Source organism: Hyperoodon ampullatus, assembly GCF_949752795.1.
Source record: "Hyperoodon ampullatus genome assembly, chromosome: 2".
Lineage (NCBI taxonomy): Eukaryota > Metazoa > Chordata > Mammalia > Artiodactyla > Ziphiidae > Hyperoodon > Hyperoodon ampullatus.
The window spans coordinates 20,419,774-20,561,967 of record NC_136915.1 but is presented as its reverse complement, the minus strand read 5'-3'; the positions used below and the strand labels follow the sequence as shown (position 1 = coordinate 20,561,967).

At 53.5% G+C, this 142,194-nt stretch overlaps 1 protein-coding gene across 1 annotated transcript; it reads left to right on the top strand.

The window, feature by feature from the left end:
- Positions 1 to 78,256: 78,256 nt before the first annotated feature.
- On the top strand, positions 78,257 to 141,143 carry RUNX3 (RUNX family transcription factor 3; the record flags this gene model as incomplete). Its single annotated transcript, XM_079697310.1, has 7 exons — positions 78,257 to 78,333; positions 78,570 to 78,658; positions 112,356 to 112,624; positions 114,508 to 114,664; positions 122,910 to 123,014; positions 135,412 to 135,570; positions 140,599 to 141,143. 7 exons carry the CDS (start codon positions 78,257 to 78,259, stop codon positions 141,141 to 141,143), a joined length of 1,401 nt encoding a protein of 466 aa, XP_079553436.1.
- Between the last annotated feature and the right edge of the window lie 1,051 nt (positions 141,144 to 142,194).

The window sequence follows — 142,194 nt, the reverse complement described above, 5'->3', positions numbered from 1 at the left end:
CCCACTGAATAAATGAATCATAGGAATGAGATGAGTAATAGATCTGCTGGTGGCCTGGGAATTGGGAGCAAACAGAATCCCGAGGGCACCTTGGGATGGACAGCCCAGCTCTGAATGGCAGCATGGAAGCTGGGGATGTGAGGGTGAAGAGGGCACCCAGATAGTGCTCCTCTAGGAGCGGGGAGCCCTGGTCTGAGCAGGGCAAGGGGAGGAAGGAAGGTCTTGCAGGGCTGGGTGGAGGGGTGACAGCACTCCCCCACCACACACACACACTCTGGCTGTGTGTGCAGACCAGTGCTGTCGCTGCTGCTCAGGACAGGTCTCCAGGGGTAGGATGAGATGCGTCCAGGGAGAAATCAGAGGGGGGCAGCAGGGGGCGGGGGGCACTTGGCTCTGCCTGGAGGGGCCAATGTCTTGTAGTAAATGGATTCTAATCCTGGCCACTCCACTTTCTAGCTGGATGATGTTGGGTAAGTTACTTAACCTTTCTGAGCCTCAGTTTCCATCATCTGTAAAATGGGATTAATAGCAGCACCTCTCTCATAGGCTTGTTTGGGATTAAAATGAGATGATGCATTTAAAGTTCTTAGTGCAGCAGTGATATTTACTAAGGGTTGGAGCCTCTCCCACCCCAACTCCCTAACCATGTTAGTATTAGGGGTTCAGTGTCTCAGATGATCACACAGAGGGCTAGGCTGAGGTGACAGGGTTTCATGCTGAGCGGGGACTGGATGGGGACTTTGAAAGTGTCCTCTAAAGAGCTGGTTTTCAGGAAATGCTGCCTTCCCAGGAAGCTGCACTGCTGTGGGTTTGGGTCTGGGCCCCGCCGGCCTCACCCTGGACGAGGTTTGGTGGTGTGTGCAGCAGTGGGACTGCAGGAAGTAGCTGGATGGGGGTCGGGATGAGGGCCAGCCTTGCTCAGGGACCAAGGCTGTGATGTCGAAGCTCCTGCTCCAGCTCTGGAGTCAGCAGGCTCTACAGTCCCTTCCCCAAAGAATGTGCTGGGGTCAAGCCTTTGCCAAGATGCGGCTGCTCTGAGGGATACCCAAACTGGTCAAGGGTTTCTATAAACACCCCCCTGATACCATGGGAGGTGAGTGGGCAGATCGGAGCAGAGCTGTGGCTGCTGCAGCAGAGGTGGGCTGAGAGTGGGAGCCAGCATTCCCCAGAAAGCATCCTGGACTGCCCCTCTGGTGTCAGTTGTGAAAAACAGGAAGTAGGAAAAAAAGTAGCCCCACATTGATTTCTAGGTAAAGAAAGGGGCTTGGGCACGGCAAAGTCTTTGCTGAGCTTGGCCTAAGAAGAAAATAATTTCTTCCTAAAACTGGGAACTGGCCTCCTCCAGGGAGCCTGTAGGCCAGGCTGATCACTTTCCCAAGCCTTCTGAAATGAGCTTCATGGTGAAACTGACCTCCCCAAAGAGAAAGCTCTTAGGAACATCTTAGCCTCACTCTCCTCATCTGCAAAATGGGCTGTCATGAGACATTACATGTAAAGCACGTATCACAGGGCCCAGCTCTCAGCACCAGACAGAACCCCGATCCTTTTCTCTTATAATAGCGCTTGAGGCAGAGGGGCCTGGGCTTGCCGCCACTCCCATTCCCTCCATTTTACAAAAGGAAAGGAGGCACAGAGAGAAGTGGTCTGGCAAAGATCACCCAGCAAGGCATTGGTACAGCTGAGACTGGTCATGGGACGCCTGCCCTCTCCCTGCCCCCATCTCTGACCCATCTCTACCCTCAACCCCGGGGACGAGGGCTGGTGTCAGCAGAGCAAAGCCTGCTCTGGACCCACAGCAGTGGCCCTGGGGTACCTGGGAAACCGGCTCACACTCTTCCCCCACTGTCATCTCCACCGGCTCCCAGCCCCGGCTGGACCTGTGGTCGAGACCCCAAAGCCACAATCAGCTGGGCATATTGATTGAGGACAGTGCCTGAGCCCCCTGGGTGGGCAGGGCTCTGAGATGGGGTGGGAGGGGCTGGGCCAGCCCTCTGGGAAAGCAGTCGGTCTCCACTGAGCCCTGCTGTCGGGTGGGCAGGGGCCTGGGGCTTTGGAAGGACAAGAGGAAGTAACGGGCCAGGTGCCCTGTGCTGGTGGTTAGCAGTGACAATGGCCAGCACCCATCAGGCCCACACGCTGCTCTCATCATTTTACCCGGGTTCACTTATTGAATCCTCACAATTCTTGGACTAGGTAATACCATTCTCCCTTCTTTACAGGTGAAGAAACTGAGGCATGGATTGAGGTCCCTGCACAAGGACACACAGAGAAGCAACAGCAGAGCCAGGATTTGAACCCAGGCTGCGAGTCTCCAGAGCCTGAGCTATTCGTGCCTACGGTAAAGTGGAAATGAGGGCCCACTAGAGGCCTGTGTGTGGTGAGCAGAGGCAGCTTCTTGACCAGAGAGAATCAGAAGCCACCAGAAGCCACCCGAGACCGATGTGGATTAGTGCCCACCGAAGGCCTGCCTCTCTGAAGGTGGCAGCCTGAGCTGAGCTCCCAGGGACCCCACGCCAGGCAGTCCATGTGATGGTCGAAGAGCTGGGCTTTGGGGCCAAATTGTGTGGGGCTGAACTGTGGTTCTGCCCCTCTGCTGAGTGAGCTGGGCTATGCGCCCTACCCTCCATTTGCTTAGAAACAAAATGAGAAGAACACGAATGCTTACGTGTATGGATCATGTGCTATGTGCCAGGCACTGCTGGAGTTGAGCACAGACTAAAATCCCTGCCCTCGAGGAAACCGAGACAAAGCAGGAGGGAAGAGCTTGCTAAGGGGACTCGACTACTTGATGAGACATCTGGGACACAAATCCAGGTGTTCTGATCACTTTTCTGTTCTAGAAAGGTGAGGGCAGGATATGACTTCCCCAGCAGTTTAGGGGCCAAAACTCCAGTAGACCTGTCCAGGGGGCTCTGCTGGCCCCTTTGACTTATGGCAGTCACGCCCCACCCTAGGCCTGTTAGATCTGACTCTTCCCTCCTTCATTTCCCCATCCCTCCCTCCCCTTCCCTACCTCTCCTCCCTCCTCTCTTCCCTCTTCCCTTCCCTTCTTCCTCCCTCCCTCTCCCCTCTTTCTTTCTTTCCTTCTCTTTCTTTTTCTTCCTCCCTCCCTCCCTCTTTCCTTCTTTCTTTCCTATTCTTTCTTTCTTTCTCCCTTTCTTCCTTCCTTCCTTTCTTTTTCTTTCTTTCTTTCTTTCTTTCTCTTTCTTTCTTTCTTTCTTTCTTTCTTTCTTTCTTTCTTTCTCTCCTTCTTTCTTTCTTTCTCTCTACAGTTGCGAACCATCATCACAAACAAGATATGGACTATTTCCATCACCCCACAAAGTTACCTCCCACCCTTTGTTACCAATCAAATCCCTCCTCCCCTTCCCCCACCACTGGCAATCATTGATCTCCTTTCTCTCACTATAACTTTGTCCTTTCTAGAATTTCATATATGTTGAATCATACACTATGTACTCTTTTGCGCCTGCTTTTTTACTTAGCAATGCTTCTTTAGGTCTATAATTCATTTTGAGGTAATTTTTACATATGGTGTGAAGTAAGGTTTGAAGTTTTTATGGTTGTCTTCTTGTTGTTGCGCATATGGAGGGCGGAACTGCAAACCATAGAAGGTTTTTCCCAGGCCCTGGCACCTAGTGGAGTTCGCCTCATTGGATTTCAAAATTGCTAGAGACTGGTGATCCTTTATTCCCTTCCATTTTCTCCCGTTTTGAATGGGAACATCTATAACCTGAATCTTATGCCTGTACCACCTTTGTATTTTGGAAGCAGAGGATTTCTTTTCTAGTTTTACAGATGGAGGGAATTTTGCCCCAGGAGGGATCCTGTCCAGGGTCTCACCCATACCTGAGACTCTGCAGATGTGATTAGGGATCTCGAGGTGGGGAGATTATTCCAGATTATCCTTACAAGAGGGACACAGGAGGAGTCAAATTAGAGGAAAAGGTGATGTGATGACAGAAGCAGAAATTGGAGTGATGCACTTTGAAGATGGAGAAAGGGGCCACAAGCCAAGGAATACAGGTGGTCATTAGAACCTGAAAAATGCAAGAGATCGGATTCTCCCTCAGAGCCTCCAAAACGGAATGCAGTCCTGTTGACACCTTGCCTTTAGCCCAGTGAAACTGATTTCAGACTTCTGACCTCCAGGACTGTAAGAGAAGAAATCTGTGTTGTTTAAGACACTACATTTGTGGCAATTTGTTACATCAGCAATAGGAAACTAATGCACCAACACAATTTTGAAGACTAAAGAAGGACTTTTTTTTAGATACCATGACATTATAAAGCTATAGTAATTAAAGAAGGAGGATTAAACAATGGAAGAGGGAGCCTATGAATACATCCACTTACAAATGGGACTCAGCATATGGCAGAAATCAGCCTTTATGGAGCAAGCTATTTAATAAGGAAATGGTGTTAGGTCAACTGGCTATTCAGATAGAAAAGGTAAAGTGAGATCCCTACCCCATGCCGAACAGAAACATAAATTTCAAATGATTTAAAGCCCTAAATATGAAAGAACAAAATTTGAAATTTTTAGAAGAAGATGTTTATTCATGACATTGGGTAAAGCTTTTCAAAACAACATACAAAAGCTCAAGTCATAAGATAAAAGATTAATAGTTAAGAACACATCTGTGTTGAGCATATACTATGCATCGAGCACTAGCCCCTTCATATTGCCACCAGAGCCACCCATCTAACCAGATCATGCTCCTGATTCAAGCCTCTGCTGGTCCTCTGGTGCCTTCTGAGCACAGTGGCACCCAGCTCATCACCTGTCGTGCAGGTCCCCACCCTGCATCAAAGGTTCCTACCACTCCCCTGAATGCATCACATTGCACACAGTCCTGTTGCTTTTTGGCATTCTCTAAACGTGACATCCTCCTCCGTGCCTCTGAGCCTTTGTGCATCCTCTCCCTTCTGCCTGGAGTGCATTCTCTTTTATCACCCCCTAGAAAACTCCTATGCATCCTTCAACATCCAGCTCAAGTCTTATGCCCCCAGTGAAGCGTTCTCAGCTTGCTGAGGGACCATTATCGGTATGACGACACTGTCACCAGCACTTACCTCCATCTATACTGAGTCCTTGCTTCTCCTTCCACTATTAGGGAGGTCCCTGCATAACATTGGAATTGAGTGTTCACTCTGGAGACAGACAGTCCTGGGGAGGAATCCCAGATCTGTCATTTATTTGCTTAAACTTTCCGAGCCTTGGTTTCTGTAGAATGGGGCAGTGAGACTGACCTCTCCATGTATGTAATGTACTCGTGCCTTAAGCTGGGCTGATCCAAAGTGGGCTCTAAAACTAGGACGTGAGGTGCAGGTGGTTCCCGTGAACCATGACCCAGGGAGATCTTGCAGGGGAGTCAGGAAGTGAGAGCAAGGGATTGTCACCAAGGAAAGCATCATCCAGAATGTTACTAGTGTGGGTGACGGGACCCAGCCTGTTGGGGAGTGTGGGGACAGTGCATGACAAGCCTTAGATTCACCCCACCGGGAGGCAGGAGCTGGCTTTGCCAATCATCGATTGAGAACAACTCCCAGAGGAGTGCTAACTGCCAGGCACTCGGGCTTGCCCCACACTTGTGACCCGGGGAAAGCTGTCAGGTGGGGACTTCCAGACTATCAGGTTGGCGTGCACAGAGAGTGGGGAAACGGATGAGGCACTGATGGTACCTGCCACAACTTCTACACTGTGTGCTCAGTAACTGTGTGTTGCCCACCTGTTTTCTCATGTGATTCCCACAACAGTCCTGGAAAGGGCATTCTGCCCATATTACAGATGAGGAAATGGAGGTCCAAGGAAGTTCTCTGCAGTTTTTTATTTGTTGAATAAGCCAATCAATGAACAAGCAAATAAACAGATCTCTCTGAAGTCACAGACTAAGTCAATCTATAAGAAGAGAACCCAAAGAGCTAACACCTATCCTTCTCAAACTCTTCCAAAATATAGCAGAGGGAGGAACACTCCCAAACTCATTCTATGAGGCCACCATCACCCTGATACCAAAACCAGACAAAGATGTTACAAAGAAAGAAAACTACAGGCCAATATCACTGATGAACATAGATGCAAAAATCCTCAACAAAATACTAGTAAAGGATCATACACATTAAAAGGATCATACACCATGATCAAGTGAGGTTTATTCCAGGAATACAAGGATTCTTCAATATACGCAAATCAATCAACATGATACACGACATTAACAAACTGAAGGAGAAAAACCATATGATCACCTCAATAGATGCAGAGAAAGCTTTCAACAAAATTCAACACCGATTTATGATAAAAAACCCTGCAGAACGTAGGCATAGAGGGAACTTTCCTCAACATAATAAAGGCCATATATGACAAACCCACAGCCAACATCGTCCTCAATGGTGAAAAACTGAAACCATTCCTACAAAGATCAGGAACAAGACAAGGTTGCCCACTCTCACCACTATTATTCAACATAGTTTTGGAAGTTTTAGCCACAGCAATCAGAGAAGAAAAAGAAATAAAAGGAATCCAAATCGGAAAAGAAGAAGTAAAGCTGTCACTGTTTGCAGATGACATGATACAATATATAGAGAATCCTAAAGATGCTACCAGAAAACTACTAGAGCTAATCAATGAATTTGGTAAAGTAGCAGGATACAAAATTAATGCACAGAAATCTCTGGCATTCTTATACACTAGTGATGAAAAATCTGAAAGTGAAATTAAGAAAACACTCCCATTTACCATTACAACAAAAAGAATAAAATATCTAGGAATAAACCTATCTAAGGAGACAAAAGACCTGTATGCAGAAAATTATAAGACATTGATGAAAGAAATTAAAGATGATACAAATAGATGGAGAGATATACCATGTTCTTGGATTGGAAGAATCAACATTGTGAAAATGACTATACTACAGATTCAATGCAATCCCTATCAAACTACCAATGGCATTTTCCACAGAACTAGAACAAAAAATTTCACAATTTGTATGGAAACACAAAAGACCCCGAATAGCCAAAGCAATCTTGAGAAAGGAAAACGGAGCTGGAGGCATCAGGCTCCCTGACTTCAGACTATACTACAAAGCTACAGTAATCAAGACAGTATGGTACTGGCACAAAAACAGAAACATAGATCAATGGAACACGATAGAAATCCCAGAGATAAACCCACGCACATATGGCCACCTTATCTTTGATAAAGGAGGCAAGAATACACAGTGGAGAAAAGACAGCCTCTTCAATAAGTGGTGCTGGGAAAACTGGACAGGTACATATAAAAGTATGAAATTAGAACACTCCCTAACACCATACACAAAAATAAACTCAAAATTGATTAAAGACCTAAATGTAAGGCCAGACACTATCAAACTCTTAGAGGAAAATATAGGCAGAACACTCTATGACATAAATCACAGCAAGATCCTTTTTGACCCACCTCCTAGAGAAATGGAAATAAGAACAAAAATAAACAAAAGGGACCTAATGAAACTTAAAAGCTTTTGCACAGCAAAGGAAACCATAAACACGACCAAAAGACAACCCTCAGAATGGGAGAAAATATTTGCAAATGAAGCAACTGACAAAGGATTAATCTCCACAATTTACGAGTAACACATGCAGCTCAATAACAAAAAAACAAACAACCCAATCCAAAAATGGGCAGAAGACCTAAATAGACATTTCTCCAAAGAAGATATACAGATTGCCAACAAACACATGAAAGAATGCTCAACATCATTAATCATTAGAGAAATGCAAATCAAAACTACAATGAGATATCATCTCACACCAGTCAGAATGGCCATCATCACAAAATCTAGAAACAATAAATGCTGGAGAGGGTGTGGAGAAAAGGGAACACTCTTGCACTGTTGGTGGGAATGTAAATTGATACAGCCACTACGGAGAACAGTATGGAGGTTCCTTAAAAAACTACAAATAGAACTACCATACGACCCTGCAATCCCACTACTGGGCATATACCCTGAGAGAACCATAATTCAAAAAGAGTCATGTACCAAAATGTTCATTGCTGCTCTATTTACAATAACCAGGACATGGTAGCAACTTAAGTGTCCGTCAACAGATGAATGGATAAAGAAGATGTGGCACATATATACAATAGAATATTACTCAGCCATAAAAAGAAATGAAATTGAGTTATTTGTAGTGAGGTGGATGGACCTAGAGTCTGTCATACAGAGTGAAGTAAGTCAGAAAGAGAAAAACAAATACCGTATGCTAACACATATATATGGAATCTAAGGGAAAAAAAGGTCATGAAGAACCTAGGGGTAAGACGGGAATAAAGACACAGACCTACTAGAGCATGGACTTGAGGATATGGGGAGGGGGAAGGGTAAGCTGTGACAAAGTGAGAGAGCGGCATGGACATATATACACTACCAAATGTAAAATAGATAGCTAGTGGGAAGCAGCCGCATAGCACACGGAGATCAGCTAGGTGGTTTGTGACCACCTAGTGGGGTGGGATAGGGAGGGTGGGAGGGAGGGAGATGCAAGAGGGAAGAGATATGGGAACATATGTATATGTATAACTGATTCACTTTGTTATAAAGCAGAAACTAACACACCATTGTAAAGCAATTATACTCCAATAAAGATGTTAAAGAAAAAAAAAAAAAAAAAAAGAAGAGAACCCAAGAGCCCCTGATTCCTAGATGTGGCTTTTGCTTTCCCCTTTTCTGCCCAGATGCCTCTCCACAGGGCCTGTGCAGTGACTCAAATCTCCCTCCCCCAAGCAGTGACTGAGCAGTGGTGACCCTATCTCAGGCTCGGATGAGGAAAGCCCAGGGATGTCAGGAGTGTCAGGTTCTGGTCCTTGCTGTACCCTCATCCTCAGAATGACTTTGGACAGATCCTGGCTCTCTGGGCTTCAGTCTTCATCTGTTGGATGGGGATGGGTGGGTGCGAGATTAGTCAAGTCCCTCAAGTTTTTGGAAAAGGGGGAGGCTTTGGGCTAGACTGCGCAGACTTGCTTGACAAGACTTAGCTTGTCAGCTAAGGCTGACATGGGGGATGGAGGGGACTGATTTGTCCCCTCTGTCCAGCACTGTACTTGACAGGGCTGGGGTTCAGTGGTTAGAGCACCTGATGATTTGTCCCCGCCTGGCTCTGAGGTCAGACTTTGGCCCAGTGCAGCTCAGTTGGCAGCCTTTGTTCCACAGACCTACACTCCCAGCTCTGGCCATGACTGAACCCTGACCTTGGCCCATCTGGTCTTTGATCTTGGTGATGAATGGAGTCCTGATTTGAACACAGACTGACGCTGTCCCTGTCACAGTCTGATCCCTGAGCCAAACCGTATACTGACTCTTGACCTGGCCACAGACTGACTTTTGATCTCAGCCACAACCTGACCCCAGCTATAGACTGACCCCTGATCCAACCACAAACCTCAGACCCAGGCTGACCTCTGATCCCAACCACAGACTGACCTTGGGTTTCTGGGCAGTGGCTGGTCAGGCTAAGATTAGTCACTGATATTCCTCAGCTACCCTCCCTGCCAAGTGGGTTTGAGGTACAACCCCATTCAAGTAGGAGAGCCTCTCCTTGGGATGGAGAAACACTGGAAAGGATGGCAGGGAGGCTGGGCCTGTCTGACCCTAGGTCCCACTATGGCTGATCATGGCTACCAACTCCAGCTCTGCATCCCTCAGGCTGGGATCCAGCTCCTACCCTTGGTTGATTAGCCCCTCCGGAGCCTGCATCCTGCCCTTGCTCTTTGGGGGCTGTGATCTCTGGGGGTGCTGGATGTGATGTATCCCTTTAGACACTAGAGACCCTCTAAAGAGCCTTGGTATGGCAGGCAGAAGACAGGGTTTGGATCCCAGCTCTGACACTGACTCACTATGTGATGTTGGGCATGATCTTCCTGGCCTCAGTTGCTCCATCTGTCCTGCCTCTTCCCTACCAGACTTGGAAAGTGTTCCCTAACCATGAAACGGGAACAGTGGTGGTTTATAACTCAAGGTTGATTGAGATGAATCAACGAGACAGTTGCCTCAGAGCCTTTGCACTCTGTTCCCTCTGCCTGGACACCCTTCCCTCAGACAGCCCCATGGCTCACTTCCTCCTCTCCTTCAGCTTTCTGCTCGAATGTCATCTTGGGGGATTCCACCTCCCTCCCAAAATGCTCTCTATCCTTCTTCCCTACTTAATTCTTCTCCAGAAGTTATCACCACCTGCCACACTATATATTTTAATTATATATATTATAATGATTTATAATATATCTTTCTCCCTTGTCTGGAATACAAGTTTCACAAGGGCAGGAATTTCTCTGTGCTTTGTTCACTGTTGTGATCCTGGTACCTAAAACATAGAAGCGTAGAAGATGTTTGATCAATATTTAAGTGAATGAATGAATGAATAACTGATTCATGGAAAGCACTTAAACCACAGCACCCAGCACTAAATACTTAATTGATGATATTTTCTGTCATGGTGATTTTCATCATTATCGATGGGTGATGTAGCCATAAGGAATTGGGTCTGGCCTTTGGGATGGTGGACCTCGCCTCCTCACAGGAGTCTTCCAAGACCACTCCAGTCCAAGCTGACCGCACTTGCTCAGAACTGCCATGGTTATCACGTGGGGGAAGTTGAATACTCCCTAGACTTGGAAACTGCGTTTGGGCTTCACTTCCCAGCTCCTCTATTCCTGGCTGTGTGGCTTCATACACAGTTATGTCCTGTCTCTGAGCCTCAGTTTCCTAACAGTCAATGGGAGACTATGAGTAGTTACCCTATGGGATGAGTGGGCCTCAAAGGGATGGAGCATCCACGGTGCTGGGTGCACAGGTGGCCATGGCTGTGATCCCTGGGACTCAGGCACACATGCTCTCTGCTCTGTTTCATGGGCCATCCTGCCTCATTTGTTGGACTGTAAGTCCCCGAAGGGACTAGACCCTGATCCTCTTGGTCTCTTGTCTTCCCAACAGCCTGAGGCCAGGCCGAGGGCCAGTAAGGTGGAGATGCATCCTATTGGCTGATGGATTGACAAAATCGTGACTGTGCTTCTGGGTACAAGACAGTTACAGCCACCAGGGGGCGGCCTGGCTATATGCACAAAGAGCTGCCCCTGGTTGGTAACTTTTAACATCTGCTATTCTCCTGACAGACAAGGGGAGGCCTGGTCCATACCCCAACCTGTCAGCTATTTCTACCATTCTAGTGGAGAAAGAGCCAGGAGACCTGGATTTCAAGCTCACATGCTGTGTGATCTTGGGCAAGAAGCTCTCCCTCTCTGGACCTCAGTTTCCTCAGCTGTCAAATTAAGAACACCAGCCGTGGCATCCTATCATGTTGTGGGACCCAGGGTTTGTCTCAACTTGTTTTTAATCAATAAGTGTGTTCCTGCCGGCCACAAAGTATTTCTTCCTTTTCCTCCTAATTCCTTCTTCCTGACACCTGGAAGAGGGTCTTGCCTTATTGTACATGTTGCCCTCTGTTTGCTGGGAAAAGAACTACAGCTTCAGGGACAGCCCTCAAGCGTGGTTCAGAGGAGGAAGAAGCAGAAGCTGGGGAAGGCTTGGGAGGCCAGTACTGTCAATTGATTCACTTAGCCAACATTTACTGAGCTCCTTCTGTATACCAGGCCTAGTGTCAGACCCTGAGAACACAGCAGTGAAAACAATATGGCCCATGCCTTCAAAGAGATCACAGTCATTTGCAGGGGTTGCACATCCAGGGTTCTCTTTGGCCTGCTCTGTACTTCTCTGATCTGATACTGTAGTGTAGTGGCTAAGAGCATGAACTCCGGTGTGTGAAGATGCTTGGGTTCAAATCTTGGCCTTGCCATTTACTAGGTGTCTGACCTTGGACTTCTTCAGTGCCTTTGTTTCCCCAGCTATAAGATAGGGATAATAATACTACCCACTTCATAGGGTTGCTGAAAGGGTTGAAGTAATTCATACATCTAAAGTACTTAGACGGGCTTCCCTGGTAGCACAGTGGTTAAGAATCCACCTGTCAATGCAGGGGACACGGGTTCGATCCCCGGTCCGGGAAGATCCCACATGCCGTGGAGTGGCTGGGCCTGTGAGCCATGGCCGCTAAGCCTGTGCGTCCAGAGCCTGTGCTCCGCAACAGGAGAGGCCACAACAATGAGAGGCCCGCATACCGCAAAAAACATAATAATAATAATACTGATGATGGTGCTGACGGTGGTGATGTTGATGATGGTGCTGATGGTGGTGCTGATGGTGATATTGGTGGTGGTGCTGCTGGTGGTGGTGCTGGCAGGAGCTCGGGGGCTTGGCACAGGGAACCTGACCTAACTTTCCTCTCTCCCAATCTCCTCAAGCCTCAGCCACCCTCAAAGTCCTGGGACGGGGGATGGGATACAGATTCCCTCTGAACTTCCTAGGAACTATTTTTGAGTCAGGAAAAGGAGGTCATAATCGAAGCACTAAGTACCCCACCTCATCCTGCTTATAAAGGCTGTGAGACACTTCATGTCTCTCTGCTTCAGTTTCTTCTTCTGTGAAATGGGAAAGGAGAGAAAGCACATTGGTCCTGACCTTTAAAAGTTTGCTTTGAAAATTTAATGAAATCTGGACACCCCCCCCCCTCAGGAAATGCAGACACACACACAACCACACACACATGCAACTAAAGCTCCACACACACGTACACACAACCACACACACACTCAACCACATACATGTCATCACACACACGCATACACACACAACCGCCCACATAACCACAAGTCTCTGTGTGATCTGGGGGTTTCCAGCTCTTCTTCAGGTCCATGGACCCCACTTCTGTCCCCTGGATAGGCTAATCTCTAACCCTCTGCCAGCCCCGTCATCCAGGACTCCCTGGTCTGAGGCCTTCTCTCTTGAAGCCCAAGCCAGGCCTGGGTGGCCTGTGCTAGGTGGCACCAGGGGGCTGCCCGTGTCTGATCCAGCCTGCCCATTCCTCTGGCCCCCACCACAGAATCTGCTTGGGCTCAGGGTCCTAGGAGGGCCCTACAGGAAAGGAGGAGTTGGTGGGTAGAAGCCACGAGCTAAGGGGTGGGTGTTGGTGGTAACAGCACCTCTGGCTACTGATGTGGGCAAAGTGAGTTCTTCACACCTGGCCCCTCCCGGAGCACGGCCTCCAGTGACTCAGTGGAATCAGGGAAAGAGATTAGCTACCTATACCCAAGTGAGGGGAGAAAAAGGAAAGAAGTACTCTCCCCAGGCAGCTTCCTGGGGCCCAGACCGCACTCCCTGTACATGGAGCCTCGAGCAGGGGGCAGCAAAGAGCAGGAAACATGAGATCTAGGTTCCAGTCTGATTCCACCTTAGTTAAAATTCTGTTCACAGTCACAGGGCATTACATTTTGCAAAGCATCCCCTCATGCATCATTATAGGTGAGCCCCACCAGAACCCTGGGAAGTAAGGCTAGCTCCCTCACTGCAGAAAAAGGCTCAGAAAGGCTGATTGACTTGAGCAAGGTCCCACCACAAGGAAGGGGCTGAGTGAAGCCTTGGACCTAGTCCTGGCTCCCAATCCAGTGCTCTTTCCAAAACCTCAGAAACCCCTGCTACTACCTGGCTGTGGGAACAGGATCAATCCCCTGCCCTCTCCAGCCTCAGCCTCCTCATCCGTGAAAAGATATTGGACCAGAGGAGCCCTGGGGGACTTTCCAACCCTGACCTTTTAGGACTGTCCGTGTTTATTCTCCGAGGCAGCAGGTGGGGGATTATCACCCCATTTCACAGATGGGGAACAGGTCCAGACAGGGAAGCAACTTGGCCAAGGCCTCAGCGCAAGGAAGTGGCAGAGCTGGGACGAGAAGCCATGTCTGCAGACCCCCAGCCACAGAGTCAGTGGCCCCAGGCCGAGCTGGGTTTCTAAGAATAAAGCCGGCCCCCAGAACAGACCAGAGAACAGGGACTTTTGGGCCCAGCTGTTTCCCAAGTGTGAGCTCAGGCAGGACCGGCTTGGGGTGGAGGGTGGGAAGGGGTGACCACTTCCTGTTCGGGCTGGTGCGGTCCCCGTGGGGTGGTCATCAGAGGCCGACCACTTCCCGGTCTGGGCCGCCTTCCCCTTTCTGAGCCTGGGACGGGCGGCCCAGTGAGGCACCCCTCGCGTGCTGCAGCCTGGACGGCGTCTGGCCTCTTTTCATTTCCCCTGCTCACCGCGTCCCTCTCTACAGCCACCAACGGTCGGAAGTTGCGCAGGGCTGCCCGCCCGGTCCCCTGTCCACAGCTGAGCACCTCCTGGCCCTGCTGTGTGCTGGGCCCTTGGGGGTGCTGCCCACGGAGGGTCTGCCGCGAGGCCTTCTCACTCCCACTGAGGCTCAGAGAGGTTGTCGGTGGCCGAGGGTCACACAGCTAGTAAGTGGCAGAACGAGAATTAGAACTCAGATGTGTCTGACTCCAAATCTGCCTCCTTTGCACATTTAACATCCACAGTGGCCCCCAGAAGAAGTCTGAGCCAGAGGAGGCTTGGACATGGGAGGCATTGGAATGATCCCGCCAGACACTGAGCTCTGAGGGCAGCGATGGCGGCTGCTTCTCCTCCCTGTTATATCCCAGGACCAGCCCCGCGCCTGCCCCAGAGCAGGTCCTCGGGACGCACCAAAAGACAAGCGCACCCTAACTGCTCCCAGCCAACTGCACAGATAGGCCTGAGCCCTGGGCTTGGGGACATGGACCTGAGGGAGACATGGCGCCTTACTCCTTATCCCCTGACTCTTATACAGGCACGGTGCTCGAGATTTTTAAATACACCTCAAATCCCACGTGGGATATCACAACACCCTTTAATCCTTCTAGCGGGGAAGCCAGAGGCTCACAGGGCCTCAGAGTGTTAAAGAGGCAGCAGAATGTAGGGATGAAGGACATGGAGCCAGAGAGGCCCAGGTTCAAACGCTAGCTCTGCCAAGCCTAGGGTGGCCTCAGGGAAATGACTTCATGCACCTGCTTCCTCACCTGTAAAATGGGAACAAAACAGTTTAGACTGCCTTAACTGGCCTCCATTCAACGAATTCTCTGGATTTATAAACATTCTCCTTTCCTTTGAAAGGCAGACTAATGGGTGTCACAGTGTTCCGAATGTTCCCAGGCTGGCCGGCTACTGCCCAGTGCCATCAAGGTCCTCCTGCTGGCTCGGTGAGGCCTGTCCCCGAACCCGTAGCTGCCAGTTGTAATTGCTAAACCAGTGCGACAAGAGTGAGAGTGGGACAGAGAGTTGGTGTGTCTCTGAAAGCTAAGAAAGGGCCTTGGAAAGATCCAATAAAGGAGAGCTGTCCTAAAAAGAAAAAAATGCTCAGTTAGGTGTGGGCAAGACAACCATAAAAGACTGGAGAAAACAATAGTTAAAAATCCACTGGAAACATGTTAAAACTTGGTGGGGGGTGCTTTTAAAAATCCAGAAGGATTCTGTTTACAGATTGCTTGACAAGCATCTCTAAGTCTCCCTCCACTTGAAAGAAACCCAAATGGGGACCATCAACTCTGCTGCACAGGTTTGTTTTATGCAAGAAAAATAAGGTAGGACTTTGGCCAGAGGCCCAGGTCTCAAAGAGCCTTGGCCCTTCAGCCAAAGATCATCTAATAAATATAACTTGTACACAAGTTATGTTCAATATAATGCCTATTTTATGTATCATAAGATGTCCCACTTTAAATATTTTTTTTCTAGTAACAGACCACTGGTTTTGCTCTCATCGATAAGAGATTTCTTCTATTAAAACTACTTACCTCATGGGGCGGATGTAAGAACTGAACGAGGTAACACATGCAATGAATTTGGTGCAATGCCTGGTACACAGCAAATGTTCTGCAAATACAGCTAATTTAATTATCTTCAAATGCAGTCCTCCACTTGGCAGATGAGAAAACTGAGGCTCAGGAGACAAGTGACTTGCACACAGTCACAAAGTAAGAGGGCTACAGATCAAGGCCTACAAATGGATCCTTGAATCCAAATGTGATTTCTGAATTCCGAGGGGCCTCTCCCTGGTCCGGAATTTTATAGGGGTAACGCTTCCCAGAAGAACAGTGGAATGCTGGCGGCAGGAAGGAAGATCACAGGCTGAGGGTGGGGCCTTCAGCATCCCTCAGGATCACACCATGCCCTGGCCTTCCACCACCCACCCCACTCTGGGGGATACATGAGTCCTCCCTCTAGTTAAATTTACGTAAAACGCTAAGTTTCTCATCTCAGTGGCCCCTCTGTGTTCGCTCACAGACCCCGTGTATTTTTATCTCAAAGAGTTTCATTATGTCTTTAATTACTTGTTTCCATGAATGTCTCCTCTAGCAGCCTGGGAGTCCCCAGGGAGCAGGCACCCGGTCTGATTCATCTCTCACTCCCGAGCCCAGCCCAGTACCTGGCACCGAGTGGGCACTTCGGAGATGTTTGTTGGACAAATGAGCACCTGAACAAATGTCAAATAACAGGGCGCCCTGGATTTCTTGCTGTCTCCACGCTAGACTTGGCGGGTGGGGCTGCAGCGGACAGAGATCTGGAAGACGTGGCGCCCTCCCGTTCCTTGTCTCCTCCTCTATCCCTCCAGCCTCCTCTTCCCAGGGAGCCCGAGAGACACAGGCAGGGCAGGGCAGGGCAGATGCTGGGAAACCCAGCCCGGGGGCGAAGCTCCTCTCTTCAGGGATGGCTGGGGTGTGGTGTGGGGCTTTGCCTCCGCTGAGTCACCTCCGTGGTGCAGGGGCTCTGACTCAGAAGGAGAGCGAGAAGGAGAACTTTGCCAGTCCTCCCGGCTTCCACGGGCCTTGGGCCGGGCCGGGCGGGAGGAGGGGAGGGGCCCGTCGCAGGGAAGATGTCAGGACGCACAGAATGGATCTCAGGTCTCCTGGAGCACCAGAGCCCCACACTAGCTGCACGGGGAACTGAGGCTTGGAAGAGGCAGCTGGGTGTGGTGGGGGAGGGGAGTCCATCCTGTCTTTACCTCCTCGCCTCCCTAAACCTCAGATTCTTCACCTTTAGCAAGAGGGTTAGACCCTACTCCCCTCCAGCCAACTCCCAGCTGGGTGCCAGAGCTTTCCCCAAAAAGCTGCTCAGGCCTGGAAGAAAAGACCCACGACCAAGAGCTGCCAGTGTTTGAGTGCCTACTATGTGCCAGGGACTGGCAGACCGTCTGTTTACAGATCTCATTTAGTCCTTATGCCAGCCCTCCGGAGCCTCATTTTGCAGATGAGGAAACTGAGGCTCACAGAGGCAATGACTTGCCCCAGCTAAAGCCCTGAGCCAAAGGGAAAGCTGCACCCAGGGTCTGCCTGCCCCAATGTCCTCCTCCTTGCCCACTAGCCCCCAAAACTATTATGTGTCCCCCACCTCCCCACACCCCAAGATGCTCATGCTTGGGAGGCCGGCCGCTGGTCCTTGTCCCCTCTTGGGTGTGACGCCAAATGGCCACCTCACTGGCGAGCCTGTCTGGCCAACTGCAGCCATCACAGACCACCCCTCCCCAAAATCCCCGAGCCCCAAGTCGGTTGGACAGCTCTGGGGTAGGCATCCGATTTCCCTTTTATCGTTTTTTTTCCAACGTCTTGCAGCAAAATTGGAGAATACAGATTTACGCAGAAAAGAAAAAGGAAATTCAGCCTTTATCCCCTCCAATACTAACATTCGGGTACATTTTATTCCAGTATCTATTTTATGCAGGTGTACCCACAGTTTTGTTTTTACATAAACAGGATCGTTGGTCAACAGACATTTCCTAAACCCTCACTGAGGGCAGGGGTTGTGTGGTCTTCCTGGTCCACGGGCTCCTCTTCTGGTCTTGCTACCAGGTCTTGCTACCAGGTCCTGCTGGGCCGGGCAATACTCCTGAGGCATTCCAGGTGCGGGACAAGGTGGGCTCTAGGAGCCTGGGACTCTGTGGCTTAGCAGCTCTGAGCTTGAGCTTTGGATGGGGCAGATCTGGGTCACTGGCTGTATGGCCATGGCTACGTCACTTGACATCTCTGAGGCTTGGCTTCCCCGTCTATAAAGTGATAATCACAGCACCTGTCACGGCACAGGTTTGAGAACTGAACAGGCAAACGCACGTTTGGCACAAAGTCAGTGCTTGACGAATGTTCTGTCACGTTCTCTGTTGGTGGCGGGGCCTCTGAGCCGGGGTATTTCTCTTCCTGATGTTCTCAGGTTACAAAGCTGGATCCAGGTCGTGGGAGACACTTAATGACAGTTCAGTGATTAAAATCTTGCCTGTTCAGCTTGAGGTCAGGGCCTGGAAAACCTTTCACCGCCCTGTGGTGTTTCCAAAGAACACAGAATCTGGCCCCAGTCGTCTTCCTTCCCCGCGGGTTGTGAATGTGGGTGTGATTCTCAACCGAAAAACCAAAGCTGACTTCACAGCTGAAGACCACCAGCCAGTCTCCCTGTTGGTGACAACCACGACCCCTCTGAGTTTCACCCCAGCTCCCCCCACCCCCCGGGCTCAGGTGGGGCATGCTCCCATGGGTGAAAGGCTGGGATTCAGGTGGGCTCACAGGTGCCAGCAGCACATGGCAGCCGGCAGGTGCTCAGTAAATGAGCAAACCAGCCAGATGAGGGGGTGGGTACTGGGAACAATTGGGGGAAAAGAAATCTTTATCTTTTCTGCCCAAATTTCAAACCCTAGTGCTCACCCCAGAGCCTAGGGGTGCCTGAAGGACCCGGCAGGCTGGTGAGGTGCAGACCTCAGAGCGCCCTCAGTGACCCCTCCCTGGGCGCCCAGGCTGCCTCAGTCCTCACAGGACACCCCCCCATTCCCTCCTTTTTTTAAAGATTTTTTTGATGTGGACCATTTTTAAAGTCTTTATTGAATCTGTTACAATATTGCTTCTGTTTTATGTTTGGTTTTTTTGGCGGGGAGGCATGTGGGATCCTAGCTCCCCGACCAGGGATCAAACCTGCACCCCCTGCATTGGAAGGCGAAGTCAGGGAAGTCCCCTCATTCCCTCTTAAGTATCCCAGCTACCCCCTTTCCTGGGAGAATTTACTAGTGCACCCCGGATATATATGCTTTGACCCCAAAGGATGGCTGGCTAGTGATGGACTTTTTAGCATCAAGGGAAGGTAGAGAATCTCTTGTAGGCAACCAGCTGCTCCACCTACAGATAAAGCCCACCTCCGGAGAGTGTCAAAGCAACAGGTCTGCTCAGCAGTCCCCAGCGCCCCAGCTACCCAGCGTCTGGAGGTGGCTGACATGGAAGGTGCAGTAGGATTGGGGCTGGTGGTTCCACATGCTGAGAGCCGCTGTGTGGTCCTGGGCATGTGGCTGAGTCAAATGCCTTCAGGAGGCCCTCCCAGCCCCCCACCCAGTGATGGGCACGGCCATGACGACCGGGGGACAGAGAGGGCAGAGGGAGTGTCCCAGATCAAGGCAGGTGGGCACCCCACAGAGAAGCAGTGGGAGGTCATTTGGACTTAGGAATGGCATTGGCATTAACCAGGGAACGTGGGGCAAGATGAAGAAAAGTAATAAGAATATGATGATGATAATTTTCACAGGTTAAGGACAACAAGTGAGGAAGTTTGCTCAGATTATCTTATCTAATCTTCACAATGACCCCTCTTGTGTGGCAGGCATTAAAGACCATGGAATCTGGAGTCAAACAGTTGGAGTTCAGATCCTGGCCCACCAAGCCTCGTTCCCTCATCGCCCACAAGATTTAAAAAGAGCCCCTACCTTCTGGGTGGTTGGGCAGTGTCTGTGAGCGATCACTTGGCACCGTGGCAGAGAGGAAAAGCTCAAATCATGTGATAATTAGTACGATGGATGCAGAGATGGAGGCTCAGAGAGACCAAGTCACTTGCTCAAGACCACCCAGCAAGTAAGTGACAGAGTCAGAATTTGATCTTAGATGTCTGTGACTCAAAGCCCCACTCCTCCCCAGTGCCCCCTGCCTCAGTCTCTCTTGTGCCCCTTCTGTTCCTTCAGGAGAGTAAAGTACTCAAAACCACAGGTGCCCTAAAATGACATTCATTTTAGAGGACCAGAGAGGAGTGGAATTTACTGGAAGTCACAGCGAGTCTGTGGTCTGGCCAGAACTGGACCCTCAGTTGGCAGACTCTCATGCCAGTGCCCCACACATGTCTCTGTACAGCCTGACGGTGGGGTCACCCCCTTTCCGGACCCATGCCCGACCCCGCCCTCACCTCCCTTGGGGCACAGGAAATGATGGCCATGATCCATTCTAAACCACAGGGGAAATTTTTGTCTGGGCTGGACTAGAATCCGGCCAGAGCCCCAGGTCAGACGTTTCCAGTCATATGCAAAGGGCGGGGGGTATGTAAGCAGGGTAGGAGGGCGCGCGTTACACTCCCACAACTGTCTGGCCTTGGGATTTCCCTCGCCTGGTGCGGGTGGCTCTGAATCAGGAGAGCTTACGAGCTGCGGACAGAGGCTCCTGACCTCACCTGCACAGACCATCCTGGGGTCATGCACAAGCCGGGCTTGGTCAGCTCAGCTCCAGCCTCAGAGCAGAGCCAGTGTTGCGTCGGGGACAGCAGACAGACTTCCCCTGCTGGCTCAGCCCAAACTTTCTGTGCGACCCAGGACGGGTGACTTGTCCCCACCGACCTCCAGCTCCTCGCTGTCTCAAAATCTTTCCTAAACTCCTCTTCAGGGATTCACAGGGAACTCTCTTTCAAGCATTTCTGCCTTTCTTACAAGACCCAGCCTGCTGCACCCAGCACCAAGAGAAGAGCTGGGGGTAACTGTGGCTTTTCAGCTAAGCAGGTGCCTCTGGCTTCTCATCTGTTCACTCTCTGGGCTGGCATGAGGCAGTGAGCTCTCGAAGGAGCAATCCTGGCTCTGCAAACTGCAAAGGGCTGGGAAAGAACTGCAGGTGGCTCATCCTTAGGTTGATCCAGAAGGCAGCTCTTGGCCCTGCCAAGGCCTAACAGAGCCCTGGCGCTCAGCTCTGGCCTGGTCTCTCCAGGGCTTTCCTAGGGGCTGCTTGGTAGCAGGCAGTGCCTGGGGCTGGCAGGGCTAAACCTTAAGGCAGGGGTGGAATTGAAGCAGGAATCAGGTCTGGCTGGAGACGGACCTGAGCAGCTCCAGACAGACTAGAGCTGACTTCTAGGGCCCTCGATAAATCCTTTTTTTGGTGGTGGTGGGGTGGGATACCAGGGCAGGGAACCACGAGTTAGGACACCTGGATTCTGGACCCTGCTCTGGCCTGACCTCCTCAGGTGGCGGGCACCTGGGATGAGTCCTTTGCCCTTGCTGGGCCTCAGCCTTCTTCTCTGTACAATGGGGAGATACCTATGATCCTGAAGACAGGGCAGGGAGTTGGGAATGCACAGAGCGAGGGCCTGAGTTTTCAGTGAATTTGTGTCTTTCTGCATGAGGTGGGCTGCTGTGGCCTCAGGGAAGTCGGCTCTTCCTGTGTCTGAGCATTTCAGCAATAAGGCAGGCTGGGGTCGGGGTGGCTCAACTGCACAGCCTTCCGTCTATTTCCATGGTGCCTGGGCCCCCAGCACACACACCCCCACCCCAGTCAAGGGAAGCTCCCCTCTGCCACCTTCCTGAGTTGCTGTGTGACCTTGCCTCAGTCACTCCACATCTCTGGCCTCCATTTGGATAATGGAGCTGCAAAGTCCTCAGCGAGTAGCAGCCTGTTCTGGCCACATGCCGCCCCTCCTGTGAGGCCAACCAGCTAGGAGAGCCCTGGCGGATGGTGGAGGCCAGGTGCCTAGTTTCACAGATGCAGGAAACTGAGGCCCCAAGGGGGAGAGGCCAGCCATACCCACTCCTCATGCCCCGTTTTGCTCCCCATCCGCCCTTCCTCCCTCCCCTTCCAAGAGCATCTGAGTAATGGGGTAGATCTCACCCAAGTGGAGAGGGCTGCGGCTGGGGCTTTGGGTCCCCGCACCCCAGCTTTCAAGTTCCCAGATGTCCCTGAGCCCCCATGTTCTCATCTGTGCTCTGGGCAGAGTGAAGGTGAGGGGCGGGGAGAGGGCTGACACCAATGTCCAAGATGGCCTCACTCTCTCTGGGGCCTGACCAGTGGCCCAGGCCTCTCTCCTGCCATCCTCCAGCTTCCTGCCTGCGGTGTCCCTCCTATCAGCTCTCCTGGTGTCTCCACAGGCTCGTGCTGCCCCTCACAAGGCCCCCAAGGCAGCCAGGAAAGCCAGGGAAGGAGGCGGCAGAGATGGCAGGCAGTGGGCACCCAAGCCCCAAGCATCTGCAGAGGTATTCAGAGCATTTGGTGTCAAAGGGAATATTTACGTCCGTGGTCAGCTGCACTGCTCTTGCTGGCGAGGCCCCTCCGGTCCTCTAAACCATTCCTACCTGGTGGGTGGCGGCGTGACCTCTTCCATGGTCATCTGTCCTTTCTTCCCCTGCTCCCTGCTGGCATGGCTACACCCCCTGATCACTGCGTTGCCCCTGTCGGTGTGCCAGCTATGGCGGTGGCTCCTTCCACGAGCAGAAAGAGGGCCCCTTTGCTGGCACAGCTACTCCTGTGGTCAGGTAAGCTGCCTCCACCCCCACTGGCATGGCCGCTGGATCTGGGTGTGAGGCCACGGCTTTCTGCATTCATGGCAGTACTCAAAGCACCTGCCAGACATCAGCAGACAGGAACTGCTGCTCCTTCAACGCGGGCAGGACAGCCTTGCCTTCAGGTCCATCCCCCAGGGGGCCTCAGCTCCCCCATGCCCTGGGGACCCAAGATTGTGTGCTCCCCTCTGCCCTGGAACCTCTCTCTGTCCCCAACGCCACCCTGTGATGAGCACCGTCCGCCCTGGCCCTGGCGACCTGTGGGCCCCCAACGACAGAGCTGAATGCCCCTCTCTCTTGGGACCTCAGCCACTGCCAGAATGGCAGGGAGTGGGGGGCACAGGACATGCTCCCTCTCTCTTACTTCCCCAAAGCTCCACTGCCGTAAGCAAATAGCCAGGGATTCCCACATCCATGGAGGGCTAGCCACCTGCTGTCCTGGGAAAGTTGTCCTCTGCACGGCCCCTCTGGGACCCTCCTGTCAACCCTAAACCCTCAGTGAGCAGCAGGTCCCAGGGCCTGCCTTTCCCAGAGGTCACCAAAGGGAAGAAAGGAAGTTCCTGGAAACCTTTCCGGGCAAATGCTGCTCTGTGCTTCTCTCAGCCTCTGGCTGCCTTGGTGGCACTTATTCAGTCCACAGCCTTGGAAACCTACTGTGTGCCAGGTACTGTGCTCGCCTGGGGATGCAGCCATGAGGGGCCAGACCCATCCCTATCCCGGGGACAGTCACAGTCTGGGCAGGGACCCAGGCAGAAAACTGCACAATTCATGATTTAAGCAGTTATGATTAGCATGCAGAGAGGGGCTGTGTGCTGTGAGGGCACATAACAGAGCCAATCCTGGAAGGTTCCAGGAGGAAGTGACCTTCCAGCTGAGGTCTCAAGCTTGAGAAGGATATGGTCAGGCAAATGGGGGAAAAGTCAGTGCTTAGGCAGAGGAAACAGCACGTGCAAAGGCTCTGAGCAGAAGGGGCATCCTCTTCATAGCTCCTGTAGTCCAGATCTTCATCAGCCACCGTCCACTGAGCTCCTGGGACAGGCTGGCGCAGCACTTAATGGCTCGGGCTCTGGTGCCACATCACATGGGTTTGAATCTCACTTTGCACTTACTGGCTGTGTGATAATGTGGAAGTAACTTGGCTCCCTGTGCCTCAGTTTCCTTATCTGTAAAATGGGAATAATACTAGTAAGCACTTCCTGGAGTTGTTAGGAAAGTTAAATGTGATCATTCATGTAAAATAAGCACCCAACAAACATTAGCAACTCTCATTAATTATAAACCCCATCCATGGAGCACCTACTGTGTGTCAGGGACTGTGCTACACATTCTGCAGTTAATTTTCCCACAGATCTGCAAGCTTGGACTCACTGACCCTTTTCAGAAATGAGAAGACTGAGGGCAGAGGACCGAGTCACTAAGGTGGAGATTGGTGGAGGTTCTGGAGGACTCAGGGGCGGCTTCTTGGAGGAGGTGGTGGCTGTGATGAGTTTTGAGGACGGCACCCTCCCAGCCAGGCAGCCCCCCACTACGGCAGCAGAACGTTTCAGCCCTTGGGCTTCCTGGGTCTGGTGACAGGACAAAGGGGCCCCTCCAGGCACTTCCAAGGCCTTCCAGGAGTCCCAGCAAGGGAAGGCCCCATCGGACCAGGTTCTCAGACCGTAGAGCCTCGAGCGAGCACCAAACAAAAAGGCTTTTCTCACTCTGGATGACTCACCAGACCGAGTGAGCAGACGCCCGGTCTCTGTGCTGGAGAAGACGAAACCACACATCTAAAGAAGTTTCCCACGGCCACCACTTGCTTTAAATAGCTGTAGAGAACTGGGGGAGGGCGGGTTGGGAGGCAGGGTTCTCCCCTCCCAGGCCCTGGCTGGGGTCTCCACACCCCCCCGCCCGCACAGGACCCTGAGCTGAAGCCCCCTTGGAGGCTGGTCATTGCTGGGAACGCAGACCTCACGGGCACCAGGGGAACTCAGCAGAGGTCCAGAGCCCGTGGTGGGCCGGGGGACAGCGGACAGACAGACAGACAGCTGGAGAGACATCCCACCAGGCAGCAGGCGTAGGGTACAGGCCCGGGAAGGGGGAAGTTGACCTCACCCTGCACCCCGGTGCAGCCTCCAGGCCCACAGCCAAGCTGCCTCGCAGGTCACCTGACTCCCCCCTCGCGCTCTGGCTGCCCCGCCTGCCCGCCCGGTTCGTGACTGAGCCCTGGGCGGCGTTTCCGGAGGCAGGCCGGAGCCGGGGCTGCTGACGCACTCGCCGCCCCCCGGCAGGGCCGGGTGAGAAGAGCGAGCCCCCCATCCCCCTTTCCCGTAAATGAGCTCACCCACCCGGGCCTCGCAGGGATTCTAAGAAGTGAAAGCTTCTGCACCTGCTCGCCCACCATCTCGGCTTCCCCGTGGTGGGGGGAGGGGCCGGGGGTCCTCACGTCTCTCCACCTGAGCCCTCAGGCGCAGGGGCTCCGGGGCTGGCAAAGTTTTCTCCCCTTAGGTGTGTAAGAACGCGGATATCAGTTTAGCTCAGGGTGCCCCCACGGCTTGGGCCCATTTTTCAGAGGGTCAATGGGGGAAATCCAAAGATGCCTGGACAGTTAGTCTGGTTCCCTCCCAGGCTGGGAGTAACAGCTCCCCTCAGGGGGTGTTTGAGCAGCCCTTGGGGGCCAGTGGTGGCTCACTAAGTGTCAGCCCTTAGAGACCATCAGAGCTAAGGCCCAGAGAGGGCAGTGACTTGCTCAAGGTCACACAGCAGACCCGTGGAGCTCCAGGTGCACCCCTCCATGGGCCCACAACCCTGGGCAGCCCACTGGGATCACCATCACACATTTATTGCGCGTCCTTCAGAGGGACCCAGGATGAAATAAGATGACATCCCGCTAGAGTCCGAAACATAACAACTAGCAGTCACCAGGGCCCTAGGCCAGGGGTTCTCAGTGCTGGCTTCTCGGACAGAGCCCTACGCTTTGCAGAAATACTGATTCTAGGACGCCAGCTCTGAGACTATGATTCAGCAGATTGGGAACAGGCCCAGGAATCTGCATTTTATAAGATTCCTCAAATTGATCAGATGACTGAGAGGCTCTGGGACAGACTGTGAGTGGCTTCAGGGCAGGTGCCACTCCTCCAGGAGGGTGATTTGCAAGGGCTTCTAAAGGGAGGCTCACCCTGCGGCCTTCCCCTCCCACACCAACCTCAGCCTGCACACAAAGCCCGGCGCAAAGGGGCCCCAGAAATGATGCATCACTGAGGGAGGAGCTGAATGAATGATGCCCCCCACACCTCCCTGCTGCAGGGGAACGTGGGGGCCAGTGCCTCAGCCTCAAATGTCTGCTCACTCTTGTCCTGGTGCTCAAGGAGCTTGGTTTTCTCAGGCCTGGTAGCACTTGGTGGCGTCTCTCTAGGTAATTTGGGAAGCAACGAGAAGCTCACAGGCTGGGCTGCCTGGTGGTTAGGGGCTGGCCAGACCCCTGGAGTGGGTTGAGGTCTGCCCCTCATCCCACCGCTGTGCCCGGCACTATGTCCAGCCAGGGTCAGGGAGGACTCCTTGACTGACTGGGGGGTCTGGGGCAGCTGGAGCCCTTGGGTGAGCAGGAGTTGCTCCCCTCTCTGATCCAATGGCCTCAAGGGCCTTGGTCCTGCACGGAGTGCCCAGCTCTGCCACCTCCTAAGGCCACCTGTCCTCTCAGAGACTGTGTCCTCTTTGTTCAATGGGCAGAATCATTTCTTCCAGCAGGTGCAGACAGCATGGGAAGAGTGGCTGGTCCAACCCCCCAGCTGAGCTAACAACAGCAGCCAGGCCCCTCTGCAGGCCCAGATGCCCCCCAGATGGGGTGTGTCCCCAGAGCCTCTCTGGTCTGTGTGTAGGTCACCGTGAGGAAGCAGAGGGCCCTGTCCCAACCTCCCCAAGGGAGACTGCTGCTCACAAGCTCCGGGACCTTAGGCAGGCCACGACCCATCCAGTCAGGCAGATACCCCAACTCTAGAAGGTCGTTGTGAGGATTAAATGAACAAAATCACCGGTGTGAAGAGCAATCATTACTTCAACAAGCACTACTGATTTTTTTTCTCACTAAGTGTGAGTTTCAGGAGTGGGGACTATGTCTCTGTGTCCAGGGCCGGACACAGTCCCTGCTACATGGTGGATGCCCTGCCTGTGTTTGTGAAGGGAATAAAGGCTTAGAGAGAGAGCCCCTCCTCTCACAGCACAGGTATGTGCATGCATGCACGCTCAGTATGCAGGTGTGAGCCAGCATGGAAGTGTGTGTCTGTGCATGGGCCTGTCTGGGTCTAAGTTTTGCATATGGGTCTAGTGTGTGTGTATTTGCATGTATGTCTTAGGCTGTGTGCCTGGACACATGGACCTATGTGTATGAGTGTGCTCACCCCACAGGTGTTCAGGCCTTATGTGGTTAATTCTTTGTGTTCAGGCCTATACGTTAATTCTTCGTGGGGCGTGGGGTGGGAGGGTGCCCCTTGCTCTCCTGACCTCGCCCTTCCCCAGAGACTCCAAGTTATAGGCCCACCTGCGAGAGCCAGACTATGCAAAACAGAGGCCAGGCTTGGGGAAGCCCCTGGAGAGCGGCCCCTGGGGACTGGCTGGCCCTCCTCCCCTACTTAGGTTCCCCCTCCCCCCACACACTCCCCATCCCCACCACCCTCACTACCCGCAGTAGAGCAGCCTGCCCCTTCCAGAGTCCTGTAACCCTCCGCTCCAGGGCCTTCACCCCGTCAGGAGCCGGGTGCCTAGATTTCCCTGCCTCCCTGGCCCTACCCGTCCTGCTCTCTGCCTCTGTTGATACTATGCCTGGCATCTCCTTCCTTCCTCTGCGAGACTCCCTTTCACTTCTGCACCTCCCTGAACTACTTTTGCGAGCTTCACCGTGCAGCAGGTACTTGGCGCTTTACCAAGAGAGAGGTCCGGCAAGCGCCCCATTTTACCAATGAGGAAATGGAAGCTCAGAGAAGTTAAGAAGCTTGTCCAGGGTCACACAGCAAGTGACTGAGAGTCAGACACGAACCAGAGTCCACATCCAGATGTCTTACCCACTAGGCCACACTGCCGTCACGTTTCAACTCACCTGAATGGCCAAGCCTTGCGGGGTTGACCTTGCGAACCTACCTCCACCTCCAAAAGGGGCCTCAGGGGCCTGGGCACCATCTCATATGCCCACAGCCTAGGAGATGGAGACCCCGGACTCAGGAAAGAGCTCTTGTCCTCTCAATGGTGGAACTGTGGCCCATCCCTAGCTCTCGGTCTGAGCCACGTTTGGACCTAGAAACTTCTGAGCCCATCCCAGTCAGGCCGACATGAAGCCCCCCAAGTCTTCCCATTGCCTGGTGGTCCCCACGGAGAGATCAGAATCCCCTTCAACAGGGTCGTTATTGTTTCCCCAGAACACGCTTCCATTTGGCAAGGGGGTGTGTATCAGGGGAGCCATGTGGCTTTGATTTAAATTTCACCCTGGAAAGACAATGGTTTGGATTAAGGGAAGAAACAGTTGGTGACAAGTCATGAAAAGAAAGAAGGGGAGAAGGGGGGCCCTTGTAGTAAAAATGAGCCCCAAACTTTCAAACCGGCGTTCCAGAGGTTTCTCAAGGCCTGCCATCCAGCCATAACCTCCCACCCCAGCACGCTCCTGTCCCCTTCAGTGGTTGGGCGGGCAAAGCTGTGGGAGTGGAAGGTAGGGGGGTCCCACTGGTCCCTCTCCCTCCTCTTACAGAGGAGGAAACTGAGGCTCAGGGAGGTTGATGATGGATTCTGGTGGCTTCCACGGAGGGCAGATGAAAGGTGGGGTAGGGGGAACATGAGCCTCTGCTGCTCCCACTCTGTTGGCAAGGAGCTTGCCCTCTCTAGGGCTCCATTACCCCACTGAGAAAGGGAAGAAAAGGGTGTTACGGTATCTTATCACCACTGGAGCTGAGTAAAGCCCAGGAAGCCCAGGCAAGGGTGATCTGCTTGGCTCTGACCTACTGGCCCTTTTCTCATGCCAGGCTCTGCACTGAAAGCTTTCCACACATCGCCTGCGTGAGTCTTCCCAACCAACACCTGAAATCCCCATTTCACAGACGAACAGACTGAGGCTTCAAGAGGCTAAGAAACTTGCGGAGGTTCCCCAGCTAAGATGTGGTGATTGGGTCTTGAGGCCAGGTCTGGGTGGCCCCAAGGGCTGTTTCTAACCACTGGGCTGTGAGACTGAGGCCAGGAAGGCAGAGTGGAGGGTGGGGGGAGTCAGCCTAGGGAAGTGAGAGCTGGGAAAAGTCTGGAAACATGCCCACAAGAGCATTTCGTGTCTCCTGAATCGCCAACCATCAGAGCTGGGAAAGCCCTCAAAGATTATCCATTCCTCCCTTGTAGGGAAGAGGGGAAACTGAGGCCAAGGAGGGTAGGATGTGTCCAGGGTCACACGGGGTGGGGGTGCCAGGCACAGTTACAACCATGTCTCCCGAGGACCAGCTGGGGGCTTTGTGGTGCATGTCTACATTGTCCTGGAGTCGCGTGGATGGGCTTCACCTTCGGGGATGACAACCCTGGCCCAGTAGGCCAGCCTCAGGAATTGAGCGGCCTGGGCTGGTCCAGAGCCCACATCTATGTCTCTGACATGGCTGCTTGGGGTCAGGACCCTGTGGCTGTGGCTATGGGTTCATCTGAGGCCAAGGTCAGGGCATGTTGTGTGGCCAGCACTGTGTGTCAGGAGTCAGACCTTGGTCTGTGTCTGGGGTCAAGGCTGAGGAGTCCAAGGCAATGAACCGACTGTGAAAGACCAAAGGACTTCAAGCCCCAAAGACCAGGGCTGCTAATGGTGGAGTTGCAGGGGCTGTGATGGGCTGGGACAGAGGTGGGAAGCTGGGCTCTGGAGTCTCTGGGGGCAGGAGATGGGGGCTCTCCACCCCATGCAGTTCCCCTTCACACCCACCACTGCCTGGCTCCAGGTGTGTGCAGATGGCGGGCACACCTGGCTACCCCACCCCCACCCTCCCCCAGACAATGCCACCCTTTCCTCTGGAGAGAAGCAGCTGGCAGTCAGGCCCCTTCTCTCTCCTGATTTGCCTCCTATTGGACCAGAAGAGCCACTGCCCCTTAGTTCCGTGGTCACCTGTGCTCAGAGCCCAATCTCCCCCCCCTGTGATGGGAGAAGAACCATCTGGAGGCCAGAAGGGCAGTTCTGCAGGGCTGGGTGTGGGGATGCTGAGCAATGGACTGGGGAAGGCATCGTTCCAATTCAAGACGCTTCTGATCCCTAAACCCACCCCTGCCCCTGAACTATTCCTGTTACTGGGCACTTACCACCAAGCCAAGCCATATGAGGTTGAGGCAAATACCCCCATTTTATGGGTGGGTAAGTGGAGGCTCAGACAGGTGCTTTCACTTGCTCAAGGTCACCAGCCGGCGGGGATGGGGCGGGGTTTGCCAGGCCCGCCAGCTCTGAGACTGGGCCATACCCACTCCTCACACGACCTCCCCCAGCTCCTCTGCCCATCCTGGGCCCAAGGGGAGCACTCCGGGGCTGAACGGGACACGGTGAAGCGAGCACACCCAGCCATGGAAATGCCAGACCTGCCTTCTCAGAATTTCAGGAGAAATGGTTTTCCCTGGCAGTGGGGAGCAAACTTCGGCTGATATGATCTGCTGATCTACCTCCCTTGGGTTTCTGTGCACGGTGTCGCCCCACCAATGCAATGATAATAATAATGGCCAGCACTTCTTGAGGGCTTTGTATGTACCAGGTACTATTCAAAGTAATTTCCATGCATTCACTCATTTTATCCTTCCAACTACCCCATGAAGTAGGAACTATTATTAATCCTATTTTTAAAAATAAGCTTTAGTTTTTTAGAACAGTTTCAGATTTACAGAAAAATTGAGAAGCTAATGCAGTGTTCCCGTATACCCTATACATATATCCCGTTTCCCTGTTATTCACATCTGACATTAGTCTGGTGCCTTTGTTACAATGAACAAATTGATATTATTAACTAATGTTCATACTTGATTCAGATTTCCATCCTTTTTACCTGATGTCCTTTTTCTGTTGCAGGATCCCACCCGGGAAACCACGTTACATTTAGCTGTCATGTCTCCTTAGGCTCCTCTTGGTTCTGACAGATTCTCAGGCTTGCCTTTTTTTTTTTTTTTTAATGATCTTGACAGTTTCAAGAAGTGCTGGTGCTGGTCAGGTATTTTGTAGAATGTCCCTCTGCTGGAATCTCTCTGATGTTTTTGTCATGATTAGACTGGAGTTATAGGATTTGGGGAGAAAGGCCATACAGGTAAAGTGCCATATCCATCACATCATATAAAGGGTACATACTATCCATATGACCTATTACTCTTGTTGTTGACCTTGACCACTGGCTGAGGTAGCATTTGTCAGGTTTCTCTACTGTAAGGTTACTCTCCCCACTCTCAAACCTCTCCCTTTCCATAGTGTTCTCCTTGGAAGTAAGTCATTAACCCATTCTACAGGTGCAAAAACTGGGGCCCAGAGAGGTTAAGTAACTTGCCCCAGGTCACACAGCAAAGCACAGAGCCAGGATTTGAACACTGGCAATTTGACTCCTTAGCCCATGCTTCCAATCAAATGCCATAAACTTCCAAGAGCCTAGTGAGGCATTTATAAAAGGTCACGTGCACACTATTTTAGCAAAGCAGGGTAGTGTGGGGCAAAGAGCAGAAGCTCAGGGCCACATGGGCCTGAGTGTCAGGCTCCATCCTGCCATCGAGACTTTGAGCAAGTCACCTCACATCATGGGGCCTGACATGTAGTAGGTGGTCAACAAACAGGAGTCTTAGACTCTCAGCACCAGGCTCCAGGTCAGGGAGATACTGCATAGCAGGGGAAGGAGAAGCCGGCCTGAGCCTCCAACCTGTGTCCCAAGGGAAGCTGCCCCCTCCAGCCTTTCCTGCATGGGGGCAGTCGGTACCGCTGACCTGGGCTTTGCCAAAAGGATCAGGGTAAGATTCCGGATGTTGCTCTCGACCACATCTACTCATGACTACCACATCTCTGAAGACAGTGAGAAAACAATCCCCAAGAACTGGGTAGGAAGGGACCTTACATATCACCTTCTCCCCATTTTACAGAGAAGAAAATTGAGGCTTCAGGTTAGGAAGGGACTTGGCCAGGGTTGTACAGTGAGGTGCAAGCACATGCCTGGCCCGATAGGTCCCTCATGATAACAACGAGGCTGTGCTTGCCTGCGGGCAGCCCTACCCCTTGTCCCCCGCACGTCCAGTCTCAACTAACCCTGTCAGGGCCATACGACCACCAGCCCCATCTTGTTGGGGGGTGTCCACTGGTGGGGCACAGTTTAAGGCTACATTCACTCAACCAGCAAATGAAAAAAGGTGAGATTTGAGCCTGGCTGCCAGGCACCAAGCCATGTGTCCCCTCTGTGCCGCCAGCCTCACTCCCAGCAGCCCAGGCCAGGGGATGCCCAGGGTGTGGCAGCCTCACACCCAGCCCTCCTCACCCCCGCATCTTTGCGGAAGTCTGGGCCCTCTGCGTTCCACAAGGAACACTGTTCTCTTTACCCTCCAGCCTGTCTCACGAGAGGTAAGAGGAAGACAAACCCACAGACACAGGCGAAGTGACCCCACACCCGCCATCATTTCCCCTGGTGGATTTTTTCTCTGCCGCTGAATTCAGAGGAACCAGCCAACCTGGAGAAGAAATTAGGCTCGGGGCGAGGCAGCTGTGGTCAGGGGTGGGTGTGGGTAGATGGGGCTGGGCAGTACATTGACCAACCAAATGCAATTAGTTCATTTAGCATTAACCTTGAACAGCGTCAGAGTCCTGCTGGGTTGAGGGATACCAAGGCCCAGTTCTAGTGCCACTGATTTGCTGTGTGACCTTAGACAAGTGGCTTGGCCTCTCTGAGGCTTTGTCGTCCCCACCTATAAAGCGAGGGGCTTGAGTTCATCAGCTCGACTCTGGCTGCACTGGGGATCTTTTAGAACATGCACTTTGTTAAGGTTCTGGGGTGGTCACCATTTAAGCCCACCCCAGGTGATTCAACCGAACAGCCAGGGTTGAGGGCCCCTCGCCAGGTCGTGTGTGAGGGGCCCTCTGGCTCTGACATTCCACCAGAGCATAGGGTTTGGTAGCCAGCTCTGCCACGCACCGCTGTGTGCGCCTGGGCCTCTTCTCTGCTCTATGCCTCAGTTTCTCCATTGGGGTCTCGTCCTAGCCTTCCCTGCGCGAGGTTGTTGGAAGATTAAATAACCTGGTTGTGTAAAGTTCTGCCACGTGCAGAGGAAGGACTGGGTAAGCTGGTGTGGAAAGAGCAGGGTGACAGTTCTGAGCAGAGGGCCTCAGCTGGCACGCGTCCCTGGGGTGCAGGGGAGGATGCAGGGGGCTTTCCCGGAACGGATGCTTTTCTACCCGTCTGCCTAAGCCCCTCTGGCCGTGTTCTTGTGTGACCCCCTGAGCCAGTGCCTCCCCGGGGTGCAGCGGGGGCCTCAGGAGGCGGCGAGCTCCCTATTGGTAGGGATGCAAACAGGGGCTGGAGGACCCATGGTCGATGGGGAGCAAGCTGGTTCGGGCCTATTCAAAGAGGGTTGGACATAGCTGGGCATCCGACCATCTCAAGAACGTCTGCTTCTCCTGTTCCAGTATCTGGGGAGTCTAGAACCTGTCTGGCCCATCTGGGCCTCTCCCTCTTGCAGCTGCAGCCTCTGGCTCCCCACACCCTCCCCACTGCCCCCAGTGTCCCTGTGGGCCGGGTGTTCTAGCCGTGGCAGGAGGTGCCTGGTGTGAGGAGAGGATGGGGGCTCGAGGCGGGACCTGTCCCGGGGCGCGGAGGAGGTTGCTGCTCCGGGGTCAGGGCTGGTGCTGGGGCCCCCTCAGAGCCAGCAGCCCTGGGGTCCTCCTTGAGCTCGCTGAATGCCAGAAATAGGGCTCTGGACAAATCACTGCCTTTGATAAGCCTCAGTTTCCCCACCTGCAAACGGTAGCTGATAAGTCCTAACCTGTGAAGCTGTGGCGAGGAGAAAATGAGGCCACGCTCACAGCGGACATCTCGGAGGTCACAAGGCGGGCGTCGGGTCCTGCATGGGGGAGCAGCATCTCAGCTCATCCTGAGCTCCATCAGTGTGCGCACCGTCCCCGTTCACAGAAGAGAAATGAGGCCTGTTTCGTTCACTGAAGGCCTGCTCTGTACTTGTCCCGTTCCTGCATGCCTCCGCCCCGAGCCAAGGCTCAGAATGGTAAAACCACTTGCTCCAAGTTCAGCAACAAGAAGCGCCAAGCCTGGATTTGAGCTCAGGACCAGCAGGCTCCCCAGCTCTGAACAAGTCGACTGAAATGTGCAGAGAGGCCCTAGCAGGGCTCCTTGCTGGAGGTGGGTGCCACACGCTGACAGCTGTCGTATTGTTGCGTGGTACCCCTGGGCTCAGGCCTGGGCTGTCAGGAAAGTGAAGGAGGTGGGGCTTCCCTGCCTGTGCTAGACCAAGGCTTGTGGCAGGAGAGCTGGAAGTGTGCATCCTTGTGGCCAGAGAACATCTCAGGTCTGGTGTGGGTGACAGTGATGATATCGACATGGCCTGAGCACGTACTGTGTGCCAAGCCCTGCTCCAAGCACTTTCCACCCACTAACTCACAGCCATCCCGAAAGTAGAACCACCATGGGCCCCGTTTCACAAAGAAGAAACTGAGGCACAGAGAGGTTGAGTAAGGTGCCCAAGGTCACCGAGTTAGAAAGGAGCGGAGTTGAGGCTCAGGTCCAGACTCCATACGTGAACAGCTATGCCTTAAGACCTCAGTGTAGACACCTGTATAAATTCAAGAGGTCTCTAGATCAAGCACCCAGACTCTCCAGCCTGCCGCCTGGAATCAAATCCCAGCTCTGCCACTTACTGGCTGTGTGACTTAGGGCAACTTACTCAACTTCTCTGTGTGTTTCAGTTTCCCATCAACGAAATGGGGATGGAAACCAAGTACCCGCCTTTTGGGGCTACTGTGCCACTTAATTTATAAATCGGCCCGGTGCAGAGTCAGCCCCATGTACGCTGTGATCATTACGATTATTTTACCCGTGTAGATGGTATGCACTTAGCTGTTAGCAGGGGTTACTTCTGGGAGTGGGATGGCAGGATTTCCACTTCGTACTCACCACACTTCAGTAGCATTTTACTTTTTTTTCAATGAACATTTAACCTCTATTTTGATATACACACCTTTTTTAAATAAAGAAAAACCTCGGGCTCAGCTGAGGTGTGAGTAGGCGTCAAAAGGTCTCTTGTGGCTAGTACATTGCTCTCTTTAGATAAAAAAAGAGGGAGCATTTGATTGTACTTCATAGAACCTGAGTCACGGCTCGTGGGTGTGCAAGAGGCCAAGGCATTCCCATCGACTTTAACAAGAAACAGTTTCACCCCCACTGCACTCTCAGGGCTGCAGAAGGAGCACTGGACCGTGAGCCCAGTGATTTAGGGTTAGCCTGGCATTCTGCCACCACGTATGATGAGACCTTTACTTATTTGCTCAGCAAATTCTCCCTAGTGCCTCCTCAGTGCCAGGCGCAGGGCCCCATGGGCTCTGAGGGTCCACTGCTCACCAGTCCTGGCATTAGTCCTGGGGGACAAAATATAGGACAAGGCGGAGGTGGTCCCCCTCCTTCTGTAACCGGCAGTCGAGCAGCGGAGGCCGGCACTATCAGATCATCCCACAAGCAAATGTCCAATGGCCACCTGATGCACACTGGGGGAGGGGCGGGGCACAGGTGCTCTGAGAGCCTCTGTGGGGGCAGGGAATGGTCAAGGCAAGGAGAAGATAAAGGATGTATTGCAGGGAGAGAGGACAGCATAAGCAAAGGCCAGGTAGTGTAAAGGATCATAGTGAGCCTAAGAGGGTGAAAGTGTGCCTGGAATGAAGGGGTTAAAGTGGAGCTTGGTATGAATAAGAGGGAAGTGGGGGCAGGGCCGGGCCATGTAGGGGGTCATGGTGGGGATTTGGCCTTCACCCCTGAAAGCCACAAGGCCATGAAAGAAAACCAGTGGAGAGGGGGGAAGGTCTTACCTAGTGAGATCCCTCCAAAGCCTGGGGAGAGGAGATTAGGTAGAGGGTCAGAGTGGACCCCTGCCCATCTCCAGTTCCTCTAGCTGCATAGGTATGGGCACAGAGCAGCATCAGTAAATGGCTCTTCCCCCATATCCTTCTCCATCAACTCACAGTAGCAAAATTTAGATCTCACTCTTTTTTTTATTTAATAACTTCTTTTCCTGATTACAAAATATGCACTCTACAGTGCAGAACAATGGGAAATTAGCAAATATAAAGGGCTGCCATGGGAATTAGGGGCTCAGCTTACTTCCTGACGTTCTCATCAAATGGAAAACCAGGTCTATAGGATGTAGCTATAAGGATAAAGAAGATTTCCTAAGCTTGTTCTAGGAACTATTCTAAGATTCCTGGGTTCCTTGATGGGTAGTGAGTTCCCCATTCCTGGTGGTATGTAAGCTGTCAGAGTTTAATCTTAGAAAAGAAGTATGACTCATTCAAATATAGATTGAACATACGTCAAAAATTTGTTTAAATCATGAATGAGAGAACCAGTAAGACGGTAATACTGATTCAAAGGAGAACAAGAGGAACAGAGTTACAAGATATTAGAGAAAGAACATTGGAATAAAATGGCTCAGTTAAATACAAAACTGATTAATGTCCTAAAGGGCCAAAAATCTGTAACCTTTTGGGGTTTTCTACTAGAGAGAAATCTATCAGTTAACATATAACTTCTAAAGTCAGGTCTTTTGATAACACATACCAAGTCAAATGTAAAATCCTCCAGATAATTAAATACCCTTGGTGGGCCAGTTAAACAGTGCTCCAATATGAAGCTGAAAAAACATGTTGCCGTCTCTTTGTCTATTTTCAAGTTTTGGATAATTTTTCTTACAAAGCTGTGCAAATGGCTCCAGTGAAAGGCTGCAGGAGAGTTCTGGTGGCAAGGGGTTGGCTGGTATATTATCTTTTGTGGTATAAAATATTACCCAAAACTTAGTGGCTTAAAACAATTGGCTTTTAGTATGTTGCAATTTCTATGAGCCAGGAATGGGAGAGCAGCTTAGCTGGCATTTCTGGCTCAGGGTCTCTCATGAGTTTGCGATCATATGTCAGCTTGGGCTGCACTGACCTGAAGGCTTGACTGGGGCTGCAGGATCCCCTCCCAAGGTGACTCACGACTGGCCAATTGGTGCAGGCTGTTGGCAGGGCTTGTCATGTAGGCCTCTCCATGGTTGCTTGAGTACCCTCACAATATGGCGTCCAACTTCCCTCAGTGATCCCAGAGGGTAAGGCAGAAGTAGCAATGTCTTTTATGACCTAGGTTCAGAAATCATACTCCAACATTTCTCCAGCAGGCTACTGGCTACACAAGTCAGCCCTGCCTGCTGTGGGTGGGGACTTCACAAGGGGGTAAATACCAGAAGGTGAGGATCATTGTGGCCATCTTGGAAACTGGATCCACAGCTGGACACCTTTAGGGTCCTTTCAGCCAGAGGTTGCGGTTGGTGCAAGTAGCAAGCAGAAGTTGCCTTCAGCTGTCCGACTGCCCAGGACCCTTCCTATTCAGCTCCTTAAAGCTGCTACACAGCAAAGGTCATGGGGCAGGTGGCTCTGCATCAGAGTCTGTCATTGTAGCACCTAGTTGTGTCTTGAGAGCAAAAGCTGCTCTTCCCATCCCAGAATCTCAGCCCAGGACCTCTCTGGGAGCCTCTCTGGGAGAGCTAGGCTGGTCAGTCAGACACACCTTTGTATGAATTAGTAGAAGGAGAAAAAGAAGGAGATTTGGGTTGGGAGCTGGTGAGAAGCGAGTCAAGGTTGTAGGGAAGGTAAGCCAAGGGCACTTGGAGGGGTTCTCTGGCAGGGAGCAGCCTTTCTGGGGAGGGCCAGATGGGACCATCTTGGGGGAAGCCCTAGAAGGGGGACACCTCATGCAGCACATGGGTGGGGCCCCTGAAGGGGGTCAGTGAGGGAAGAACTTGGGATGGGAGCTGGTGCCCACTGCTCAGGGTCATCTGGGGATCAACAAGTGCCCAGGTGAGGGCATCAGGAGAGGGCAGAAGGCATGCAAGGGGAAATGGCACAGCAAAGAGAAGCTTCTGGCCCAGATGGGTGGACCCTGGCTGGCGGTTAGGATGTGATTGGCTGGCTGCCTGCCAGTGTGTCTGACTGAGGGGTGGGCCACAGCCCACTATCGACCAGCAGAGGCAGACACTGCAGCTGGGCCACCCCAGGCCCCTTGGAAGGCTCCCTTGAGGACGTGGAGCAGGAAGGAGAATCTGTACCTTGCCCAATGGGCTGGCAAGGACCGGGGGTGGAAGGAGACCAACCAAGAGGCTGCATTCTCAGGAGTCCTGCCAGGCATCAGGCCCATCAGTAGAGGCCCAGCCAAAGCTTCCAGGTGAGGCAGTTGGGACAAAGAGTCCAGGGTCTAGGGTCCAGTCTGGTCTCTGTCTTCTGCTGCATCGTGCTGAGACCTCCGGCAGACTCCTTCCCCTGTCTGGTGCTCAGTTCCCTTCTGTGGGAATAGCCAGGGCACCATGATGGTGGAGCCAGCTCAGGGAGCTGCCACCAAGGCTTTGCCTCTTCCTTGGCCAGGCCTGGGGCACAACAAGACTCCCTTCTCCTTCCTCTCCTCCCAGGCCAGTCCTCACTGAAAGAGGAGGTAGGCAAGCAGGAGGGAGGGCAATGACCCCTGTGGGCCCCATGCCCAGCTGATGCCCAGGATCTGATCTGAGGTGGGCAACTTCTGGGGGAGGTGAGTGGCAGATCCAGCTGGGATCTGAGGTCTGTGAAACTGTCCCAGAGGCGTTTATGCAAGGAGGGAGGGGGAGGGAGTCTGCCAGTTTAGGGGGTAATTATTTTGCAAAACTTTACTTCGGAAAATCTTGTTTCCCCCTTCACTGAAACCATTGTTTTTCAAGGGAAATTGAATTAGAAGGTGGTGGCTGCTGGAGGGGGCTGGAGAGGGAAGAGTAAGCCACATGTTTTTCTAACTAACTGGGCAACTGTCCTGTGCCAGCAATTCCAGAAGCTCCTCATACTTTGCCTCTAGGACCACCAGGGCTGTGGCCGGGGCTGGGAGAGAGCTCCCAGCAGCTCTGGGGACAGTGGCAAGACTGGAGGTGCCCCTAAATCAGCCCCCTTCATCTGGGCCGGGAAGACAGTAGGATTTAGCTGAGAAGGGGGGTCAAGCCCTTGGTGCTGGGACGGAAGCCTGGGAGAGGCTTTTGTAGAAACCTGGGTGGCCTTGTGCAAACCTCCCTGTCTCTCTGCAGCCAGTAAGAGTAATCAGAAAGCAAGATGGGACAAAAGCTCTTCTGCAAGGTGAAAAGTGCTGCGGTCTTCATTGCAATTAGCATCACCATCATCACCTTGTTGAGAGATAGTCAACATGTGCATCCTTTAGGCCAATTCCATGTGATCACAGAGGTATCAGGAAGACTCCCCTTTCCAATTCCATGTGATCAGAGACTGGCTGGGGCGCTACAGAGCTGAAACTGAGCTCAATGGGAGAAAGTGCAGGGACTGACTATTGATGCCTGTTACGGATGCAGATAGGGAAGTAATGTTGCGTGTGCCAGGTATTTACATCTCTAAACTAGTCCAATTCCCTCAATCTACGGATGAAGAAGCTGAGCTCTAAAGAAGAAAAGGGGCATTTCAAAAGGTGACTCTTGGGCTTCCCTGGTGGCGCAGTGGTTGAGAGTCCGCCTGCCGATGCAGGGGACACGGGTTCGTGCCCCGGTCTGGGAGGATCCCACATGCCGCGGAGCAGCTGGGCCCGTGAGCCATGGCCGCCGAGCCTGCGCGTCCGGAGCCTGTGCTCTGCAACGGGAGAGGCCACAACAGTGAGAGGCCCGCGTACCACAAAAAAAACAAAGCAAAAAGGTGACTCTTCCTGCTTCACAGGCTTATCGCCATGTCCTCGCTCAAAACCCTTCACTGGTTCCTGCTGCTTAAAGAATAAAGTCCAAAATCTTTAGTTGGTCATTCAAGACCCACTCCAAGGACACTTTCCAAATGTCATTTCCCTCCCTAGGACGGTGTTCCAGCTGAGCAAGACCACGCACGACCTCATATTCTCCACTGCCAGGCCTTTGTCCCTGTGGTGCCTGTACCTGGGATGCTCTTCGCATGTCTCGCCTGGTCAGCTTTCTCTCCCACCCCAAGCCCTACAGCCCTCCTCTATTTTCCCTCCTGGTCCTGGTCAGACTTTATATTTTACTGATATTCCCATATGTTCCCTTCCCTGCTGAGCTGTGAGCTCCTGTAACTGAGAAGGCTGGCCACAGTTTTTTCCTCTCCCCTTTCCTAGCATGGGGCCAGGCACACAGATCCTCAGCAGACACTCAGCAAGTAAGTGAAATGAATGTCCAAGCTCACAGTGGAAACAGTGGCCTCCTCGCGCTGGACCCTGGGCCCCTGACTCCCTGTCCAGTGCTCCTCTGGAGCCTCAGACGTCTTTCTGGGAGTCTGGCTCTCCAACATCAGCTCTCTAGTGGCTTCCCCAGGCCAGATAAGCCTCCCTTTTCTCTCTCCCTCCCTCCCTCCCACCCACCCATCCTCCTCAGAGGTATCAGGAAGACCCCATTCAAGGCCGGCCTGATCGGGACCAACGCCTCGTGGTGTGAACCCCCAAATGAAGAAAGCCGGGTGGCCCAGCCTGAAACCCTACCATTATCTCCCCGGCGCCTGGGCTCAGCACATGTCTCTCTCCTCCGATGACCCTTTATCCCTAGGCATGAAGGAACCCCCAGTGCAGAGAAAGAGCCCTGGGTTGGGGGGTCTAAGTCACATGCTCTGACGGTGTGACCTTGGACAAGTCCCTCCCCCTCCTTGGGCCTCACCTGCACAGGAAATCAGAGGACCCCTCCAGCTCTAACAGGTGAGGCTCATTGGTGCCTCCCAACAGATCGGGGGGTGGGGTTGGGGGACTGGGACTGCGGGGGTGGAGAAGGGACTCCACTATGCCCTGTCCTGAGCACCTGGCCTCCTGGCCCCAGTGCTTGAGCCCTCTCCTCCAGGGCCGCGTGTCTCAGGCTGCCAGGGAGGCTGTCGTTCATAAGGCCAACTGTCGCAAAGACCTTCCTGGGCCAAAGTGATCGTGAACTGGAAACCAAAGACGGCTCCTGCTTCTCTATACCTTTGGCAAACTGAAATACCTCCTTTGCTGGGGGGTGGGAGCGGGTGGGGGGCAACTTTGATTAAAGACACTAACATTGGTTTAATAAAAAACTTTTACAGGGCTTCCCTGGTGGCGCAGTGGTTGAGAGTCCGCTTGCCGATGCAGGGGACACGGGTTCGTGCCCCGGTCCGGGAAGATCCCACATGCCGCAGAGCGGCTGGGCCCGTGAGCCATGGCCGCTGAGCCTGCGCGTCCGGAGCCTGTGCTCCGCAACGGGAGAGGCCACAACGGTGAGAGGCCTGTGTACCGAAAAAAAGAAAAAAACCTTTTACATGTATTTTATATATATATATATAATATATATACTTATTTACATTGAGAAAATACATGTCTGCAAAGAAAGGGAGCCTCCAGGAGAGAGAGGGAGAGAGAGAGAGAGAGAAATGAGAAGGAGAGGAGGGGTATGGGGAGAGGAGAACCAGACTCTGATGATTCGGGCATCTCCGCACACATGACAGCCACATGCAGGCGTCCTGACTGGGCATTCAAGCCCTGTTCCACCTCCCTCTTCTCCTCTTCGCCTTCCCCAGGCTCCAGGAAGCAGAGTCCAGCCTCTGAGCCTTGCTCCTGCAGTTTCCCCATCTGGAGTGTCCTCTCTGCTGGCTCAGCCTTGCTGTCCCTTGGGCAGGCAGGACAAGGTGGTGGATTTCGTCTCTGGGCTCTGAAAAGCCTAGGTTCCGGCCCTTCTTCTGCCACCTTCCTGCAAGTTACCTCACCTCTCTGAGCCTCAATTCCCCATCTGAAAAGAGAGGTAATAGTAACAGCATCTGGCGGCTTTGAGGCGATTTCAACACTCTCAAATACTTAGAATGGTGTCTGGTATATATTAAGTGCTTAAGTCGTTAGCTATTAAATAATGATAAGGTCCATTAATGCCCCGCTGACAGCCTGCCTTTGCTGACTACTCAGCAGGCAGCAGGTTCTCAGCGAATGTCTATCACTGGTGAGGCTGTGGGTGAAGAGGGCAGTGGAGAAGCTGTGCTGCCTCTCATCAAAGCCCCCGCCTCTGCGCAGGCCTCATCCACAGCTGATCCCAGACAGTCTTGTAGTTTTTGAGTTTGGAGCCACAAGAATGTGTCACTAATTGTTCCAGTTGCTACTGCTGCATAACAAATTACCTAAAATGCAACAGCTTAAAGCAGCAATTTTATTTTGCTCATGATGCTGTGGTCAGGAAGGGCTGGGCCAGGCCGGGCATCTCTCGCTTGGGGTCTCTGATGCAGCTGCAGTCAGGTGCCAGCTGGGGTTGCATTCATCTGAGGGCTTGACTGGGCTGGACGTCCAAGCGGGCTGCCTCTCACAGCTGCCTGCCCATGCTGGCTGTTGACCCGGAGCTCAGCTGTGCCGCGGCCACTGGAGCATCTATGTGGGACCTCTCCAGCACGGTGGCCGCAGGGTAGTCAGATGCCTTCCACGAAAGTTGGCTTCTCAAGCAACAGGGTCCCAAGAGAACCAGGCAGAAGCTGCAAGGCCTTTTACCACCTAACACTGCAGTCACATCACATCACTTTCATCATATTCTATTGATGGAAGCAGACACAGGCCTACCCAGATTCACGGGGAGGGGACATAAAGCCCACTTCTTGATGATACGAGTGTCAAAGAATTTCGGCTACTTTTTAATCTGCCACACTGATTTTTTAAATTGAATTAATTTAATTTTAAATTATATCTTATATCTCCACACTAAATAAAAACTAACATCAAGTAACTGCAAAAATAAATATAAGGAAAGCAAAAACATTGTATTACTTTCCTGTTGCTGTTTAATAAATATATCGGCTTAACTCAACTGCAATTTATCATCTCACAGTTCCTGTAGGTCAGGAGTCCAGGCACAGCTTAGCTGGATCCTCTGCTCAGGGTGTTGGCAGAACTAAAATCCCACTGGGGCCCAGGCTCCACTTCCAAACCCACTGGTTGTGGCGGAATTCAGTTCATCGTAGCTGTGGGGCTGTCTGCTTTATTTTTTTTATTTTTATTTTTTTTCTGGTACGCAAGCCTCTCACTGTTGTGGCCTCTCCCATTGCGAAGCACAGGCTCCAGACGCGCAGGCTCAGCGGCCATGGCTCACGGGCCGAGCCGCTCTGCGGCATGTGGGATCCTCCCAGACCGGCGCACGAACCCGTGTCCCCTGCATCGGCAGGCGAACTCTCAACCACTGCGCCACCAGGGAAGCCCCTGTCTGCTTTCTTGCTAGCAGACAGCCCTCAGCTCCTAGAGGCTGCCAGCAGTTCCTCACTGTGTGGCCTCCCAGGTGCTGTCTCCCAAGCCAGCAGAAGTCACTTCTTGACATTTCACCTTCTTTGAACGTTTCCTCTGATTAGGTCAGGCCCACCCAACATAAACGTCCTTTGATTAAGTCACATTCACAGGTTCTGCTCTCACTCAAGGAGACTGGATTACACAGGGCATGTACAGGACTCTTGGGGGCCATCTGAGAAAGCTGCCTACCACAAATGTTCTGAAACTCCAGCTGGATACTACAGTCTGCTGAAGCCTCTGACTCTGAGACTCTCTGCCTAGATGGGAGTCTGGCAAGAACAAGACTGTTAAAGACCCTCCAGCAGCTAACTGATGGGAATCAGAGGTATCAACATGAAGAGAAAAGGGCACTCCAGGCTCACTCTGGAGTCCGTGCCCATCAATAGCCACCTAAAACACCTCAGAGACCAGACAGCCCTTGGACCTTTCCAGCAATAACATTCTATGACTTTGACCATCAATCTCAGCCCCGTCCTTTTCGGTCACATGGCCTTAGGCTGCTCACAGTGAGTCTAGGACTTGAGAATGGGCTCTGCCAACTGTAAAGTGCTGTGCTAATACAGGGGGTTATTATTATTCGTCCTGCTTCCTGAACTAAGCCAGGCTGGGCTTTGTAACTGTTCCGGGTACTCACAGCGGCTGGGCAGAATGGAGTTTGGCTTCCAATCAATTCTCATGACATTAAGTAGCTTTCAGTGTTCCTGGTGCTGGGGGTGGCCCAGAAGGGGCTGGGCTGTGCCATCTCAGGGGTCTGATAAGAGATGGGCTCGGGGATCCTCCATAGGGATAAGCATCCTAATTGCTCTCCGAGGACTGTGTTATAGATGGTGCACCAACCAGTATGTGCTATTTTTGTGGTTATTTCATGTATTTTAGGGTGGAAAGTCTCTAGTCAATCAAACCTGTGATTCCACAGATAAGATTTCTCAGGATGAGGCTAAATTTAATTAAGTAAGAACAGTGAATACATTTTTTAAAACATACGAAGTAAGGAGTATTATGTGCAATATGAATTGAGAGTAAGAAATATCTTGAAGTTGTTACCGGAATGACTGAAGTTTGGAAAAAAAAGCATGTTTGGGAGGACAGTTCACCACAGAGCGGGGTGTGGCTCTGTTTCTTCCTGAGTCATCAAGCCAAAAGTCAGGGAGTTTAAGTCGGGTCCCTGCCACCAAGCCAAGTTAAGATGCTCTTCTCTAACAATGGCAGAAGCAGAGAAGCAGAGAGCATATCTTAGTGGATTGAGTTGCCTGGCTGGACCTGGCAGGACAATGGCTCTGCTACGTTCCGTAAAGCTGACTGATGTGTAGTCTGTGGCCGTCCTAACCGAGACCAAAGTGTGACCTGGGCTGAGCCAGCTGCCCGTGGGTACCAACTTCCTGCTAAGGAAGAACCTGAGGGGCCCTGGAGGCTCCTGAGTCTGGTTTCCGGTGGCCAGGGAGAGGACCTGGAAGGAGAGCTCGCGGCAAGTGTGGAGGGGGTCCAGGGTGGGGCGGCTAGCAGACATACTAGGCAGGGAAAACCCAGGCAGGAAACATGGTCAACCAGCAGGACTTCACTTCGGGGACAGAGAAACCAGCATCGGCAAAGAGTAAATAAACCCACCCTGCCCCGTCCGAGCCTGTGCAGAGAGGCTGGCGTTGTCTCCTGGTGGGCACGGCAGTCAGCGGCCATCGCGGGGTGTGGGGAGGGAGAAGCAGGGCAGATGTCCTGGATGTCCTCGGCGGCCTCTTCAAGGTGCCGGAAGACACGCCTATAGCCCCATCCTGATCCAGGGACCACGAGGGCTTAGAGCCGGGGCTCTGCTGGGATGCAGGAGGAGGCTCCCTCTGTTGTTACGGAAAGCTTGGGGCGACGGGCAGGATGGAAAAGGAAAGGTTGGCACCCTGCCCTCAGAAGTGTAAGAACAGAGTGGTGACACCCACTGGGCACTGACTGCGTACGGGCCCTTTGCAGAGTTAGCTCATTGGAGCCTCCCAACTCCCCAGGGAGGGAGACACTCTCATAGCCCATTTTACAGATATGGAAACTGAGGCCCAGAGAACTTTAAAAACATCCGCAAGTTTACACAGCAGATAAGTGGCCAGGCCCTGCCAATGTCACCTCTGCCCTCAAGAGCCAAAGCACTTTTTTTTTTTTTTTTTTTTTTTTTGCGGTATGCGGGCCTCTCACTGTTGTGGCCTCTCCCGTTGCATAGCACAGGCTCCGGATGCGCAGTCTCAGAGGCCATGGCTCATGGCCCTAGCCGCTCCGCGTCATGTGGGATCTTCCCGGACCGGGGCACGAACCTGTGTCCCCTGCATCGGCAGGCAGACTCTCAACCACTGCGCCACCAGGGAAGCCCCACAGTGCATTTTTACATCAAGAAAACATGTCCTTCATATGAATGTAATTTACCAGGATGAGTTCACACCCACATACTGCTCTGTAATCAGCCTTTTCACTTGGTGTACTGAGAAACTCTTACCACATGATGACCTCAATCCTGACATTTCTCAAGCCTGAGAGAACCCAGGTCTGGGCCGGGCCTCTGCTGTGTCCCAGTCCCTTGCTCGGTGTGACGGGGAAAGGGGTGACAGGGAGAGAAGAGTCTCCAGGACTTGCAGACGGTGGAGCCTGGCACCTGGTGGAATGTCTCCAGCAGACATTTGTCCCCTCTGTGCCAGGTCCTGAGCTGGACGTGGGGCGCAGACACATACCCGACACAGCCCTGCACGGTGGGGAGCGCTCTGTACTTGGGGTGTGAGCAGGTAATCAGTTAATTCCAGGGCAATGAGTTGAGTTACCTGGAAAGAAGAAAGACCCTTGACCCTCAGAACACCTGACAACTAACCTGATGTGCGGTGCTCTGCTGCAAGGGACAGACAGTGAGGTGGCGGGAAGCCTGAGGAGGGAGGGTTCTCTATGGAGGGACCCATCCGAGAGGCTTCCTGGGGGAGCTGAGCCTGGGCACCTTGGGAGGACGGGCCGGGTACAGAGCGCATTAATGCTGGAGCAAAGACCCGCAGGAGGAAGGAGCCTGGTAAGCAAACCGGGACAGTTGGTCACCATAGAACGGAGCTGCTCGACGTCAGCACTAATTACATTTGGGACCAGCTGCTTCTCTTGGTGAGGGGCTGTCCTGTGCTCTGGAGAATGTCTGTAAGCGTCCCTGGCCTCTGCCTGCTAGTTGTGACCCTCCAGGTGTGACGACCAAAAATGTCTCTAGACATTTCCAAATGTTCCCCTGAGGGGCAAAATCCCCCAGGGTTGAGAACCATCACCCTAGAGGAAAGAGAGGCTGAGAGACAAAGACACTTATCCAAGGCCACACAGCGGTAAACAGCAAGCCTAGGGCTGTTGGAATCGCAAACACGTGGACTTTCCACTGAGCCATGTGGCTGCTCCTGGCGTGGGGAATCAGGACATCTGGACGGGGGCCTTCGTTCTGCCTCTGATGTGCTGTGTGTGCCAGGCAATGCTCTCCCTGACTCTGGGCCCCAATTTCCTCATCTCTAGATTTGACAGCCTCTGCGGCCCCTTGGGTTTAGATGCTCTACCTTCGGCTCAGCTGGCATGGGTGGGAAGGTGAGGTGCGGTGCAAGAGCACGGGCAGGGAAGCTGGGGGGCAGGGGTGGTTACCGGGCAGTGAGTGCCAAGCCCTGCTGTCTGGGCTTGGCCACCATCGTGTGTCTGTCTGCCCGCAGGCATATCTCATCGGGGCACAGGAGGGCTCTGAGGTGCTCGCAGTGGGTGCCTTCAAAGGAGAACAGAGGGGGCTGAGCAGAGGGGGTAAGAGAACAGGGGTCAGCGGGGTGACCCAGCCGTTCAGGAAGCCTAAGTCTGTCTTCGTAGCCATCACCCACACTCCTTCCTTTGACTCCTGCCTGCCAGGTCTTTGCACCTAGTGCTCAAGAAATAGTTTTTTGAATGAATGAATGTATGAATGAATGAATTCCAGCCCAACTCCCACCACGGCTGTGCAGGAACCAGTCCCAGGCACCCCTGAGATCTCCCAGGCCTGTAGTTTAACCATCACCCCACTTTGACTCCTACCTCCCTGCGGTCCTTCTTGGTCTCACCCTCCCCTGCCAGGCCTGACACACACTGTGCGGGCCCCCTGTAGGGAGGGGATGCTGCCCACTCCGTCTCCCTGGCAGAGAGCAGCTGGCGTGTGAGCTGGGGGATGCCTGGCAAGGAGGGCTCGGAGCCCCCATGCTCCCCACCTCTCCCGCCCCCCACACTGCGGTTTGCTCACAGAGGAAGCAGCAGCTGGGTCTGAACACGAAGCCTAGAGGTGTGCTCGTTGGGCCGTGTGGAAAGTTACAGCCGACACCACTGAGGTCTTTGAAGACCAAACTGTTTGTGTTCCCCACAGCTATTTGTGGCCAAGGCGCCCACCCACCCCCATCCCGCGCTGGCTCAGAACTGGAGACGGAGCAGAGCTCACAGCACTGTGGGTATACCCCCAGCCAGCTGGAACCCAGGCCAGACCAGGCCAGCCTACAACCCAGCCCACCACGCCAACCTATCCCAAGCCAGACAAGCCAACCAACCCAATCTGTCTAAGGCAGCCCAGTTCTAGAAACCCAAGTAACCTATCCCATCCCACTAGCTCTACCCAGCTAACCTTGCCCACACCAGCCCAAAGCAATCACCCAACCGACTAACCCAACCCAACTAATGAGCTCAACCCATGTAAACAAGCCTCAGTCAACCAGACCAACTCAAGTAGCTCTGCTCCACCCACATAATCCACCTTACTCAACAGGTTAGCCCAACTCAACTGACCCATCCCCAGTCAACCAACCCAACTTGCTATGGACTGAATGTTTGTGTCCCCCCTGAATTCATAGTTTGATGCCTAAATCCCCAATGTGGTGGTATTTGGAGGTGGGGCCTTCCAGGGATAATTAGGTCGTGAAGGTGGAGCCCTCAGGATGAGATTAGTGCCCTTATTAAGGGATGAGGGGAGCAGAGATCACTCTCTACACTGTGAGGCTATAAAGAGAAAACGGCCATCTGTGGACCAGGAAGAGGGCCTTCACCAAGAATCTAACCATGCTGGCACCTTGATCTTGGGCTTCCAGCCTCAGACCTGTGAGAAATAAATATTTGTTGTTTAAGCCACCCAGTCTGTGGCATTCTGTTATAGCAGCGCCAACTAAGATTCAACTCAGCAGCCCAACACAGCTAGCCTAGTTGAATCCAACGAACCAGCCAAATCCAACTAAATCAACCCAAATCAACACAACTCACCCAACCCAAATGAACTAACCCAAACAAAGCCAACACAATAGCCCAGCTCAACTAACTTAAACCAACTCAATTTACCCACATCAAGCCACCCCGGCTCTCCCAATCCAAGTAATCCAACACAATTCAACTAAACAGGCCATTTTCCCAAACCAATCCAGTCTAACAAAACCAATCCCACTCTACTAACTGGCCCAATCCAATTAACTCAGTTTAATCCAACTGAGCCAAAATAACCCAGCTTCACCCAGCCTGGGTAGCCCATCTAACTCAACTTAAATCCACCTGGTTTAGGATAAATCCTCCCAATCCAGCTCATTCTGTTTAAGCAGTCCAGGTCCAAACAGACTACCCATGCTCTCCCTCCAAAGGGCACCCCAGCCCAGTTCCATGCAACATGTTGGTATTAAGAAGCTACTTTTCTTCGGTATTAAACAAGCCCCTGAGGACGGGGCTGAGAAGACGTAGGTCCTGTCTTCAGGGTCCTCACAGTCTCCCAGAATTTGGGAGGTAGCCTCCGTGGCATGGAAGGATCCCCTGTTGTGGGAGCCACCTCAAATCTGAGCCAGGCCTGCAGGGTGGTAGAGGTTGTAGCCAGGGCATGGGAGCTCTAAACACCAGGAACCATGGCTGACGTGACCTATGTACGGGTCCTGAAGAACGGTGGGCTTTGACAGAAGGAAAAGGGAGGGAAGGGCAAGAGCAAAGCCTCGGAGGTGGGGAAGCTCTGGTCTTACTTGACAAGCAGGAGCAGTGTGCTATGGCTGGAGAGGTGGGGGCACGGTGGGGAGAGGGGAATGAGAACAGAAGGGAGGGCTGGGAGGAGAGCACAGAGCGCCCTGAGCGGACTTCTATGTCTTGGGCAACAAGGAACCAGGGAGGTTGCTGAGCAGGGTCTGATCAGACATGTGCTTTTGAAGGTTCACCTTAAAGGACAGAGTGGAACAGGGGAAAGAGGAGGCCATGAGGATGCTGCAGGTGGGGTGCAGGAGAAGCGGAGGGGCAGCAGGGAGGGGAGAAAGGGGGGAAGGGAGGAGAGTCAAGAAAATGTGGAGAGAACAGAGAGAGACAGCAGCACGTGAGATCAGACTGGAGGGGCCTCAGAGCTGCCCCAGCTCAGGGCACCCCTTTTGCAGATGTGGGTACCGAGGGCCAGAAACCAGGGGGTATCCAGGGCTTAGACCATCAGCCTAGTGTTCCTTGACAGGCAAATACTGAAGCCCAGCTCTGGAAGCCATCATAAAGACCCTGTCTGCAGGCCCAGCTCCTGAGGTTCCCTTCCTGGGGGCCAGCTCTACCCACATAGAGAAACAAAAACCCAGGGCCCACTACCTGACCGCAGGGGAAGCTACGGCCACCTTGGGAGACAGTGACAGGGGTGGGACAGGAGGTGGGGGTGAGTATCATGAGGGCTTTTGAAGGGAACTTGCCAGGATAGGGTAGGAGTGGGTGGAAAGGGAACAGTAATTGACACTCCGTCCGGTATGGCAGGGGCCAGGGTGTGAAGGGAGCCAGTTATGCCCTTACAAGGACCATGCCCACTCCATGAGCCCTCCCTGGTCAGTGCAACATTTCCAGACAGCAAGGAATATCGTCACCACCCTCAGCGAGATCAGAGCTGGACTGTCCTTACTGATCATTCGTCTGACCTCCTCCTTTGACCCCTGGGAAACTGAGGCCCAGAGAGGGACAGAAACCTGCCCAAGGCTACACAGCAGGTCAATGTCAGAGCAGGGGCTAGAACCAGATTGATGACTCCAGACCAGAGCTGTCAAACACGCACCACCAGGTTATTCTTCAGGTTCAAAGTCTAGGGCTAGAGGGAAACGGCAATGAATTGAAGCACCAGAAAGTATCGAGGTTAACCCTGAGCCTGGAAGGAGGTACCCCATGGGTTCAGCCTTTTCCTCCCCACAGGCTGGGGCTTCCCAGCATGCTCTGCAGTCCTGCCCATGCCAGCTGACCCTCCAAGCAAAGTGTTTCCGAAACTCAAGAACTATTTCCTGGCTCCAAACCCTCTGCCCCCATCGATTTCAGATTTGGAGGAAAACAGCTGCTTTCCCCGTGCTGACAGCACAGATCAGTAGAAACAGCCCTGCACTTGCCAGGCCAGACAGGCTTGTGTGGCTGGTGGGCAGTGGATCTATACCAACCCAGGACCTTTGAATCCCACCTGCCCCAGCTGTCTGTCTCCCCCTGTTAGGGGAGGGAGGCCAGGAGATATATATTTACAACCCACTGTTTCTAAGAGTGAGTTCCCAGAGGACGAACAGGGTTTGGGGATGGGAGGAATGGACCGCATGGGGCAGAGGTGGGAGGCAGAGAGGTGCTCAGAGCCCAGCCATTCCCAGAAGGTGGAAAGAGCGTGGAGCATCTTCTTTGAGATCACACCTCATTGACAGAGGAAAAGTGAGGCTCAGAGAGGAGCCAAGACCCCATTGTCACAGGTGAGTGAGGTCAGAGCTGGGAGTCCCAGATCAGGGACATAGCCCATTCTGCCTCCTTGAAACCAGAACCAAACAGGAAACTGGAGAGAGGGTCCAAGAGCCATTACCCTTGTTCCATGAAGAACTGACAACTCCCCCTGGCTCAGCACAAGTGGTACAATTAGTAGTTTAAGGGCATGGACCGTGAATCAGACTCCTGGGCTCAAATTGCAGCTCTCCCACGAATCGCCTATGTGAGCTGTTGGTGCCTCAGTTTTCCTACCTCTAAAATGGGAATAATAGCATTTCTCTCAGCTGTAAAGCATTTAGACTAGCAATGGGAGCATAACAAGGGTTCAGTAAAAGTTAGCAGTTTTATTTCCCAGCACTTGACACTTAACTGTTGAGTAAATAAATGAGAGGACCTCCCCCAAGATCACACAGCGCGTCAGGCTTTTTGACTCCTGTTTCCATCTGTAAAATGAGTAGAGAAATGCTGAGAAGGGTCAACGAAAGCACGCACAAACTTGCTTGGGACAGTGCTGGGCACGCGACAAAGGCCATCGGGATGGTTGGGATTCCTCTGCCTGGACTGAGGGTTGGGCTCTCATTGGCCCATCTTGGGTCACATGCCCAACCACAAACCAATCAGGGAAACCCTGGGTGGCCAGGTGAGTCACGTGTCAGCCCTGGAGATGGGGGCGTGGCCGCCAGCACACCAGGAACTGGACCACAGGGTGGTGATGCCGCACAGAGAGGCAATGCCCTCACGTCCAGAGCACGTGGAATCCAAGCCACCAGGAAGAGAAAGAGTCATACTCACCGCCATCAGTTCCCAACACTGCCCATCCGGTGTGCACACCCGGCCTATCAGGTGGGGACGGTTATCACCTCATGTAGCATGTGAGGACGCTGGGGCAGCACAGAGACTTTAAGAGCCTCTGAATGATGCTGCCTGGGAGGAAAATTATGGAGACTGTCCCGATCAGAGGCCTCCTTAAATTTAACTGAGAAATGTCACAGTGTTCTCCTGTCAAATGGCTGTTAGGAATGTGTAAATGATAACAATAATAACAATATGACAACAATGACAACAATAATAACAGCTGACTCTAATTAAGCACTTACTATATGCCAGGCATTGCTTTAGGCACTTTTCATGTGTTAACTCATCTAACCCATGTAATACTCCTATGCGGTAGGTCTTATCATAAACTCCACTTTACAGATTAGGAAACTGAGGCATGAATAGGTTAAGTAACCTTCCTAGGGTGCCAGTTATTGGAAGTTTCAAGAGAATTTCAATTAACCATGGTTTTACCATATGCAGGGTAGAGATTTCAGTTAGCATCTATATAGAACACCTCCTCCCTTCCGCTTCCTCCCCACTGGACAGATAACTAATGTTACCTCAGCACCACCTACTTGCCAGACATTCTTCTGGGTGTATTACCTACATTTAGTCTCTCACTGCCAAGACCCCAAAGCTGGCCTCATCATCCCCATTTTACAGATGAGGACACTGAGGCTCTGAGAGGCACAGTGACGTGCCCGGGGTCACACCCACATCAGGAAGAGCTGAAGCAGGGTCTGGACTGGCTAGGGCCCCTTCTTGCCCTGTGGTGAGGGCCTGGATGAATGGGGCGCAATGGCGGTGTGCAGTGGAATGTTCTGTGCCTGTCCCAGCGCATGTCTGGAAAATCTGTATCCAGAGAGGGTGGAAGTGGCCTGGGTACCCCCTGGGCTGCTCTGTCTGAGGCTTGATTCCAGGTAACCTTGGCATCGGCTCCTCCAGGACCACAGCCTGACCCTTGTTTTGCTCAGAAACCCCACACATCATTTCACACAGGAAATTCAACCTGGCCTTCTCACGTCCTGTTCTCAAGAACAGGGGAAAAAAACCTGTAAAGTGAGTCGCTGTGTTGTTTTTTAAGCCGACTTTGAAAAGTTTCCTGAGAGGGAGGCAGAGTCAAGAGAAGGAGAGAGAGAGAAACCTGCAGGTAGAAATGGGAGGGAAAATGTGTCAGAAGGACCAAGAATCAGAAAGGAAGAGAGATGGAGCAGAGAGGGCGCCTGGGAGGGACCCCAGTGTGGAAAAGCGCCAGGAGGCAACTGCAGGTGATGGAGGAAGGGAGAGGAGAGGGAGGGAGAGTGGGCCAAGGGAGCCAGCGAGGCCCACAGAAGCACAGGGGAAATTTGAGCCTGGGGAGGATCCCTAACCCCACCTCAGGGCCACCCTCACCCTCATGTCAGCTCCAGCAGCCTGTCCTCGGGAGGGGGGCCTCACCTGGGGGTCAGACAGACCTTCAGTGGTGTGCTGGAGCCTGCTGGTGCTGGCTGCTGTGAGCTTGCAGGAGGCAATGGTGAAACATTTGGGAATTTTGCAGGCCAGTTGTTGGTAACTTGAAATTGGCCTTGGTGGGAGTATTTACACCATAGAAATTGGCCAGCACTACAAATCAGGGCTTTTTTTTTTTTTTTTTTTTTTTTTGAGAGCCGGTTTACACCGGAACACCAGTGCCTGGAGTCCAATTCTAGCCATGTCATTTTTTTTTTTTTTTTTTGCAGTACGCGGGCCTCTCACTGCTGTGGCCTCTCCCGTTGCGGAGCACAGGCTCAGCGGCCACAGCTCACGGGCCCAGCCACTCCGCGGCATGTGGGATCTTCCCGGACTGGGGCACGAACCCACGTCCCCTGCATCAGCAGGCAGACCCCCAACCACTGCGCCACCAGGGAAGCCCCTAGCCGTGTCTCTTAACAGATGTGTAACTGTGGTCTTGTCACTCTCTGATCCTGTTTCTCTTCCTATGCAATTAGAAGACTCATACCCACCTCCCAGGGCTGCTGGGGAAATCAACTCGGAGTCTGTGTGAAGCACCTGCATACAGCAGGCACCCAGCATATACCCCCTTCTTCCCTTGAAGAACCTGGAACACTGTTTTCCTTCACCTTCTTCACTTCCCCTTTATGTCTGAGGTTCCCCTGCTAGGGAAAGATGGATTTAAGCCTTACCCTCTTTCAGTAGAAACATACTCATCTTCCTGGTAGGGGAGGACCCTGGTATGTTTCTCAGGCCTTTAGTCATTTTAATTCAGTAGTTGTTAAGCCCTTTGTATGCCCCACATGCCAGGGAGGGCATGAGAAGGGGACAGGGAGACAAGAGGAAAAGATAGAGATTAAGACATATTTCCTGGAATCACAAGGAGAGATGAGGTGGCATATCCCGAAATGACTGATGCCAAGAAATAAATGATGTGTGGCTTTGAAACATGGAAATCAGGGGAGGCTCCCAACGAAGGTCTCATTTGAACAGCGTTGTCCTCCCTCCCTCCTTCCTTCCTTCCTTCCTTCCTCCCTCCCTCCCTCCCTCCCCCTCCCTTTCTTCCTTCCTACCTTCCTTCCTTCTCTCCTTCCTTCCTCCCTCCATCCCTCCCCCCTCCCTTTCATCATTCAATTATAATTTATTTGTTCATCCTTCATTATTCAGCCAGCATTTCCTGCCTACCTGCCCAGCTGGGGTGATGAGGACGTGGGGACACAATCTCCCCGCCCTCCTGGGGCTTGCAGGCAAGTCAGGGAGACAGGCCCACATGCAGCCCATTTCAGTGAGCTGTGGTCCCCTTTGCAGGCTGGCAGGATTGCAACATGTGGAGATGGTAAGGACGACATTCCAGGAAGAGGAAATGGCACGAGCAGAGGCCCAGAGGCTGGACTGGGTGGACATGCTCAGAAGCCGTGAGAAGCCTGAGTGGCTGCACAGGTGGGCAGGAGAGCTGGAAAGAGAAGTCAGTCCCCTGAGTGCCTGAGACAGGACCATTTTGCATCACCTGGCAGGACTGTTTCCAAGGACTGGGAGCATAAAGAGAGGAGGAGGGTGGAGGAGTGTCCCCAGAGACCACGGTCCCTTCCACCAGCGCTGCCTTCCAGACAGCCCCTGTCCCACATGCCAGCCCTCCTCTGCAGAGCTGGGCAGCTGCAATGGACACCTTGTTTTGGGGCCCCCCCAGCATCTGTCCTCTCTTCCTTTGAAAACAATATCTGGATTTTCCTGTGAGGGACCACCCGTCCTCCATGCTCCCTCCTTGTGGTTCTGCATCACCTGATCACAAGTCAGATCAGGCCTCTCCTCTGCTCAAGATCCTCCCGTGGCTCCCACCGCCATGGAAAGACAAGGTAAAATCCTCCCAATGGGCTTCAGGCCCTACAGGTCTGGCCTGTGTTACCTTCCGACTCCTCCTCTCACACCCTCCCCCTCACTCACCTGCTCCAGTCACACTGGTCTCTTCACTTTCAAGCCTGCTACCACCTCAGGGCCTTTGCACTTGCTGTTGCTCTGCCTGGAATACTCTTCCTCCACATAAGGGTGCAGCTCGCTCACTCATTTCATTCAGGCCTCTGCTCAAATATCCCCTCATCAGAGAGGCCTTTCCTGACACCCACGTAGCTTTCAGTCCTCTTACCTTGCATACTGTTTCCTTCTTAATGCTCTTTGCCATCTGACATATTCCATTTTTGATTGTGCTTTGTGGTTTATTATCTCTCTCTGACTCCCCCGCTAGAGTGTTGTCTGTAAGGGCAGGGATCTTTGTTCATTCTGTTTGGCTGTGTCCCCAGTGCCTAGAACATTGTCTGATGTAGTCATCAGATCAGGGTTAGCCGGAGGGGAGAGGGGTTACTGCTGGGAGAGTCAGCACTGGGTGGCTGTAAAGAGCCCAGAATCCATCACGGCTTCAAATCCCAGCTGAGCCACTTGCTAGCATGTGACCTTGGGCATATCCCTCAACTTCCCTGAGCCTCAGTTTCCTCATCAGTTAAATGGGATGTAATAACACCCACCCTGCAGAGCTGCTGTAAAGACTGAAATAAGATGACACATGTAAAACCCTTAGTGTGATGCTTGGCACATAATAAATGCTCAGTATGAGTTTGCCATGATTGTTACTGGAAGCCATTTGGAATAGAGCTCCAGCCTTGTCTCTCTGTATGGGTTCAAATCGTAGCTCTGCATGCTCTGGCTGTGTGACCTTGGGTAAGTTGCATGACCCCTCTGAGCCCCTGTGCTCTGCATCTGACAAATAAGAAATTAGTACCGCCTCATGGGGCTCTTGAGGAGATGGAAGATTAAGCAAAATGATGGGTGTGGAGTATGTGGCCTGTTCTCAGCACATAGTAGTTGCTGATATTCAACTGTGACGTGTGATCCAACAGGGAGGGACCAGGCTTACAGATACCGAAGTGGCAGGACTGGAGGCTGGCAAAGGTGTCTCAGCTGGCCGGAGCCACAGGCTGATCTCATTCATTCATTTCAACAAACATTCATCGAGTGTCTACACGGGCCAGGCCCTGTCCCAGGTGCTGGGAACACAACAGAGAAGAAGACAGGCAAAGGCCCCAGCCTCTGTGGAGCTTTCATTCGAGTGTCACAAGACAGTCAGAGGGATACATGTAAAAGTGCTGGACTTGGGTCCAAAATACAGCAGGAAGAAGCTGGCCTGAGCCACAGTGTGGGGGTGGGGACTTAGCACTTGGAGATGCATTGACTGGGTGACCTGGCTGCTGAAATTGATGCTGGGATTCTCGGCTGCATTAATGAAGGAAGGGCACCCAGAGGAAGGAGGTGAGTCACCTTCTCCCCCGTAAGGTTCACACGTCCCCAGCAATACGGAAGGTTTGGCTCATGAGTGGACATCTGTGCCTGTGCCTGCTGCCCTCCCTTCTTACTTCTTCTTTAAGCAGCATCTTTCTTCTCCTCCGAGGAACTCCCCTCACCACCTCCCCGCCCCCAAACACACACATAATTTCAGTCCATGTGGTTTGGGTGGAAAGGATACTATCCCCCAGCGCCAGAGATTAGTATGTTGCCCAGGCCTAGCCAGTCAGATCACTGGATCCTGCAGCTAGCCCTCGGTTTGAGGGAGGGCACATGATCCAAGCCAGACCAATAAGAATCAGTCCTGGAACTTTGCCTAGATCTGTGGAAAGGGGAGCTCTTTCCCCTGGGATTGCTAAACAGATAAAATATAAAATTTTGGTTGGCGAAGGCCACTAAAGGGAAAAGGAGGCCCGAAAATCAGGCCAAGACAGAGGATAGCATTATGGAGAGTTGCAGAAGGAGAATAAGGGAGCCTGAGTCCTGATCATGTTGTTTGAGCTTCTGGATCCAGCCATGCCTGAAGCGATACCCTTTTCAGGTGTATGAACCAATAATTAAACCAGTTTAAGAGAGATTTCCATAATATGGAACGACAAGAGCCCTTACCAGTACAGTTCAGTCCTGGCCACCCCACTTTGAGAAGCTTTTATCTACTGGACAATGATCAGAAGTGAGCTTCAAGGATAGCGGGGGTTTCTTGAAACCATATCATTTGAGGAACAATTGAAGGCAGCATAGCCTGTGGCAAAGAACACGGGCCTTGGAGCAGAACAGGCCTCCTGCTCTGCCCTGTATGACTTGGGTGACCTTAAGAAACCTGTTCACGTCTCAAGGCTCACAGTGAGAGTGCCCACCTTAGAGACAAGGGCATGAGATAAAGTGGGTAATGTGCACAGCTCAGCATCTGGAGAACAGCTGATAGGAGTGTTGACTTAGAGGCCTGGAGGCTGTGGTGTGAATGAGGGATTAGCATAGTGCTGGGCTGGAGCAGGAAGGGACAAGGGGGCGGGAGATGGGGTGGGAGGGGGCAAAACTGGGGCTGATGAGTGGGGGGACAGGGGCAGACTCCAGCTCGCCATAAAGGGGAGGTTTCGCCCAGTCAGAAGGAGTCAAAAATGGCAGGGGCTGCCTTAAGGAAATGAGCTCCCTGTCACTGGAGGCATACAATCACTTGCAAATGCTGTAGAACTGGCTCAAGCATTGGGCACAGGCAGGAACTAAAGACTCCTGAGCTCCATGGAGGGTAGAGAGGAATCGGGAGCCCATTCCATGGAGATTTCAGTTTCAGCTAAACTGTTCCCCAAGGGAATGTTTAAAGCCTGGCTCCATCCCCAAAGCTGTTAAATGAATCCCTAGGCTTCATCACATTAGTGTGCTTTTTCTTCAAATCTGCAGTTCCCAGGTCCCATCCATTTCCTGGATGTGCCTCAAGGCAGAGAGCGCACAAATATGTAGGAATCATCATCAGACTACAGAAAGGAGGGTTACCTGGCCCCCTGGCCAGTCAGAGTCTCAGCAGTTGGCTCAGGAATAGTCACGTGGCCTAAGCAGGCCAGTGAGAACTTTTGCTGGAATTATTTAAAAAGCAGCCCTCCCGGGCTTCCCTGGTGGTGCAGTGGTTGAGCGTTCACCTGCCGATGCAGGGGACACAGGTTTGTGCCCTGGTCCGGGAAGATCCCACATGCCGTGGAGGGGCTGGGCCCGTGAGCCATGGCTGCTGAGCCTGCGCATCCAGAGCCTGTGCTCCGCAACGGGAGAGGCCACAACAGTGAGAGGCCCGTGTACCGAAAAAAAAAAAAAAAAAAAGTAGCCCTCCCTTTCTTTGCTTTGCTAAGCTTAGACAATAAGTTAGAACTTTGGGCAGGTTTCTTTGTACCTTGTGAGGAGAGCCTGCTCAAGAATGAAGCCAACACAGGGGAAAGCAGAACAGAGAGAAAGAGAGACATTTTAAGGAATGGGCTCACTCTGTTGAGGAGACCAGCAGGTGCACAATCTGCAGAGAGGCCAGCAGCTGGACACCTATGGGAGAACTGGTGTGGCAGCTCCAGTCTGAAGGCCCATCTGCTGGCAGAAGTCCTTTTTCCTTGGGGAAGGTCAGTCTTTTTTCTCTGAAGGCCCTCAACTGATTGGACGAGGCCCACCCACATTAGGGAGGACAATCTGCTTTACTCAAAGATTATGGATTTAAGTGTTAATCTCATCTAAAAATACCTTCCCAAAAACATGCATTAATGAAGAACTTGTCAAAGAAAAGGACGTGGGCCTGGGTCTTACAAAGGCAGGTAAACAAGAGAGTCATCCAAGAATCTGATGGAAGTCATGAGGGAGGATGGAAAGGATGGAAGCTGTCTTATGTGGGAACATGCAAGGGCAGAGTGTTCTTTGCCATCAGGCTTAGTCCAGAACACGGGGTAGGAAGATTTTTAATTGTTTCTGCTTTCTGGGACAACAGAGCTTAGATAAAGTTCAGCAATGCCCATAGTGATGACAAAATAATGTTGAAAATGACTGAATCCTCATTCTGAAATGAGGTACTTACAACCTACTAGGCACATGGCTTGTACGATGGATTGTAAATATATAAAATGCGTACTGTGCTTCAGTTCCTCCTCGTTAGTGAACATGCTGCCTTAATGTCTATACCTGTGCATTCTCATGGTGGCTTGTGTTCCACTACGTGCTGCTTCTGAAGTTTGCGTCCGGAATCCAAAGCTACACAGAGCAGAGGCAACCAGCCTTCAGTTTACAGGTATAACAATAACTGTTTGCTGTTGTGAATCACTAAGGTTATTTACTAAAACAAATAAAAACTCTTCTCGGGCTTCCCTGGTGGCGCAGTGGTTGAGAGTCCGCCTGCGGATGCAGGGGACACGGGTTCGTGCCCTGGTCCAGGAATATCCCACATGCTGCGGAGCGGCTGGGCCCATGAGCCATGGCTGCTGAGCCTGCGCGTCCAGAGCCTGTGCTCCGCAATGGGAGAGGCCACAACAGTGAGAGGCCCGCGTACCGCGAAAAACAAAAGACAAACAAACAAAAAAAACTCTTCTCTTTTCCATCAAAAATAAATAAATAAATAAAAATACCTTCCTGGCAACATCTAGACTGGTGTTTGACCAAATATCTGAATACTAGCACTTAACCAAGTTGACACATAATATTAACCCGTCACAGTTGGGTTTCTGTCACTTGTTATGATCAAAAGAGTCCTGAGCGGAGGCAGGGGAATGGTCCAGGTGACCTTTCTGTCTTTTTCTGGCTCAGGGACTCCACCTGGAACAGAGGCAATAGAGTGTCTTAGAAAGAGCACTGGATTTAAGAGTCAGACCTGAACACAAATACCTTTTGTTATAAGGAAAAACATAATAAAGAAGAAAGAGAAGGTTGAAATAAATGTCAATGTGAAAACAGCAGGTCACTCCTCTCTGCTTCCTCCAAAACCCCACCTGATGGAAAATGTCCAGATGGAAAGATAAAGCATGGAGTAGAAACACCCAGACTGTGAACTCAGGAAGGCCCCAGTGCAACCCCAACTCTGATACTTCCTGGCTGTGTGACTATGGGGTGTTCCTTAGCCTCTCTGAGCCTCAGTTTCCTGACATGGAAATGGAGGAGGTAGTACCAATATCACCACACCATTAAGTAAATTTAAGGAGGCTGAGTTTGTGAAATTTAAGGCCTGCGTGTAGTAGGTGCTTAATATATGTGAGCTAAACCTGAACAGGGTAGAAAATCCAGTGAATGCAATCACCGATGCCCATGCCACATACCACACTGTGCCAGGCGCTAAGGGAGCCAACAGAAGCATAAGCTGACATCTTGGCTACAAAAAACACAGAAGAATAGAAGCATGAGGTTGGCAGCTGGGAACTTCCTGGAGGAGTGGCACGAAAGCCGGGTCATGAAGCGGGGGCAGGATTTAGACAGTGGCAGAAGGAAGGGAGGGACTTCCAGGAGGAAGAATCCCTGTGGACAGTGATCTGGATTTTTTTTTTTTAAGTGCAAAGTATACCCTATCCTGGGTAGTGCAAGATGCATGATTAGAAGCAGAAAGAAGTTTACCTCGAAGGCCTCAAACTCCAGGCTGAGGAGTGTAGAGGTGCTGCTGCGGATCCCAGGGAACCACGGGAGGCTGTAGACAGGGACAGGACCAGGCATTTTGCATCCCCTGGGGCTGCCACGGGGCTGAGGAATCTACCCCAGCCCAGGCTCCAGGAGTGAGCGGCCTCTGCCCACACCCTCCCTAAGCTTCCCGGAGGCCCATCTGAACAGTTAGAACCACCGAGGGAAGCAAACAGCAGCCAGCCCGTCTGACACCTCGACCACATACAAGACAAGAGGCTTATCTGATGTGCCTTAATGTGCAGAGTTGACAGAGCAGGCAAGGGAAGTGTCTTGATTTCTCTCTTGCTTCTGGTTGCTCTGCCTTGGAAATACTATTGTAGCTTCAGTAGGAGCTGGGGGTAGAGGGGTTGTGAGTCCTGGGCTGTCCTTATTGGGCCACCAGGAGTGGCAGGGCCCAGAATTACATTGAGGCCAAGCCCCTAGTGCCAGTGTAGTCACTGGCCCGGTGATGCTGGGAAGAGCTTTCTCTCTCTTCTGCATCCCACTGCCTGAAATGCCACCATCTCAGCTGCCTCCCCGCCGGCCTAATGCCTTCTCTATCCACTTACCAGAATGCAGGGGAGGGGGAGCTAGGAAGGTGGCTCAGTGGTCCAGGCCTCAGAGGGGAGGCATTTTGGTTGTTTTCTGGGAGTGGATTCTGATGCGGGGAGGATGGAAAGCACAGGGATTCTAGAGGTTGGCGGGGGCAGGAAGGATCAGGCAGGATAAGGGATAGATGGGGGTCCTGGGACTTCTGAAGCCCATCTCTGCCTTCTCTGGCCCAGAGCTCCTATGCTGGTCACTTGTGCTTTCTGTGCCTCTGCTTCCTCTCCCCACTGCACCAAACCTTGCCATGGAGCCCCGGGGTCCCCCAGGACATGGTTCACTTTAGGGAGTTTCTTTTCACCTCCCACCTGCCCAGAACCTGGCTCTTTCCAAAGTATGCCGCCTCTGGGCTTCCCTGGTGGCGCAGTGGTTGAGAGTCCACCTGCCGATGCAGGGGACACAGGTTCGTGCCCCGGTCTGGGAAGATCCCGCATGCCGCGGGGTGGCTGGGCCCGTGAGCCATGGACGCTGGACCTGTGCTCCGCAACAGGAGAGGCCACAACAGTGAGACACCCGCGTACCGAAAAAAAACAAAAAAAAACACAAAGTATGCCGCCTCCCTGCAGCCCTCCCTGAGAGGCTGCCCCTCCATCTTCTCCCCGCTGTCAAGGGGGATGCACCTCCCCGCTGCTTCCAGATGCCACCCCAGAGAGTCCCCCCATCATCTCCCACGGAACCCTCTGGTCCTCTGGACCCTTTTTGTCCCACCCTGCCCAGTTCCCTGGCCACAGCCCTCAGCCCTTCCAGCCCTAGGCCCCCGGAAGACCATTTTCTTCTTTGCCCCAAGCCTGAAACAGTGAATGAATTGATGAATGGATGAGCGAATTAATGAATATGGTCTGACTTCTGCTGCCCCCCCAACCCCGACCCCGCTCACCTGAAATTGCACCTGATTAATCACCAGCAACATCCTGCTCACCAAATCCGTGGTCACGTCTTAGGTTCTCTCTGCAGCATCCGCTCCCATCAATGACACCTTCCTTCCAAACCCTCACCTGAACCCGCTCTACCTCCCCAGTCACCTTTCTGAGCTCACCTCGCCCTCCCGATCCCTCAGACTTGTGTGTCCAAGCTCCCAGCCCTGTCTGGATCTCTTCACACCCACTCTTCCATGGCCATGTGTGAGCAGGTGATGCCCAAATTCCTTTTGGGCTCCAGAGCTGTACCTCTACTTGCCTGCTGGACACCTCCTCCAGGAGGCCTCCTCAGATGTGGCAGGACACACCTGGAGCCCTCCCAACTCTGGACCTCACAAGGCTCCACCCCATGGCCCCCACCAAACAGGCTCCGGCCTGGTGTTCCTCACCACCATCCACCCAGCCTCCAGGCCACAACCCCAGAGTCATTCTCAGCTCATTCTAGCCAGCTTCCTAAATGCCACTTGAATCCACCTCACACCCTTCTTCTGGACACGCCTCCCGAGCTCCCCAAAGCTAAGGGCACCTCAGAAACCAGAGGGCACTTTTCAAACATTTTGAAGCACAGGCAGGTGGAAGTGGACGACTCTTTGGAGGGTTGTCGCATGAGACTGGGTGGAAGCGGCTGCAGGCCTGGGAATCTGTACTTTGACAAACCCCAGATGCACGTAGGCCATAGACCTCTCCCCACAAACACCCGTGTAATCGAGCTCCTTCCCGCAGAGACAGCTCTGGCACTGTGGAGCCCACGGAGAGGGGCAGTCATCCCCCAGGGCACCCAAATGGCTAGCCTTTCCCAGTCACAGCTCCCGCCTGTGACCTGGGCCAGAGGGCAGAAGAGGGGGTCTTAACCTTTATTTAGGCCCTGGCTTCCTTTGGGAATTTTATGAAAGCTAGGGACCCTCTCACCAGAAACTAGACATTTTACGTGACTTTGTGTGTGGTTTTCTCCACACAAAGAGGGGCCCCCAGACTCTCCGAAGCTTGTTGTACTCAGGGGAAGAATGCCCACTGTGGAACATTATCTATCCAGGTGGGGAAAGGTTGATGAAAATTCAGGTATGGTGATGACGTCTTGGGAGGAGAAAGAAAAAGACAGACACTGACTCAAGAGAAAGATACACACCAAAAAAAATTTTTTTTCTTTTTTGCGGTACACGGGCCTCTCACTGTTGTGGCCTCTCCCGTTGTGGAGCACAGGCTCCGGACGCGCAGGCTCAGCGGCCATGGCTCACGGGCCCAGCCGCTCCTAGGCATGTGGGATCTTCCCGGACCGGGGCACGAACCCGTGTCCCCTGCATCGGCAGGCAGACTCTCAACCACTGCGCCACCAGGGAAGCCCCCCCCCAAAAAAATTTTTAACATCTGTATTGGAGTATAATTGCTTTACAATGGTGTGTTAGTTTCTGCTGTATAACAAAGTGAATCAGCTATACATATACATGTATCCCCTCCCTCTTGCGTCTCCCTCCCTCCCACCCTCCCTATTCCGCCCCTCTAGGTGGTCACAAACCACCGAGCTGATCTCCCTGTGCTATGCGGCTGCTTCCCGCTAGCTATCTGTTTTACATTTGGTAGTGTATATTAGTCCACACACCAAAATATTGACAGAGTTTAATTCTAAGTAAGAGGTGTGGGGTAATAATTAAATTTTTTTCTTTGGTCTTTTCAAGTGTTCAGCATTGAACGTGTGTTGCTTTTGTAATTAGAGAGGGAGATGAACGTAACTACAGGCAGGGGAGAAAGGCAGGAGGAGGAGGGGTCCAGCCCCCATCCCGGGCAGGGCAGGCAGGCAGGCAGGCAGACCTGGAGGGGCCCCCCCAAGGGGCAGAGGCCGGCTCCACTCAGAGCTGTCAGGGACTTGCCTGGCCTGAGCCTGTTTCCCACCCTTCAAATGAGGACAGAGGGTGACCTTGGTCAGCAGGTGAGGGTGAAGACGAGGGGTAGCATGTAAAAGGTGAAGTGCAGGGCACAGCAGAGATGAACCCCCAGTCAGCTCTCCCCTCCTGCCCGCCCCCCATCCTGAGGCAACTTCAGGCTCTTTGATCTGTTTCCTTGAAAGAGGGAACTCAAACATCTACGCATGAGGGGCAGGGGTGGGGTGGGAGCTGGGGATGGGGGCGGGCAACTTCCTCTCGGCCCCTCAAGAAACCTGGAGGGCCTGTTCCCCCCTCCCCAGGGACAGGACCATTTCTGAGGGTCCTTGGCCCTGTGAGGGGCCACAGGCCAAGGAGGGGCCTCCTGGGGTGGGCTGATGGGCAAATCTGAGCCTGTGGGGCTGACCCTGGGGCCAAGGGGACCCGCGGAAACTGCCTGCCAATTGGTTGCCCCAATCCAGTTCCCTGATGCCTTCTTGACCCTCAACTGGTAGTAAAAGTTCAGAGAGGTTGAGGCGCTGGCCCTGGGTGCACAGCAGCATGTGGTAGAGCTGCAGGTTTAACCCGGGTCCTTTCCACTCTGCCTTGATGGGTGCTGTCGTCGCCCCCATTTACAGACACAAGAGTTGTGTCTCGTGCCATGAAGCAACTGGCAGAAGGGGATTTGAACCCAGCTTGGCCTGGTTGGCAAGTCCATGCCTTTCCACGTGCAAAATTCACTTCGGTTCAGTTGAGGACTGTTTTGGGGCACAATACAACGTGTGGCAAGCCCCAGCTGGGCATTCTGGACGCACTGGCCCAGTCACGCCTCACGCGTGAGGCCTGTGCTATTGGACCCTTGGACAGTGCATCAAGCCGCCAGTCCAGGATTCCAGGCAGCGAGGGGGTCTCAGCTGCATGTTAGTTTTCTAGGTCTGCGGAAACACACAATCACACACTGGGCAGCTTGAAACAACAGAAGCGTATTCTCCCACAGTTCTGAGGCCCAGGAGTCCCAGATCAGGGTGTGGGCAGGGCTGGGCTCCCTCTGAAGCCTCTAGAGGACAGTCCCTTCTTGGCCTCTTCCCGCTTCCAGTGGGTCCAACATTCCTTGACTTGTGGCTGCATCACTTTGGTCCCTGCCTCCTCTTTTCCACGTGGCCTCCCTTTGCCTCTAAGACACATGAGATGGCACTTGGGACCAACCTGGATAACCCCAGATAACCTCCTCATCTCAAAATCCTTAATTTAAGCACACCTGTTACCATATAAGGTAATATTCACTCTTTTGGCATACAAAGTAACATTCACAGGTTCCAGGATGTGGACATAATCTTCTGGGGATTCACCACTCAACTCATGACAGCCAGGCAGGCCAAGGGTGGGGTGTTGGGAGAGGCTGTCCCTTTCTCCAAAAATGTGGGGTTGCCGGGGAGACCCTCATGAAGGGTATTGGAGGGGGCAGGTTCAGAGCAGGCAGGCTTATCTCAGGGAGGTTGGGACAGGGGCCCCAGGGCTAACCTTAACAGGAAGCCACCGCAGACGGCGTGGGGAGGGAAGGAGGGGGGGATCACCCTGCCCTTCTGCCCTTGGTGCCAGGGGTTGCAGCCTGTGTGTGCGTATAGGACGCCCCTGACCACAGCCTCAGTCCCCCTCCAGCTAGTTCTCTAGAGGAAACTTAGAACATGCAAACTGGATCATGTTACACCCCCAAGACTCACCGACACTATCCTCACCTCTGGTCACCTTTAGATTCTTCCAGAGCTGGCCCCTGTGCACCTGTTCAACCTCCCCTCTCCCCGGGCCCATGGCCTTCTTCTGCAGCTCCCAAACCAGGCCGGCCTCCTGTCCTCCTCCGGTCACTGCCCATGCTGTGCCCTCCACCAGGCCCACTCCTCACAGATCTCACCCCACCTATGGGTCACAACGGCTCCTGACTCTGTAAAATGTCACTTCATCCATGACTAAAATTCAGTAATTATTTGTGAACTTACTTGTCAAATGTCGATTTCCCCCATCAGACTCTAAGTCCCACGACAGGAGAGGTCACGCCTGTTGTGTTAACCGCTGTGTCCTCAGCACCAAGCATAGGATGTGACACGTAGTAAGTGCACAATGCACAGCTGTTGAGTAAATGAAATGAAATTCGAGCCCAGCTGCCCAAGCCCCCTCTTTTTCAGTATTTCGGAAAAGGAGGGGCATTCATTCAATTCCTCATTTGGTCATTCGATCATGGATTCATTCAACAAACATTCATGAGTGCTTCTTCCGGTATCTGGAGACACACTTCCTATTTCTGAAAACTCACAGAAGGTGGAAGGGACCAGACATAGGAATGACAGCAGCTAGAAATATGGAGAAGGTGAGGAGCCTGTTTCACAGAGAAGTGAGTTGTCCGTGGACAGGAAGCAGGGGCAGGGAGCAGGCAGGCCTCTCGGGAGAGATTACAGCAGGGGCAAAGTCACAGACTTGTGAAGACACCACACCTGGCCTGGGAGTCTGGAGCTGGGAGGAACAGGTGGAGGGAAAGACCAGGGTTTTCGTGGGACGTTGTTGAAAGCATAGGCAGGGTACTGACTGATTCTCCACCTACCTGGCTGATAGGTGGAGGGTGAGCTGTCATCCCACTGGGCAAGAAGCAGCATGGGGATTATTTTGCAGGTAAATTCAACAGTAAATGCAGAGGAGAGAGTGATCCAGGATCCAGCTTGGGGACAGGGCGGATGACCGTGCCATTCACGGAAGAAGGAGAAGGGGGTTCTGATGAAGTCACTTTGGGAGCTGTGGCATTTGCCTTGTCTGTGGGACCTTTGAGTGGACTACCCGGGAGATGGTTGGCTATTTCCATTTGTATTGGTTTTTCTCCATTCCCCACGCTCAGATCTGCTTGTCACCTTTCTCTGCACTGTTCTGTGTACCTGGAGGCTACCATCTATGGCCTGCCTCACCTGGTCTCCATGCCCTCTGGCAGTGTAGGAGGTGCTCCTTCCCTGCCTGGCCGGCCATGGTTTGGGCAGTGTCTGCGTTCCTTCTGTGAGTCACCTCTTGTCCCAGAGCTGTTGACTTCCCGAACCATCTCCCCCGCCTTGTCCCTACAGGCTGGGGTGATGGTTTCCCATTGCTGCTAGAATCTGGGAGCATAGGCATCCTTTGCTGGCTCCCTTGATCCTGCCCATACCTCCATAAAGAGCTGCTTCCTTAATGCTCCTTAGTCAAGGCTTTGAGGGTAACATCTGTTTCCTGCCGGATCCTGACTGATGCACCCTTATAGGGGCATAGGTTTCTGGGTTCTTTATTCTATTTCACTGGCCTAATCATGTCATTTCGTGCCAGTACCTCTCTGACTTCATGACTGTAACGTATCGTAGATCCTGATATTGGGCAGGGTGACCCTTCTAGCTCCCCTCTTACAGAATTGCCTTGGCTTTTCTTGGCCATTCTTCTTCCACATGAGCTTTAGAAATAGTTTGTCAAGTTCTACTGAAAAATCCCATTGGAGTTTTTACTGGAATTGCTAATATAATTTATAAGTGAATTTGGAGGAGAACTCACATCTTTTAAAGTTGAGTCTTCCCAAACACAAACAAGATATATCTGGAATTCTTATTTCAATAAAAATCTTCCCCACACTCTAGAAAACAGAAAGGAGTGGATTGAAGACATGAGTTTACCTCTGCTTCCTATCTGTAGAGTGTTGTTGTCGGCTAGGTGGTTGGTGGTGTGTTTTTTGGTTTGGGGGTTATTTTAGGTTATTTGACTACAAGGTCAGAGAGAACAGAGAAAAGATAACAGCAGCAAAGTGTAGGAACCTGTAAAGCATCTGTGGGAGAAGCCACTGACTTGGCAGACCTGAGTGACCTGAATCCCCACAGACATGCAGTGGGAAAGCAGAAAGCAGCTCAGCTTCTTACATGGCAAAACTGCCAAAGACTCAGGGATTGGGCACAAGAGATATATCCAGAAATGCAGGTGGGGAAGGGACTGAGAACAGGAGGAATGCTTGAAAGTCTGTAGGAAGCAGTTAGACCCCCAGATTCTCTCTCCCACCTCAGTAGGATATTTGAGGTTTATTTTTTGGAGAGAAAAAAAAAGCAGAGGGTCTCTGGACAGGAGGGGACCAGCCACATAAAAGACAGAGGTTATGTATGGCATGAAGGATCAGGAAGGATCAGGAGAATGTTACATAGGTGCATTTATAACCCTCTTGGCCCAGAATATTGGCAGCCAGTCCAATACCCTCTAAAGACATCAAGAGAGTCTGCCCCAAGGAATCTGAGCAGACCAAGGGGAAAGATCTAAAGATACTGACCAAGGAAATGACCTAGTCAGACCCCTCTATGAAGTCCAGAGTCAGGCTGGACTCAATTACACAGAGCTTCCAATCAGAGTTTAGTACCCCTCTATTAAATAGGGCAGACAGCCAAGGATCATCAGCCATATGAAGAAAGCCTCCACCAAGAAAGACAAGACAAAATAAAATGGAAAAAATAAAGTAACTGAAAAGAAACACCCTAGGCAGGGAGAGGAAATCTTTTTTTGAAAGTCTATCGTTCATATCTTCAGAGGGATAAGGAGAAGGTACTGCATCTATGCAATAAGAAAAGAGATGGAATGTAATAATTAGAAAATCAAAAAGTATGAATTTAAATTATTATAACAAAAATTAGAAATTTAATAGAGACATGGAAAGAAAAAGATGATGATATCTCCCCCAAAAGACTACAAAAACACAACACAAAGAAACAGAAGAGAGGATAAGAATTTTAGAAATTATGAGAATCTTAAATTATTTAGAACTTTAGAAGCCCCAACAGAAAGATAGAACAGTGAAAAGGGAGGGGGAAGAATAATCAAATAAATAATTCTTGAAAACTAGCCAGGATCGATCACCATAAAAGTCCAAGTCATAGGATTAATGGAATGTCCAGAACAATGGGTGAAAATAGAACTACACAAAGGCATATAATTGTGGAATTTTAGGACACTTGGGACAAAGCATATCTTCAAAGCTTTCAGAGAGAAAAAATATATAAGCTATTTTTCAGAGATTAAGAATGAGAATGTCTTCAGACTTATCAGTAGCAGCACAAAAAGCAAGAAAACAATGGAGAAATACCTTTGAAGAGGGAAAATTATTTTAACTATGATTTTTATGCCCAGCCAAACTACTCATGAAGTATGACTAAAGACGTCATCAAATGCTCATCAATAAATCTACCTCGCATGCATCCTTTCTTGGGAAGCTACTGGAAGATGTGTGCCATCAAAACAAGGAAATAAACTGAGAAAGAGAACGGATCCAGAAAACAGAGCCTCTGGTGTAAGAGGGGGCAAAGAGAACCCCAGGATATCAGTGTAGAAAGATCACAGGTTAATAGCTGAGTAGCAGACCTGGAGAACAACCAGTCTAGACTGGAGCAGGTTAGGGTATTCTAGGAGAAAGGACTCCATAAAAGAATCAATGCCATTGAATTTCATAATAGGAGATTTGGACAACTAGTGGAGAGTTTGGGAATAAATTTGTGGTAAGCACACAGAAAATTATGCAAATGAAAAGCTAAACAAACTATAACTCCAGGGAAAACAAAAGGCTATGCAAGCAAGGAAATGTGATCAGAGCATACTATATGACCCAGCTGGGAAAGCATTTACCCAGTTGAAAAAAGGAAATGCTAACAGCTCATCTAACCAAAATAACTACTATCCTAGGAGGATAGAAATGGTACATGGTTAAGGAGAAGGCCAGGTAAAAGGAGCTAAATCCTCTTTCATATGGAAAGTCAATAGATAATATCTAAAACTGAAAAATCACAATGAATTTGGTAAACATATTATTTATTTAGAGAAGTGGAGTAAATACTAAAAGAAACAGTTAGAGGTGTTGAACATGGTCTTGTCTGAGGAGTGGGAAGGAGTGCCTTATAGAAGTATTTGACTGTTTAAATCACGAGCATGCATAACTTTGAGGGAATAATAAAAAAAATTTTAATTAAAAATTAAAAGACAAAGCAGACTTCTTTGGCCAAAGTGATGGAGGACAGAGTCCCTCTCCCTCCATTCAGCCTACTCCCTGGTACCTCCCTCCTTGAGGGTACGCTGAGACACTGACCCCGAGGGGTTTCAACAAACACTATTTAAAAACCAATGTCCAACATGCTGAAGCATGGATAGGGGAAGCTCAGGCTCTGGGACAGGCAGTGAGGGTATGACTTTGTACCTCATCTACTGTGCTAACACATTACTTCCCTGATGTCATGACAGCTCAGAAGGGTTGATAGGAAGGATACTGAGGAAGATGCCTATGAAATAAGAAATCCTTATCTATCAGAGCCAAGACACGCCTTAGAAATCATACACCCTCCCCAAACAGACAGTTCCCCTAAAGAACAGGTTGGCCTAAGGACATTTTCTGGTCTTGAGTGAGCTTTGCCCAAGGGGAACAGCAAGAATTGTAGGAGAGTCATTACTCTTAGAATAACCCTCAACTAATGAGAGAGGGTGGATACACTCCCCAGCTCCCTGGCCCTTGGGGGAGCAGTTCTGTGTGGGTTCCACCCACTTCCTCAGAGGGGTCCCGGGGGGGTAGATTTCCAGGTGCCAGAGCAGCAAGCTGCCGCTCCTGCACCCTGTATGGGCTACCTTCCCTTCCCTGTGCCACTTCCCCCCTCCTTCACCCCTGCTTCCTGGGATCATTTCCCAAATAAGCTGCTTACACTTATTCCTTAGGTTCAAGGTTTGTCTTTGGAGGAACCCAAACTAAGACAATGACCTCACCCTGTCCTTTTACATATAAGGAAAAACGACCCAGAGAGGGAAAAAGAACTTGTCTGATTTCACACAGCAAATTATTTGCAGAGCCTGGCATCATGGAAAGGACATCAGGCCACAAGTCGGGTGGTGTAGATTTTGGCATGAGCTGTGTGGCCTAGGGCAAGTTCCTGCCCCTCTCTGAGCCTCGCCCTGTAGCCTCACTGGCCAGGACTTTCTCCTTACCTCAGGCAGCCCCTCTTCCTACAATGCTGCCACTTACGTGCAGATGCTCAGAGCATCCTATTTAAAGTCAAGAAAATGCACACACACAGTGAGGAGGAAGCCACAGCCCTGGATGGTAGCTAATTCTTTAATTTCCTTGAGGGCTGCAGAAATTCCTGGGATACTAGATCGGTGGCATATGAAATGCCTCCCCATTTCCCAACCACATAATGACACCACCCCCCTTCCTTTTGCCTGGGTCAGCAAATTTGCTGGCCAGCACACCCTTGCAAACGGGGTCATTATGATTGAAGCAGAGAGAAAGGGATGGAGATGGGTGGGGGGGACATTAAGGCCAAATCATTTTTTTAAACTTACAACCCTATCCAGGCTCCTCCTGGGGCCCAGCCTCCTCAGAGAAAGCAGCAGGGATTGGGGAATGGGTGGGGGTGGGGATTGAGACTGGCAGCTTCTAGCAAAGGCTTCAGGAATTCCAACAGATGAGGTTCAAATCCCGACTCCACCACTTCCTAGCTCTGCAAACTCAGGTGGGTCCCTTTTCTTGTCGGAGCCTCAGTTTCCTCAGGAAAATGGGAAGCGGGGAGAATAATAGTACCCACCACACACACACACACACACACACACTCACACACATAAACACACACACACACACACACACAAACACCATTTGTTGGGAGAATGAACCGAGGCCATAGGTGCCATGCCCTGGAAGCCCTGTCGTGAATCCTGGCCTCATTGTTTGCTGTCCAGGTGATTTTGAGCACATTTATTCCTTTCTCTGAGGCTCTGTTTCCTCAGCTGGAACATGAGAGTAACTAATGATAAAATAGACGGTCTGGGTTCAAATCCTGGCTCCATCCGTCCTGAGCCAAACCTCTCTGAGACTCAGTCTCCTTGTCTGTTAAGTGATTGGATTCTTGTGAGAATTGACTTAATTTACCTAAAGCTCTTGGAAGAGTCCTTGGCGTGCGGGGAGTGCTAGTTTATGATTATTGTTATGATTATTAGTATTGCGTTTGCGGGCAGAAAGCACTGAGAGAAAATGGGGGCGGGGGGGCGCTCCCTGAGCAGGAAAGGAAGGAGCCCTGAGCCTGCGTCTGCCGCGTGGGGCCCTGGGGGTCGGGGTGGGCTGGGCTGGGGACACCCTTCCTTGCTGCCCTCCCTCCACACCCCGCCCCGCTGAGGAGTGCCCACCTCTGGCAGGGTTTGTGGTCACACCAAGCCTGTCCCTCAGCAGGTCTAAGCCCCGGCAGCGCTCTTTGACGCTAAAAATAGATTATTCCACCGAAAAACCCAGAGAGAGCTCGTTTTAGGAGCCCAAAGGGGCTACAACTTGGGGTTTTCTTGCTTCCTCTGAGGGGCCTGGGACTCTGAGGGAGCTAGCATGTCAGGGGCCAGTCTTTCCAGGTCTCAGAGGAGCATAGGAGAGGCCTCTGAGCTGACCGGCGCCTCGGGAGGGATGCACTCTGGCTGGGGTGCCCAGTCCTGCAGCCTGGGACTCGGGTTCGGGTGGCCCTCGACTGGGATCGGCCTTCCGAACCCAGGAGAGGCAGCGTTGCTGGAAGCAGGGCCTCGGTGGGACTGGGTGGGAGGGCAGGAAGCTGCTGGGGGCACCAAGGACCCTGGGAAAGTCGTGAGTCAGCCACACGCCCCCTCCTACCACCAGCTCTGCCCTCCATACACGACACCCTCACCCCTTACACGCTGCCGCCCGGGCTCTCAGACCATCAGCCACAAAACAGCAACAGAAGAAGAGCTCACCCCAGCCAGCTGCCTACCTGTGTCCTTCCCAGGGGTTCCCGCCTCACCTGCCCACCCTGGGAGAAGAGAGGGGCTTTTGATCTTTCCCATCTTACAGGTGAGGGCAGCGAGGTGGGGACAGGACCGGCTGACATCGCACAGCCAGGAAGAGCCAAAACTGGGACCTGAGGGCGCTCTCCCGACTCCAAGGCCCCAGCATGTCAATATCCCTAGAGGGGACTTGAGGGAGAAAAGGGAAGTCAAGGGGTGCCCTGGGGATGGCTGGGTGTGGCGGCAGCAGACCTGCAGTTGACTCCCTCTTACCACACCTGCGACTGCATGTGAGGCCCTTTGCCTCTGCGAGCCTCAGTTTCCCCAGCTGTAAAAATGGAGAGAACCATCTCTGCTCTGTCTGCCTGGGATGTTTGTGTGCAGGTGGCAGTGGGATGGGGGAGCATGTGGATCATTATTTTAAGCAGCGGGGAAACTCTGGCCAGAGAGAGAGGCAACAAGTCCATTTGGGGGGCAGCTGGGTAGAACCCAGCCTGTGCTCTTCACCTGCGGGGGGCTCTGTTTACTCCTCTACCCGCTTCTATCTGCCTTTTTGACAGAGGGCTTATGGCTGAAATGTATCCAAATCCAAACGTGTACTAATGGTGGAATTTCAGGCAGGAAGAAAGGCCGTGAGCAGAGCTATCAGGGTCCCTGGTAAAGCAGATGCTGAGAGTAAAGATTGTTGCAAGATTGTCCTCAATGCCACCAAGCCTATGGCAGCTACACAGAGATGGCAGCGTGGGCTCCAGTAAAGGGAGGGCCTGGAGAAGGGGGCTGAGGCAGGAAGGGGGAGGAGACGGAGGGGTTTGGTTCTGAAGGGGGCACCGTGAGCAGTTTTTTGAAACAAACAGCAGGAAAGAGAGAGGTGGGGGGCAGGGAGGGGAGAAAACCTAAAAGCAGGTGGAGGGCAGGCTGGGTTTGATCCTGCTTCCTCCATCCACAAACAGGGTGCCCTTGGGCAGGTCTCCTCACCTCTCTGACTGCCCCTGGAAATGGCAGGAAGACCAGTATGCATGGTTGGCTGTCCTGAGAACCCACCATTGGAGACCCTGTGCATACAGCTCTTGGCATGTGCATCTCACCTGGTACCTTCTGAGCTAATGATCCTTGGCTTGGCCTGTGTATCCTGGGCCCTGGGTGGGCTGCGTGCTTGCAGGCCTCATCCTCTGCCCTGAGCTCCCGATAGAGCAGGGGGTGGATCTGGCTGGGGGGATAAGGGGAGATGGGGGAAGAGACATCTTATCTTGATGTCTCTGTGCTGAGCTCTGAAGGTAGAGCCCCCCACCCTGCCTCCCTGCCCCATTCCCCGCCCCGGGGAAGCTTGCAGTAGATATCAAATATCATTCCAGTACTTTCCTTGGACCCAGCGCTGTGATTGGCTGGTTGAAAGCCAGGATTTGAACTCTAAGACCAGTCCCCACCTCAAATCCGCTGCCTGTTTTGTCCAAGCTGGCTGTGCTGACTCCTAGAAGCTAAAACTCGGGATCAATTCCCGCGATTAGTCTTTTCCTCATCAGAAAAGTGAAGAGAGACACACCTATCCCGCAGGTTGTTGGGAGGGTCCAGTGGGTTCAGGAGTGTGCCATCTTTGTAAACTACAAAGTTCATCGGCAGGCCCGCCAGCCAATGCTCATAATTCCCCAATCACAGTCACCCAAGGTTGTAGTGAAAATATCAGCTCTGCACACAGGTTAAGAAAACGGATTTCATCACCATTCACAGTAGGTGTTTTCTTAACTGACCCCAGTGTAAGTGGCCCATGGGGTTCACTGGCACTTCTGGTGTATTATGCCAGTGGGTGCCCTTGGCCAGCAGATCCCTCGCTGGTATCCACGCCTTCTGGTCCCACCAGCGCACTGAGCTGTCGACTTGCCAAACATCTGTTGGGTTTGTTCCCAAACCCGTTCATTCCATCTGGGTTTCCATGGTTACAGAACTCCATTGAATACCATGCCAGTGTTGGGCCACTTTGCCCTCAGACCCATCTGCTCCCTCCCTTCTTTGGCTTTATAATGCAGAGGTCTGATTCCACTACGTCAGCCGGCTCCAGCTCCATTCGACCGGTGGAAGGCACCAGAAGGAGATGGAAGGACGGCAGGAAGAGAGGCTGCTTTATTCTTTGTCTCAGGGGCCCTCCATGGCAGCTGAGTCTCCTCTACGGCTCCAGCAAATGCAAGACTGGCCATCATGCTCCTGCTTCCACTGGGGACCCTAGCGACACCACTCCTCCTTGTGTCCCTCTTGCCGAATGGTGGCAGTGGCTTCCTGCTGTGGCTACCCTTGGGGCTCCTCCCCACCTCTGTTTGGCTTCTCAGCTCTTCCGTCACCTGGGTTGCCAATAATCCCTGAACTAACTTCCTTCCCTCGGTTTCCATCACTCAAAGTCGCTTCTGTTTTCCTAATTGGACCCTCACTAGTGGCGATGTGATGCTGTTTGTGGTATGATGCAAAACGGGGGTGTCTGTCTCTATGAAAACTTTCCAAGGTTGAACACCTTGGAAAGACTCGGTGAAGGCAAGTTGCTAAAAAATAAACTGAATTACGTATGGGTGAAACGTAAAAGGTTGGGCGAAAGAGTCAGGTCTAGCTGCTACGGGGTGCTAATTGCTTTGTAAGCATCTTTACATTTGCATTCCACTTTAAAGAGGACAAATCTGGAAATTGTAGGAGATGCCTTCTGGGTTGGTTTGAGACAGAAGAACAAGAGGGAGGCCATTTATAAGTTTAAGGGTAAAATAAAGGAACATTACTAGTTTTTTAAAATGATTTCCTTCTTCAACCAAAATTTTGGATTAACCTGATCTAATGATTCAGAGGCTTCTAAGGTATCGGATTTTTTTTTTTCCAGTGGAGAGCAAGAGGACACCTGACTGCCCACAGCATGCCGAGAGGGTGCATGCTCAGAAGTGGCAGGAAAGGGAATCTCAGGAACTGGGCACCTACAATGTGCCAGGCACACCCACAATATTTGTTTTCATTTAATCCTCTTTGCAATTTTGAGAAGTGGGTCCTGCTGTTGGCCCCATCTCACAGGCGAGGAAGCAGTCTCAGAAGAAAAAAGCCTTTTGCCCACAACCTCACAGCTCAGAGGAAAGAACCTTCGGGAAGGTTCTTTCTGCTTCCCCAGGCAGCCTCCAGGAGTTCGAGCAAAGTCTGGCACACGCCTCTGAAGAGACACATGGAGATTATAAGCCTCTTGAGGGAAAAACCAAACTTGTCACCCAGTAAGCATTTGCCACACGGTCCCAGGAAAGCAGTAAACCACGTGCTGCACAGAAGTGCCCCTGGGCCCCCTTCCTGGACCTGAACTCAGCTTCCCAGGGAGGGGGAGTCCCTCAGAGTGACCAAATTATAGGTGTTATGGGGGGCCCACTCTTAAGTGTGGAAAAAGCAGCCGAGTGCGTAGGGTGTTACGTTAGAAACTAGAGGTGGTGTCGGCAGAGTGGAAACAACTCCTGGGCTGGGAAGCAGGGGCCCGGGTTCCACTGACTCACGGGTGAGGTAGGGTGAGTCTCTGCCCCTCTGGGGGCCTCAGTTTCCACTTCTATTAAAGGGGGTCTTTCCAGTTGTGTTCATCTCTGATCTATTTCACAATGTGGCAGACTCCAAAACGCTCCAAATTTAGTCAAGAGGCCAAGGCCCCTTGGCAGGCTCTACTTGTGTCGCTGACCGCCCCTCCTTCCCCCCCCACCCCCCCGCCCCGGCCCTACTCGGGCCAGGCCAGCTGATGAGTTTCCAGCAGGGGCAGTCTATCCTCCTATGTGACTGTGATGGTTCTTTTCCTGCACTTACTCATAAAAGAGCCCAAATTACATCACCAAGCCTCAGACAAGGAAACCAACCTTCATGGTACCCTCACCCAGTTGCCTGTCTCTTCGAGAAATGTGTTGTCCCCATTCTACAGGAAAGGAAACTGAGGCCCAGAGAAGGCAAGTGACTTGGCCCATAGTCTTACAGCTGGGATCCAGCAGAGCTGGACTGGAACTTGAATCTGACTCCAGAGCCCTGTGGCTTTCATTGTAAACCTGCTTCCTCTCTGGACACATTAGAACCTCCACCCCCATCCCCTGCCCCCACCAACCTGCCAGTCAGGAAGAGGAGACTGAGCCTTCATGAGGATCCAGATGAGGCACAGACAACGAATTTCCTAGGGTATCCCGCTCCCAGGTGACCCAGTGAGGCTGGGGGCAGAAACAAGTCTACCTGGGACCTTGGACGAGCCCCTCGTCCCCCGGGTGCCCCTTCTGCTCCGTGTTAGCTTACAGAGACGACCGTGAGTCCGAGGCTGGTGCCAGGGCCTGGCCCCAAGCTTGGGCTCCCTGGGAGAGGCCAGGTGGTGGTGCCCAGTCTGCAGAGGACTCTTGGAAACCTTGGGATTTAGCTTAGAGGCTGCTGCAGACCACTGTGGTGTCATGGCTGAGGCCCAGGCTGCTGAGCCAGAGGCTGACATTCTAATTCTACTCAGAATACTGTGTGGCCTTGCACAAGTTGACTTCAGTATTCTGGGCCTCAGTGGTCTGGCCCATGAAATGGGAGAGTAGAACTTACGAGGGAAATGGTAAAACCGCCACCCTCCCCCACAACGCCTGACCTGGTTTCTGGGAACACGGAAGTGTGGCGTTGAATCATCCTCCATGTCTTTCCTACTTTGGAGTCTCCCTGGGAATGGAAGCATTCAAAAAGGGGCTGACACAGGGCACGGGGAGCCGGGCATGGGGGAGCAGGGAGCGGGAGAGCAAGAGGAAAGACCCAGAGCAGGAAAGCCCAGGCACATTAGGCTGGAACAGAGAACCCTACGGAGATGCACAGGTGGGCAAAATGACCAAAGGGCCTTGAATGACTGGCGCAGGCCTCAGAAGCCGAGCTCTGCACAGGGCCCCTTGGCAAGGCCATGCCACCAGCTTTCCCTAGGAGGGCCTTTCTGAAGGCAGACAGGCCTCGGCGTGAGCGCTGGTGGCACCCCTCCATGTGTTTCCCTTTGTACTTAATCCCAACTCCCCTAAAATCCCCCTGAAGTGCTACCCAGCCACACATGTAGACGCCTCTCCCCAGCTGCAGTGGTGGACGATGACAGCGTGAGAGCCACACGCAGCCCAGGGTGGGGGGCCTGGAGGGGATCCGGGCTCCTGGCATCCACTGCGGGGCCTGCAGGGCTCCCGGCTGCCCGGGCCAACACTGGCCTTAATTAAAAAGGGGTCTCCCACAGGATCCAAACCGCCACCCCCCCACACCACGCCACTCCCTCTCCAGCCGCTTCCAGTTCTGCTTCTGGGCCGCGTGCTGAGGCCAGCTCCACAAATAAAAGCCATCCCTTTTTGTTCTCTCTTTCTCTTTCTTTCTCCTTCTTCTTCTTCTTTTTTTTTTTTTCTAAAAAGAGAGAGAGAGGCAGCTACAAGATCTTCTAAGAGGCTGTGACATCACGGCCCAGGTGACCGCCGCCCAGCCAATGGGCCAAGGCCGCGAGCTGACTTCTTGCATCCTGTGAGCTGAGGTCGGGTTGACACCGTGAAGGCCTGGTCCCTCAACCACAGAACCACAAGGCCAGGCCCTCAGCCGCCTTCAGGGCCCTGAGACGGAGCTGGTTGGCTCCCGGTCCTCCCACCCCCGGGCCGCCCTCGCACCCACTGAGCTGAGCTCTGCCGGGGGCGAGCCTCATTCATTCATTCCCGTGGCGCTTGATACTGGGCTGGCTCTGCTCTCACTGCCCTGCGACTCCTGCCCTGGCTGCCGAAGGCCCCTTCCCGCCATCTAATGATACACTCTGCATACGCTTCTGTTGAAAATTTGTGGCGAGACATTCCTGTGGGACCTGGAATCCAAATTCTTGGGTACAAACAGAAACTTACTTTCCTTGGGGATTTTTTTTCTCTCTCGCTCACACACACACTCTCGCGTTCTTTGCTTTTTTCTTTTTCATAGCACTAGGGGGAAAAAAGGGACAAAACGAAAAAAACAAACAAAAAGCAGCAGCCCTCCACCACCCCCCCCCCGCTTATTTTCAAAAGTAGCTAGGAAAAAATAAAACAACAGCCACCCAAGTCCATCCCAACCCAACCCCCTGAAGGGCTGAAACCTCGCCTTCCTCAGAGCGGGGCATGGCATCGAACAGCATCTTCGATTCCTTCCCGACCTACTCGCCGACCTTCATCCGCGGTGAGTAATGATCCCCCTTTTGGGTGGGGAGCTGTGGCCAGGTCCCGGACCGCGACCCTCCACCGCCAGCCCTGGCTGCTTTCAAGTGCCCGGGCTGACTACCTAAATCCGCTGGCTTCTGAAAGCCTGAGGTGGGAAGAGGGCTTGGTGGCCTCCGTGGTCTCCTGGAGTGGAGCATCCTTGTGGACTTTCATCCTCAGCTGGTGGGGACTGTTCGTGGTGGGCGCAATGGATACCACAAGACCTCAAGACCTCAAAGGCCAGACCTCGGAGGGTCGTGGGGTGGAGAGGACACGGGGGTGTCCCTGTGACCCGAGGCTTCCTGCCTCACCATCAGGGCTCCTGAGCCCAGCTGTCCCAGCCCCTGGCCCACCCAGAGAGCTCAGACCCTCCACCTGTGCTTAAGCAGACGCTCAGATACTCCGATCCCCCAGAGCCCAGCCAGCTTCTGACCAGAGCCGTGGAGCAGGCAGGGGGCAAGTCTACACCTTAGGATCTAGAGACCTTCCCGAGGACTTCTCCTGCATTGCATTTTCCGAGTAATCCCTGGGGTGAGGGAAGCAGAGGGAGGAAGGGGCTACAGGCTTTTGCTGGAACTCGTGCAGCTCTGCGTGGCCTTGAAACTGGATCGGAGTTGAGGGACAGGCCTCGGGAAGGCTTATGGACTTGGTCCTGGGTAGAAATAAATGTTTCTGGGTGGCTTCCGCCTCTATTCGTTGCCTGGAGGAACCTGGAGGTCAGAGTAATGTGCCTCAAGAAGGATAGGGTCCCGGGATCCCCCACTTGAAACCTCTGATTGAGGCTAGAACTCGGGGGGAGACTGTTCCTGCCTCTGTCTGGCCCCCCTGCTGCCTTCCTCCCCACTAGCAGGAGCCCAGAGGGGGCTGTGGCACCTGAAACTGGTGATCAAGAGGCCCTGAGTCTGAGTCCCAGCTCAGTGGCGACCTTGCTGAGCGGCCTTAGACAAGTTACTTAACCTCTCTGTGCCCCACATGGAGGCCCCTCTGGCTGCGACATTCTGATTGCCTGAGGCTGGGAACGGACTGTGTATGAGGGCAGTGCCTCTGGGTTATACACGGGGATGAGTTCTCCTCCAGGATAGAAGGACTGAGTGGCATCCAGAGCTCCTGGGTCCGGGGGCCTGGCGCTGCCTTTTCTCAGCCGAGGTGATCGGCTGAGACACAGAAGTCGGTCTGACTGTCCATCTGCCCTTCTGCCCATCTGCCTGTCCTGCTGTGGGCTAACAGAGTGACTCTGAGCCAGTCCTTGGGCAGCCAGCTCTGGGCAGGGACTGAGGCACAATTGGGTGCTTATTGTCCAGAGGTTTCTGCGAGGGCTTGTCTGAGGGCTGGACCCATTCCTCCTCCCTGGAGAGAAGCTGAGGCAGGCTGTGTGGCCGCACGTGGGGGCTGAGTGGGGAGAGGCAGGGGCGCTCCCGTCAGACCTGCTTGTGGCTGGTGGCCAGCAACAGCCCGAGGTCTGGGAGCCGAGCGCCATGGGCTCCTTCCTTCAAGCGGCTCCTATTATAACGTTGTTCCCTTTGTAGTCCTCGGAGCTAATTAAAGGCAGTTCTGTGGCAAGAAAATAAGAGTTTATAAAAACCATTTGCTGGGTCTTTGTAATCTGTATTTCTCCCTCCGTGAGCAAGATGGAGAAATGTCGAGTTTAAAACAAAGGAAACTTGGGAGACAGGACTAAAGGGCCACCCACCTAGGATGGGCTCCTGATGCCATGGGGCCTGAGAGGTGGTAAACGGTGACACAGAAGGAGAAGAAAAGGAGAGCTGGTGGCTTTGGGCCGGCTGTGTGCACAGGGCGGGCTGATCCCTGGTGGGCAGGGATGCAGATGTGTCTTGTAAGCCTCAGGGGAAGCCTCAGGGTCTGGGGTCTGAGGCTTTCCCTGCAGCTCTGTGTTCTGTCCCCATTGTCTGGCCCCCTCTCTCCTGCCCAGTTCTGTCCCCCACATCCTGCTCACTTCAGGGGATCTGTCTACCAAATTCTGTCTCTGGAGGCTCACAGGGCTGCAGCTGCCAATTCTGTCCCCAAAGCGATCCAGCCTCTGGGTCCTGCAGTGCTCGGCTACATGCTGTCCCATGTAGGGTCCTTAACCTGCCCTGAACCACAGACCTTTCTGGAGTCTCAGGAAGCCTACAGACTCCTCAGAATCGAATTTTTAAACGCATAAAACAAAATACAAAGAACTATGAAAAAACCCCAAATCTATGGAAATAGTTATCCAACTATAAAAAAGCAAGTCTGTGACTCCGTGACCATGGGCCTCTCAGTGGAGATAGTAATGGCCATAATGCAGCAGGAATGGGCATACATGGTATTTCAAGAGAATCCGTGACAGCCCTGATGAGACTGGAGGGTATCTGTGATTTCCATGGGTGACGAAATCACTGTGGCAAAAGATGCTAAATTTTAGTTAGAGGTCAGTGAAAGGAAAGCTGTCACGTGTTTCCCGCCTGAGTTCACGGACCCCCCCTGAATGCAGGCCTACGGTCCCAGCTCCTCAGCCGGAGGCAGTGGAGCCAGCGGGTCTCACGACATCACTGCCCCTCGAGAGCTTTTAACGTTGGGTTCCTGATTCCAGAACTGCTCTCAGTTCCCTGTGACAGAGAGGTCTGGGGAGAGCGTGAAGAGGCATTTGATTCCCACACGAAGTAGAGGGTGAGGAAGAGACACGAAGAGGGCGATGCTTACCCCACAGAGCTGGCAGGCTGATGGCAGAATTCCAGGCACTGAGAGGCCAAAGGGGGCTCCTGGGGTGCCCTGTGCCCTGAGCAATTCACCACCTTCTCCCATCTCTTCTCCGGGACTCTCCCAGGTAGGAGAAGGGGTATGAATATTCTCTTTGACAAATGCGGAAGCTGAGGCCTAATGGTACACTGTGTGACTATGGGCGAGTCCCTTCCGGTCTCTGGGCCTCAGTTTCCCCACCTGACAAATGTGGGCAACGGCCTTGATGCTGCCCAAGGGCCCGTCCGCAACCCATGGAGGGCCAGCTCCTTTATTCTGGATCTGCCTCACGAGGCCCTTCTCTGAACCCCCTGGGGGCGTCCTCCTTGCAGCAGGTCCCTCTCACAGCACCCTCAAACTGCATCCCCATGGGCAAAAGCACTCTCCCCAGGACACTGAGGGAGGGCACCCCTCCAGGGAGGGAACTGGAGGAAATGGGTCTAAGCTGCCACATGCAAGGAATTGGGAGACTCAGGGAGATAAAGATTTTCCTTTATTCAGTAATTCCACAAAAGCTTATCAAGGAGTAGATACTGAGATTCAAGCTGGGCTCTGGAATCAGACTCTCCAGGCTCAAGTCCTGACTCTGCCTTTCACTGACTTTGTAGCCCGGGGCGAGCCACTTCACCTCTCTGTGCGTCTGTTTCCCCATCTGTAAAATGGGAATGATGATTACACCAAGTTCATGGGCTCTGGAGAGAATTAAATGAGCAGGGTGCCTGGCATAGAGTAAGGGCTCAATAAATGCCTTCATTTTTAAAATTATCAGGAGCCTGGCCTTGTGCTGGGAGCTCAGGTACAAGGGTGACTAGGTCAGGCTCTCCACCCTTGAAGAGGTCACAGTCTGGTGTGGAAAGAGACGGGTAAACTGAAAATTGCACTGGGGTGTGATAAATTTACAGGCACAAAGAACAGGGGGCTGGGGGATCAGAGAGGGGGCACTGGTCAGCCTGGGGGAGGAGAGGACAGTCCTCCTGGAGCTGGGCCTTGCAGGGTGAAGGGGTGACAGACGGGGAAAGGATGTCCCAGGCAGAGGGAATGGCCTGGGTGGGCAAAGATGCAGAGGCAGGAGAGGATGAGATGACTGTGGGCACCTCCTGGGATGGCTGGGGGTACCATGCGCGGTGAGGTGCTGGAAGGGGACCGGGACGGGCCTGTCTGGCCAGAGTTCTCTGAGCAGCGGTGGGCAGCTGCACGGCTGAAGACACCTGGAAGGAATGGGAAGCGGCCTCTCAGGTGTGAGGCAGGCCTCACAGAACGGCCCTGGGCAGGTCTAGTGGGGAGGGTCTGACTCAGAAGTCACTGGATGGCGGGACAGCTGCCGCGACCAGAGAGGTCACTCACCGTGTCCTGTGCTCAGCTCTGGGCAGTGGCTAAACAACAGGGGACTCTCCCGAGTCCCGGGCACCCCAGGATGGTTGGTCACCCTGGGTAGAGCGCCCTTGGCCGCCTCCCCTCCCCCGTGACCCTGGGAGATGAAGGGGCTGACCGCCAGCCACCCACAGCCACTCTGGGGCTTGCCTGGCGCCACCTCTGCCGGGGCCCTTTGACGGCGGCTCCTGAGGCCGCCCTGCACACGCCCATCTCCCCAGACCACCCTGCCAGTCCACAGTGCCCCCCAGGCGGGAAGGGCATTCCTGGGAGTCCCGCACTGGCCACAGGGTCTGGGTGGGCATGAGCTGGCCCCACACAGTGGGACTGTGTGTCCAGGCCTCACCCGTGCCCACGACGGCGGTCGGCGGCCCCCAGCGGCCCCACTGGTCACATAGAGAGCCCATTGACGCCTCAGTCTTGAGGTGGCTGCATCAAAGCTGAGGCCCGCTCGGCTACCTGAGAGGGTGGGGGAGCTCGAGTAGGGGAGAGGGGCCAGGAGTCAGATGCCCCTGAGCAACAGGGCCTGCAAACCTGACCTTCGAGAAGCCTCCTAGGGAAGGCAGGCAGAAGCACCCCCTGACCCCAGCCTCGCCTCTGAGCCAGTCCAGACTCCTCCAAAGGCGGGGAACCTGGGCTCTGGGCTCAGGCTTCGGTGGGGCGGCCGCAACACCAGCTCCTACTTCCGTCTCCTGGGGATGCCTCATCTGCAGACCCTTCCTCAAATCCACCAAGCCGGGGGTTACCCAGCTGGCAGTTGAGGAGTCTCACCCAATCTTCAAGACTGAGCTCAAGCACCCCTCTGCCAGGGGTCTTCCCTGGGACTACTTGTGACCACCAGGGAGCCTTGGCCTCCTGGGAGCTTCTGGGCCCAGGCCGACCTGGGGGATCAGCCAGTCACTCCCGCCTTGGTGCCCAGTAGCCTGCCTTACGTGCTGGAAGGGGACGGAGGGAGGTAGGAAGGGAGGGCTTTATCCCTCAGTGGATTTGGAACATGAGCCCTGCATCACCCGCCTTGAAACAGCACTTCCCGGAGGGGCACAGCTGGGCTGGGAATTGTGGCTCTGAGGCTAGGAGCGAGACTCGTCACACCTGGAGACTCTCCAAGAAGCAGGAACAGTGAGTGAATCCAGGAGAATGTTGGAGCTGGCAGGCAGAGGGCCTCCGCCTCGGTTTATAGATGGGGAAACTGAGGTCCAAAGAGTTGTGTGGTCTTGTGTGAAGTCGGATTCTGTAGCAGGAACACCAACTTTTCTCAGCTACTCGGGGACCAGGCTCGCATACAGTTTAAGAGTCAAGCCAGGTTTAAGCTGTTAGGTAGCTGGGTGACCCAACATGTTAATTCACCTCTTTGAGTCTCTTTCCTCCTCTGTAAGATGGGACTAAAGTGGTTGCAAGGGAGAATGTGACCCTGCCCTGAAGCCCTGCGCACGGCCCTGGTCTATAGCAAGTGCTCACTCAGCATGGCCACCTCTTTGAGCCCCTTGGCCCCACCGCCTCCCCACGTTTGTTCACTTGCCACCCGGCAGATGTTCCCACGTATCACCCCATTGCTCCATCTCCAGCACGAACCGCCTGGGGTTCTCAGTGCTGGAGAGAGGTAAGCATGGGGGAGACTGTAGCGGGACTGTCAGGCCCCTTGTCAATGGCTCCCAGAGATGGAGATGGAGAAGAGGGCATCCTCTGGGGAAGAGGCCACATGAAATGCAGTTAGTTACAAGCCCAGGCTGCAGCCAGGCCCCGTCATTTCCTCACTCTGTGGCCTCGGACAAAGTGCCTCGCCTCTCTGAACTCAGTTTTCTCATCTGTACAATCGGGAGAACAAACGGTAGCCATCTCAAGTTGTGTTGGGTGGGTTAATGAGATCGTGTATATTACATACTTAATATAGGGCTTGGTGCAGAGGGAAGACCTCCATAATTATGGAAATTATGACTATTTCATGTTCCCGCTCCTCCTGGGCAAAAGAGTCTGACTCTGAACAGGATGGGGAAGGTGAGAAACCTGCCTCTCTCCTCTCAAGACCCAGCCTAACATATATACCATGGAATATTGCTCAGCCATAAAAAGAAACGAAATTGAGTTATTTGTAGTGAGGTGGATGGACCTAGAGTCTGTCATACAGAGTGAAGTAAGTCAGAAAGAGAAAAACAAATACCGTATGCTAACACATATATATGGAATCTAAAAAACAAACAAAAGAATGATCATGAAGAACCTAAGGGCAGGACGGGAATAAAGACGCAGACCTGCTAGAGAATGGACTTGAGGATACGGGGAGTGGGGGAAGGGTAAGCTGGGACAAAGTGAGAGAGTGGCATGGACATATATACACTACCAAAGGCAAAATAGCTAGTGGGAAGCAGCTGCATAGCACAGGGAGATCAGCTTGGTGCTTTGTGACCACCTAGAGGGGTGGGATAGGGAGGGTGTGAGGGAGGGAGGGAAACTCAAGAGGGAAGAGATATGGGGATATATGTATATGTATAACTGATTCACTTTGTTATAAAGCAGAAACTAACACACCATTGTAAAGCAATTATACTCCAGTAAAGATGTTTAAAAAAAAAAAAAGACCCAGCCTAAAGGCCGCCGCCTCTGGGGAGCCTTCCTGGGTTCCCCCCTTCTCCCCTTCAGGCCTCAGGAGAGCCCTGCCCCCGCCTCACTCCCCCCCACCCCCTCCTGTCGGGTGGGGTGCTCCTGGGAGCAGGTCAGGCTCAGCAGCTTCTTGCTAAGAGGAGGGAGGAGACAGAGGGTGAGAGGACCAATGAATAGATGGACCAACACTGACCTCCAGGGAGGCTTCCAGCCTCTCCCCTCACTTCCCCTTTGCCATCTGGCTCGTTCTTTGAAACGCTTGCTGGTGGGTGCCTGAGCTCTCACATCCAATTGCTGCAGCCGTGTGAAGGGTTAGGTTCCTCTTTGGGGTTTTCTTTCGCGTCTGGGAAAAGTGTTTTTGGCAAAAGGTTCAGACTTACGTGTGGGCGGAAAGGGCGGATGCCATAACTTACGATTCACAGGGGTAACCGAAGTCAGCCCCCCAGAACATCCTTCACTGTGTGACACTGAAAGTGGACACTGGTGGACTTAACTTCCACCATGGCACTCGGCCCCTCTGGGGTAAAGCATTGCCGGCTGGGCTTTTTTTTAGAACGCAGGGTCCAGCGCCGGTGATTCACTGATCTGCTCACCTTTGTTAAGAGAACAGCGGCTGGGTATACAGCACGTAGAAGGTGTTAAGGGAAGGAAAACTTGGGGTGCTCAAATGAAAGGGGCTGAAAAGAAAGAGCATGGGGAGGAGAAGGGAGGTCCATTTTGGTCATGCCCCTGCCCCAGACTCAACTCGCCCGGGTGCCCAGTGGCTAAAGGCCAACACTGCATGGCCCCAAGAAGGGCCCCCACCTTGAGGACTTCCATGCCGTCCTCCCTCACTGAACCCGAGTTCTGCCCCCACCGTTACCGCCCATGGAGGAAGCCCTGCTGAGGCCTCACCTACAGCTCTGGGCTCCCTCATCTCTTAGGAAGATGCATCAGGGCCAGCATGGTTGGAGCCCGATGTTAGGGGTGGGAGGGGCTCATGGCATGGAGCCTGGCTCTGCCCTGTACAGCAGGCATATCCCTTTCCGGGCAGGCAGAGGAAGCCGCCTCTGGGAACAAGGCCACCTTAGAAAAAAGACTGGAAGGACAGCACGAAAATGTTGTAGTTAGTGCTACATGAAGCAGTGATGGTGGGGAGCCTTTATTTCTAATTCTCTTGGTGATTTTTGTAGGTTTTCCAAACTGCTAAACACTGAACATGTATTACATGTAAATTTAGGGGAAACTTTTTTTCAAAACAAGGAAGAGGAAGAGGCAGCCCCACACTCCCAGGAGCAGGTGAGCCGGGCCTCCCATCAGCAAGGGGTCAGCCTGCTGCTGCCCAGCCAAGGCCCCACCGGCCGCCCCTCGTCTCTCTTCCTCTTCCCAAATTGCTGTGTCAGTCATCTTCCTCCCCGGTGCTCCCTATCTGGCTGTGGAGCAAGGGTCTGCCCTGGGCTGGGCAGAGCTGTGCATACAGCAGGTGTTTGGGAAATGCTTGTGGCCTGTGTTGTGGTCCCAACCTGAAGGCAGTTTTCCCTGGAAAGGGCTGGTTTTCCTGGATTCTCCCATTCCCAGTGCCCAGGACTTGGGGTGTGATGTGGGCCAACTGGTGCTGCTGATCATTCAATGGACATTTATTGAGCATCACCTGCATGCCAAACACTGTCCTGGGCACTGAGGATTCAGGAGCAGACAAGACAGACAAAGGCGCCTGACCTCCTGGAGCTGACATCCTCGTGATGTGCGGAAAGCTTGCCTCAGTTAAATGCCCCAGGGAGAAAGGCCAGCACCCCTTCGGCTTATGCCCTTCCTATCGATGTAGAACCTCAGGCTCCTGGGACTTCTGTAACTTCCCATTACCCCATAGAACCCTCATCACAGCTCCGTGTGCTGGACACCACTACCTCCATTGCAGAGATGAATAAACAGACAGACCCAGAGCTATGGGCGATGGACACTAACATTTCACAGAAGGAAGACACTGAGGAAGGGAGAGGGGAATCATGTTTGTTGATGACTTGCTGTGTGCCAGGCACTGTGGTGGTTCTAATTTCAGTTAATCAGTTAATCTCTAATCCATGTAGTAGGTGTTATCAATATTATCCCCATTTTACAGATGAGGAAACTGAGGCTCAACAAAGGAAGTAACTCACCCAATGTCATGTAGCTAGTAACCGGTGAAGCCCAAATTCATGTCAGAATCTGTCTGATATCAAAGCCAGCCTGACAAAACTCTCCTTTTTCTACCTGGCAGACATCTCTTCTTAAAGGCCCAGGCTCACCACCTCCTTGGAGCCCTCCCTGATTCCTCCAGGCAAGGTGACTCATATTTTCTTCTATGCAATTAGAGTACCTTCAGGCCCTTCTCAAATAATTCCAGAAGGCTTCCCAGAAAGCGTAGAATCTGAGACAGGTAGATCTGGGAAGGAAGGAACACTGGGGAGTCCAAGCAGTATTAATAGCATGGACAAAGGTATGGAAGAAGGACCACGTAGAGAGGATTGCTTAGAAATGGGAGGGCCTGTGGGTCCTGTGGTGACGTTGAGGGAGAAGAGACTGGAAGGAAGTTGAGCCAGGCCTAGAGGTTGGTCATGGCCTTCAAGGCAGTGGGGGTCCAGGCAGGATCCAAGCTGAGCAGTGATGTGGGGCAGAGCGTCCTGTGATGCACCAGGCCGCTCTCTGAAATAGGCCAGTGTAGACGTGCGCCTTGAGTGCACGTAAGTGTGTGAACACAGACCACAGGGGCCCCCCCGCACCTGCTTGCGAGCCCTATTTTTATCACTCTCTAGACACACACCTCAGCAACGAAAGCAAACTTTTTCTCAGGCACAGAGAGTGCGCCATGGATGGGATCGTCTGTGGTCTGACGAGAACAAGTCAGAGCAGCCAAAACGACACCCATCCCCGGGAGAACCCGGGACTAGTGCCAGCGACACAATTTGCAGGGCACGGTGCAAAAGGAAAATGCAGAGCCCCTTGGTCAAAAATCATTAAGAATTTCAAGATGGCAACTGCGGAGCATGAAACCAAGCGTGGGACTCTTCTAAGCAAGGGAGCCTGTGTGACTGCTTGGCCTGCAGGCCCGTGAAGCCAGCCCTGCCTAAAACAGCCCTAGGCTGGAGGGGCCCTGGCCTGAAAATGAACCTCTGTCTGCCTTTCCTTCTTTTGTGCTTCATTCCTTTGACTTGTGCAGGTCTCCATTCTTCATGAGTCCACAATTTTAAAAACAATGATAATAAATTAAGCCTTGGGCAAGAGCATAACTTGAAGCTTTTAGAACCAGCAAGAACATTAGGGAAAACATAAATCCACCCGACATCCCCACCCCACCGGCATTTTAGGTTGTAGATTACCTGAAGGACCTAGGAAATGTAAAAATAAACTCTGTAATCTCAACACCCAGAGAAAACCACTAACATTCAGTGTATTTCTGTCTAGACTGTTTTTCCCTGTGTCTGGTTTTTGCCTCTAAAGGGTCTCTTCCCTTTATGGGTGAAGCCATACGGAGACTTATGACGTATCCAGGAACTTCACCAAAAATATTAACAATCATTATGCGTATATGCCGGGATATGTCTTGGGAGAGTCTGGAGCAATGCTGTCCAATAGAACTTTCTGTGACGATGGAAATGTTCCGTCTCTACTGCCTGATACTGTAGCCACTCACTGCGTGTGAACACTGAGTATTTGAAATGTGCCCACCCAGGTCCACAACGAGTGTGACTGAGAGACTGAATTTTTAATATTATTTTATTTTAATTATTTTAATTTAAATAGCACATGTTGGACCATCCAGATCTAGAAGAGTGTATGCCCCACTGTCAACCCAGGTCATCTCTTGAGGTGAGGTTATGGAGTTTTTCATTTTCCAACTCAAAATGTTTGAAAAGTTTTATACCCAACCATCATGGATTGCTTTTGTAAGCAGAAGAAAGCTGCTGAAGATTTAAGTTTGTAATATATTCCATGCTATAGGGGGGAAAAAGGCTTTAGATTTTTAAAAGCATATCAACCAGGGAAGATTGATCCTGGCAGAATGAGATCTATTTTTATTGTTCTTATCAACGTACAGAAGAAAGAATGTGGGGTTTAGAATCAGAAGTTGTGGGTTTGCCTCCTGTATCTGCCACTTACCGGCTGTGTGGCCACTTAACCTCGTGACCCCAGTTTCCTCACCTGTGAGATGGGGATATTGACGCTACTGACCTCGCCAGGATGCTGTGGGGACTGAATCAGACAGTGATGATGAGAACACAGGGGACCAGCTGAGCAATGGAAGCAAGTTACTAGAGATGATTTCTGTAGAGGTGGAGCCACTCGTCTCTGTGAGGGGCGCTGCTCACAGCTCTGTCATTTCCTAGAAACCAGGAAATGAGTGAGGCATCTCCCAACGTGTGTTCAGCAGATGTTATCAGGTGTTGAGCAGAGATAAAGGGGGCTCATAAAAAGGAATGAAATAATGCCATTTGCAGCGACACGGATAGACCTAGAGATTGTCATATAGAGTGAAGTAGTCAGAAAGAGAGAGAGACAAATATCGTATAATATCGCTTATATGTGGAATCTAGAAAAATGGAACAGATGAACTTATTTGCAAAGCAGAAACAGAGTCACAGATGTAGAAAACAAACTTACAGTTACCAAGGGGGGAAGGGAAAGTGGAATGAATTGGGAGATTGGGATTGACATATACACACTACTATATATAAAATGGATAACTAATGAGAACCTACTGTATAGCACAGAGAACTCTACTCAGTGCTCTGTGGTGTGACCTAAATGGGAAGGGAACCTAAAAAACAGTGGATATATGTATATGTATAACTGATTCACTTTGCTGCACAGCAAAAACTAACACAACACTGTAAGGTAGCTATACTCCAATAAAAATTAATTTGAAAAAAAGAAATAAAGGGGGCTTTGTGACCAAATAAGGTCAGGAATGACTGTATCAAGCAGTGTTCCACAGAGGGTTTTACTGCAGGACTTTTCAGAGCCTTTGAGATGCTAACGAACACTGGCTTCTTGAAGGAGCTGGTGTGTTGAGAGCCCACTTTGGGAAAATCTACTCTAGGGAAAGCTATTAAATCCACCATAGCTGCAGGCCGGGGGGAGCAGAAATTGTATGAAACTTGAAAGGGAAATTTGCTGGATCCTAAATGCAAAATGAAAAGTACAAAATTGGAACTAATAAATGCATAACTATCTAGAAAATATAAATTATGACAATTCAACTCTTCAATAGTCACATTGGCAGTCAACACTTACATGGCTCTTACTGTATGCCAGGCACTAAGTGCTTTACAGATCTTTGCTCACTCGATCCTCACAACCCTACAAAATAAGTGCTATTATTAAGCCTGTTTTATCCATGAGAAAACTGAAGCCCAGAGAGGTTAAACCACCTGCCCAGGATCACCCACCTGAGGTTCAAACCTGCATCCGGAGCCTGTGCACCTCACCGCAGCACATTAGCTCTGAGTTAATTGAGGTTTTCCCAGATAAAGGAACATCCCTTGGCTTCCACTGGCCTCCTTCCTGGGAAGGGCTGGCGGCACTTCCACGAGCCTGGCCAATCAGGATCAGCTCTGCTGCTTTCTTGCTGGGTGAGTCATTGTCATTTCTGGGCTTCAGTTTCCTCCTCTGAGAAATGGGCCAGTAATCATTTGAAGACCAAGAGAGGGAGGTTTGTAAAACACAGTGCACGGTCTACTTAGAAAGCACTTGATGTATGGTGGTCCTCTCCTTCCTCAGTGCACAGTTGGGGAAACTGAGGCATGGAGCAGTGGGAACGGGGAGGGGCATGGGGGGGAAGTTGAGCCAAAGTTGAGCTCAGAGAGTACTCCAAGGAACTAAGCCCAAATCCCATAGTTGGCCCAGTCCACGCATGGCACAAGCAAAGGGCTCCTTCCTCATTTGGCAGGGAGGGTCCCCTGCTATCTCTCTCATAACAGCACTTTGAACACTTTGGTGGGGGCCTCTCCCTCTGGGCTCCTCTCCCTGGGACGCCCAGCTTTCCCAGGGGTCCCTCCCACCTAGTGTAGGTTCTGTGTGATCCAGCATCATGCCCCAAGCCTACTGCCTGGGCATCCTGCAGCAGTCCTCTGGAATTCCCCTCTTGGGTCCTCCAGGAGTGAGGGGCACACACAGACATGCCTCTGCCCCTATTCATGGACCCCCCTGCTTACCGGGGGGTATATTCCTCTGCCCTGGGTCACCTCTGAAATTGACTTGTGCCAGTACTGGGCTCAGCACTTGATATAATCACTACTAACTCTGACAAACCCAAGCAGTTGGTACTTTTGTCCCCATTTTGCAGAGGAGGAAAGTGAGGCCCAGAGAGGTGAAGTCACTTGCCTAAGTTCCCAAAGTTTGTAGGTGGTGGAGCTGGGGTTCAATCCCAGGCTCTGCTCACCACTGCCACGGTGTCCCCCATGGGCACAGCCTAGTGCACAAAAGGCAGCTCCTGAGTACACATGCTGGACACACACACCCACACTCCCCCTGCACCCCTGCATGTCAGGGGCTTTGTTGCTGGGGTGGAAGTTGGGTGACTGACCCTCCCATCTGAGCTGGGTCCCTCCCTCAGGCAGGGCCAGCTTTGTGAGTTGTAACCCATGGGGTGCTGCAGGGCTCCAAGCTCAGAAGGTCCCCACACTTGCGTTTAATGCTCTGCGGTTGCCTCTCGACATTCTTAATACCTTTATCTTTGGCTAAAAAGGGGCTGCAGGGGGGTGCACACCAGCTCAGACTCCGGGGTGGCCCCATGCCCTGAGTGGAGGCTTGCCCTTCGGCCAAGGCAAGAGGGGAGCTGGGCTTCTCTGCCCCCTGCCCGGGCAGGCCCCAGGCCAGAACACAGCCCCCTGCCCCAAGGAGGCTTGGCCTAGTGTGGTGGGCCTGGGGTGGTGAGTGGGCTCCTGATGGCCTCCCTGCCCGAGCAGACAATGGACTGGCGAGGCAGGCACCCGCCTTGGCTTTTGAACACATCGTGGCCCATGAAAAGCTTGTAAAGGCCCCTGCTGACTGGGGGAGGCGGGACTACAGCTCGTAGGGGGTCAAACTGTGGTCAGGGTTGGGGCTCAGTCTGTGACCATTTGGGGGCTCCGATCAGGGCCTGTCTGTCTTGTTCAAGGCCAAGTCCCCAGTGCTGAGCTAGATCTGATTCCTCGGAGTGCTCAGAAAATACCGCTGGAGGAATGAATGAATGAACACAGTTTGCCCGGGGGAGCTGAGCCCTGGACCCCGGGAGGATCTGCACTTGCAAATTAGCCAGACCTGGGTTCGAATCTTAGCTCCACCACTTACTCCCCGAGGGTCATATTTAAGCTCCCTTTCCCTCAGTTTCCTCATCTGTACAAGGGAGAGAACAACAGTTCAGACAATTAACTAAGACAGTATTTTAAGTGCTTAGCTCCACCCCTGGCCCCAGTGAAATGCTCAGGGTGTGAGAATTAAGATGATTTATATCAAGAGGCTCTAGAGACACCTTCCTCCTCAAAGATGCACGGTATTCACTCTGGCTCTAAGGTTTCAGGCTTCAACATTTTTTAGGTGTTTTTCTGTATTTGTACAAGGTTTTTCATTGTGCTTATTCTACTTGTATCACGGGGCCAGGGGTGTGTTATGTGAGACCCTCAATTAATGTTATTTATTAACAGTGTTGTTTTAAACAGACAATAAAAAGGAGGCAAGTCAGAGTCAGCTCCCCTCAGGCCTTCACTGGGGTCCCAGCTCCTGGAGGCCCCGACAGTATCGGGGTGCTGGGCCCAGCGTGCCCCCCACCACATGATCCCCTCCCCCACACGCAAACCTCCCCCACATATACCCCCTCGTCACATGTGCCCCTCCCCGCCCCCGTACGCCTGCCCTGCATGCACCCCTCCCCCACGTGCATTCCACCTTCAGGTTAGACCAGCCCCAGCCAAGGGGTTCTGGGTGGGACCTGTGGTTGTGGTAGGGCCTGACACAAGCTGCCCCTGTTCAGCAACCAAAGTCTGGTCCCCCCAGGCCCGTGTGCCCACTGGCCCCCATGTTCCTCCCACCCCCACCATGTTCGTGTGAACACACATACACTCACAGAGGCAAACACACATCAGCGGCCGCACCCACTGTGGCAGACACCCGACTTTTCAGGAACCCCTGTCTGTGGGGACCAGGGACACCTGGTGGTGTGGTCTGAGGGAGGCCGCAAGGGAAGCGGCTTTGCCCCTACCCAGGCTGGTCCCCGCTTCTCCGGCCAGGAATTTCCTCCTCTTCCTGGGGGGCCCCCAGAGACCTGCCACTGGCCCCTGTCCACAGGGCTGATGCTTCTCGAGCCTCACGGGAAACCCAGGACTGATGGGACAGAGTGGAGGCCCCAGCTCAGAAGGAGGTTCTCCAGCTGAGAGACGCTTCAGAGATGCCCAGAGGGGACTCATGATCTGACAAGTGGGAAAACTGAGGCCGAGACAGGAGGGTCTTGCTTGCCCTGGGTCACCCCAGGAAGGTGGAGGCAGAGGAGGTGGAAGCACACAGCAGAGGGGGCAGTGAGGAAGGCAGGCCTTGTCCAACCTCTCTGGGCCTCGGTTTCCCGGCCTATCACACAGGGACCACTCAGGGACCTTCCAGCTCCAACAGTCTGATCTGCTGGGAGTTCTGGAAGGCTCCAGGGAGCTCCAGGTGAAGTCCACTCAGCTCCCTGGCTGGTTGGGGAAAGAGGATGCAAATAGGAGGGGCCCCCAGGGACCTGGGTTAACCCCCTGAACTCATTTCTGGCCTCTTCTTCCTGTGGGGTTGGTTAAAAAATAGCCTCCCATCTGCCGGGGCTGGGGGTGTGTGGTGGGTAGGCTTCATCTGGGGCTGTCAGGTCTAGGACTGAGACTTGCCCACTCCAACCCCGCAAGACCCAGGCTTGGCTGCCTCTGATGACGTGGCCCGTCTGACAAGAGTTCTCTCTTCCTTTGACTCAGCGGTGAGTATCACCACGGCTGTGCTCAGAGAAGTTGCATGCCCAGGAGGCTGTCATCTGAGTCCCTGCTCTCCCGTTTTACAGATGGAGAGGGTGAGGGCACACACAGCATCAGGACAACAGACAGAATCTGGCCCACCCAGCTTGTAGGCCAAAGCTCTCTCCTTACTTCCCAGTGATGCTGGGACTCTGCCCCGTCAGGTAGCAGGCAGCAGAGGCAGGGGGGCTAGGTCTTTGCACCCCCAGATTACAAGGCTCACAGCTCTTCAGGGTAGAATCAGTGGTCTACACAGGTGCAGCCCCTGGAGGGCAGAAGACTCAGCTTTACACTGAGTTGGGCAAACCTAGGGTGAGTCCCAGATGTCCTATTTCCCTGCTCTGTGAGCTCGGCCAAGCAACTTCGTTCTCAGACCCTCAGTGTTCTCATCTGTAAGATGGGAGATAGTCATCCCTACTTCCAAGGGTGATTGTGGGGATGCACAGAGATGCACAGGGCCTGGTATGAGGTAAGTTCAGTCATTGAATTATTAACACACATGATGTCTATGCAGGCCTGAGGTCGTGAGCACCCTCAGAGATGTCTGAAGCTGTTTCAGTTGGAACCAAGTGTTTGAGATGGAAATCATGAGCCTTAGACCATAAAGTGGACAAATGGCTAAATAAATGGGTATCTTCAGCCTGGATGGAACCAGTGAGGCCTTGGATGTAGAGAGGGTTTCTCTTCCGAGTAGGTCAAATAACTCCCACAATTTCCTGCCAAGCCCAGAAAGCCAAGGCGAATGGTAGGAGTGGGACTGGGGAGCAGCAGGCAGGTGGTGTCGAGAGCCCAAGAGTGTCCACACGGGGCTCCCCATCCTGGAACACGTTCCAAAGGAGGAGCCAGGGACGAGGCTAAGACGTCCACACTGGGGTGTTCTAGCAGTGCCTTCATAACTGAGATTCAGAAACACCCCAAAGGACTCACCACGAGGGAATACCACGGTGGTCCAGCTGGAACTGGGGGGGTCTCTCCACACACTTACCCCCACCATGCCCGATCAGTGTAGTTTTGTCGCCTGCCGTCAGGGAGAGGATTAATATCAAGGGGAAATGCACACTGTATGTTGGTGAGTTTCAAAAGCAGGTTCAAAACATGGACTACAGGTTCCAACTGTTAGAAAAGAAAAGAAGGAAAGACAGAGGGAGGGGGGAGGGAGAGAAGGAAAAAATCTATACATATAGTAAGAACACCAGAAGGCTGAAAACCAAAATATTAACAATTGTTCTGGGTGGCAGGATTATGGGTGGTTTTAATTTTCTTCTGCATAATTTTATTATTTTCCAATTTTTCTTTAATGAATGTGTATTATTCTCATTATCAGCAAAAAATGTGTTTTGTTTCAAGAGATGAGGGGGTAGGGATTAGAGATTGTTCTTCCCCTTTCATAGACTCTAAAACTGAGGCCCAGAGTGGGAAAGATGTTTGTTCATTCCCTCGTTCATTCATTCACCGCTCATTCATTCATTCATTCATTGGTCCTTAAATGCTCCTGGAAAGCCCCTTAGAGCCATGCTCAGTTCTAAGTTCCTCGGCCAAAGAGCTGAAAATGACTCAGTTCTGTCGTCAGGGAGTCTGGGGGAGTAAAGGACAAAACAGCCAGTCCTTACATACAGTGCATTCAGACAAGGGGCCAAGTCCTCCTGGGAGCATCAGAGACAGTCTCACAATGAAGGGGAATTAGGACATGGCTTTGGTGTGTGAGCAGGAGTTCTGCAGTCAGAGAAAAGGGGGAAGCCACCCCTCAGAGAGGCACCATGGTCTATTAGAGAGAAAGAATCCACTATGTGTAGGGAAGTGAATTAGGAGATAAAGCTAGAATGTTCTGTGAGCCAGGGTCTTCGAGGGCCCTGCACTGCCTGGCTCTGCCACTCGTGGGCCTCAGTTTCCTCGTCTGGGCCTCAGTTTCCTCATCTGTAAAGTGGGTTAATGACCCCATTCGGTTACTGCAAGAACTGAGTAAGTTAGTAATTGTAATGCACTCAGAACGGTACCTGGTGTATAGGAAGGGCCATGAAACTGTTTGCTTTCATTTTTTGCTGTTATTTATCCTGTAGGAATTCTGGAAGCCAAAAGGATTTTTAATCTAGAATTTAACGTTCATTCGTTCATTTATTTATTTCACTCATTCAACAGATATTTATTGAGATCCTAGTATGATCCCAAGCACTTTTTTAGGCACTGGGAATAGAGTTGCCAGACAAAATACAGGACACCCAAATTAGTTGAATTTCAGATAAACAATGAATGACTGCAATCGTTGGGACAACTTTACACTAAAACAGTATTTGTTGTTTATCTGAAATTCAATTTAACTTGGTGTTCTGTATTTTTATTTGCTAAATATGGCAACTCTAACTGGGACTGTGAAACCAAATGAAAAAAAAAATACCCTTCCCTCCTGGAGTTGGCATTCTGGTGTTGGGGGAGGGAAAAGACAATTCGTAAGTGAAAGTGTAATTTATCAGGCAATGATAGCTGTGCTAAATAAGTATAAATCAGGGAAGAAGGATGTTTTGGTTTCCTATTGCCGCTGTAACAAATCACCACAAATGCAGTAGCTTAAAGCAACATACATTTATTATCTTACAGATCTGGGGGGTCAGAAGGCCTACGTGAGTCTCACTAAGAGCAAGGTGCTGGCAGGGCTGTGTTTCTTTCTGGAGGCTACTGGAGAATCCATTTCCTTGTCTTGTCCGGCTTCTAAAGGTCATCTGCTTTCCTCGGTTAGGGGCCCCGTCCTCTGTCTTCACAACCAGCAACACTGGGCCAAGTCCTTCTCATGCTGCCATCTCTCTGGCTCCCCAATCAGTTTTCCATCTCACGTCTCCCTCTGACTGCCCTCTTCTGTCTCCCTCTACCACTTGTAAGGACCCTTGTGATGTATTAGGTCCACCCAGGTAATCCAGAGTAATCTCCCCATCTCAAAGTCCTTAACCTTCATCATATCTGCAAAGTCCCTTTTGCCATGTGAGGTGACATATTCAGTTTCAGTGGTTGGGATGTGGGCATTTTGGGAGCCATTACTCTGCCTATTGTTGGGGCCCCAAGAGGGCCTCTCACTGGGGTGTCAGGGACCTGACTGAGGTGGGGAGTTGAGCCATGCAGACTGAATGTAAAGACTTTCCAGGCAGAGGGAACAGCATGTGCAAAGGCACTGTGGTGGGGGTATAACTGTGTGTTTGAGGACCAGCGAGGAGGCCAGTGTGGCTGGAGTGGGATGAGGGAAGGAACGAGTGGAAAGAGATGAGGACAGACAGATGGAAGAGTGGGGGGCCGTCGTACAGAACCCCATAGGGCTGATTGGAAGGGGAGAATCAGTGATGCCCCTTCCTACTCCTGGCCCTCAACTGCCCTCAACCCCTGCCCCCAGTACCATCCTGTTCTGCTAAGCTGACACCCACGCACATCAAAGGCCAAACTCCCCTCAGAAGTATTGCAAGATGAGAAGGAAAAGGGATTCAAGGGAGTTGGACTCAAGGATCTTCAAGGTCTTCCCAATATCAACCAGCTGTGATTTCCACACTCCAAGACCCTCTGATTCTAGGGATCTTATATTCTAGGACAAAAGCCTCATAACTGTGTGACCTTAGGTAGGTTACTTAACTCTGATGAGACTCAGTCTCCCCACCTGTAAGTGGGGGGATCGTAGAACCCAGGATGCATGGAGTTAAACCGTATAACGTGCTCAGCACTGTGCCTGGCACACAGTGAACACTCAGTAAATGTGAGCTCCGATGACAAAGATTCCACCATTCTCGCAGTGTCTCAGAGCCTGGAGTCTGTGACCCGGTCTCCGGGAGCCTGACATTGGCCGGCTGTGGGGTTCCAAGTCTCCGGAAGGCCCCTACACTGCCAGCGTGCCCCCGATGCCCTGGCCTCCCCCACGTGCTGGGTGGCATGCTTACCCCACAGCCACATGAAAGGCCATTCCCCCAGGGTGTTCCCACACCTGGGAAAACCGGCAGCCTGCCCGGTGCTGGCCCCGCCCGGTGGCTAGAACACCAGGCAAGATCAGTGAAGCCCGGCTGGGCTCCCAGGCCTGCCACCTTGTTCCAATCAGGGCCGGGCGCACAGCCCCCAGCGCCGTCCCTCCCAGGCCCTGCCCAGCGGCCCACGTTTCTAGCCCCGTGACCCCTGAGGAGCGGTGCCCATGGCCTGACTCCACTCTGGCTGCCGCCTGCCTGGACTTGGAGGTTGAAGAACATGCTGGACAGTGGGGCCGGCCTGAGGAGCACCAGGCCGGGTATGGGGCCTGGTGGGGTCCTGGCATTGGGGCACAAAGGAATGCAGTACAAGCCCCTCTCATCTCCAGCCTCCGTGTCCTCATCTCTAGGTCAGGCTACTTCAATTCGCCCCATCTGGTTCTCAGGGCTATTGTGGGAGAAGCAAAAAGGGAGAAAAGGGGAAACAAGTTTTAGATTCATGGACATGCCCGGTGCAGAGGAGGTGGGAGAAGGCAGGTGGGAGAAGCTGCTTCCTGCCGTGCTGTGGGCCCTCCCCCCATCTTCCCTCTCCCTTCCTCCACCTGAGTCTCCTCAACCTTCAGGTCTCGGCGCAGATGTCACCTCCTCCGAGAGACCTTCACTGACCCGCCTGTCTAAGGAATGAGTGACCACCCACTGTCTATCTCCATGTTTATGTATTTGCCTCCTTGTTTATCTTGTGCCTTCCCTGCTGGAGTCAAAGCTGTCGTGTCCATTGCTGTATCCTCAGCACCTAAAATAACCCCTGGCACATAGTAGGTGCTCAAAAAATGTTTGTTGACTGAATGAATCTAGCTAGAGCCTCCTCCTTCCTTTGCTTATTTCTCCTTTTCCTTTCCATCCCAGCTCTTCCCCCATCAAGTGCAGGGCTCCCCGAGGATAGGACTGGGAACATTTCCCCCTGCGCTTCTAGGATGGGACCAGGCCTCTGTGAGCTAAGGACTTTCAGAGCATCAAGCCCACCCCTGATTTGACTGAGGTTCAGAGATATGGCAGTAAGAGGGTGCAGCCCCCACCCAGGGTCTGAGCACATTTTATGATCCCATTCCAGAAGTCACTCAGGGGCACCCAGAGATGCACAGGTGATGAACGTCACATTCTTGCCAGGGACAAACTCATGCCAGCAGCAAATGACAAAGAGTGCCTGGTGTCTGAGCCTGTGGCCCAGACACGCCAGGCAGGGATTTATGAGCTTGCTCTGGCCTCTGTTTGCCTCTGCCCACATTCTCAGCACCTCCCCAAGGGCCACAGGCCTGTTAGGCAAAGACGGACAGACACAGCTCGTTCCATCGGGCTGGTGTCACTCTGGGAGCAGATCTCCCTACTGCGTGCCCCAACCCCAGCCATCCATTCCTGCTGGCCTTTGGTTCCTGGGGGTCATCTGTGGACCCCGGGCCACAGCTCTGTCTTGTGTCCATGACGTCTGTACTCCCCATGGGCCTGGCAGGGCAGCACAGGCTGCCTAGGTTCAAAGCTCACCTCTGACATTCACCCGAGGTGTGAACCGGGGCAACTTATTAAGCTTTCTGTGCCTCAGTTTTCCTAGTGCTATAATGGAAGTAATAATAAGGGTACTTAACACATAAGGTGGCTGTGAGGATAAATGAAGTAATACACGTGAAGTGTGGATATCATTAGTTATTATATTGAAGGGCCTGGCCCCTGGGGTGAGGCTGCTGCGTACAACAGGGCACAATTTCAGCATCAATAGATCTTGATTCAAATCCCAGCTCTGTCCCTTCCTAGCTGGGTCCAGGAGACTTACTCAATGAACTTCAGTCCCTCGCCTGTAAAGCAGGCCCGATGACATGTACCTAGAAAGCTGTTGGTAAGATTTAAGGAGCTCAGTAGGGAGCATGCTCAGCAGGGGCTGGGTACCCCAAAATGCTCCACATGGGGGGGCTGCCATGATGAGGATGGCTTCAAGGCCACCAGGTGATTCAGCTGAGTGAGCTGGTGGATGGGACAATCTGGTCGAAACAGTGATTTGGCCAAGAATACACACTCTCCAACTTTGATGCACCATGGGCAGTTTTGCAACTCTATGCAAATTTCAGCATTTTTGTCAATCATTTTTTCAGAGGTTTCGGGGAGGGATGGCTTTTTCGGGGAGGGAGGACTTTTTTACCTTTTGCTTTTCTCCTAAAATACTTTATTGTAAAATATAGTAACAGGGAGTGTATATAAATATTGTTTAAATGATAATAATAAAACAGACATCCATAAACCCACCACCTAGCTTTTAAAAAACCCCACTAAGTGGGGTGGATGGACCTAGAGTCTGTTATACAGAGTGAAGTAAGTCAGATAGAGAAAAACAAATACTGTATGCTAACACATATATATGGAATCTAAAAAAAAAATGGTTCTGATGAACCTAGGGGCAGGACAGGAATAAAGACACAGATGTAGAGAATGGACCTGAGGACACAGGGAGGGGGAAGGGTAAGCTGGGACGAAGTGAGAGGATAGCATTGACATATATACACTACCAAATGTAAAACAGACAGCTAGTGGGGAGCAGCTGCATTGCAACCACCTAGAGGGGTGGGATAAGGAGGGAGACACAAGAGGGAGGGGATATGGGGATATATGTATGCATATGGCTGATTCGCTTTGTTGTACTGCAGAAACTAACACAACACTGTGAAGCAATTATACTCCAATAAAGATGTTAAAAAAAAACAAAAACCCACTAAGTGGACCTTAGGGCTCCCACTAGTGTCCCCTTCCCAATCACATCCCTCCTTCTCCCTCTCCCTGCCACGGCAGGGCAGGGGAACCACTCTCCTGGTCTTTGTGTTAACCATCATCTTGCTTGTCTGTATGCTTTCTGCTTTCAGTGTCATTTTCTGTTTATAAGAGCAGTCATTTTGGAATGAACTGAAAGGCAGCAATAAAAGATGTGAGCTATTGAACTACTAAAGTTTACTTGGAGGGAAGAGCATGGAAGGTGGTCAATTCTCCCCATTTTACAGATGAGGAGACTGAGGCTTGAGGAGGCCCAAGGTCACACACTAGCAGGTAAAGATGCCAGGGTGAGAACTCAGAGCTGGTAGACCCTGCATCACAGACTGTCAGGTCACAGATGGAACTTTGGTTTCACTCTATCATTTGTTCAATAAATGTTTACTGCAAGCCAAACCTAGGCTAGACACTGGTACCTGGTCCAGCCTCCAGCCCCATCCAACATTTAAATTCCCTCTACAATATCCGGGCCTCAACTTGAATACCTCCCATGACGGGGAGCTCTCTACCTCTAGAGGAATGTCTCATTCTGTCTCTGCTTCTTTTCCTCATATGGAGCCCAACAGCCACTGGCCATAGTTCCATCCCCAGCATTCGCATGGTCCCCTGCCACGCATGGGCTCTTCAGAGATCTGAAAGCAGAGCTCTCAGCCCCAGGCCTGCTCTTCCCCAGGACAAAGTTCCCAGTTGCTTTAACAGTTCATCAAATGACATGGCTTCAATACTCTTCCCCATGCTGAGGTCCCTGGGGGTGTCACCTAGGCCCTAAAAGAGGGGGCTCAGGGTGACTCACCCTCCAGGGGTGGTCAGGCTGTGGCAGCTGCTGTTTCTGAGTTTGCATGTGAGCCAGAAGCCCCTTCACGACCCCCTTTGAGCAGCAGTAATTGCCCCGTTTTACAGGTGAGGTGGCTGAAGCTCAGGAAGGTGATGTGTCATGTCCAGGGCCCCTCAACCTGAACCTGACCCCAGGGCTTTGGGGCCCCAGGCTCATGCTCTGCCCTCCAGCCCAGGCTGCCTCAGGGACCCTCCCTGCAACCCTCATATAACAGCTACCTTTTTCTGGACCAAGAGGGCAGGCTCCCCTCACCTCCATGGAACATTTGGGAAGGAAGGAGTTAACAGTTAGGTACTGGGGAAGTGAAAGCCCTGGGCTCACCAACCACCTAGAGAGTCAATGCCCCTGAACTAAGAAGAAGCAGAAACTTCCACAGCCAGGGTTCAACTCCTCCCAGAGCTGAGCTAGAGAACAAATTCAAGCTCTGAGCCCTTACTCCACACCTGCCTCAAAGTTTGCATGTAGCTCTGTCCACAGCATGGTCTGTGTCTACATGCACTTGACGTGTGCCTATGGAGGCCTATCTGCGTCTACACTAATGGGTCTGTGAGTGTTGACACAGACAGATGTGTCTCCTTGTGAGCGTCTTTGCACACACATACACTTAACTGTTTACATGTGTGGCTGTGACCTAGCAGTGTTGGCCTCCATGAGGACTTGTCCACATAGATGTGTGAGTGTGAGCTGCCAGTGAGTGTGTGTGAGTGTGCCCCTGAGCATGTGTGCTGTGTGAGTGTGCCCATGAGAAGAGGTGTGTGTGTGTGTGTGTGTGCGTGCACACACGTACCCTGTGTGCCTTGGGTCCAGTAAGATCTTTCTTCTCCTGGCTTTCCAGCGCTCTATCCCTCACCTGCCCCTTGGGTCCTAGAGTTTGACCCTTCCTCCCCATTTTCTAGCCAAATTATAACACCTGGAATAGAGGTCTTTATTATGGAAACAATGACACAACCTAAATGTGAGTGGGAAAAAAAGGACATTACCATCACCAGGCACGTTTTTTCCTAAAGAGGACCCTTAGCTGAGGCTTCCAGACCTGGGCACTTAAGGTGCCTGACAGGCCATGGTGGCCTGTGGAGCAGGGGAAGGAGGACAAGACCAGAGTTGGTCCCTTCAAAGGTTTGTGCAGAGAAAAGCTAGGTTATCAGGCAGGAGCTTCGGAGTTGGGTCCAGCTGCCAGTGAGCATCCTGTGTGACCTTGAGCAAGTCTATGACCTTGCCTGGGCCTCAGTTTCCCCAGTCATAGATTAACATGGAATTCTAGAACATTGAAGATGGACAGTCCTCCTGAGGATCAAGTGTGGGCTAATACATTTCTCTCCCTGATGGGGTGTCTGAGGCCCAGAGAGGGAAGGGGCTTGCCTGAGGTTACCCAGCAAGGAATAAGGGGATGGCTCCCCTGGGGCCAGCAGCCAGGTCATAAGTCATGACCACCTTTAGGCTCCATTCAGCCCCAACTTTCTATGATTCATAGAGGATTGGAAGCCCTTTGAGTTTATCAAGGTATAAGGCACAATTGCTTCCCCAACCAATGAGGGTAGCAGAGGAAAACTGGAGCATGAAAGAGTGGAGGAAGTCACAAAGAAGGACTTCTAGATGTTTAGGATGGAGAGCTGGGGAGGGGTGCCAGGACTCCCACTACATCCAAGGCCAGACTCAAGGCAATGACCCACACAGAAGAGCTAAAAGTTTACAAGTGCAACAAACAACTATAAAACTGGGACACCCCTCCCCCTCAGCCCTATGGGTCCGGGCCCAGGTCCACTGTTGCCCAGTCCAGGACCGAGGGACCCATTCCCCACTGACTGGGTATGACCATGAGTACCTTCACTTGTCAGGCCTCAATTATCCCTTCTGTTATTTGGGAATAAAAAAGCCTGACCATGTGCATCACCAACCCCACTGGGCATGATGAACATGAAAGACTGCAGAATGGGGAGTGGTTCAGACACTTGCTTTGGAGTCAGAGGGACCTGACTCCAAATCTAGGCTTCCTTGCCGCATGGAAGCCTCTTTGAGCCTCAGTTTCCACATCTGCCCAATTCACGAGGTTGTCTTAAAGTTCACCTCAGACAATATAGGTGCTCAAAAAACACTCTCCCCAGGCCTGGGCCCATGGAAGGGGCCAGGAGACATGAGGCAATGGGCTGATGGGGTGACCTGTGGGCAGGACCAGTCATATCATTTGAGGGGCCTAGTGTAAAATGAAAATGCAGGCCCCTTGTTCAAAAAGTATTAAGAATGTCAAGGCAGTGACGGCAGAGCATGAATCCAATTGCAAGGCCCTTTTGTGCGACTGCATGGGTCATGGGCCCAGGAAGCTGGCCCTGCCTGTGGGACATCTGGGGCGGCTCAAACTCAGTTCAGGTTGAGGGGCTGAGGCCCTGCCACTGTGGCTTCTACCACCTCGCAGAGGGCTACCCCTCTCCCCCGGGGTTGCAGCTGGGATCACGACCGCTGGGCCCTGCCACTCTCGGTGGCCATCGGAGCCCACATAAAAGACCAACTGTTCCCCACCTCATCCTGCCCCGTTTTTATCTCATGCCATGCATACAGCACATAGTTGATTTCTTTCCGCGAAGGGCTGCGCTTTTTTTCTTTTCCAAGGGCGACGCTGGAAAGCCATGTGGCTTTTATTGCTGGCAGGAATGTCTGAGGCGTTCCTCCACCACCACATGAAATGCAGCCGTAATCTTCATCTGCGTAAGGCCAAAGCCCCCAGTCTCCTCAGAGCCATCAGCCTCTGAGATTAATTAAGGCTTCACAAGGACTGATAGTCATTAGGACCTTTTTGGGGCGATGGAAAATCCCTAATGGGACTGGCTGGGCCCGGGAGGCACTGGGTGGGCAGACATGGGGGGAGGTGGCATGGAGAGAAAGGCACCCTGGAGCACAGTCAGTGGGAGGTGGTGAGAGGGGGCTCCAGACTCTGCTCCTGGCCAAAGCTGCGACCTTGAGTGAGACCCTTCCCCTCCCTAGGCCTTGGTTCCACCATTTGATAAATAGGAGATTTGGATATGATACCTCAGAGCTCTGTGGAGTCTGACATTATAAAATTCTGAATCCTACCCACAGTTCTCATGCCAGAATTCTAATTCTATTCCATGACTGTAACTTCAAGCAACTGATTCTGGTCCATGAGAACAAGAGCGTGGTGGTTAGGAACGTGGGCTCTGGGGCCACGCTGCCTGGTTGGAATCCTAGCTCCACAGTTTCCCAGCTGTGTGTCCTTGGGCAAATTACTTAACCTCTCTGTCTTCAGTTTTCTCACCTGTAAAATGGGGGTGATAACTGTACCTCCCCCATAAAAGTATTGTGAGGCTAGATGAGCTTTAACTGTTGTCAGTAATGATTAATAAAGCTCAGTATTCTAACCCTGTGGTTCCAATCCTATTCGAAAAATTGGTTTTTGGACTACCAATTTCTTGGACTCCTATTCTTGCCACCTGATTAAGGTTTGGAGGCATTTTGAACCTGAAAGCCCTCCTGTGTTTCCTCTACTATAGGGGATGCAAGAGGCAACAGCCACTCAGAAGAGCCCTTTCCTTAACTGCCAGAGCAGAACCTCCATCCTGGGCCTGGGGAAAGGCCACACCCTTCCCTGAAGCCCCCCTTGGGCTCCAAGATATCCAGGCCCCTCTCACCATTCTCCTGCTCTTCCCTGCCCCCCAACAGAAGAGTCCTCTGATTTGATGGCTCTGCCAGCAAGGAGCTTGGCACCCACCCAGTGCTGTGGATGGAGGCCCTGTGACCAGCCAGCAGAGCAGAGACAGAGCCCTGCTCTGTGGCGAGGAGTCATGTTAAAAGAAGGGCCCTCGGGCCTCCCTGGTGGCGCAGTGGTTGAGAGTCCGCCTGCCGATGCAGGGGATACGGGTTCGTGCCCCGGTCTGGGAGGATCCCATATGCCGCGGAGCGGCTGGGCCCGTGAGCCATGGCTGCTGAGCCTGCGCATCCGGAGCCTGTGCTCCGCAACGGGAGAGGCCACAACAGTGAGAGGCCCGCATACCACAAAAAAAAAAAAAAAAAAAAAAAGAAGGGCCCTCGAGGGACTTCCCTGGTGGTCCAGTGATTGGAACTCAGCTGTGGCCCCAGGTTCAATCCCTGGTGGGAGAATTACGATCCTGCAAAAAAAAAAAAAAAAAAAAAGAAGAAGAAGAAGAAGAGCCCTCGAGACTCTTGTTTGAACCTCTCAGGTTCTAAGGCCCAAAGGGAAGAAGCTCTTTACTCTCTGAGCCTCAATTTTCCCACCTGTAAAGTGGAGAAAACAAAATCTCTACCCTGTGGAAGCCTCATAAGGGTTAGTGATAATTGGGGTAGCACTCCCAGCACACAGCAGGAGTCCAATAAATTAGGGCAACTGTTAGTCATAGACCACAGCCAGAATTATTTCCGTTTTATAGATGACCAAAGTGAGGAACAGGGAGGGTGGTAGGAAGGCCAGACCCAGTGGTGGGAGCCAAAGCCAGAATCCACTTCCCTGGCTACTGATGGGGCCACCTCCTCTCCCCCGGCCAGGCTTGTGCTGAGACCACCCCTCTGCCCTCCATCCTCCCTCTCACATTCCCAAAGCTGGGCACCCTCTCCCAGGGGAGCTACAGCAGGGTGGGAGTGGGAGTGGGGGGCTCCGCGGCTGCAGGGACAAGGGGGGAGCCGGCACCTCCTGAGGCTCCAACCTGGGGTCACAGTGGAAATCATCTGGGGTACTGCGGGGAGCAGGCCCAAAGCCTAGAAGGCTGGCGAAAGTGAGGCCTGCAGCGAGACGGGGCACTTCCCCTGGAGCGATGGGTCGCACCTGGCCGGGAGGGGGCGCTGGAGGGACGCCCTGTAGCCCTGGCTTGCGGCTCCATCTGCGGGTTCCAGCAGGGTGGGCGGAGGTCAGGACGCCCGGCTGTGGTGCTGCCCCCTGGACTTGCAGGAGCTCCGTCCAAGTCTCCCTTCTTCCTTGGTGACTCAGGTCAAGTCTCTCCGCGTTCTGGACCTCAGTGTTCCTATCTGTAAACTGGGGACTACAGCTGAGTCAGCCTCCTCACAGGAGAGTCGGTTCCAAGGTGAAGAGAGAGCAGGCTGTGGGAGCGGACAACCCCTGCACTCGCTTCCTGGAGTCTGAAGGGTCTGCTGATTTCCAAGTCCACCGCTGTTTAACAAATTTTATTGCCTCTAGCTCCCCTACCATCATCACAGCTAACCGTACTGAGCTCTTTCAATATCTGTACACTGGGCTCTTCCATTTCTTCATTTAACCACTGGTGGGGGGAGGGGGGAGGAACGTATATAACCATTTGAGGTGCCTCCTCCCCGAATTTTGAGTCAGATTGAGCTTTTAATCTGGTGCTTGTCCTCCTTGGCCCAGAAAACCCTGAGCAATGTTTCTTTTCATTTAAATGGGCGTAACACCTACCACGTACACATGAGGATTGAAAGACGCACTTAAAGCCCAAACACAGTGCCTGGACATGATAACACCTCAGCCAACATGGCTGTTACTGCTCTTCCTACTTTATTGTCCAGGGGACCAAGGCTCAGAGAGGTGCAGACCCTGGGCAAAAGTTACAGCCAGTTAACGGCAGAGGCTGTAGCTGTGTCCTATTCACCATGCTCTCCCCAGCTCCCTTTCCCGCCCCTCAGAGTCTGGTCCTTTCCAAAAGAGAAAAAAAAAAAAAATCCTGCAATTTGAGAAGCCACTTGTCCTCCTCCTCCAGCCCCATCAGCAGGAGCCTTCCTGAGAGGCTGCCCAGGAGGGACGGCCTCAGAGATGGATTCTTGGGGGTGAAGGCTCCCAACTCCGAAGGCAGCAACCCCTCAACCGTATTACTGTTTTTCATGACCCTTTCTCACTAATTATATATGTATATTTTAATATATGATATATAGGTAGCATATATAATAAAACTTACATATGTATAAATACATATCTGAAATAAGGATACAGACAAATCCTAGTTTAATTAGCAGCATTCTCTTTCTCTTTCTTTCACATGGAACAATTGATGGTATTTTTGATATGGTGAAACACAATGCCCCTCCCCTCCAGATTGTGAAATGGAGCAATTAGAATGACCTCCATTCACAGAAGAGGAAACTGAGGCTCAGTGAGGGACAGGAATGTTCCACCTTGGGTTCCAGGGCACTAGGAAAGAAACAGGTTTCACCATGGGTCTCTCTGGAGTGGGTGTGGAGGTCGGGCTGGGAGAAACCATTAGCTTCTGGATGACTGTCCTCTGTCTGTTCACTGGACTAGGGCTCCCATGAGACTCAGGATAAAGGGAACAGCCGCCTCCTGGGGAGGGCGTGAGGGCTGACAGTGCTGGCTGAGGCCAGTTTCTACTTGGGAAAGTGTCTGTGGGGAGGTAGGGGATGAGGCGAGTGGGTTTCCAGAGTGAGGGTCTGAGAGCCCTGGGGAAGGTGAGTCCTCAAGATCCACGCACCGGCAGCCCTATGATGGTTGCTGGAAAACCCTCCTGCAAGCTGTCTCTGCCTGGACATTCCTTAGTTCCCCCAGGCCACCCCCAGGAGAACCAAGGGGGACAGGATTGCCAAGGACTAGGTTCCAAGTCTGGGGAAGCTTTGAATTTGGGAACTGGGTATTTCACAAATGGGAAATGTGAGGCCCAGAGAGGGGAAGGGACTTGCCAAAGGCCCCGGACAAGGGGTGATCAGGATTTATATTTTAGTATAAACAACAGTGCCAGCTCGAATGGATGGAGCACCACCTATGTGCCAGGCCTGTGCTAAGCACTTTACACACAGTTCTATGAGGAGGCCACTGTTATTACCCCCACTATACAGACAAAACAGATGAGGCTCAGAGAGGTTTTAAGCAATTTTCCCTAGATCACGGTAGGTGGTGGAAGAACTCAGGCAGTGGAACCGCAGACCAAAGCTCCTTCCACAGCCAATGGACCTCTTAGAAGATTTTCCAGAGCATATATGTCCACTATCTGGCACAGCTGGGAGGTCCTCACCCCTCCCCAAGCACTGGGACTCCCTAGGAATCAGACCTGCCCTCAGAAGCGCTCTCTCTGGTGGGAGGGGAGAGACATGCAGGCACCTCACTACCGGAGTGCACTAGGAGCGCACTCTTAGACATTCTCCTGCAGCAGGAGGAGGGTGCCCGACACAGGGTCATTCTGACCCCATGGATCCCCTTCCAGGTGTGGAGGACACTGGCGGGAGGAGTGGCTCCCACAACCCAGACTCCGCAGGCTCCAGGTTGTGTCCCTGTTTACCCAGCTCTGGGCCAAGGTAGGTCCAGACCTCCTGGCTTCCTCGCCCTGCTGCGGACAACTTGGCGTTCCCTTAGGTGGGCTGTTTGTCCATCGGTTCCAGAGAAGAAGGAGAGGAGATGACTGTCCACATAAGATGGGGAAGCGACAGGGTAACTGGGTGTCCCAGCTTGGGGACTGGGAGCTTTCCAACTGTAACTGTCCTTCGAAAAATGGGGAGAGCGGGGGTGGGAAGAGAAGGAGAGAGAGAGGTGTGACCCTAGGTCTGTCAGTCTGGGGTGGGGACAAAGTAGGTTTGCCTTAGGTTGAAATTGGGAAAGAGCTGGTCTCTTCCTCTGTGAATGCTCCTCGGCCCCGGTGCTCCGGAACAGGACAGGAAGGTACTGTGCATTTCTGCCAGAGGGAACGTTCTGCAGCGGATCGGAGGGCGCAGGAGCCCTCCGGTGTCCGAGATGCGAAGGCAGAGAGCGTCCTTGTCCATAGGGGGCGGAGAGGGCAGCCTCTGGTCTACCACAAGGCCATTGGTTTGTCCGATACGTAGCCGCACAGATGGTGAGGAATCGGGCGGGAGGTCTGTCCAGAAGGGGCAGCTTGCAGGAGGCAGCCGGCGGCGCCTGAACGCGGGACCGCAGCTGGCGCACATCTGTGCGCAGAGCCTGTCGGGGCATCTCCACGGCTGGCAGAGTGCAGGCGTCAACTAGCGGTGGATCTCGGAACTGCTCCTCCCCCGGCGGCCCCGGCGACCTCCTACGTCTACAACCCAGGTTCCCTGGTTCTGGCGCCCACTGGCAGCGAGCGCCTTCCTTAGGGCTTGAGCCATGACGGGTCCTGTGCCAGGTGCCAAGATCCACAGGAGTCCTATTCTCAGGAAACCCATTTGTAAACCCGCCGTAGGATGAGAGGGAGAAATCAGGCGGAGAGACAAGTAAGGGCATGGCTGCAAACCAAAACCACTCGACAAATCGAATTTACGAACCCCAGATGCAGCGGGTCCTGGCCCCAAAGCCGCTCCAGGGCAGTGCGGCGTCGCCCGTCCTCCCTGGCCCCGGGCCCTACCTGGCAGGAAGCTCCCAGAGGTTGGATGCGCCAAGGTCCCGGTTCCTCACTTTCTTCTAGTTCTGCGGCTAGTGTCAGCGCTCACGTGAGCGAGAGGGCCTGAGCCCCGGCGATCTGCACCTCCGACGTGTGGGCTCTATAAAAAGGTCCAGTGAGGGACCTTCGTCGTCCCTGCTCTCTAAATGGCCCGAGGGACTGACGTGAGGCTCCGACAGGGGTGGGGATCAGCTCTCCAGGTGGTCGAGGTTGGGCCAGAGCCGGTCCTCCCTGGAGCGGACGCAGGGCTTGATTTCGTTTGGCAATGACGAAGTGGCGCGCGATGGGCCGGGGTCAGATCCAGGGCGAGATCTTGCAGCCACCTTCAGATCCTATGCTTCTTTGCTCCCGAGTTTTGGAATCGGTCGTTTTGCACCTGTCGAGTGCCGGAAACAACGAATATCCAACCCGATCTGCAAAACGGCGGGGAGACTCTGCACGCGTTCGTTCCCCAGACTCCAGGGAGCGCATCTGGGGGCGATAATCCAGTGTGAATGGCGGCTTGATCTTTCCAGTTCCCCTCCTCGATGTAGCCTGTCCCTACGCCCGCTCGCCCGGCCTAGGAGGCAGGAGAGGGATTGTTTGCCTGCTTGCCGCCGGGGAATGGTTGGGCCACGCGGCCGGGAGTGGGCGCGAGGACCCAGGGCTGGCGAGCAGTGCCTCGGCAGAGCTGTCTTTGGTCCCTGCCCGCGCGGCCCAAGCGCACCGCCCGGGAGGAGGTGGGCGTGGACCCGCGGGGGCCAGTTTGCATCCACATGGTGGATGAAAATTCCCTCCTTTGGAAGAAGGGGCCCTTAGCTTTGCAGCCATTCCTGCGTTCTCTGCACAGTTTTCCTCTCACCAGGGACTCGCGTCCTCTTCCACGATGCAGGACAGTGTTTACGTGCGCGCGGGGTCGGCGGGGGGCGGGGGTAAACACTCGCGTTTTTCAGGCCCCATCGCGTTTTTCGAAGACCCTCAGGCCGCCACAACGAAGAACGACGCAGCGAGGCCTGCGAGATGCTGAAAGTTATTTTGAGGGGAGAGCGGAGAGGAATGGGGTTACTCGCCCCCAAGCCGATGAGGGCGCGTAAGGGACACCCTTCCCTCTGTCCCCAGGTTGGCACCGGGGCCACCGGGGCCGGGAGGAAAGTCGCGCAGAGCTGGGAGCTTCAGAGGCCTCTGGCTCGCGCGTAATCTCCTATGCGCTGGAGGCTTTTGGGTCAAAATAATTTGCGGGACAGGTAGGGGCAGTGAGAAGCCACTTTGGGGCAGCTCCCCGCTGGATGTCACCGGCCTTGAGGCCCCCACGGCCCCCAGCTGAGAGTGCAAGCTTCACAGGCCGAAAGCAGCTGGAGCTGGGGAGGCCTGGCTGCGGGCGGCCGGGAAGGGCGACAGAAGAGGAGCTGCAGCCCCCGAGTCAGGAGGCGGCGGCAAATGAGCCTCTGTAGGGACTAGACGTTTTAAACAAATTCTTAGCCTCGGCTCTGGCTCCCCAGAACTCTCAAGGAGCCCAGGGCGGTCGCGCTGGGGGCCCCCAACCCCGGGCATCCTCAGCGGGGCGGAGCCTTCCGCCCCTCCCCATTGGGCGGCCTTCGGCGGTCCCCGTTCCTCCCCCGCGAGCGCCGCCGAGGTGCCCGCGATGGGGGCTCCGATTGGCTGCACGACGCGTCGCTCGGGCCGGCCCCGCCCCCGCGGGCCCCGGGGTACTAACCCCTCGCGGGCGGTTTCGGCACCGCCACTTGATTCTCGAGGATTTGCTCTGGGGCTGTGGCCGCGGAGTCGGTGGGGAGGCCGCTAGCGGGCTGCGGGGGCGGGAGGCGGCGGCGGTGGCTGCACAGCCCGCGCGGGCCCCGCCGCGGCCAAGGCAACCGGGATCGCCGCGAGGGCGGCCGCACGCGGGCCGCTCGCCCAGGATGCGGGACTAGCGGACAGGCTGCGCGGCCGTCGGGGCAGCGAGGCCTCGCGGCTGGCTGGCCCAGGCGAGGCGTCCCCGGGCGCCGCCCCCTGCGCCCTTAGGGCTCGGCCCGGCTGCTTCTGCTTTCCCGATTCTCGCGGCAGCGGCTGCCGAGGAGGCGCCCGCGCCAGCCGCCCCCGGGGGAGCCGCGCCGCCGCCGCCCGCCCGGTGCCCTGACGGCCGCTGTTATGCGTATTCCTGTAGACCCGAGCACCAGCCGCCGCTTCACACCTCCCTCCACGGCCTTCCCCTGCGGCGGCGGCGGCGGCGGCAAGATGGGCGAGAACAGCGGCGCGCTGGGCGCGCAGGCGGCCGTGGGGCCCGGCGGGCGCGCCCGACCCGAGGTGCGCTCGATGGTGGACGTGCTGGCGGACCACGCGGGCGAACTCGTGCGCACCGACAGCCCCAACTTTCTCTGCTCCGTGCTGCCCTCGCACTGGCGCTGTAACAAGACGCTGCCCGTCGCCTTCAAGGTGAGTGCGGGGCCCGGGGCGGGAGGACACCGGCCCTGCGCCTTCGGGCGTCTCAGCTGCTGGAGCCGGGGCCCCAGAAAGGGAGGGGAGGGGACGTGCCCGCGACCCCGCGGCGAGAGCCCAGCAGCCGAGCCACGGGCGCTTTCGGTCTCTTTGCGCGCTCCGGCCGGGGACTTCGGCGTTCCTTCTTGGATGCACCCGACACGGACGACTTTTAGAGGATTTGGCCCCTCCACCCTTGGGGAGCCCTGCGGAGAGATGTTGATGCGGAAACGGGCGAATGGGGCTTCGCTCTTCCCCAGCCCGGATCCCTCGGACACAGCCCGGCGGGCAGCGGGGCAGAGGAGCCCCGGGACCAGGGCGAGGACACCGGAGGCGGGGTGCGGAGGGTGGAGAGGGCCTACCCTCCTCTCAGAGGAGCAGCACCCCTCCTTCTGCACTGCTTCAGAAACACTTCCTGCTCACACCGTCAACTCCCGGCTTCTGAAATTTTACACCGGGAGGCTCTAGGCCGGGATCGGGGGCCTAAACGAACCCTAAACGGTTGCGGCCGGGATCCCGAATGTCAGGCAGAGACTGGGGGCGCTCCCACCCCTGGCAACCCCCAGTCATTCAGAGGAGCTTTTTCTCTTTGCTGGGGAGTAGGCGACTGTTTCATTTTCATTTTTTTTAAGGGGGCAGCGAGATGAAACGAAAACGCCTTGGTTTTCCCCTAAACCTCTCACAGCTGCCGTGAGAAAGGGCAAGGCAGGAAGGGCCAGCGGCTGGGGGTGGCGGGTGCCTGAGGTGGCTGGAAACAGCGGCTCCTGGCAGCTGAGGCCGTCCTTGGTCCCATTAAGACGACTCCAAATTGGAAAAAGGGATGAGTGGCTCTTTGAGGTCTCCCGGGTGACATCTTAAAATACCAGTGGGGGAAATCTCCCGGGGAGAAGGGGGAGGGGGAAGCCCGTGTGACTTTAATCCTCAGATCGGAGGTTTTACTGTCACTTGGAGCTTAAAAGGAATCTTTGAAATTAAAAGAAGACAGGATGTTGACAGGAAATCTGGCCTTTTTAATCAGACCCCAAACATTTTCTCCTTGAAATTTTTACCATCTGGATCCCTAGTCCCTGCACGCGGTGGCCACGTTTAAATGGCTGTGACTGCCTTTGCAGTCTGATTCCTTTTCAAAAGGCATCTGCCTCCCCACACTCCTTGGGATGGGGGCGTGAGGGAGACTGTATTAGGGGGGCATCTCCAACCCCATCCTGCAATTCCCAGCAGGTGCATCCTCCTGCTGTCAAAAGCCCCTCTCTCACTTTAAAGGGGTTTTCTGGACAACCCTTCTGAAAACACCAGTTTGTTTTGCATTTTGCATTTTCCCTGCATAACGAATTCAGGCTCTGCAGAGGCAGATAAACTGGGCCTGGGCTGCATTTCAGGGCCAAATTTTGTACCCCAAAGGGCTCTGGCATTAATTGAATGTGGGGAGCAGTCCCGTTATTATTGATGATATTATTTTCATTTAGAGACTTGGTTGCTAGGAGCGTGTTGATTCCTCTTTTGCTCAAGCCGAAGGGAAGAGAGGAACTGCACCCCACAACATACTGCCTGCGCTCACTCACCGCGTTCACTTAGATTAAATTTCATTGAAAGGATAAATTGTTCAGGACGTGACTTAACCAGTTGATCTAGGATTTGGGTGTGGAAGGTAGAGATTTTGTCTTTTGATTTTTGTTGTATTGGGGGGCAGGTCGCTATTGTTTTTAAACCTCTTCTCCAACCCGCATTTGAAAAATCTGCAGTGCGCCTGGGACCTAGGGGAGCTGCCCGCCCAGCCCCTCCCCTTCTGTCCTTGGCCTCCCCTACCTTCCTAAGCTGTCCACCTGCCCCCATGCCCTCAGGTGGTGGCTCTGGGGGACGTGCCAGATGGAACGGTGGTGACAGTGATGGCGGGCAACGATGAGAACTACTCTGCTGAGCTGCGCAACGCCTCGGCTGTCATGAAGAACCAGGTGGCCAGGTTCAACGACCTCCGCTTCGTGGGCCGCAGTGGGCGAGGTGAGCGGGGGGCGACCGCGCCAGCCCAACTTTGGCAGTGGCAAAGGCGGGGAGAAGGAAGCTGGGAGCGAGGCCTTGGGGTCCCTGTGGCAGCCCCAGAAACAGGTCCTCAGGGCCAGCTCTGTAGAAAACAGCGGTTTGGAACCCCTTAGGGTGTTACAGACCCTTTTGAGGATGTGAAGAAAGTTAGGGTCTTTTGCCGGAAAAGACACAATTTTCTTCCCATTTCTGGGGTTTACTAACTTGTGAAGTCTTCCACACCTCCCCCTCTTTCCCGATTAAGCACCCTTGTCTCACAAAAGATGCCAGGAGAAGATAGTGGACTATCACTGTCTTCAAAATGGGGCCTCGTCAGTCTTTTTTGGCAGGATGCTTCGAGGCTGATTTAGACAAATCCTTGGTCTTTAGGTCCCCAGCACCCCAGCCACTCTCCCCACTGGGGTGGAATCTCCCCCACATTTTGAGGCTACCTCTCCCCAGCTGCAGTCTCCTGAAGCCACAGTTTCACCAGTTCTTCGAGCCTTAAGGTGGTTTAGAAAAGAAACGAATGCAGCGCAGGATGCTGAATGTTGGAAAGCATAGCTTGAAGGCTGCCGTCTCCCACCCTAGAATCATGGCTGGTGGGCCACCCTGCCTGTCTGATCTTCCTCAGGCAGTATGAAGGAAGGCAGGACCAGACGCCGCTGTGGCTGCTGCCAGGGGCTGTTGAGTGGGAGGCTGCTGGGACCTGAAACCCATCATCACTTCTGGGTGGAGAAGTTCTAGAACCCCTGCCGGGGGCGAAATGGAGACTTGAGGGCTCTCTGGCCCTTTAAGACCAGCCTGCCGAAACGTGGGGAGTGTTCTTCCCAAGCACCAGCCAGCCTCTCCCGCTTAAGAAAGTAAGCTAGGCTCCCTCTGCTTCCAGTTGCGACAGAGGCTGAGGCAGAATGGTACTTTTCATCACCAATAAACAAGACCTGCTTAAGGTTTTAGTTCCCTCTGAGCCGCCAGTCCTGCTCGGGAAAAGGGCATCTGGGCACCATTTTTTCCTCTCCAGCCGCTCAGTGTATACATACAAATGTCAAACATATTTTGACTTTTCAGCATTAATTAAAACCAGGGCATTATTTGCATGTAATAACTGTTTACTTGTTACTTTTTATGAAACTGAAATAGTTTACATTCTTTCAAACATTTCCTGTTCCTGTTGGCTCCCTTCCCCACGCCCAGATTTCTTTCAGACGTTGCCCTTAACTGGTTGCAGGTTGATGGATGGAAAATGTTTGCTTTTATGAATTAAGCTTTCATTGCTGCTCCTAATTAGTCTCCAAGCCCCTTTTGTCATCCCCAATCTCTCGAGCCTTTTGCAACTTAATCCCAGCCCCAGCCCCGAGTGGAGAGTCGCTCGCCACTGGTTGGTGGTAGCTTGCTTGGATGCAGTTGGACCGTGGGGTGGTGGCCAGGTCCGCAGGCCCAGATGGCGGTGGCGAGGGAGGCCCCCTACAGCTGCAGCAGAAGGGGAGGTCGGTCTTTGGAGCCCAGTAAAGCACCTACACCCTCTTCTGGGAGGTGAACTCCAGAAAGCGAAGAGACGGTGATTCTCTGTGTTACTGAGACCTTGCCTGGCCCTTCTGCTGCTGAAAACGATTTCTTTGTGGTATTTATACCCACAGACCTGCACCCACCCTGCAAGGCCCGCCAGGAGGGAGATAGGTTTCCAAAGCATTGTGTAGCCACGTGTTCTTGGAGCAGGCAAGGCCGAGGCTGGGGTCATGGCTCTGGGAGATGCAGGAGGCTGGGTTTATGAGACATCCTCACAGCCATTCTCTTGCCAGCCTCAGTGGTCCTGGGAGGCAGAAGAGGCCTGAGTGGGCGCTCCGATGCCCGTGGAACTCGTCAGGACTTTCAGATCTTGGAGGCTCATGGTCTTCAACAGCCTGGGCTCTACAACCAGCCGACCTGGATTTCAGTCCCAGCTCTGCCAGTGACTTGCTGGATGATATTGGGCAAATGGCTTAGCCTCTCTGTGTCTCCGTTTCATCATCTGTAACATGGGGATAATAATGTTACCTACCTCGTGGGATTTTTGTGAGCATTAAGGAGACGGGTACTAGCATATAAGTTGGCACATGCTGAGAGCTGGATACAGGTCAGAGATTTTGTTACTTCAAATGCCTGGGACTGGAGGAGATCTTTGCATTCCCTTTGAATGGTGACAGTCACTGATTTTCTGATTACGGTGTGGTTTGGGCGGGGGTGGGGGAAACCCAGAAAGTGCGAAGTGTCGAGTGGGAGAAGTGGAGGCGGCTGGCAGTGAGGAAGGAGGACACAGGGGTCCTGTAGCATGCAGCTCTGCATCTGCTGTGCCCCTCCTGCCCACTGGGAAATTCCCTCTGAGGAACAGATCGGTAGTTGACACAGACAGTTTGGGCCACTTTAGGAGTCAGGACAGGCTGAGGTTTTGGACTCAGAGCCTTTCCCTGGCTCTCTGACTTCTGCCAGAACTAAGAAATCAGATGGAAATTTCTGCTTGTTTCCTTGCATTTTATTCCTTGAATCTGTCTTAATTGCAAGAAGATAGCTTTCCGTACAAGGCATACACACAATACCACCACAGAGCTCTCATGATAAGCCTGAAGGTGTAAACCAAGAGAAGGAAGGGAAGGAAACCAAGTCATTCTCCTGCAGTGATTAGGGCCAAGGTCCCCGCCCTACGGATGCAGTGCCCCTTCTTACAACAAATTTTTGCAGCGCGCCCTCTACCATCCTACAATTGAAACGCACAAGATAACTTAATCTATCCACCTATGTGCATTTTCAAAATCTATATAATTCCATAGCTATAATGGAGAGAAAAAGGAAAAGTAACTTATAATAATGTATCTATTTGAATATGTAAATGTTGGGGCGAGATGACAGACACTGTGAGGTGGATGGGTGTTTGCACCTCTAGCGGAAGCCCCGTGACCCCTGCGGCCGGCCCGACAGGCCAGGTGTACATGACTCAAAGTCTGAACGTGGCACTGCCGTCAATGACATGATTTGCTGAAGCTGTGAGCAATTCTAGGCAAAATTCTGAGCAAAATTTTAAAAAAAAGAATTGTCTTCCCTCCCAGAAAATTCAGTAGATATCAAAAGAGTGTAAAAACTTTTTCCTTGTTTTATGTAAAACTGAGTTAGGCTCATGGCTCAGAGAATCTACATAAGCAAGTTTTTCCCACACAGGAAGAGTGAATAGTTGATTGCCCTGTGCAGTGCTAGACATTTGCATCCCCCCCGCCTTCCACATCCCACCTCTTGAGGACCACGGAGCACACATCCCCAAAATGCTGTCTAGGAGGGGGCCACTGGCCTAGGTGAAGATGAAAACAACATGACTTCCTGAACTGTCATGACCTGGTGAAAAAGAAACCGTAGTGTGTGGAGACAGATTTGGGAGCCAACGTGTAGGTGCAGGCTTAGGGGGACCACTGGTGGGGGAGGAGTGGATGGCTTCCTGGTTGACACTGAACAAATCCAGAGGCCCCCAGAGATGTCCCCTCCCGCTGTCCATGAAGCCCCAGTGAGTGGGGCTTGTCCCACAGGAACCCAGGCAAAGAGAGACAGGGACTTGCCCAAGGGCGCACTGCCAGACCCCGCTGTGCCTGCTGCTCCATCCAGGGACCCAGGTCCTGCAGGGACACCTAGGGCCACTCTCAGCCCCAAGGAGCAGCTATTTCCAGACGAGGACTTCTCCCCCTCCTACCAGGGCCGGTGGGAGCACCTTGATTTGCAATTCCTGGGCTCCCTGCTGATTGCGAGTTTGCACGGGGTTCCTGCACAGTTGTCTACCTCCTTTGTCCTCTCAGCTTCCTGCTCTAAGAGAGTGGAGAGGTGGGCGATGGGTTTGCTGCCAGGCGGAGAGAGAGGTGACGGGCGCTCAGGGAGACAGCTTTCCCCACCTGTGGTTCGTGGGACCCCTGCCCCTTGTGGCACCTGACACCTGCCCCTCCCTCCCACTCCTGCTCCCAAGTGCCAGCCCCTCCCTTCCTCCCTCCCTGGTCTCTGTGGGTACCTGGGAGGGGTGGTGTCAGGCCTGGAAACTGGGAGGAAGCTGTTAAGGTGGGCTGGTGACCTCAGGGCTAGCCTGCGGTTTGCTGCCTGGTGGGGTGGAGGCTCCTCACTCCCCAGGAGTAGGTGCTTAGGGTCGGTGCGGAGGGGCAGGCTCCAGTACATTCTAACCTTCCTGGGCGCTCTGCCTGGATACTGTGTGACCTGGTCAACTCATTGCCCCTCTGTGAGTCTCAGTTTTCTCATCTGTAAAATGGGAGCAGTAACCTCTGCCCTTAATTCATTTAACAGACATTTATTGAGCACCTACTATATGCCAGATGCTGTCCTAGGGGACACAGCAGTGAACAAGACAGAAGTTCTGGCCCCCAGGGAGCTTATAATCTAGTAAAGGGAGACAAAATAAAATAAATAAGTAGGTAGATTATTAGAAGTAATGAGCATTAGGAGGAAAGTCAAGCAGATTGAGTGGGAGTGGGTAGGTCTGTGATGCTTCAGAGTGAGCTTCTTAACCTTTCATCACCCCATGGACCCCTTTGACAGTCTCAAAATAGTGTTTTTTAAAGAATGAAATAAAATACAAAGGATGGCAATGAAAACCAATTATATTAAAACATAGCAAAACATTTTTAAAAATTGTGATAAATGTGCTGCCTTGTTAAATAACAAGATCTAGCAACGGGTTTGATGACGACCGTGACTTTGAAGTTGTGACGAGCATGAAAGATATTTAAAGACATCTGCAACGTCTGTAATGTGATATGTAAATATCTGTGACGTCTGTTGGTGACAAGGTCACAGGGACTGCTGTAATGCCTCTGTGGTTTGTTGTCTACGTTCATACTTAAGAGAGATGCTAAATTTCAGCTAGAGGCTAGGGACAATACAGTTGTCATTTTTTTCTTTTCCTGTCCCAGTTTCCGAGCCCGCTCAATTCTAAGAGGGATGCCAAGTTAAAAATGCCTCCTTTAGATAAAGTGACCGGAGAGGGCCTCATTGGAAAGGTGACTTTTCAGTGATGACCTGAAGGAAGTAGGTGAGAAATAGAGCACTTCAGGGAGCTGGCAAGTGTGGGGCACAGGGGCCCACCCGGCTCTCAACCTCCACTACCCATCGGCTTGGCACCCTGCGGTACCAAGGAGGTGACCGAATGGTCAGAGGCCCAGGGACCCCTGGAGAGGGCCTGACTGGTTGGGGGAAGGATCCAGGAGGGAAAAGACCTCAGAGTGAGGGGAAGCAGTAGGGGGGAAGGAGGGTCCCGGGAGGGGTGGGGCCTGGAGCCCTGGAGCGGGAGGCCTCTGCACTTCCTGTTTCCAGAAAGCATGGAAAGCGCCCCTGTGGTCTGAGTGAGGGCCAGGTGGGTGTCTGGCCCAGAGCTCCAGGTCAGGAGTGGGTTGCATTTCCACCCCTGCCTCCAGCTGGCAGCTCTGGCAAATCCCTCCAGAGAGGCCCCACTCTTCCCCAGTTCGAGTCACACCTCAGTTTAAACCCCTTCTGTCCCCCTACCCCCCTACATCCCCCCAGTCTCAGAAGCCCTTGGGTTCTTGGGTGTGGCCCCGGCAGCCTGGCTGGGTATTTTTTTGTGCTGGGTTGTCCTCTTTCTGAGGCTGGAGTTTTCCCTCCATCACCGGATCACCAAGTAGCAGCCATGCTAAGCTATCGTTTCTCACCCCCCCACCCCACCCCCAAAGCTTTCGTCTCCTACTTGTGAAGTGGGAATATGGAATCAGGCCTGCCTGCCCTGGAGAGGTGTTGGGAGGATGAGGACAGCCTTGGGGGGACACAGGTGCACAGGGCCATCAGCCCCTGCCCTCGGGGAGTCCCCAGGCCTGTAACTGGGGACCAGAGATAGGGGAGCTCAGAGGCAGAGCAGGAGGAGGCCAATTTGACTTGAGGATCAGCGAAGCTCCCCCCACACCCCTCCCCAGCCTCACACGCATGGAGGCTTTGATGCTGGTAGAGAACAGGGTGGGAGAGGAGGCTGTCACTTCAGTAAAGGTGCTGGGAAAATTGGGGTGCCCTTTGAAGGAAAACCCAACCAGTAAACCCCCAGAAGAATCAAAGAATTCAACGTGGAAGGTAGAGAGGATGGTGTTTATTGAAGGTAACCTTTCTAAACATAAAATGACAGGAGAAATCACGAGCAAGAGGTAGAACTGAAAATGCAAATCAGCTTGGTGTCAGAAAGCGAAATGTAATGGCCAGTGAAGTGGGAAACCAACGGCCACAAACAGGACAAGGAAAGTGTTAACAAGCTTGATAGGGTGATTTTTCCTTAAGGCATTGAAACCTTAATAGAAAAGTATGAAAGACCATGAAGCAATGATTTGTGTTGGATTAGGACAGATGATAAACATATAAAAATGTTCAGTCTCACTAGTAATAGAACAAAGGCGACAAAGTCAAGAGTGTTTAAGAGATCTTCCACCTTGATAGATGAGGTCACGAAGGTGCTGACAGCATCACGGTAGACTCGGGCCTACACCAATCACGATGGTCCTCTCCAGAGAGCCATCTCACCGGAGAGATTAATGTCCCTGAAACCATCCCAACCCTCTGATGCGATGAAATCACTCACCGCTTCTTGGAATCTATTCTAAGGAAATAAGCAGAGATGTAGACGAAGATTTTTATAAACAGAAGGCCATTTTCATTTTATTTTAAATGGTAAAACAAAAATGATGATTTTAAAAGCTTTCTCCCCTCTCAGGAATTTTGAATGGAGACCTTGGAGCCAAATGTCTATCTAAAAATAGAACAGGGGGCTTCCCTGGTGGCGCAGTGGTTGGGAGTCCGCCTGCCGATGCAGGGGACACGGGTTCGTGCCCCGGTCTGGGAAGATCCCACATGCCGCGGAGCGGCTGGGCCCGTGAGCCATGGCCGCTGAGCCTGCGCGTCCGGAGCCTGCGCTCTGCAACGGGAGAGGCCACAACAGTGAGAGGCCCGCGTACCGCAAAAATAAATAAATAAATAAATAAAAATAGAACAGGGCTTCCCTGGTGGTGCAGTGGTTGAGAGTCCGCCTGCCGATGCAGGGGACACGGGTTCGTGCCCTGGTCCAGGAGGATCCCACGTGCCGCGGAGCGGCTGGGCCCGTGAGCCATGGCCGCTGAGCCTGCGCGTCCGGAGCCTGTGCTCTGCAACAGGAGAGGCCACAGCAGTGAGAGGCCCGCGTACCGCAAAAAAAAATAAATAAATAAAATAAAAATAAAAATAAAAATAGAACAGAGCTCTGGAAATAACAGTTGTGTCTACAAATGAAATGTCTGCAGTTCCCAAATCAGTCCTTTTTCAGCCCCAGCTGCACACGCCAATAAGAAATCAGCAGCAAGGTAACACCCAAGAGTAAGGAGGTGGATAAGTAAAAGATGAGGCTTCCATGAGTTGAAATGTTTTGCAGCCATTAAAAATGAAGTTTATGAAGAATTTTTAATGACATAAGTGCTTATGATGTGATGTTAAGTGAACAAAAAAGAGGATACGGAAATACTTATTTTAGTGTCATTGCAACTATGTAAAAACACACACTCGCCCAAAAAGGGTTGCAGGAAAGAACACCCAAATAAATGTTAATAGTGTTTATCTCTGGCTAGTGGAACTGTGGGTGATGTTTTTTTTCTTCTTCTTTTTTTTTTTTTTTTTTGGCGTTACGCGGGCCACTCACTGTTGTGGCCTCTCCCGTTGCGGAGCACAGGCTCCGGACACGCAGGCCCAGCGGCCATGGCTCACGGGCCCAGCCGTGTGGGATCTTCCCGGACCGAGGCACGAACCCGCGTCCCTGCATCGGCAGGCGGACTCGCAACCACTGTGCCACCAGGGAAGCCCTTCTTCTTTTTTATATGTTCTGTGTTCTCAAAGTCTTCTATAAAGATCACTAATTATTTTCATGAAAAAAAAAATATGTACTCATCTGAGCTCCCCACCCCATAATCGCAAGGGTCTCTAGATAGAAGGAACAGCACAAACAAAGGCCAAGAAGCAGGGAGGAAGCAAGCCAGGGTGGCCGGAGCGTGGGGCAGGGGAATGTGATAAAGTTGGTGCCAGACCTCCCGGGGCCTTGAATGCCAACCCCAGCAGCTTGAATTTTACCCAGAACCCTATCTTCTGCCCAGGTTCAAAGTAGAGAGACCTGCTCCTTCTGGAAGATGAGGGCTTCAGGGTGTTGTGAATAGCTCCAGGTGCCAACCTCTTCTTTATTCCCCACTCCCCCCAGGGAAGAGTTTCACACTGACCATCACCGTGTTCACCAACCCCACGCAAGTGGCCACCTACCACCGAGCCATCAAGGTGACTGTGGATGGACCCCGGGAGCCCAGACGTAAGTGCCAGAGCCACTGAGCCCCCTGGGTCGGGGAGGAGGGCCCAGCGGGGGAAGGGCAGGCGCCAAAGTCAGACAGATGGCACTGGATCCTGGGAGCTGTGGCAGACTGCAGTCCTCCGCGCCACACCCCCGCCCCGACTGTGTGCCTGTGCTTAGCCCCGGGCTGTAGGAAGCCAAGCTGGGAAGAGGAGATGACTGAATCAACTTGACCTACCCTTGGCTCCCCATACCCCAAGGGATGACTGCCCACTGGGGGCCGGCTGGGGGTGTATGGATTCGCAACCTTTAAGGAAAGGAGAAGGATGGGTGTGTGTTGTGTGTGTGTGTGTGTCTGTGTGGTGTGTGTGTGTGTGGTGTGTGTGTGTGGTGTGCGTGTGTGGTGTGTGTGTGTATGTGTGGTGTGTGTGTGTGGTGTGTGTGGTGTGTGTGTGGTGTGTGTGTGTGTGATGTGTGTGTGTGTGTATGTGTGGTGTGTGTGGTGTGTGTGGTTTGTGTGGTGTGTGTGGTATGTGTGTGTGGTGTGTGTGTGTGTGTGTGGTGTGTGTGGTGTGTGTGTGGTGTGTGTGGTGTGTGTGTGTGGTGTGTGTGGTGTGTGTGTTTGGTGTGTGTGGTATGTGTGTGTGTGGTATGTGTGTGTGTGTGGTGTGTGTGTGGTGTGTGTGGTATGTGTGTGGTGTGTGTGGTGTGTGTGTGGTTTGTGTGGTGTGTGTGGTATGTGTGTGTGTGGTATGTGTGTGTGTGTGGTGTGTGTGTGGTGTGTGTGGTGTGTGTGTGATTTGTGTGGTGTGTGTGGTGTGTGTGTGGTGTGTGTGTGTGATTGTGTGGTGTGTGTGTATGTGTGGTATGTGTGTGGTGTGTGTGTGATGTGTGTGTGGTGTGTGTGTATGTGTGGTATGTGTGTGGTGTGTGTGTGGTGTGTGTGGTATGTGTGTGTGTGGTGTGTGTGTGGTTTGTGTGGTGTGTGTGGTTTGTGTGGTGTGTGTGTGTGTGGTGTGTGTGGTGTGTGTATGTGTGGTGTGTGTGGTGTGTGTGTGGTGTGTGTGTGGTGTGTGTGGTGTGTGTATGTGTGTGTGTGTGGTTTGTGTGGTGTGTGTGGTATGTGTGTGTGGTGTGTGTGGTTTGTGTGGTATGTGTGTGTGGTTTGTGTGGCGTGTGTGGTATGTGTGTGTGGTGTGTGTGTGTGTGTGGTTTGTGTGGTGTGTGTGGTATGTGTGTGTGGTGTGTGTGTGTGTGTGTGGTGTGTGTGGTGTGTGTGTGGTGTGTGTGGTATGTGTGTGTGTGGTATGTGTGTGTGTGTGTGGTGTGTGTGGTATGTGTGTGGTGTGTGTGGTGTGTGTGTGGTTTGTGTGGTGTGTGTGGTATGTGTGTGTGTGGTGTGTGTGTGGTGTGTGTGGTGTGTGTGGTGTGTGTGGTGTATGTGGTGTGTGTGTGATTTGTGTGGTGTGTGTGGTATGTGTGTGTGTGGTGTGTGTGTGTGATTGTGTGGTGTGTGTGTGTGGTATGTGTGTGGTGTGTGTGTGTGTGATGTGTGTGTGGTGTGTGTGTATGTGTGGTATGTGTGTGGTGTGTGTGGTGTGTGTGTGGTGTGTGTGTGGTTTGTGTGGTGTGTGTGGTTTGTGTGGGGTGTGTGTGTGTGTGTGGTGTGTGTGGTGTGTGTATGTGTGGTGTGTGTGGTGTGTGTGTGGTGTGTGTGTATGTGTGTGTGTGTGGTTTGTGTATGTGTGGTGTGTGTGGTGTGTGTGTGGTGTGTGTGTATGTGTGTGTGTGTGTGGTTTGTGTGGTGTGTGTGTGTGTGTGTGTGTGGTGTGTGTGTGTGTTTGGGGGTAGAGGTTGGGCCAGGTTTGCTCTACTCCACCCCGGCTTCCTCTGCCAGTGGCGGAGGGAGGGAGCCATCAGAAGTAGGGGCTGCTCGGGCTGCAAGGCCAGATCCCCTCCTTGGAAACGTTCTTTGAGTCTTAGCATGTGACTTAAGTCACACAGAGCCCAGACACTCTGACCCCAGGACCCACATCTTGAGATCAGGAATGCAAATTTGATTCTGCAAATATTTATTGAGCACATATTCTGTGCAGGGAGCCCTGATCCGTGCACTTTAGCATCAAAGAAAGTTTGTGTTTCATTGCTTCTGCCTGCTGAATGACCTGGAGTTTACAGATTCCGACTGGGGAAACTGGAGGGGCAGCTGCCACAGTGGGCCTGAGGCCTGTGTTCCCTGAATGAATGAGTGAAACAAAGAAGCAGCTGGTCATCGCTGGACTGGCTGCTTCCTGAGCTCTGAGCAGAGCTCTTGTGTGGACTGGGCCCCACTCATGGCATGCTCATGCCTGGTGTATTGAGAGCTGCCGTGTCCTTCTCTTTGTAACTGTGGCCCTTTACAGTTTAGAAAACCCTCTCACATTTATTGTCTTATGGGATCCTGAACCAAAGGGTCACTAGTTCCAGGGAGGAGAGAATCCAGCCCTGGGGATGTTGAGAACCTGAGTGGAGCCTCACACTGTCTCAGGTGCAGGGAGGCGCCAGTCTTCCCAGAAGCAGCCTTCAATTCCAGTTCCAGGGCTAAGTGGGCCTGAGGCAGGAGGCTGAGAATGGGTGTGGCTGTACCAGGGCAGCGCCAGTGAGGGCCACCCGGGCCTGGCTCCCCATCTGTCCAGTTCCTGGGTGCACTCCAGTACCTGGCCACTTGGGAAAGGCTCGGAGCTGGGCCCGGTGGCCCTGGGAGAGTTTCCCTCTAGGCCTCACAGAGCCATACCTCCTCCAACCTGCCTCGGGTTCCTGAGCCTGGTGATCAGGCCTAAGTTACTCACCTCCCAGCTGGCACCTGCCCTGGCCAGATTCCTGCTGAGTCCTTCCTGCTGGCATTGGATGTGGATGGGTCCATGCCTCTGGCCTTGGACTTTGTGGCTCCGGACAATCATGGCTCCCTTTTGGCCTCAGTTTTGTCATCCGTGAACCGGGTCAGTGACCCCAAGAGTCTCAAGGTGGTGATGGCTGGGAAGCCCTTGTGAGCCATAAGCCCTTGGTACAGAGAGCAGATTCTGAGCCAGCTTGCCTGGCTGGGAGACCTTGGGCAAGGTCTGATCTCTGTGGGCCTCAGCTGCCTCCTCCAGGAAGTGGGATGATACCACCCAGCCTGCAGGCCTGGAGATCAGTGATGGCTTGTGGATAGCATCTGGCTGTAGCAGAGGGAGGGTCCTTGTGAGTCTCTGTATCTGTGGTATTCTCTTATCCCTGGTACCTGGCATCCCCTCTGTACTCCCACCACTAGCACCATTAGCAAATGGTGCTGGTGTCCCTCAGAGTCACCAGAGGCTGGTAAAGAAGCAGTGGAGCAGGATCCAATATACGGGGCAGCAGGGTGGCTACTGAGAAACCCAGGCCATAGTAATAGAAGTATCAAGTCTCCGTTGAGGGAGGTGGTATCGTACTCTAAGTCTCCAGGGGCAGAATCAGGATGAATGGGAGCCACGGTTGGGCCCAACGTGATGATGAGCTGTTAGGAGCCACTCCACAAAACAGTGAGCACCCGCTGTGTAGAGGCATGTGAGCAGAGGGCACTGGGAGCTTGGTGGGAAGGCTCTCAGGGACCGGCCAATGCCTGGAATCCCTCAGAACCCTCCACGTTCAGCCCTGCCCAGCCCAGAGCAGCTGCCCACCCTCCCCAGCCGAGGCCACTGGATGAGGGTGGAGGCTCAGCCCTGCCCTTGGAAGCCCCCAGTCAAGTCCTTGCCTGCTCGTCTCTCCTGAGGTCCCCCAGACATGAGACAGCCCCTTCTCGGGGTGAGCTGATAGGGGAGGGGGTGGCATAGGTTGAGGCACCAAGAGGAAGGGAAAGAAATCAGGAGCGGAGAGAAGCTGGAGTCAGAAGCAAGGCGGTATGGGCCAGATCAGTGGTGTTAGAGTGACTTGAAACAAAATCTTAGCAGAGGCTCATTTATAGAAAAGAGCAGATGTGGGAGGTGGCACATCTCCCAGTCTCCCATCTGCTCTTCCCCCTGCCCGGCCCTCAGGGCAGGTCTCACCTGCACCCTGGGTTCCAGCCCCAACCTGCCCTTCACTCTGTGACCTTGGACAAATCCTCCTCCTTTCCCAACTTCCGTTTCCCCACCTATAAGTGGTCAGAGGGCAGCTCAGCTGCTGCTGGTCAACGAGCACTCCCTGTGTGCCAGGCCCTGTGCAGGGTCTCTTGTTTTTTTTGGCCGTGCTGCACGGCATGTGGGATCTTAGTTCCCCAACCAGGGATAGAACCTGCGTCCCCTGCATTGGAAGCGCAGAGTCTTAACCACTGGACCACCAGGGAGGTCCCCCAGAGTCTCTTAATTGATCCTCGACAGCCCCAGGAGGAGACAGGCCAGGAGGCCAAGCCACTTGCCCAAGGGTGAGCTTCGGTGCACCCCAGGGACTCCAGCCTGGGGCTCAGGGCAACAAGGGCCACTCAGAAGGGCCTTCCTAGCTCAGTGTGCTCATCTGTAAGATGGGGATGATATTAGCTTCTGCTCCGGGGAGTTGTGAATTTTACATGAATTACAGCTTCCTGGCCTGCAGGAGGTACCCAACAACCCTGATGGATTATCACAGGGTTTCCCTCCGGGGCTTTTCTCCTGCTTTGTGACCCCGGACTCCGTGTGAGGGCTGAGCCTTCTGTGGGGAGGGGTGGGAGTAGAGGCTGGTCCCGGGAGCCAGGGAGGGGCGCCTGCAGATCCCCGAGGCCCGGCTGTGGGTTCTGTGGCCAGGTCGTTCCCCTCCGCTGCCCTGCAGAGCGTGCCCAGTCTGCAGCCAGGTGGCCGGCTGGGTTTGGAGGCTGGCTTGGTGGCTTCCTGCCTGTGTGGCCTTGGTTTCTGAGGTTCTCGGTGCTGGTGTCCCTCAGAGTCACCGGGGGCTGGTAAAGAAGCAGTGGAGCAGGATCCAATATACGGGGCAGCAGGCGGTGTAGCGCCTGGCAAGCCTGGGGTAGATTGCAGTTTGGGAACTGCTCACCCTGTCTCCCAGGCTTAGCAGGTGCTGTAGCTGAGAGGGCAGGACGCAGGTTCTCCATGCTGCCTGAGGCCATGGGCTGGGGGCGGTTCTGACATCTTGCATGGGGGCCCTTTCTTCCCCAAAGTGTACATGGGATGATTTCAACAAATATTTTTCTGGGTACCGACCATGTGTCAGGCACTATTCTAGAAGCTAGGGACACTGCAGTGAACCCAACAGATTGGCTCTGGCCCTCTTGGGTCTCACACACTAGGGGTGGGGAGAAATGGTAAACCGTGCTGTTGTCACCATGGCCCATGAGGCCCAACCTGATCTGTGCCCATTACCCCTCGCCTTCCTCTCTGACACCCTTCTCCTCACTTACCCAACTCTGGCCACCTTGGCCTCCTGACTAGTCTTCAAACTGGGCAGCTTCACACTTCTGCCTCAGGGCCTTTGCACTGCCGTTCCCTCTACCTGGGGCACGACTCCCCCAACAACCCCAGATGTGTGGCTCGCCGCTTCCCACCTTGAAGTCTTTACTCACACTTCTCAGTGAGCCCTCCCCTGACCACGCTGTCTCAATCAAACACACAGGCATCCCCCCTCACCCTTACACTTCCCGGCTTTCATTTTACTTATCACCTCCTAAGATGCTATATAGTTCACTCATTTATTTCACGTATTTTTCATCTCCCCTGACTACTATATATGCTCTATGGGGTGGGGGTTCTTTGCTTTGCCAGACACTGATGTAGACCCTGGAACACAGACGTGAGCACTTAGTAGGTGCTCAGTAAATGTTTGTTGAATGAATAAACGAGGTAAACAGATGATTAGCTAGTTTAATTTCAGGTAGTGAGAAGTCCTGCAAAGAAAATCTAAGCTGGGGGTGGGGGGGCAGCGGTGGAGAGTGCAGAGCTGGGACCCACAGCAGGAGGGGGACAGGGGAGGCCTCCTGAAGAGGTGACATTTGAGCAGAGGCCTGAAGGAGGTGAGCAGACAGCCACTGGGGCTGCTGGGGGCAGGAGACGACGTGGGCAGGAAAAGTGACCCTGAGCCTGCAACTTTAGGACTGTGACCGTCCTAAAGTTGCCACAGTTCTCTCCTCAGCTCTAGGTGGGATTGGAGGGATGCCCGGCTTGAGGAGAGGCAACTGCTCCCGGCCCCTGGCTCCCAGGACCCCATGCCCCCAGGGGGAGTGCGCCCAGCAGGAGGGAAGGGGTTAACCTTGGACCTCCCCCCGTTCCCCTAATCAACCCCAGGCCACTGGAAGCCCCAGTTGTGCCCCTGGGAGAGCCACTGGCCCCCCACCCGCCTGGTTCCTTGCCCAGCCACCGACTGGCTTTCATCTGCTCACAGGGGGCCGATCCACAGCAGACCACCTGGGGCTCAGCCCCCACCTGCGACTCTGCTCGGCTGTTAGGAACCGGGGGTAAATCTCCTGACAGGCCACAGAGCAGGCCTTGGGCCGGGGTGCCCCACCCCACGGCTGGACAGACAGTGGCTGCTGTGTATGGGATGTGGCCGCACCAGGGCCAGGTTGGGCAGCCGAGGAGGTGGCCGAGTGGCTTCAGATGGGAGCAGGGCCCCATGGCTGGGGCCCACATTGTTGCCTGCAGACCACGCTGCTCCTGGGGCCCCGCCCAGCTCCGCTTCTCCCCGCTCCCTGCTCCGCTTCTCCCCGCTCAGCTCCGCTTCTCCCCGCTCCCTGCTCCGCTTCTCCCCGCTCAGCTCCGCTTCTCCCCGCTCCCTGCTCCCCTTGGCCTCCTGCCCCCCTCACCCCACTGTGGCAGGACACTGAGCTGGCCTCCTGCCAGTCGGGCCTCACTGCCAGCTCTGGAACCAGCTCTGCTCTCTTGGAGGTCTTGGGACGTCAAGACCTTAGCAGCTGAGCTCCACGCAACATGCTGACCAGTCCAGGTTTGACCTTGACCACGTGCCTCCACTTTCCCATCTGTACAATGGTTGTGATGATAGCGGCCTCTCAGAGGATCGTGGCCCTTGTAGACGACACGCGTGGCCTGCCTGGCACAGTACTTGGCAAGTCGTAAATGTCTGCTCAAGCGGTTGCCACTCTCATCACGGGGGCTTGTGTCGGGCCAGTGTGAAGGCAAGGGCATGGCCCTGATGGCCCCTGGGTTTCCCCCTGAAGCACCAGGTACCTGGCAGGTGTGGGGACCCGGTGCTGGCCCAGTGCTGAGAGATGCCCCGGGAATGGAAGGAAGGGAGCCCCCCCTGGAATCCAGCCCTCATCCTCAGCCTCCTGCCGCTGGACCCCGGGTGAGTCACCCGCCTGGCTGGGCCCCAGTGTTCCTCCCCCAACTTTGATCCTTCTCACACACCTGCAAGGCTGGGCCCTCCCACTGTCGAGATCCATTGAGGAGGGGTTGTGAACCCAGAGTGCCTTCTTTGAGCGCCAAGGCCAGGCAGGCTGTTTAATTCTCCTGGCCTGTCCACACCATCAGGAGTTAGAGTGTGAACTCTACTTCACAGGTGACACAACCGTGGCCCAGTGGGTAAGAGCTGCCTGGGACAGGCCTGGGCCACTGGGCCCTGGAGGGTCATAAATGAGGATCGGAGCACTCATCAAGGTGACGTCGGACGGGCTGTCAGTGAGTTGAGCCCAGGTGCTGCAGGCGGACAGGCAGCCCAAGCGAGATCCAGAGGGCCAAAGTGGGGCCGTCCCAGGCAGTCCCCCTCCTCTGCACAAAGTGCTGTACCTTGAGACACTTGGGGCCTGTCCTCCAGCTCATCCTCAACTCAGGGGTTAGACACTATGATAACCACTTGACAGCTGTGGAAACTGAGGCCCAGAGGAGCAGAGGGACTTGGTGGGTTAGAGCAGGTGTGGTGAGAGGGTTGGACGCTCAGCGCTGAGCTTCCGAGCAGGGCAGGGCTCCTGGTGGAGTCCGCTGAGACCCTCTCATCTTCCTCTTTCCAGGCCTGTCCTCCTGCATCTGCTCTGGGCCCTGGGCCTGGGCTGGGCCCTAACACCCATTGTTTGGAACCCCTGACTTTCCAAACCCAGGCTCCTTTCCTACAAGATGGGCTCTGGGAAGACAAGGTGGCCAGGTGCCTCTTTGTGACCTCGAGCATGTCCCTGACCTTCACTGAGCCTCAGTTTTCTCACCTGTGAACTAGGGACAGTGGTAGACCCCCTCATGGGGATAATGCAGGTGAAACAAGGCAGAGCGTGTCAACTGATTAGACGGGAGTGGAGGAAGCACTAAGTGTCAGCCGCTGTTTTTCTTGCCGTTCCTGCTAGCTACTGCTCTTAGCCTGCAGAGGCGCTGGGAGAAGGGGGCTTCCTGGAAGAGGCAGAGAGTAAATACTAGAAAAGCCCTGGGAGCAGCAGCCGCAGCAGGAGGCGGTGATGGGTGGCCCTGGGAGCGAGCAACCCTGCCTCCCTTCCTTCTGGGGACCTCATCCTGGCCAGTGGCTGAGTCTTGCAGTCTTAAGTCAGGGACTTTCACAGCTAGAGGGGCCTCAGTGAGCAGTGTGTGCAGATGGGAAACTGAGTCGCAGCGTGAAAGGGCTGGGCCCCTGGTGACCTAGTGAGCTGGGCCAGGGCTCCCCACCCAGCTCTCACTGTGGGCAGCTGAATGAAAGAGGTCTATTCTGAAGGCACATCTTCTTTCCTCAGGCACAGGGAGTTCCGTTCTGTTCCCAGTGTGAAGGCCCAGGCCCCGTGGCTCTGAGACTCTCTGGCGCCCTGGCCACGTGGAGCCACCTCAGCTCCCCTTTGCCCCTCCTGGGCCATGGCTCCGGCATTCCACAGCAACAAGGAAGCAGTTCCCCAAGTGCTGTTAAAACTCCTCCTCCAGGAAGTCTGCCCTACGTGAAGGCAGAGCAGCATGTGGTGGGAGTGTGGGCTCTGGGACCACATTACCTGATTTATATCCCAGACCAACCGCTTAGTGTAGGGCTCATCTTGAAGCCTCAGTGGCCCCATCTGTACAATGGGACCAAAAGGGAAGTGTCAGGAGAAAGAGCACTGGACTTGGAGTCGGGGTCTGGGTGCCGACGCCAGCTCCGCTGTCCTGGCTTTGTGTCCCGGACAGGACTTACCATCCTGGCCTCCGTGTCCTGGTCTCTATGTGGGGATGATAATCCTGCGTCTCTTGGCACGGGCTGGGGTAGAAGTGACCGTGCAGGTGGTGGGGACCCAGGTGGGTGAAGAGCGTCCGGTTACCTTGTTTGGCCAGCACCACAACCTGCGAGGGCACCACGATGCAGACACCGTGGCTTGGGGTGGGTGGGGGAAAGGGGTTGAGGCTACCAGGCGGCAGAGCCCATCCTCGGACCTAGGCTGGCTGCGAACCCCTCCCTCCTTCCACTGGCCCACAGGAGTATCTCTAGACACTTAGTGCACAGTGTGACTCAGAAACGGGACTTTATTAGCCAGTGGCGATAACAACAAGGCCTGAGGTTTTGCACCAGCTTTCGTGTAACCCCACTGGCTCACTTCAAGCTTGTGGTTGACTAAGACATGATCCTTTGCACCCGAGCTGCTGTCAGGTCAGTCTGTGGTCTCCAGATCTATCCAGCCGGCTTCCTGCCTGTTGAGATTGTTCTGACTTCATTCATGCCCCAGCTTATCCACATTACCTTGCCATTTTCAGTGGCCTCAGCCGCAAGGGCAACAGCATTTCCTCCAAGGCCAATCAGGACTGAGGCCAAGCCGTCCGGCACTTCCCTTGAGACCACGTCCTGAGGGGTATCCATTAGCCAGTCCTTGATGGCTAAGGTTAGACAACCAACCAGCAAGTGAAATCCCAAACTTGGAGGATGCAAACTGGCAGCCCCTGAACAGGACATGTTCTACAAAGTGGTTGAGTTATTTTGTTGTTGTTTTCAGTATTTGAATTAATTGCCACCACATAAAATATGGGAGGTTTCACATAAAAGCAGGTTTATGGCTTCTGGTAAACTGGAAGCTCTGGCAACACTGGGTCCACCCCCATCAGGGCACCAGTCAGCTGGACTGGATGGCAACTGCCCCTTCTACAAGGCCCACCCTCTCCAGTCTGCCCCAGGCCCTACGCATCCCATGTGCCTCATTTATGTGATTTGCCCAGCCCCCATAGTCATCTAATTTAGTGGCCCCAGCTCCAGCCAAACTAACCCCAGCCCACGTTTTTCCTGTTGCCAAGGGTCCTGGGAGGCAGCAGTGGGGGGCCCGGCTGGGAGCCAGGTGGTCTCATTTTGGCTGCTGAGTGTCCCATGGGCTCGGGCCTGGGGCCTCTCGGAGGAGAAAGTGGGTCCCTGGTTCTTGGTGACTTGCTGAGCCCATTGAGGCTCCCAGGACAACCTGTTCCATTTCTAAGGGCTCTCAGATGCCTATTTGAGCTTGTGACAGGGGTGTGTAGCGAGACTAGGGGCCTGTGGGTACCGAATCCATTGCATCCCCCTTTTGAAAATCAGGCCCATTCTGAAGCCTCCACCTCTGTCCGCTCACTCCCAGTGGCAGTGAAGAGTCATCTCACACCTTCCAGGCCCCTAGGATGCCATTTTCCAAGCCTCAGCAAGCATGGTGGGGAGTTTTGTTTTACCTCCCACTACCTCTCTCTCCTTCTTCTTTCTCTGTCAATCTAGAAAATTCCTCGTGTCACTGAAGACCCCAGGACTCAGGCAAGCCTTCCCCTCTCCCTTAGCCGCCACCGCCCCCCCACCCCCCACCACACTTCTTTTCCAAGGATCCCAAGTCTAAGACATCCTCCCTCTTTCCTCGCTGTGTGACCTCGGGCAAGCCTCTTTACCTCTCTGAACTGCAGTTCTCTTGTCTGTAAAAAGAGGACCAGGCCCACCTGTCTGCCTGGCCTCCTCCCTCAGGGTCAGGTGGAGCCGAATGGGCCAACCTCGGCTGACAGGCTGATCAGGAAAGCCCAGGAATGTCCGGTCCTCTCTGTGAGGAGTCTGTTATAACAGAGTGTCTGCCCTGGAGAAACCCCCCGACACAAGGAGGTGTGTGAACAGAGATATTCCTGGGAGTCCTGTGTGCAGGGGGATCATTTGGAAGCGAGCTAAGTGTCCATCTGAGAGGAACGGCTGAGGGGACTGCAGCCTCCAGGGGATGTGACGAGCTGGAACGAGGGACATCCACAGGCTTAGTGAGGCTGCCCTGCCCCCACCTGTTGTCCCTCACTGCACCCCAGGGTGGGCTCCCGAGGTTTTGCGGGAACGCTGTTGTTTCTCTGGGGCTGGGTTACTCTCTCCATCTATCAGATAAGGAAACTGAGGTGGCCCCCCAGGTGTGCTACTGAAAGAGCAAGTTAGAGAATGATACAGCCAGGCTGAGACCATTCAAGAAAGTTCTGTGAGAAACTTGCTCTGTGTTTTGCATGCACGTGAAACCAAAAAAAGGCTGGAAAGAAAGACCTCCAAATGGATCACGTGGGGATTTCTGGGCAGGGATTTAGGGTGGATCAGAGAGGCCATTAGCCTTACCTGTAATGCTTTTATTTTTGTAGCTATTCATATTTTGCTTGTGAAATGTAAAATGAGTCGTTGAAAAAGTGGTGTGTGTGTGTGTGTGTGTGTGTGTGTGTGAGAGAGAGAGAGAGAGAGAGAGAGAGAGAGAGAGAGGTGGTTGTCCCTGCAAGCCTGATGTCATTCAAGAAGCCTTGAGGGTGGCCTCGGCTGGCTGCTTAAAGGCAGGGGCATGGCCATCTTGACCTTGCCAGCTCCTCCAGGGTCTCGGAGACGAGGCTGGCGTCCTTCCTGTGTGGACCCTGGCAGAGGGATACTGGGAAATGCTGGCAGTTTCTCCAAGTGTGATGCCCAAGCCAGGTGCACTGGTCCCCTGTCCCCAGCTTCAGGACAGAGATGGGAGTCCAGCCCCTCACACAGCGCCCCACTCCACTTCCCAGCATCGTGGTGAATTTCCCCTCCTGTCTGAGCCCCAGAGGGGAGAAGGCATGTGCTGGGGGTCCCAGGGTAGCTCTGGGCTGGAGGAGCCAGCATTCCCATTCCGGGGCCATCTCCCATTCCTCTTGCAGATGTGAATAGCAGGCAGGATGGATGCTGGGGGACAGACAGTGGCAGCATCCCTGGGTTCTCTCCCTGCCTCCCATGGGAGCCTGCTTAAGTCCCTTTCCCGTGCCTGTTGCCTCAGATTCCCCTTCTGCCAAAAAGCGTAACGTAGAGGTGTAGGTCGCAGGCTTTGATTTGAACCCTGAGTTCAAATCTTGACTCCACAACTTACTGGCTCTGTGGCCTGGAACCTCTTTGAGCCTCACCTATGGCATAAGAAGGTAGGAGTGCGATGGTGGCAGCCCCAGGGCAGCATGTCTCAGAAGAGACATTGGTGGTGGCCTGTGGGTTCTCCCTGCAGAGGCGTAAGTTTAGACCTCAGGGAGAACTTCCCAGCAGAGCAAGGCATTTCTGCCCCCCAGAGACTCTCGGGGACCAGCTTCTCACGGGCTCTCATGCTCTGCAGGGCATCGACAGAAGCTGGAGGACCAGACCAAGGCGTTCCCCGACCGCTTCGGGGACCTGGAGCGCCTGCGCATGCGGGTGACGCCGAGCACGCCCAGCCCCCGAGGCTCGCTCAGCACCACCAGCCACTTCAGCAGCCAGGCCCAGACCCCCATCCAAGGTACGGCACCGGGAGGTGGGGGCTGTGGTGGGAGAAGGGGACGGGGGCCTGGAAGTGGTCTCTCTGCTCCAGACCAAAAGCTCATCCCAGGGTCGCTGGCTGCACCACCCTGGTGTTTGTTATACAGGAGCACCAGTGCTCCTGCACGCGGCCTGCTCTGAGGGCCCGCTCCGCCCAGTCCTGGGCTCAGCCCTTCCTTCATTCATTCAGCAAACATTTATTGCCACTCACCCTGTGCCGCCGTGGTGCCTGGCCCCAGGGATGAATAGACAGGCACAGTCCCCGCCCTCCAGGAGCTCCCTGTCCCCTGCGGGAAATGGGTATTAGTCCCCCAGTGCACCCGTTAAAGTTGGGCAGGCCTCGCCCAAGGAGCCTGAGACAGACACATGTCTGCCAAGGACACCACAGCCCCCCAGGCCTCAGCTTTCTCATCTGAAAGCGGGGTGGTGGTGGATGCCTCTGCCTGGGCCTCGGGTGACCTTCAAATGACATCACTGCACTCAAACTTTGTAAACTGTGAAGTGAATTTGTCCCTGGAGAGAGACAGGGCATCTCCTGAGAAAGGCCCCCACCTGGCCCAGAGACTCTTCCCAAACAGGAGGGAGGAGGGAGGCCTCTGGGCAGACGCCCAGGATGGAGTCTTTACCCCTTGGCCAGATGGACACGGCAGGCACGTGTGAGCCTAAGTCTCGGGCAGGCCGTCCAGGTGTACAGGGCCTGGCACGTAGCAGGTGCTCAGTAGGTGGTCAGATGGTGAATATCTACCCTGCTCTCTAGGTTCTCTTGGCCAGTGGGTTGGGGTGCAGGAGGCTGAGTGCACAGCTGACCCTCAGGCCAGGCAGGGGCAGAGAGTGCTCATCACCAGTGCTGGACGCGGCCGGGAGGGCTGGCTGTTGCTGTCATGCACCGTGGGTGTCTGTTCTTTCTTGGTCCTCCAGGCCCTGGTTAGAACCCATTTGGCAGATGAGTGAATTGAGGCTTAAGAGGTTAAGGGCCACTCTTGGGTCACACAGCGCATCAATGACCAGGTTCAAAGTGTCCACAGCACCTGCCCCCAGGAACTTCCTGTACTTCTGAGGGCACAAGCAAGGGAGTCCCTACTGGGTCTCTCCATTAAGGGAGGCCCTGCCCCCAGCCCTGGCCATGTGTGCCAGGCACAATGCCATAACAGGGGGACTTGATGCAGCCCCCTGGTGTGAAGAGACAGTACCTCCCTTCTGGCCTGGGAAGCTGGGCCTTGGCCCTGCTGAGCCCCCAAGGTAGGGAGAGGCCCCAGGTCCAGGCTCTTAGCCACGAGCTGTCAAGTTTGAGACACTCAGCAACTCTTGAGCCAGGGGGGCTGCAGGGTGGAGGGGTCTGAGCTCAAGAGGCAGTAAGAGATCCTCTGGGCCATGCCCACCCCTGCCCAGAAGCTGTCCGCGCTCCCGTTCCCGGCAGGCCAGCCTTTGTGCAGGTACAGTGGTCTAACACTCCGGGCCTTTCCCTGACATGGGCAGTGCTGGGGCCCAGCCAGGGGGCCCTGGAACCCAGCAGGTGGGGGCTAACAGTGGCGTCCTGTCCAGCAGCTCCCGTGGAAGGAGAACCCACCTCTCTTTCCACTTGTGTGGACATGGCTTGGGAATCAGCACCTGCTGGAGCCTGAGGCCAGCCTACCCACCCTCTGTCCAGCCCCAGAGGGCCAGGCCTAGCCCAGCAGCAGGCAGAGCCCCTGCATCCCCCGAGGCTGGGAGGAGAGGAGGTCGGGCCTGTGTGGGATAGTGGCTGACCCAGTCCTTCCCCTTCCGCTGTATCCTGAGGCAGGGTGCTCGCTAGCCACCCACAGCACTGGACCTCAGGCAGCCTCTGTGGCCCTTCACACCAGCCAGGCCTCCCCGTCCTCAGGCCTGTCCCCTTTGGAGTGAGAGGAAGGGCTTTTGACAACCAAGACCAAGGAAGGAACATGAACTTTGCAGTCAGGTGGACCTGGCTAGGAATTCGGGCTCTGCCAGGCACTGGCTGTGTGATCTTAGGCAAGTCGCTTCACCTCTCTGAGCCTCAGTTTTCTCATCTGTAAAGTGGGAAGAAGGAGGTACCTGTCACAGGGGTGTTGGCAGGGCCAGGCTTGGGGAGTCCCTCTCATTGGCCCTCCCCTCCTGGTGGGACAAGCCTCTACTTTCAGACTCTATCCTGGGGGTCCCCTTAAGGATACCCCACCACCACTTCTCTTGGTTCCTGTTAATAGCTTTGACCCCCCAGCTTTGGTGACTGGCAAGCAGTGCCGAGGCCCCAACCCCTCCGTACCCCAGCCCCCAGCCCCCCGCCCCCTGGCTGTGACTGCCCACAATGGGGGCTTCTCACAGCTCAAAGGCCTCATTCAGCCACCACACAGCAGCTGGGGCAATTTGGAGAAGAAAATAAACATTTCCTTCCAGTGTTGGGATTGGCTGCTCGACAGCGGCCTGGCCAGCTCGGGTTTCTTGGGGCTACTGGGCTGGAGGGGGCGGGGCTGGGGGCAGGAGCTGAGGGGGTGCTGAGGGCAGACGCTCCCCCCACCCTAGGAGGGAGGCAGGTGAGGACGGTGGCAGGACCGGGCAGGCCTGCCCGCAGCCCACATGACCCCGAGGGCCACACGCACCCAGGCCCACCAGGCACGGCCTTGTTTCCCGGGCTACAGCCCTGCCATCGCATCCTGGGCTCCCTGTTTGGGCTCCCTTTGTTTTGCAAAAGGGGTTCCTGTCAGGCGGTGGCGCTCGCTTCCCTGGGCTCAGAGCAAGGTGTTAGCCTCATGCTTGGCTGTGCTTGGGGTGCCAGGCGCTGCCAGCAAGGCTCCTCCCCTGGGGTTCAGAGATGAGGGCAGGAGCCAGGCTCCTCTGACCCCCTAGGCTTCAGGGCAGCACTGACCAGCCAAGGGATCTGTTAGGGAGGGTCCAGATGTGCCAGAAGGCCCCCGTCTCCCAGCCCCTAGCCCCCACATCTCCCCACCTGGAGCCCAGAGCCTCATCCCGTATCATCCACATCCGGGACCAGAGCCTGCTGCTGAGGAAACAGCCCCCCCAGCTGAGCTGGGAAGATCCCAAAGTCCAGAGAAGTTACAAGTCTTATCTGAGGTCACACAGCACCTCAAGCAGATCTGGGGAAGTGAGGCCTCAGGGCATCTGCAACTCTAGCCTCAGCCACACCTCAGGCACGGCAGGCAGTGCACACCTGGAGCTGGCCAGGGGCAGAGGCTGGCCTCCTCCTGAGCCCTCTCTGGCCCCTAGTCTTTGGTGGAAAGAGGGCTTGGGGACAGACAGACTTTAGACTGCTGCTGGGGGCTCATCCACCTCCCCACTGCTGCCCAGAGTCACCCCTTTGGCCAGGGTACAAGGAAGGCCCAGGGCCAGGGGCTCATCTTTGCAAGGCCCTGAATTAGCCGGTTCTCCTGAGTGCCCAGAACAGGAGGTGTCACAGCTGCAGTGGCAGCACAAACCGTCATCAAGCCCCTGCTCTGTGCCCAGTGTAGGCATTTTTCATGTATTAACTAATTTAATCTCTAGGAACTGTTATTGTCTCCATTTTTCATGTGGGACAACTTGATGCACAGAGAGGTTTAGTGACTTGCCCAAGGACATACAGCTAGTAAGTGTCAGAACTAAGATAAGTATCCAACCTCAGAGACCACACAGTTCACCTTCAGTCTGTGCTGCCTCAAAGATGGGACAGTTACCCTTCAGGCACGTGTCAGAACTCAGGGCTGAGAGCCCTAGGATTCTGTGTAGGTCCAGTGTGCTGTGTGACACTTAGGCAAGTGCCCCACCCTCTCTGAGTCTCAGTCTTCCTACCAAGGGGTTTAGACTCAATCCTGAAGCCCCTTTGAGTGTTGAGGTTTGGGGGGCTCTGTGATTACAAAAGTACGGGGCAGAGGCTGGGATACTTTTGTCTTGGAGCCAACTCCTGGGGGAGCCAGGGTGGGGCCTGGGCTGGACACTGGGTCTCTCTGTGACAAGGGCAGGGTCCAGGCCACCAAGCCCCTCTGGCTGCCATCTGTCTCACTTTGCTGTGGAGGCAGGTGAGGGTGGCATCTGATCCCTGTCTGGCCACCAGTCAGCTCCAGCCTGCAGGGCAGCCCTGGAGACACAGGCCCAGGCTGAGGCCGGGGTTGCGGGGTGGGGGGGATGGACAGAGCTGCCGTGGACCCAGCTCCCACAGCACAGGCGGAAGCTCCCGTAACCTAACTGAGCCCCACCTGGGCAGCAGAGGTGCAGGCGCACGCACACGTCCACCTCAGCCGGAGCAGAAAGCAGAGGCCTCGTGATGAGTTCCAGTCCTTTCTGTGCAGCATCAGGAGAAGCCATCTTTCACTCTCTGCCTGGTCCCTCCTCTGGGAGAGCAGGGCCTGACCCCCAACCTCACGGGACCATTGGGGACCCTCTTTACGGAGAGCGAGAGAGGCAGGGCGAACCTGCCGGGCGGCCTGTGCTGGCCCCGCCCTTGGCTCCCCACAAACCCACAGCCCAGCGGGGAGCCCACCTGCCCCCTCGACAGGCCTCTGCACGGCTAGGCTGGGAAGAGGATGCCGGGAGGAGAGCAAAGCCCTCCCCCTCCTCTGCCTGCCCCGGCAGCGCCCGGGGCCACCCACAGCCCAGACCCCTGCTCGCACCTTCTTCCCAGGTGGGGCCGGATTGGGAATCAACAGGCTCCAGCCCCCGAGCAGCTCAGGGCGGTGGGAGCAGAGCCACATGTAGCACCAGGGATCCCCCGAGATGGGCCTGTAAACCAGAGCCCGAGGTCATTCTTTTTTCTCTTTTTTTTTTAATTTTATTTATTTATTTATTTATTTATTTATTTTTACATCTTTATTGGAGCATAATTGCTTTACAATGGTGTGTTAGTTTCTGCTTTATAACAAAGTGAATCAGTTATACATATACATATGTTCCCATATCTCCTCCCTCTTGCGTCTCCCTCCCTAGTTAGTGGGAAGCAGCCGCATAGCTGAGGTCATTCTTGAAGAAAGGCTGCCGGGGTGGTGTCGGGCAGTGACTGACCATCCTTCTTGCTGTCCCCCAGGCACCTCCGACCTGAACCCTTTCTCCGACCCCCGCCAGTTTGACCGCTCCTTCGCAGCGCTGCCGACCCTCCCGGAGAGCCGCTTCCCCGACCCCCGGATGCATTACCCAGGGGCCATGTCAGCCGCCTTCCCCTACAGCGCCACACCCTCGGGCACGAGCATCAGCAGCCTCAGCGTGGCCAGCATGCCGGCCACCGGCCGCTTCCACCACACCTACCTCCCACCGCCCTACCCGGGGGCCCCGCAGAACCAGAGTGGGCCCTTCCAGGCCAGCCCTTCCCCCTACCACCTCTACTACGGCGCATCCTCCGGCTCCTATCAGTTCTCCATGGTGGCCGGCAGCAGCAGCGCTGGCGACCGCTCGCCCACCCGCATGCTGGCCTCCTGCCCCAGCAGCGCCGCCTCTGTCGCCACCGGCAACCTCATGAACCCCAGCCTGGGTGGCCAGAGCGACGGCGTGGAGGCCGATGGCAGCCACAGCAACTCGCCGACCGCCCTGAGCACGCCCGGCCGCATGGACGAGGCCGTGTGGCGGCCCTACTGACCGCCCGGGTCCAAGTGGACTGCTCCCGCCGGTGGCGGGGACCCCAAGAACCTTCCAGACAAGTGGCGGGCCCAGCTCCAAGGCTCAGGGCACTCATGGGACTTAACGCTTCACGGCAGCTGTGGGCCCAGGGTCCATGGTCCTGGGGCCCAGAGCTGGTAGCTGGCTCTGAGAGCATCTGGTCCAGCCACGTCTTTGTACAGAGGGGTCGGGACCTCCCCCAGGACCCCGCCCCCAGCCCAGATCCTACTCATCTCATCCCACGCCCCTGTGGGAGAAGTAGCCTCCTCCTGCCACCTCCTCTGGAATGACCTGGCTGTCCCCAGCTATGCCTACTGCTGTCACAAGGCCCAGGCCTCCTGGGACAGAGACCATCTCTGTTCTAGAGCGAGGCGGCATTTGCCCATGTGGTTTGGCCTCTTATCCTCGGGACCCTAGAAAGACCTCCCCACCCTTACCTTCCTCAGAGACCCCGCACCCTGTGGGCCCAGCCCTCCCTCTGCATTTACACAAGTTGAGTCACAACTGGAAGGTCCCCCAGCCCTGAGAGGGGCTCACTTATGGTTTGGATGGGGAAGGAACCCCTCCAGAGGCCCCAGGGAATCACTAGCAGAGATGGAATGAGGATACCCCCAGGCCCGAGCTCTGTTTCCCTACAACTCCTGGCAGCTAAGGGCCCCGACCCCATCCCTGCCGTCCGTGGGTCCCAGGCCCCAGAGCAGACCGGCCTGCGGCAGTAGGCCCCTAAAACCGGGGAAGACACCTGCGGACAGGTCTTCCATGCACTTTACCAGTCCAAGGCATTCGTCCTCTGTTCTCTCAGTGGGGGCTGGGAAGGGTCCCTTTCCCGCTAGGCTGGTCTCAAAATTGCCATTTTTGGAGAGAGCACCAGGACCAGACAGGTTCTACCAGAAAGCCTTGGGGTAAGGGGTCATGGGGTCAGATGTCAGCATCCCTGGCCCACCTAGGTCCAGCCAAGCTGTGCACAGCCAAGCTGTGCCCCGGACCAGCAGCCTCGTGGGAAGGCCCAGCCAAACCTTCCAGTCTCTGA